This window comes from Chaetodon auriga, chromosome 13, assembly GCF_051107435.1.
Source record: "Chaetodon auriga isolate fChaAug3 chromosome 13, fChaAug3.hap1, whole genome shotgun sequence".
Lineage (NCBI taxonomy): Eukaryota > Metazoa > Chordata > Actinopteri > Chaetodontiformes > Chaetodontidae > Chaetodon > Chaetodon auriga.
This window is the reverse complement of record NC_135086.1, coordinates 14,914,899-15,056,069: the sequence shown is the minus strand read 5'-3', so window position 1 is coordinate 15,056,069 and position 141,171 is coordinate 14,914,899. Positions and strand designations below refer to the sequence as shown.

At 42.5% G+C, this 141,171-nt stretch overlaps 10 protein-coding genes across 21 annotated transcripts; 2 read left to right on the top strand and 8 right to left on the bottom strand.

The window, feature by feature from the left end:
* Positions 1-2,921: 2,921 nt before the first annotated feature.
* Positions 2,922-14,824, bottom strand: glra2 (glycine receptor, alpha 2). 2 transcript variants are annotated; one of them, XM_076747153.1, is made up of 9 exons: positions 14,197-14,824; positions 13,468-13,589; positions 11,018-11,085; positions 9,182-9,405; positions 7,793-7,875; positions 7,564-7,701; positions 7,244-7,458; positions 5,149-5,298; positions 2,922-4,455 (listed from the first exon to the last, which is right to left on the bottom strand). In XM_076747153.1, exons 1-9 carry the CDS (start codon positions 14,280-14,282, stop codon positions 4,174-4,176), a joined length of 1,368 nt encoding a protein of 455 aa, XP_076603268.1. In that variant the 5' UTR covers positions 14,283-14,824; the 3' UTR covers positions 2,922-4,173. The 2 variants fall into 2 exon arrangements, with proteins under 2 accessions (XP_076603268.1, XP_076603266.1); XM_076747151.1 differs by lacking the exon at positions 11,018-11,085 and adding an exon at positions 11,155-11,222 and having other exon boundaries at positions 14,197-14,723.
* Positions 14,825-31,660: 16,836 nt separating this feature from the next.
* gpm6bb (glycoprotein M6Bb) lies at positions 31,661-60,315 on the top strand. Of its 4 annotated transcripts, none has more exons than XM_076746312.1 (7): positions 31,661-31,939; positions 53,580-53,766; positions 54,584-54,740; positions 54,907-55,075; positions 55,404-55,477; positions 55,592-55,657; positions 56,104-57,620. In XM_076746312.1, exons 1-7 carry the CDS (start codon positions 31,936-31,938, stop codon positions 56,182-56,184), a joined length of 738 nt encoding a protein of 245 aa, XP_076602427.1. In that variant the 5' UTR covers positions 31,661-31,935; the 3' UTR covers positions 56,185-57,620. The 4 variants fall into 4 exon arrangements, with proteins under 4 accessions (XP_076602427.1, XP_076602425.1, XP_076602424.1 ...); XM_076746310.1 differs by lacking the exon at positions 56,104-57,620 and adding an exon at positions 58,073-60,315 and having other exon boundaries at positions 31,808-31,939; XM_076746309.1 differs by lacking the exons at positions 31,661-31,939; positions 56,104-57,620 and adding exons at positions 46,087-46,228; positions 58,073-60,315.
* Positions 60,316-60,388: 73 nt separating this feature from the next.
* Positions 60,389-68,304, bottom strand: ofd1 (OFD1 centriole and centriolar satellite protein). Its single transcript, XM_076746308.1, has 23 exons — positions 68,163-68,304; positions 67,932-68,056; positions 67,641-67,844; positions 67,469-67,537; positions 67,356-67,377; positions 67,161-67,268; positions 66,932-67,068; positions 66,598-66,771; positions 66,384-66,490; positions 66,144-66,263; positions 65,855-65,928; positions 65,677-65,768; positions 65,266-65,455; positions 64,352-64,482; positions 64,068-64,179; positions 62,888-63,607; positions 62,474-62,630; positions 62,280-62,371; positions 61,667-61,795; positions 61,325-61,488; positions 61,068-61,253; positions 60,900-60,970; positions 60,389-60,585 (listed from the first exon to the last, which is right to left on the bottom strand). Exons 2-23 carry the CDS (start codon positions 68,025-68,027, stop codon positions 60,540-60,542), a joined length of 3,201 nt encoding a protein of 1,066 aa, XP_076602423.1. The 5' UTR covers positions 68,028-68,056; positions 68,163-68,304; the 3' UTR covers positions 60,389-60,539.
* A 224-nt stretch (positions 68,305-68,528) lies between these two features.
* trappc2 (trafficking protein particle complex subunit 2) lies at positions 68,529-69,997 on the top strand. The gene is made up of 5 exons (XM_076747198.1): positions 68,529-68,582; positions 68,844-68,970; positions 69,109-69,253; positions 69,568-69,653; positions 69,738-69,997. Exons 2-5 carry the CDS (start codon positions 68,878-68,880, stop codon positions 69,834-69,836), a joined length of 423 nt encoding a protein of 140 aa, XP_076603313.1. The 5' UTR covers positions 68,529-68,582; positions 68,844-68,877; the 3' UTR covers positions 69,837-69,997.
* A 208-nt stretch (positions 69,998-70,205) lies between these two features.
* On the bottom strand, positions 70,206-73,048 carry rab9a (RAB9A, member RAS oncogene family). Of its 2 annotated transcripts, none has more exons than XM_076747197.1 (3): positions 72,934-73,048; positions 72,103-72,222; positions 70,206-71,964 (listed from the first exon to the last, which is right to left on the bottom strand). In XM_076747197.1, the coding sequence occupies exon 3, from the start codon at positions 71,923-71,925 to the stop codon at positions 71,317-71,319; it is 609 nt and encodes a 202-aa protein (XP_076603312.1). In that variant the 5' UTR covers positions 71,926-71,964; positions 72,103-72,222; positions 72,934-73,048; the 3' UTR covers positions 70,206-71,316. The 2 variants fall into 2 exon arrangements, with proteins under 2 accessions (XP_076603312.1, XP_076603311.1); XM_076747196.1 differs by having other exon boundaries at positions 72,593-73,030.
* Positions 73,049-73,647: 599 nt separating this feature from the next.
* Positions 73,648-81,709, bottom strand: egfl6 (EGF-like-domain, multiple 6). 3 transcript variants are annotated; one of them, XM_076747680.1, is made up of 13 exons: positions 81,472-81,709; positions 80,099-80,205; positions 79,677-79,769; positions 79,369-79,488; positions 79,124-79,243; positions 77,921-78,055; positions 77,715-77,837; positions 77,188-77,250; positions 76,555-76,803; positions 75,086-75,160; positions 74,895-74,990; positions 74,543-74,805; positions 73,648-74,268 (listed from the first exon to the last, which is right to left on the bottom strand). In XM_076747680.1, exons 1-13 carry the CDS (start codon positions 81,543-81,545, stop codon positions 74,161-74,163), a joined length of 1,626 nt encoding a protein of 541 aa, XP_076603795.1. In that variant the 5' UTR covers positions 81,546-81,709; the 3' UTR covers positions 73,648-74,160. The 3 variants fall into 3 exon arrangements, with proteins under 3 accessions (XP_076603795.1, XP_076603796.1, XP_076603797.1); XM_076747681.1 differs by lacking the exon at positions 77,188-77,250; XM_076747682.1 differs by lacking the exons at positions 77,188-77,250; positions 77,715-77,837.
* A 13,749-nt stretch (positions 81,710-95,458) lies between these two features.
* tmsb4x (thymosin beta 4 X-linked) lies at positions 95,459-96,875 on the bottom strand. Its single transcript, XM_076747684.1, has 3 exons — positions 96,772-96,875; positions 95,973-96,085; positions 95,459-95,874 (listed from the first exon to the last, which is right to left on the bottom strand). The coding sequence occupies exons 2-3, from the start codon at positions 96,070-96,072 to the stop codon at positions 95,849-95,851; spliced, it is 126 nt and encodes a 41-aa protein (XP_076603799.1). The 5' UTR covers positions 96,073-96,085; positions 96,772-96,875; the 3' UTR covers positions 95,459-95,848.
* Positions 96,876-97,925: 1,050 nt separating this feature from the next.
* On the bottom strand, positions 97,926-102,655 carry tlr8a (toll-like receptor 8a). Its single transcript, XM_076747679.1, has 2 exons — positions 102,568-102,655; positions 97,926-101,142 (listed from the first exon to the last, which is right to left on the bottom strand). The coding sequence occupies exons 1-2, from the start codon at positions 102,568-102,570 to the stop codon at positions 98,062-98,064; spliced, it is 3,084 nt and encodes a 1,027-aa protein (XP_076603794.1). The 5' UTR covers positions 102,571-102,655; the 3' UTR covers positions 97,926-98,061.
* A 406-nt stretch (positions 102,656-103,061) lies between these two features.
* On the bottom strand, positions 103,062-115,286 carry LOC143330913 (toll-like receptor 7). Of its 2 annotated transcripts, none has more exons than XM_076747678.1 (2): positions 115,278-115,286; positions 103,062-106,208 (listed from the first exon to the last, which is right to left on the bottom strand). In XM_076747678.1, exon 2 carries the CDS (start codon positions 106,206-106,208, stop codon positions 103,062-103,064), a length of 3,147 nt encoding a protein of 1,048 aa, XP_076603793.1. In that variant the 5' UTR covers positions 115,278-115,286. The 2 variants fall into 2 exon arrangements, with proteins under 2 accessions (XP_076603793.1, XP_076603792.1); XM_076747677.1 differs by lacking the exon at positions 115,278-115,286 and adding an exon at positions 106,517-106,531.
* On the bottom strand, positions 108,262-140,048 carry LOC143330912 (FERM and PDZ domain-containing protein 4-like). 4 transcript variants are annotated; one of them, XM_076747676.1, is made up of 17 exons: positions 139,986-140,048; positions 126,331-126,447; positions 120,829-120,989; positions 120,450-120,552; positions 118,746-118,791; positions 117,674-117,778; positions 116,454-116,561; positions 115,918-116,049; positions 115,149-115,268; positions 114,808-114,944; positions 114,367-114,493; positions 114,115-114,204; positions 113,849-114,031; positions 113,526-113,658; positions 112,465-113,442; positions 110,360-111,568; positions 108,262-110,036 (listed from the first exon to the last, which is right to left on the bottom strand). In XM_076747676.1, the coding sequence occupies exons 1-17, from the start codon at positions 140,027-140,029 to the stop codon at positions 110,032-110,034; spliced, it is 3,798 nt and encodes a 1,265-aa protein (XP_076603791.1). In that variant the 5' UTR covers positions 140,030-140,048; the 3' UTR covers positions 108,262-110,031. The 4 variants fall into 4 exon arrangements, with proteins under 4 accessions (XP_076603791.1, XP_076603787.1, XP_076603788.1 ...); XM_076747672.1 differs by having other exon boundaries at positions 108,262-110,031; XM_076747673.1 differs by lacking the exon at positions 139,986-140,048 and adding an exon at positions 133,764-134,291 and having other exon boundaries at positions 108,262-110,031.
* Between the last annotated feature and the right edge of the window lie 1,123 nt (positions 140,049-141,171).

The following is a 141,171-nucleotide window of genomic DNA, read 5'->3' as shown; positions in this document are numbered from 1 at the left end:
TGGAGGGAGGCTGCAGGGTTTCTCCCCTCACTTCAATGGGGAATGAAAACGTGGTGGCTACTGCTGTTATGAAACCACTCAGACATGGAGAAACCAAAACCTAAACCACATCTGGCTTGTTAATATGACTTGCAGGCAAAATGACAATTGACACATTCCTGCATGTCCTCACACCTTTGTAGATGCCAACAATCTCCTGTGGTTTTGTATGGAAGCCCATTTGAGCCAGGAGAAAAAAATGGATGAAAAAGTAATTTTTTTTTTTTTTTTTAATTAATCTTAATCTGTCCAGCCTGTCAGAGGTACAAGAGTAATTTAACTCAAAATTATGTTTACTGTCTCAATTTACTGTAAATTTTATATTCCACTTTAATTATTCATACCATGCATAGGGTTTTTATTTTCATCATGACTAACTTTTCGTCTATTTGTTTTCTTTTTCTGGCAGAAATGGACTGCCATACATTTGTATTTAATTAGCATAATATTATCGACCAATGCCATAATTTCTTGACCATATAAATGTTAATTTGAATTTAAATTTGATTTAAGAGGTTAAGTTAGATATAAACACTACATTTTATGTTTTGCTTTACTGGTCCTACATGTAGGACAGTGTTATTGCTTTAACATTTAACGGCATCAGAATGCATCATTAAGTTGAATTTAATGTGCAGCTTAAGTGACTGGAGCTATCAAACATGCTAATTTGTTTGGGAGTGACAGCTGGTTCCAATGTTGGGTTTTAATTGTCTTCTGGTGGGTTGACCTTTTTCTTTGAACTTGAATCACAGATTGGGCCTTTCAATTATATCAAGTTGAGACATCCATAATGATAAATGGTGCTGCTCAGCTATGTTGTATTGATGCCGTGTGATGAGTGCACTGGTCTGGTCTTTGCCTGCAGTTGACGATTATTGATCAGGTTGGAGGGTTTATCCTCTGGACTCTGGAACTCAGCAGGTCAACCAAACAGAGTGCGAGGCCACTGATTATGTCTACAACCTCATGCATAGTGTGCAGCTCACATGCAGTACAGCAGTGCATGTGGTTTATGGCAGTGTGAGGAAACACTGTTTGAAAAACAAAAACCCTGTGAGTTAGCAACATTTCATTTTAATCCTTCTATATTTAGATTATTTAACCTAAAAGCTCACTTGTTTAAGGACAAAAGAAAAATAGATAATTAGTAGCATCTAATAACGTCATAAAAACGAGTATCTGTTGAGTTTGCGCTTTTTGCTTATCACATAGCAACACATTCTTATTAAGACCTTAAGCTTAATAATAATAATACTGCTTTATAATGCCCGGCTTCTAATTCACACATTTTGTGAACTGTGCAGGCTGTTGAAACTGATTCAACAGGAAATTCTCAACACAGAGGCTGCTTACTTTGTTTGAAAAGCTTTCGACACATGAACAATGCCCGTTTTGTAGTCCAAACATTGTCAGGGAGGCATAATCCTGTGAAAATAGCTGAATTTGCTGCTGCTTTTGTCATTTCTTAAATACCGTAGAAATTAATGTTAAATTTAAACTTCTATTCATGTTCAGGCATAAGAGACACTTTCAGCAAAATTGCGCACATGCAGTGTCCTTAACTCCCATTAATTTCCCGCTTTTCTCTCACACTGGCCTTTTCAATTGCTGTGCAGTTGCTATGGCAACCCTGATTTCATGCCCCCCCCCCCCAAGATCTCACAAAGCAGCCTCCTTAAACCTTAATGAATGATGGAACGTTGTTTCCCTCTTAAACACAATTATAAGCTGCAAATAATTTTCCCTTCATATTCCATCGGACCAAATTGAAGGCCCCTTGCATCCTTCCACAGTCAAACAGCAATAATAATGGACTTTGATGCTGGCTGTGTTTGGTGACATGGATGGTATTTCCATGCGAGGATTAGTATTATTGATTAGTTTATAATCCCTGTGTGTCGAGCATTAAAAGAAAATCAGCCTTCTCAATAAACCTGCCACAGGCCACGTGTTTGCATTTGAGAAAATAATGTGATTGATGGGTCCTGGTTTGATCCACAGTATGGTTATGAGTACCATTATTAGTAGGATAATGTAATTGCAGGATAAGAGCTGATGTGGGCACTCCTGTCTATTTCAGGGTGATATATTTGGGCTGTTTTTGGCTTTTGTCTGGGTTCACATGCTGTACCAACAGGTGGAAACTGTTTAAGAAGCATCTTAGCCTGTATTCAATACAAAGTCTCCTCTCGTCTGTGAATGCTACACCAGTATTTTCCATTCAACTGGTAGGTAAGCCCCAGCTGATTGAATCTCTGCACCACAGTGAGAAGTCCATTATAATGTATTAATGGAAACCCACTGTCAGATCATATCTGTGTCACCCCAGGCCACCCAGCGATCCATGGCATGTGTCATCACCCCGACTTACAGGCTCGGTGAGGAGAAGAGACTGTGTTTGTCGTTCGCTTTGATCTGATCTGCAACCGGGCGCAAAAAGCATTTTCGCCTGCTTGTGCCTCATTTTGTCTGTTGTTTTTTTCTTGAAAAGCATCCGGCTCTTCATTTCTCATATGAGACGAAAACAGCATCGAGTGCATCAACAAATGCATAGAAATTTAAAACAGAGCCACCCATCGCCTTATTCATGACAGGAGAAGTGGAAATAAAGTAAATATGGTGCACAGTCAATTTTATTGATGTACAGACCAGTAAATAAACTTTTTTTTTTTCCATGAATAGCATTCAAGAAAGGACTTCTTCACCACAGTATATCAGGAGGACCATTAGCTGCTCTGTGCCATGAATGTTACGCAGATCTGTTGAATCCATCGTCAAACACATATGCCACCAATAAGTACGGCAAGTGAAGGGAAATAGTCCACAGCGGTGGTTGAAGAAATATACAGAAAGCTTTTTTTTTTTTTTTTTTTTTTTTTAAATAAACATAACCCTTCCTCCATTACAATAAATACTTCATCAGACTAAATCTACAAAACAGTCTCAAACTCTAAAACCATATCTAAGATACCTGGAGTATTTACCTGGAATATAAATGAATTCATGTGGATGTGGGCATATGACAACAATGAGTAACGCAGTGCATGTTCACAGTTTGTAGGTTTACCTATACATTTGCTAAAAATCGGCCAATATACTCGCATGAACCTAGCCTTTGAAATATATGACGGTAATTGGTGTTTATTTAACAAATTATTTCAGAATGAAAAGGAACATCAGTGACTTTTATAACATCTGAATAAACTTACATTGATTTTATGTGACATCAGTTGTCCATGAATATAATTTATAATACACTTAGAGATAAAGGAAACAACGGGAAGTACCTTTGGATGTGGCCACGGGTAAAAAAGATCAAACGGTGCATTAGGCCCTGATTGACCGCTAAACAAGAGGAGATGCTTGAAAAAACAGAGGACAGCACTTCATCTCACCAAATCTTTGATATCTAAGGCCTCAGGTATTTCATAAAAACGCAGGATCCAATTGGCTCTTCCAGATGTTCATCTGCTTTGTTCACGCTCGTGCCTGATTCGTGTGCTGTTGCCTAATGTCCAAAGGATGCATGTGTGTGTGCTTTCTGCTTGTATATTTTTATGTTTGGTGCTTTTTTTCTTTTTTTTTTTCTTCTTTTTTTTTGTATAAACAGAGAGACGGTGTCGTGACAATAGTACAATATAAAACAGTCCTAAACAACCTTGATAAGAAATCCTCTTTTTGCAATCACAAAAAGTCTCTGAGGGTCTGACTTAGCTACCTTACAGTTACAAATCCAGATGGAATGTTTCTTTGTTGCTTGTTTGACGTCAAGGCAGGCTTGATTAAAAAAAAAAAAAATTTGGTCCGTCTTCTTCAGCATGTTACTAAGCCTTGAGTTGAAACCACTTTCCCAGAATTGTCAGGAAATGTTATGCAGCAGTACAACAACAACGAAAAAAAGCATCTGTGTCTCAAGAGCGATTCACGCTTTATCGGAACATGAGCAGAAACATGAGCATTACCGTATGAGGCATCAACATCACACATTATCCCTGAAAGAACACCGCCATGGTCACCATGGTGCCTCTCAATGCACAGTCTCCCATCGCATCTCACTGTGCTTTCCGAGCATTTCTCAATCTGAGAAATGAAAAATAAACATTTCAGAGGTCAGGTCAGAGGTAAACGTCTTTACTTTTTATGGATGTCCTCATGCCTGATGATCTTGTAGGTGACCCAGTAGAAGACGTTGAAGATGAGGAACGCCAGAGGAAAGGCGGCCCTGGAGATTGTGTCTATCCTCTTGGCTCTGTCCACAAACCTCTTCCTCATGGTGTCTATGTCCTTGGGGACTGACGGTTGAGGGTTCGGAGGCGGAGCAGTGTTCTTAACGGCTGAGCCATCCTTTGTTGGCAGACACTGACTCATATTGTAGCCAGCAAAATTAAAGCGGCCTTCACGCATATCATCATCCTGTAAAATAAACAGGCACATGTGGACATGATGAACTTAGGTTTTCTGTTTTCTCAGTGGCCACTGGCTCAGTGTTGCTGTGGCACAGTGAACTTACATAAACATTAATCATGAGATATCACACTTCTAAATCCCCAAGATACCCTGATGCACTTCAATGATAAACCACAGAGAACAACAGGGAGATTAATCTTAATCAGGCAAATAATAATAATAAAGTTCTACTGCTTCAATTTCCAATATACTAAGAGTCTACAGCCATGCAATTAACTAGCAGCATGGTGACAACTCACGATGCTAACATGGTAATGTTTACCATGTGTTTCCCACGTTCACCACTTAATTAGTGACATTTGCTAACTGGCACTAAACACAAAGTACAGCTGAGGTTGATGGGAATGTGATTAGCTTTCAGATTCGGTCAAATGGAAACTTCCACCCGACCTGAGGATGGTGTTGAATGGAAAGTCAGAGAATCAACAATGTTATCTACAATTCCCCACCCTGATCAGGGTGAAGAATTGTAGATAACTTGATGGCAAATCCATCCAGTAGTTGCTATGATGTTCCAGTTTGAGCCAAAGTGGTGCAGCTGACCTATCGACATTGCCATCCCTAGAGCTACACCACTAGTGTGGCTAAAAAAAAGTTTGATAACCCACCAGCAACCTTGTAAAGACTTTGAAAGCCTACCTTGTGATTCCTCCTTTGTCTTCGCCTCAGGCGAAGGAACTCTTTCTGTTGCCTGGAGACAAAATTAACCCCAGCATATTCTAGCAATGCAGCAAATACAAAGAGCAGACACACAGCCATCCAGATATCAATGGCTTTCACGTAAGAGACCTGGGAGAGAAAACAGATTTCCTCTGTTAGATCCTGCAAGGTGACAGCATCAATTAACAGTTCAAATGCAGTATGACTTTGTGCTTTGACTTGAAATATTGTTTGTTGTTCTGTTTTTCACTCATCTGTATTCATTTTGAGTCGGCAGATCTACCCGGTGATCTGCTTTTTTCCCTTTATCTTGCTAAATATTTCAGTTAACTGGGATATCTAAATGACTGTAATTATAAGTAATGTATGGAAACAAACGTATCAGAGCTGCCAGAGTGTCTGCACAGCTGTTAACTGTGGGAAATAGTTCCTGCCTTACTTCCAAGTAGAAACAGAGCTGGAGTATTAGTTTGTATCTTTGCTGCTGGTTTTGATCTGTTTCCTTTGAGAAAGTGGGGATAAAGTTGAGAGCCTTTCCTGCTCATCAGTGTGACCGCGTAGCGTCATGACAGCTGATTAGCATGTGGAGAAAACAACTCAGCTTTTTGAGGCCACGTAAGGAATATTGAGTTATTGTTTTCTTGAATCAAGCCTTTCAAAGGCTTCTCTTTAAATATTTATCAGTATACGTGTCTGTTATGTAAGAATCTCTGACGTGGCCGAGGCCTTTGGTGCTCATGTGCAGACTGATGTGTGGAGAGTGATTGATCATCAAGATCTGACTCTCGATGCCAGTAGTACCCTTCACAAGATGTGCACGGTGATTTCCCCCGAATGGAAATAAGCTACCACTGCCGTCGATGACGTACACGTGCTGTAGGTGGCAACATCTTCATTGTCATAACAAACATGTTGAATGCTGTGAATTGCAGCAATCTGGTGAAAAGAGCTGCACGGTTATGGCTTAATCATCGCTGAAATAATGTGATTCTAATCCACGTCAGCGATACAGACGCTTTCACATAATAGATATTTGAAAGAGACAAAATTGCTTCTTTCTAAGTACCTCCAACAGTCAGCAGTGATTCCTTTCATTCATTGCTGGTTCACGCCTCTTGTCTTCTTGTTTGGATTGTTAATTTGTCTTCATATTTGCGTGTTTATGAATCTGTTCTCTGTCTGAAACAAGTGCAAAATATTGCTGCCGTGTCCTGCAGTAAACATACAGATGTCTGTCAGTGCACAGTATCTTGTATGGTGAAGGGAGATTATTCTAATGCTTCATTTACTGTGTTTAATCTAATGCAATTAAATGTAAGTTACATTAGTTAAGGGTGATGCGTGTTTTCAAAATGAATGTGTTAAAATGCACATATGTGTGTTTGTATATATTTAGACATGTTTTTAAAATGCCACCTTCAGACCACATTGAAATAACACTTTCTTAATTTTTTTTTTTTTTTTGCAAATTTGCCTGTGTCTCAGCAAAACTTTGCACACACTTGCAAGCGTTTGACCTCAACCTGTAACAACATAACACAGTCATGAAGCTATACATAGTTCTTAATGTCTGAACATCTGAGTCACAAATCTTCAGCTTAACATGAACCGAGACCCATTATTCATATTCTTCTGTTTCCTCTTAAAGCCTCAAATTAGTGTAGTCCATGTCTCTTTGCAGTATGCCCCACCAGTAGGAGTTTATATGTGATTTTGCATGACTGAGACATAATGATTTGACAAGTATTACAACCCTGACTTCAAAAAAGTTGGGACAAAAACACCTGTTTGGAACATTCCACAGGTAAACAGGCTCATTGGTAACAGGTGATAGTATCACGATTGGGTATGAAAGGGGCATCCTGGAATGACTCAGTCGATCACAAGCGAGAATGGAGAGAGGTTCACCGCTTTGTGAACACATGATTGTATAAAGAATATTATTACATGAGCTCAGGAACATTTCGTAAAACTGTTATCAGTAAACACAGTTAATTTGTAAATGACTGCATTCTGTCCCAACTTTTTTGGAATCAGGGTTGTAGACCTGCTGAAACCACTAAACAAGGCTTACCTTTGGAAGAGAAGCTCTGGAGCCGGAGCTTTGGGTGGTCATGGTAAGCACAGTGGTGATGCCCAGCGCCACTCTGGCAGGAGCGGCATCCATATTGATCCAAAAAGACACCCATGAGAGGATGACGATGAGGAGGGACGGAATATACATCTGGATCAGGTAGTATCCCATCTGTCGCTCCAGATGGAATTTAACTTCTATACAGGTGAATTTACCTGTTCAAACAGCAAGAAACACAATTCAGCTCCCAAACCAGGAGGAGTGTCAAGTGTTTAAAACATAAGCAGCACAGACTTGTTAGTGTATGTGTGTCTTCTGACCAGTGTTGTAGTGTTTTGTACAGTAGCCCAGCTCCTTCTCTTCCTTCATAATGAACTGCGGCAGCGTGAGCCCGTCTGACACCTGCACTGCACCGTTCTCCAGCCACTCAAATATCAAGTCATTCATGGTGTAACCGACTGGAGACAGAAAAGAACGCACAGGTGAAAATTTAGACAAGCAGTAGACGCTCGCTTTTAAAAGTGCAGCGACCAAACTGAGAGTGCTTACAGCTCTCCAGCTGCATCGTACAAGTCTGGACGTCCATTGGGAAGTTCTTCAGATCCATCGGGCAGGACAGAATGAGAGTCAACCTACAATGCAAGACAAAGTCATACAGATAAAGTGAGCTGACGACACCAATGAATGAAGAAAAATATTTACCAAACCTTGAACCAGCGGGCTGACGCACAATAATTTGCTTGAAATATCAGATCACAGTTGGTGCTTTTTTAGGTGGCAGTCTCTGTATTGTGTGCTTCTTTCTCCTCTGACATTCAGTATCATGTAGGATTCCCTTCAGCAGGTTCCTATCACACTTTCATTACTGCAACTTATTGTCTCTGCGATGCGCTGTGGTCCGCAGTCGTCTCACTCCGTCATTTTTCTCTCATGAATGGAGAGAGTGGCTGACCACCTCTCATCTCTCCTGTTGACCCACTCTGCCTGCACACCTGAGCACCGCTCAGCCTCGAGCTGCTCCCCAAATGGACTCGAAATCGATCTGCTTTAGATCGCATCATCGCAGAGAAAATTGAATGCTGCGTGTGATTGAAGTTGCATTGAAATAAAATGAAACATATTTTCATATCGTGTACTGGGTTTCGCTCAAATTTTAGGCCTTTAAAACGCCACACATCCTGACCGGGCTGCATGTTACAGAGTGTTCTGCAAAGCTTTTACCGAGTACAAAAATTCTGCAGACCAACATGAAGAAGCGTTTCCATTTTTATCTTGGCTTCGGATTCTCGACAACGCCCCTGAGATTAGCTTGGCCTTTTGCAATCAGTGTTCCTTTATCAAAAATCTACATAGCACATAAGGTTATACTGTAGTTCAGTGAATTATGGCATTTCAAAGGGGTGATTGTAATGAGATAAAATCCATTTCAAACTGTATCTTTTAGGTTGACAGTCTTTGATGTTTGAGAGGAAATGTAGGAAAAGCAATAAGTGAACATGTCCTGAGGTGATCTGTGCATCAGAGCTTTTGATTCTCTGTCGTCTCTTTTTTCACTCAGTGCTGATTCCCACCGCAGCTGCAGACATCAAGTGCCAAATGGTGTAAACTAGGGCTGCAGCTAACAATTACTTTCATTATTTTCTATTATTTTCTCTTTCATTCACTTGACCTACGGACTGCCAGCGGTGAAAAATTACAATTCCCAGAGCCCCTGGCGATGTCTCATAAAATATCTGGTTTTGTCTGACTAACAGTGCGAAACCAAAACATGTTCAGTTTATTATCACAGAGGACTAAAAAAAAAAAGAATATACAGTAGACTATTCATGGCTGATAAGCTAGAACCAGTAGCATAAATCTTTGCAGATTAATACTGAATCCTTGAATTATTGTCTTTTTAATTCAGCTGCGGTGTGAAGTGAAGCCTCTGTCTGTCACCTGATGCTGTAGAGGACGGTCCCATCCTTGAAGATCCGCAGCAGCTTGTTGTCTGTGGTGACATCATGGAAGTTGGCTCCTTTCTCGTTGGCAAAGAAGAGGTCAGGCTTCCATATGGAGTCCAGCATGGACGGGTCCAGGTCGAGGGAGGAATCTGGGTATTTACTATACGCCAGCCGAGGGTCATTCCACTTCTGCCGCAGGAAGATGTTCACTCGATAATCCTGCGGAGATGCCAAGTTGCATATTTTGTGGTTCAGTGATTGGGGTTATGAGAAAGGTATGCATTGGTAAAAAAAAAAATGTCGTCAGGATTATTCTATTGCGCCAAAATGCATCTATCATAGATAAAATAATAGTAAACAGCAAGCAAGCATCTGTATCAAATATTAACGCCAATATGTGCATATGTGATTTCTTGAGTGGTAGAATGCAACTAAGTGCATTCACTCAAGTGCTGTACTTAAGTGCAGTTCTGAGGTATTTGTGCTTTACTTGAGTATTTTCCATTTTATGCTACTTTATACCTCTACTTCATTATTCAGATCAGAGGGAAATACTGTACTTTTGACTCCACTACATTAATCTGACTGCTATAGTTATTTAACAAATGATTGGCTTAAAAAACATGATGCAGTCTTTATGGCAGTATATTAAGTAGTTGAGCTGATTTCCACTTTGACCAGCTTCAACATTAAAATACACACATTAATGTGTATATATTAGTAATACAATAACAAGGCAGATACAGTACTGCTCTGGAAGGGACCATTCTGCATAATGAATACTCTTACTTATGAAACTTTAAGTATATTTTGCCTCCAATACTTCTTGTTACATCCACATTGTCACATTTGCTCAATTGTAATAACATGAAACATGATCAACAACAGTCCTGGAATATAAAGAAAAAAATGTGCCAAATAATATGATGGATGATGAGCAGAAAAGGAATTTCAACGAGCATTTGGCAAAATCTGCATCGTCAAGCAATACTACCATCTAGGTGCCTATATAGTCTGTTCACATGGCCAGCTTGATGATTATCTAAGACTGCAAGTTGCATTTACAAAACACTGACCTTATAATAACTTTTCTGATTAACCATAATTTTGCAAGACCCATTATAGAAGCTAAAGATGGATTTACAAGATGGAGGAAACTCTGACAGTGCAGTTAGTAGTACAACTGGCGTGCCACAAAGCTCAGTTGCTCAGAGTAATTGATATGTCATGATGATGAGAGACCCTTATGTTGTTTGACATTTCATCAGCATATTGGCGGTTCCAAATATTTGCATGCGTGTCTAAATCTGTGTAATTCCCTGGCAATCTTATGAGCTCCAGCTCCTGCGCACATTAACAGCCTTAATTCATGATCTAAGTACTTATTATCACTCATTATGAATCCTTTGATCATGGTGAGTTTCAATGCTGCATCACAGGTTTTATATTTTTACCCCTTTGGCAGTTGGATGCCTTCACACATCACACATTGTAGATCAGCTTGTTTGAAAGCCCCAGCCCCCCCCCCACCCACAGTTACTGGCTGAGACTTAAGTGACTTACTGTTCAGGATTTATTGTATGAATTAGTCAGTCTGAACCAAGACGTGTATAAGAGCAGAAACCAATACTTATTTGGATGACCAGACAACAGAGGTACGCCTCTGTGTGCCTAATGGACCCGCCAATAGACTCTTTGATGGCAAAAACAAAGTGTTTTTGAGACTACATGGACACAGCGATGGTAAATGTTTCACAAAAAGGTTGCTTAAGTAAGAAAAAACAGGATGATTCAGTCATAACTCCTGCGCAGGGGTCAACGCTCAACTCACCATTGTAGTTTCTGCTATAGAACCAAAGCTGTTGATAAATATGTTGCAGGTAACATTAACTGGTGGACCTGCAGGTTGAGGGATAGATAACACATTGACACATTGAAGAAATCAGCCAAAATGCCAGAGGAACTCACCATGGTTGTCTCTGTGACAGAGCCGAAACTGTTGATAAAAATATTGCATGTAACGTTTACGGGGGGACCTGTGAAATGGAATGACAGCGACATGACAGGAAAAAAGCCTTAAACCATATCATCAAGGACGGCCGGGTTTGGAGCGGCGGAGATGTTCCAGGAAATTTGGGTCTGTTGGGACACAAGCTGCTGTTTCACTGTGTATGTCAACATGCATTAATACCAGCAAGGCTGCTTTTTTTTTTTTTTCTTTTTCTTATTTATTATTTCATAGGAGCGTCAGGAGGGGATGGTGACATGTTGCATGCTTTGTTAAACCAAAAGGAAAAGACCCTTGCGTGGTGGCTTTGAGACTGAAATGCTGGTTTCTCAATTTTGCTGAATGTCCCTAAAATTCAATTATATTCAAACTAAACATAATAATCTTATATAATCTATAATAGTCAAACTATATTAGCTTGATATAATCTGTAGAATTATGTAATAATATCTTGTATGGTGATCTTTTGTGGTTAACATGCTGGAAACTTCTATTTTTTTTTTTTTTTTAAATCCTCTCTTTTCAGGATGCATGCACATGCAAACAAACACACACAAGCAGTCATTTAAAGCTGCAGCAATTAGCTGAATAACAGATCAGCCGATCGACAGAAAATGGATTGACTGGAATTGATTAATCGTTTGGGAAAAACGACACAAGAAATCACTGGTTTCAGTTTATAAACACTAAATATTTTCTGAACCCTCTGAGATATTTAGACTAATATCTTGTAAACTGGAATTTGGTTGTTTTTACAGTTTTCTGCCATTTTTTTGTATTGCATGATTGATCTATTAATCAAGAAAGTAATGCACAGATTATTTGATCATAGAAACACTTGTCAGTTGCAGCCCCACACCGATTTGTTACTTCCACTATGAAATCAGAGCCTTTTCCATCCAACTCTGTGAGTAAAACGTACCCAGCATGCTCTAATGAGGAGTGTCATTTTTACTCCGCAGAGTGGCCTGAACTGAAATCTCTTTGCGAGGCTTGGCAGGTTTTGCCATTTAAAGTCACAGCAAATCTTTTCTCTCTGTCTGATAAGTGAAGTTGTAAGCCCTTCCCAGTGCCCTTCCCCTGTGCTTTCCTCATCAATATTGCATGGCACATGGTATTAATATTTGCCTCAGTTTGTCGACAGGTAGCTACATTTAACAGCAGAGGCAGAAAAATAAAGCAGCACCTCCTCACAACAAACTCAGCGAGGAAATCTAGGTCAGCCTTCAGAAATACAGTTCAACGCTCTCTTCAAAGTATGACTAGCAGGTTCGCAACCGAAATCATCTGTTTACATCGCAGTGGGTTCATGCAAAAAGGGTTTGTTTTGCAGCTATAAGATGCGAGATTGTGCGCGAGACAGGGAGCTTTATCTGCCCTAAAACACGGAGAGAATACAGATTTAACCAGCAACAGTCAAATCTCCATGCCTTCATGCTCATCCTCTCTTTATAAGCAAGAAACAGTTGCCTTCATTTCATCCCTCCCCCTGAAAATGCCAGCCGGTGTTAAACAGGCTGTCCTCCTCCCATCTGAAGTCCGTTTCAGCAATCTTGTCAACATCTCTCCCAGATGGAGAGGAAAGGATCTGGGCCATGTGTTTCTGAATCCTGCCTGTGCTGCACTGTCTGGCTCTTTCAGCAACTGGAATCCCCCAAACCCCAGCAAATCCTAGCCCACCTGACCAAGCCCGGAGTGGGTCCGAGCCCCAGCGGGCCGGCCTCCTCCTCACTCAGCTCAGTTCCAGTGACAGATGCTGTGTCTGTCCCCAGCATCACAGCAACAACAACAGAGGAAGTCAGTAGCCTGCAGCCTTGCCATGGGGGCACCATCCATCATTTGGCCTGTCATGGTGGCATCCTTGTCTGCAACTGTGACATTTACAAGCCTTTTTTTTTTTTGGTTTCCAAATTATTATCTAATGGAGCTATGGATACTATCTGACATAATTTGACCAAATGGAAACAAGTGTGCAATGAGTGGTTAGTTTATGATTTCTTTCACGCCAGGACAACCATGTTACTGTCAAGTGAAGTGATTGATCGTTCCTATCAAAGGGCTGGCAGCGCAGTGTCTTGGCATCAGATAACAGTTAGTGGATCTCCAGATAAGCCATAATGTCAAAGTCTGGTGGGTTTACAGGATACAACCTGAGTGTTTTGGAGGCTGTGGATAATGTATTCAGCAAGCAAAAATACACCATGTGCATCACATGTTGATTAAATGTGGTGTATGGTGAGGTGCGTGTGAAGATTTCCAGAAGAGAAACAAACCTTTGAAATTCGGTCTTATGCGTGCATCATACCCGGACGTGCGACCCATGAGTGAGTCCAGAAAGTCTGATGGAGACAGGTTGGAGGATGATCTGGAATCGTGCTCCTTGGCATCCGCAACTCTGGAACACACACGCACACACAAAATCACTTTATCAGACATAAGTCGGGGCTGAAATCAGGAGTTTAACCGTATCTGTCGCCTAGCAGCTGCCTGGGAGTGATGGACCAGCGCAGGGAAACTAGAAAATGCGTTAGAGAGCACAAACACGTATCAGACGAATCTTTGGGGATTTCGACGTCGTGGGCATCTCCTTTTATCGAGGAAGAGCTATATTTTCTGTCACATCATGCCACATTACCACACAAATGTCACAACATGTTGTCATTTCACGCGGAAGATCACGAGAATATTGTTATGATGCCACAAGACAATAAAGAATAACATCCTGTCGTGCGTCAGTGTCTGTTAAAAACATATTAAAGATCAAGTGGTACTCATGCAGACAAATCAAACAGCCGCAAGAGTAACTTTCGTCAACCCTAATCACAAGCAGCACTCAAGCAATTACCAACTTGTTCTGTGCAGGATAAAGTCGCTGCCCAATTCATATCGTTCCTTGAATAAACCTACTTACTTAATGAATTATGTCATTTTCGTAACTTTAGGGAGAAATACGTTGTTCTGAATCTATAAAATCAGCCTGTTTGGTAAATAAATTGGCCTACCTGAAGTTGTTTGTCTCCATGAGATATGTAAACAAAGCTGCCAGAACCGTAACAAAGGAGCGATTCATTCCTGGTGGGTTTCCCATGTGCTCACTTTTTTATTTCTGCCATATGTTTACATTGGTCAAACACATAATCCAAATAGGGGCGCCGCTTTCTTCCTGACCAAGTCGTGGGCGTTTGGGTGTTCGTGTGTCACACAAAAATACAGGAGACATTCCTCAACGCAGCCACGGATCACAGTTTAGTTTCATGAAACTCTGACTCCCAAAAACAGATTTCTCGGAGCGGAGGTGTGGAGAAACATCATGCATGCGAGCCGACGCCGAGAGGGTGAAAACTCCAAAACGCAGCGGCTGGAAGCTGTTCGCTGGCTCAGATCTCACAGCTCACTCTGTGCAGACGAACCCGCTGGCCTGTGTTGTTACTTCTGAAGTGAAATCTTTCGCAGGTGGAGGACCGTCCTCTGTTGAGGAATGGGAGTGGAACGCATTTTCTCATTTCAGCACTTGGACAGCTCCCGGTTCCGTGACGCGCAAGCGCAAGGCTTAAAAGTGGCGAACGTGAGTTGGTTCTCAATAAGTGCAATAAACGAGGGAGGTAATCATGAGAAACACATTCAAATATTTTCTTCAGTGTCTGTTACATAACGAAAGGTGTCAGTTTTAAATGTTATAGTTTATTTGTCTGACGGGGTTGCGCGCGGCTGCGCGTCAGGATCAACTGGCTTTAAGAACGTTTCATGTTTTCAGTGGTGTAATTAAGTCCAATAAATTATATGAATATTGTTCAGAATCTAATGTAAATGTACATTCTTAAATGAAAATGTTATGTGAAACCTACACTAATAATAGCGCACAGTTCTAATTCTTCATGGATGCAAAAAAACACATTTATACTGTGCGTGTATAACACAAACCTGACTGGGTTACCCTGACATCATCACTGGCTGTATTTTTACGTGCGCGGTGTGCTTTTTTTCTATTCTCATCCTTGTCTGTTTAGACCTACATCCTCACAGATATATGAAAGTGTAAACAAAGGACGCACCAGCGAGAAGCCGCTGGGAGAGTATTTGGTACCCCGGTTGCCCTGGAAACAGATTTCCGAGGCACATCATTGGAAATGCTGAAAGGTTGCCCTCCCAGAGCGAGACGGAGGAGAGCTGACTGACAGACTGAGACTCAGGCGGAGACGTCAGGAAATATACTACAGGCTGGCCAAAGCCCAAGGGTGGAGGAGCTGAGGTTTAGTAGGCCACCACACAGATTCAGTCATTAGTATTCGATATATTTACGTGCATAAGCAGTCGGTGCTGATACAGAGGCTGCACGGGAACCTGGCAGTGTGAGGATGTGAGTGGGCTGTGAGGCTTCACGGACCACAGGCATGAATGAGTCATTCCACATGAACACACAGGCATGTGCTGTGGAGGAAACAGCTAAACTTAGTGAGGATAAAGAACGTAGGTATTTCATTCACAGGCGCGACGCTGTGAGAGTCCTCTGTGACCCGCTCCGGGCCGGATGACACTTGGTCACTGACCAGTTTCCAGATCATCTTGGCCCATCTCAGCCCGGGTACGAGCCATCCCTGGCCTCCTTCTCTTTCAATGCTGAAGTCCACATTACAAGAGTCACATTGCATCTCGTGGTTGGGGATGTATGGCTTGCTGTGGTCTGGGGGTTTAACATTGGAGGTCTTGTGCACGGCGCGATTTTTACAGCTCCATGAATACTCAATGCTTCACTGTATGAATTATTTACCAGCAGGCACATGTACTGAATATCTATATTATCTATTGTTCTCAACAAAGGGAAACAAACAAACTTGGCTTTGTCTTGCACGTGTCACCATCATCCAGATCCGTGTGGGTGACTCTAACGTCTCTGTACCTGATCCAAGGCAAAAACAACATCTATAAACTCAGATATTGTGTGAAGTTGCTTTAATGAGTACATATCCAACCGGTGAGGACCAAGCTTCTCTTTGCACTCCGGCCATTTATTTCCCAGCTCTGAGACAGCTGCAGTTGGCTTGTCTGTGTGATGACAACCAGCCAGAGCTTCAATTGGCCATTAGTTTCCATAAGGAAAAGACTCCTGGGCCAGGTGGGTCACATAATTAAAGGAGAACAAGTCAAATCTGTGTGTCATTAAGGCGAGTGAGAGAGGGGTGTAGTGAGGCTCTCACTCTGCGAAAGGAGAGAATAAAACAGAACAATCCTTTTTGACTGGAGCTGCCTGTCTGCCTCATTTATCCAGCAGTTTCCACACAGCCATTAAAATTACTGGATCAAGACAGGCGAAGGCGCTATTTTAAAGCTGCCCACACACAACAAAGATTGGTGGCTACTGCCCGTTATTCTGTGGGGAATTAAGGGTTTTACATCATCTGGTTTATTGTGTTGTCTAAAAAGGATTTGCAGCTAAATTTATAACTCTAAAATGAAATCCTCTTTTGTAATCTCTCTGTTATGGGCCGATATTGCACTCCAAAATAACATACAACACAAATTTTTGAATCTATTTTGGTATGTAAGTGTTGGAGGATGATGGGTGTAGTGTGGGTAGGCTGTTGTCATTGATCCTCCTCAATAACTTGTGGACCGGCTGGAGAGCTCACCTGGAAACAACAAGCAGGCTTTACCACCCCGGTGCTCATGTGCACTGGGCTGGAGACGATTGAGGGGCTGCAGAGTATCTATTGCTCCATCGATTCCTTGTATCTTTATCCCGCTTAATGACTTTTTCGCTCTATAATTCAACTCATGGAGCTGATCTGGGGCCTAGCAGGGATACAGAGAAGTAACTTGTGGTGGGAGCTATTTTGATGAGACAACGCAACATGCCGGAGGAGGAGTGCAAAGGATTTAATGAGCGGATTCTTGAAGAGAAGGAAGGATTTGTGAATTCTCTAGTGCCACAACACCCAGCACACTTATCATAATCTCTCTGTCACAGCAAAATGAAGCTATTCTGAGGGCCCGTGTGGCACAAAAGACAATGATAAACATGTTGAGATTATACACACATACTGGGACAAATGTTTAAAAGACTCCTCTCTGGATATAGGAGCTTTAGAGTCACGTGAACCAGGAGTGAATCGACAAACGCCCATGAAATGTTGCTCCTTCGCTCATGTTGCTCCTTAGGCCAAGCAAAGAGAGCAACGCCGGTCTTCACTAAGACTCATCTGTCAATCACACTTTTTTCTTCATCAGGGGTAGCAGCCTGACAGCCACAGAGCCTTTCTCCATCACTGAGCACTGAAAACCCGCTGATCCCCAGTCTAGACCCCTGCACACATTTCACAGTCACTCCAGCTCTGCACATCCAAACAGCTGAATAAAATCGCCCTTTGCAGGATGTATACATCATATCGAACGCTTAAGACTGCGTGCAGTTTGTTCAGCAATTGCTCTTCAAGCAAACGGTGAATCCATCATGTTTTCCCTCAGATCTGTATGTCAGGATGTCTCCCCTGAGCTCCAGCTTCTGTGCAGTCACCCAAACCCTAAACAGCACACACACACATACTTTTCCCTGGCCAATGTCTGCTCCATGTTGACACTGGCTCACAATTTATCTATTTCTAGCTCGCAGGCTTGTCTCACTGAGCGTTGTCACAGGAGCTGTGCAGCTGTCATAGTGATGCAAGAATAGATTGAAGATTGAATGCGGTTTCAATTGCTGAACTGGTTTGCATCAGTTTTTTCCCCCCCCTCTCAGTGCAGCTTAGATGTATGTTATGGGACCAATTACCCACGAGAGGAACACCGGCAGCGCTTTTTCCCCAGCTTTTTAAGATATTTATGGGGAAACTAATCTCTTATATGCAGAGTCTTGTGTTGAATATTAATGCGTGTTGATATTCCACCCTAATGTGACCATTTTTAAACTGTGCTTGGAAAACGCCTGCGGCAGGGAACTGTCAGATGCGGCTGGTTGCAACATCTCTGTCAGAAGAAACAGGGAACGTTATCATTGTTGTCATATAGCGGAGTATGTGCAGGTATACAGTTAAAGGCTCTCTGTTAGAATATGAGACATGATGTGCTTGCACAAACATGGCTTCATAAAAGTGACTAGCATGCAGTCTGTCAAAGGGAGGAACACATTAAAGCTGACTGACTGTCAGACTTGGGATAAAGCCTATAGAAGTGAGCAACATACTGCACTAATGGAGAGTAATCTGTGCTGTTTTCTGTCCCAGGAGTGCATTCAGACTTAAATGAAATCTACAGATAAAGCAATGCATGTTTAGCTCATGAGCTGAGCTGCTGTGTGTGTTATCCTGAAGTAAAGGACGACTGGCAGCTCACAGAAACACTGCTCTCTGTTATCGAACATCAGTGTCTTCTTGAATGGACACTCGCCACGTCTCTTCTCCTACTCATCACGGTCGTGCTGCTTTAAACTGTCAGAGGGTACTGAAGGTTTACTCCATTCACAGCTGTGCCACAACTGTATTCACTCTGAAATGTTCTGAATGTTCTGACCAAAGTCTACCTCAAAATTGCCTCTTGACTGATGGTGGAATTTGTACAGTTTCAGTGGAATTAGGAAAATGACAGCATCAAATCATTTTGTCCCAAAATTCCAGATTCATTTTGGAATAAAATGCTACTACAGTCTAATATGTCACCTTTTATGAAGTGTTTAGAGGCTGTAACTAATGGCTTTATGAATGGCTAATAAATCATTAGCTAAAATACTTTTTTTTTTTCCTCTTAATTCTTTTTTAGCTCATCTACAAACTATCAAACATTTAGTAATAATCAATAAAGCTCTTTGTTGCATATTACAAACTATTAATAAAGGGTGACTTATTAGTAAGTGGTGCTAATGTGATTAATGTAAAATGCTCAAAAACAATAAAAAACTAAGAGATTATGTCATTTTGGATGCTGCTGCCGATAAACCAAAAGTCATTAATTAGCTGATAGTTTGGTATCACTGAGAGAAAGCAGCTTCATCAGATTGTGGCATATTTCACAGTAAAATGGTGCAGATCTCATTTTGGAATAGAAAGTCTTTGGTTCTCGTTGGCTGGTGGACACGATGTGGAGCTGTCAGATCATCCGGTGGTGAGACATGGTCAGAGTGGGAAACCTGACAGCTTCAAGCTCTTATATGTGTCTTTGGAACAACTCTGCTTTCATTAAGTCAAAGTTGACTGAATTCCCTCTCTGATCAGTTAGTGGTCTGGACTTTGAATCATTTGATAAGAACCATCAGAGAGTCTTCAGTCACTCATTCACAAGCGTGAATCACATGAACTCGGAGGCCAGTGTCAAATGACCCGCATCAATACTCTTTAGCTTGCCAACAGTTCTGCTGTGTAACAAACTACATAATGTACAGTGATGAATCTCATCATCAAATAGCGACAAAGAGAAATCCCTTTCAGAAAGATCATATTCTGTGCAGGCGGGGAGATTTTTAGAAGTTCAAGAAAGAAAAAAAAAGAAAAGTTCCTTCACGCTGATCACACTGAAATGATTAAACCAGATATCAGAGCTTTACGGAAACCCATCTCTCCCTCAGTGATAGTCAAATCCTCCTTTAAACTCCATGAACACAAAGATATTTCCTCCAAGCTGATTGCCATGGGAACAGTGCTGTAACTGTGTGCTCCATCGAAGAGAGTTCATAATTGTCTTCTTCAAAAGACCCCTGATAGCATTCACCAAGTGAGGGGAAACTACTGCATTGATACAGAGTGAATTAGATACAACACAATAGATAAGAACGGGTCGAGTTTGTTTATGTGTGCTTTTGAAAAAAAAAAGAAAAAAAAAAGCAAATTTGCTTGAAAACTTCAATCATGTCCTTCACCTTTGAGTGAAAGCAGCAGAGGAGAACAATCAGCAGGTTAAAGTGAGGGAGGGCGCTGCTGCAGCTGTGGGAGCAGACACAGAACAAGGCTCATGAAAGATCTCAGTGCAGCATAAAAGGAAATATCTTGAGGTGTCCAGGTTTGAGTAATGTGCCAACAGAAAAAAAGCCCATATTATTAGAAGAAGAAAGAAAAATAATGACATTAGTTAGCCTTCATAATTCCACTATTTGGACTTCACACAGCATAGATTGGCACAAGGTCAACCTCAATTTCTAATTTGCCTCTATCTAAATTGCGCTCATCAGCTAACATATTCAGCACCTCTCCAGAGCAGCCAGCAAGACTTATGGAGAGAGGCTGGAGGAGCAAACGAGACACGCAGGGAGAAGAGGGGGAGAGATATTTTTAATTCAGCCTTTGCTCAAAGCTTTAAATAATCAAAAGCACTAAAACAGGCAAAAACCAAACAATTTGGCGTCTTAGAATATTAAGTAGGAACATTTGAGATGCTGAATTTCACAATGTGATGGTTTCTGGCTTGTTGCAGTGTCAGTCACTGTCTCTGTCTGTCACACGTTCTCAGCGGTCTGGCGCCGTTCTCACTTTGGAACCCTTTTTAGAACACTGTGGGGCAGTAAACACAGTTTCCATGGAAACATCACCGAGACACACATTGATAAGCGGATTGGAGCAGCTGTATTTCTCTGATGACGAATGAAACCTCAAAAGCTGAGAGGGTTTCAGCTGGTGAGCAAAATTAAACGCTGCCAATATATTCAGCAAGGGGGATCCACACGAGCAGAGGAATCTGTTTGATTTCTCATTATGAGGCAGATAACAAACGACTCTTATCTGCCTTTTGCCAAAAGCACCCTTTGGCTCTGCCCGCCTGCCACTGGCTCCGCTTCTGCGTCTGAGAGCAGTCGCAAATGGGCAACAATTTCCAATTAGACTGTACTTTACAAATGGATATATTGATCTGGTGCAGCTGTTCTCATCAAGCTGGAGAGAAACAATCAGTCGCAGTTTAATTTAGCATCAGTCAATAGTCTTAAGCAGATGAAGAAGAAGGCATAGGAAGGTCGGACATGTTTTTAAAATAATACTCCAAAAGCTCACGTTGTGAATTCTAAACAAGCGCCCAGCGTAGATCATTTGTCTTCTTTGCTCACTTTGTTTGGATATACAGGACCAAGCGTACTGCATTGTTCTGTGGCAGCCTCACAAAAATGTTCTTATCGTTACTTCACTTGGATGTTTGACCTTCACTGTGCAGGATTATGTGCATGCACATCATTACACTGTGAAGATTTCTGGTTTGCAGCAGTCCAACTTTTGAAATGAGCCTTTTATTCGTAGTCTCTGGATTTTTCACTATGGGAGAAGGAGCAGATGTGCTTTTCAGCAACTTGTTTTGTGGAAAAACCATAGTAGACACAAAATGATTAACCCAACTGTACTCTAATTGTCTTGGAGTGGGATCTTTAATGTTAAACATTGAAAAAATGTACAACCAGGGGTCTATATTTACACAGTGTCCCAGGTCCTCCGGGGTTATGGGCTGAGACTCAGCTGTTGGGAGGACACATAGAGACTGATGCTGTCGTGAGAGATGCATTGCTTGAGAGCAGTATGTGTCCCCTCGGTGGCTTCCAAGGTCCTAAAAGGGCTGCACAGAGAGAACGAGAGCACTGACCTAAAAAACGAACTTTTCCCCACAAAGCTCTGAGAATGGTCAGCTTCATCAACAGCATGTCGGTCGGTGGAGTGTACAAGGCGTTTGACCCAGATGGTGAAATACCATGCCAACTGCCATTAAGTGACCAGCGTTAGCTAATGGAGGGAAATTGGGCAAATTGGTGCACAGGTGAAGTAAGACACCACAGTGTCTCTTTACTTAAACACTGAACTTGATTTGTCTGAGAAGCTTTGATAAAACGCACACACACGCACCTCAGAGGTTTCCATTTCTCATTCTGTGAGCGTGGATCAATGTGGGTGAGGCTCAGTGATGAACTCGTTCCCCGCTGGCAGTCTGATGGGTCTGTTTTCAAATGAAACACAGCCTCCAGAGAAGATAATGACACTCTGTTGCTCTCTGTCAGTGAGGAGAGCCCAGCCATTTCTCCTCTCTGCTCACACAGTGGGTGCTGTGAGTGGAAGACACACCAATATTCAATGATACACAGGTGCAAACAACCTGAAAAGACATTTTATGCTGCTAAAGAAATGGGGCAAATGGAGAGCATGAGCGGTAAAATTAGATAATTTGCTCTTTTTTTAAAGTCCCCATCTTAAATTGGTATATCTAAAGCAAAGAAATTTGGGGAAAAATGGTCCAATGTGCCAGACGCTAAAATCAGCACAGCGTTAAAAAGCTTCAGTGAGCCACTCGTAAAATAATTGGAAATGGTAATGAATGCCAGCTATTACCAGGTCAGCAAAAGACAATCCACCATATATGTTCACAATACTGAAGCCCAATTTCCCTTGATGGAGAGGAGCTGCAGGCAAGAATCCACAAACAGTAACATCAGCATAAACAGCATATTAGAACAAATTGGAGAGCACATGGCGGGTATTGAGGCAAATGTATCGAACGTGATCATAAAGAAGAAGAAAAGCTTTCTAGTGTAATAGGTTCGCTTATGTCACACTGACATAAATGCAGACCCAGCCAGTTTTCCCCATGCCATTTTCACCTCATCTGCTCTTTCCGAGCACAGAACAAGAACTGTGACAAGACCAGGGAGAGCATGCAGATAAAATCCATTTGGCAAATAAGTAATTACACGAAACAATGCAAGGAGCCCACAATCTGCAGTGTATTAATGGTGTGACCCAGACTACTAATGGCTTCTTCAAGAACCACTTCCTGTTTGTTGAAGTAAGTGCAAAACCACATCCCCGTTTAGAGGTCACCAAACCTGTAAATGAATAAGATATGAGAAGCATTTATCTCTAATTAGTATTGACATTGTGTTTGGGAAAGACACGGCGGGGAAATTATGTTCCAGGCTGGTGGAGAGTAATGAGCTTACAAATGGACCCTATGATGCATTATTTCAATATAAAACCTGAGTGATGCGACCATTCAATTTGACGTAATTGCCTTTAGAAATGGTAATAGTTTCAAAGATAACAAATGTTTGCAGAGCAAGTATTGAAGGTTTTGCATGCGCAGAACAGCTAAATATATTGATTTGGTGGCTATATGTATGTAGATCCCTGCACAGTGAGAGCACATGCCGTCCTTCTTTTGAGTGAGGAGGGAGGCAAAGAGGTGAAGCAGAAAAGAATCTGCAATGGTGATAGAAAATAGAAAAGTAATTACACCTATGGGACTAAATTATAAAAAAGTAAAATCAGTTCAACAGCAGATGGGTTTCAAATGCAGCATTAACACTGTAGTTCAATCATCTAAATCCTGTCAAAACCATCACTTCCTTCACTACATTGTGTCTTACTTTGACATGATTCAGTCTGCTTCTGTTTTCATATTTAGATTTCTCTTACTGACTGTTTTAAGTTCACATTTTTGTTGAAAAAAGTTCTGCCTATTCTGTCGTATTGTTCTTTTAAATTAGCAATAATTACTGTAAAGGAAACAGAACCATTTGCTGTACGTGTGTTGCTATAGTGTGTTAGCATGCTGACTTTTGCTTTTTATTTTCGTTACTATTATTCCGATATTGATATTTTATGGGATACACAGAGCAAAATGGTTTGGTTCTTGTCATAAAATGGATTACTACAGTATTCAGGCTATTCACTGTATACCAACACTACCTCTACACAACCCAACTGATGGTCTCAAGCGCATCAAGAAGGAAAGAAATTCCACTAATTAACTTTTGAACTTCTTTAACAAAGCACACCTGTTAACTTAAAACCGCCGCAGGTCACTAAGCTGTCATTAAAAGCAAAGAATGCTTTGAAGAATCTAAATATAAAAGACATTTCGCTCTGTTTAACTTTTTTTTTGCTCGCTACATAATCCCACGTGTTCTTCCATAGTTTAACAATTCATATATAAGATAGAAAATAAAAATTAAAATAAAGAAAAGCCGTTGATTGAGAAGGTGTGGCCAAACTTTTGACATTTTTTAAGGTTATAAACTCAAAGTACAAAGACTTATTTAAAAGTTTTTGTCAGATATGCTCCGAATATTTTACAGATATTTTCTCAAATATTTTCGTTACTTTTTGTTGCATATTTTACCGCTTTTTCTCAAATATTTAACAATTTTTCTTGGATCTTTTAAGGACAGAGATGTGCAGCACACACACATGCGCACGGCAGACTACGTGCTTTCACTTCAGACTCAGGAGAGTCAACAGGAGAGCAGCTGCTTGGAGGTGATACCATTCAAACAACATAAGTCGCCTGTCATCCAATGATTTGATAATTTCCCTCAGGTAAACTCCAGCGCACCACTTTCTTAATCTGTCAAGTCACATAACAGGAATCCTCCGGAGAAATTTGACTTTCAACATTTGTGATACGAAGAAAAATCACATTAATGCCAGTTGTTAATTGAAAACACTAATCTGCTGACAAATGGACATTGCGGGCTGTTTGAGCCATTTGTACACGCAGCAGTCGACTTCTATCATGACCGACTAATGAGCGAGAATGTCTGGGCTGAACGCAGAGGAGTGATTTCTGTCTGAAGAAACATTAGCGTCCAATTAATTTTGTGGATGAAACCTTTCAGTCAAGCTTTGTTCTACTGTACTTATTCTCCTATTAGCACCTTTCCTCTGGTGGATGGCATTTTCGTGGAAAAAATAATGAATTCTGAGTCGCTGAGTGGTAACAAATGTCACAACACTCCCCAAATAATACAGTGGCCTTGATACACAAAGCACATCGTCATCGGACAAAACACACCGTCAAACCAGAGAGCAGAACACAGCCACATTTAGACAGATACAATCCCAATGGGAAACTGAAGCACTGCATCTGCCAAGTCACACGTGAATCACAATGCAAACACATAACACACAAAAGGTTATTAATTAAACAGAATAAAAACGAAACTGAGACTAAATATTAGGACCATACTCAAGCATATTCGACAACAGTGGCTGGTGACACTGTGAAACTGCACCATCTATTCATTGGTTTTATTCCAACAAGCAACATGACATCTCAGGAGAAACTGCAGCTTTTAGAAAAAGACATTGTTGGGATGACGTGTCAGAAACAAAAGGCTCAGTTTTGAAAATAGGCGACACCTGAACTGTGTTACAGTTCAAGCAAAAACATCCTCCAGCCGTCCAATAATGCAAAATTTCATCATGGCACTTGCATTTTTTCTAGCGGTGCTTTAAAAAGTGTTGTCAAAATTGACAAAATATGTCAGGGCATCTGTTTACTGCTCCATGTCTCTCCTGAGACTTTGTGTAACGCTGTCACCTTCCTGGTCAGAGATCTTCACTCTGGCGTGACTGCAGTGATGATCACAGATAGGGTCCATGACCTCAGTGAGTGTACGTGGAAACTAAGCTTTCCATCATTCCACTGAATTCCTTCCTTTGGGGAATGAAGATAAACTGTTGATGTTCTTGGATCAGCTCAGGAATGAGGGACGCTCCTCAACCTGCTGCACTACAGTCTGACGAAACCTCATTTTGTCTGGTATGAAACTGTGACCAAGTTTCACCTGTTGAACTCTTCCTTCTGTTAACAAGGCTTATCATAAATTCACACATGTGCTTGATTTAGTGCTTCATATCTTTCTCTCTTTGCTTCTGAATTTTTTTTTTTTTTTGACACACGGCAGGTATGCGTCTACTTAAATGTGACTTCAAGATTTTTTTTTTACCTCTGCATATTCTCAGGTTTTTCATTAGACATATTTCCAATGCAGCTTTTCACATGAAATCGAGGGCAGGCTTTGGCATCAACTCAATAAAACTACACAGATAAATGAATCGTCACATTCCAACCCATTAAAAAGTGTTGCATGCAATTAAGTGGGATAACGCAGAGAAAAATATGCAAACTGAAATGTATTTAATGTTCGGTGGAGACGCCTCTGTTTCCAGTGACTGCTTCAAGACAGTTTCTGTATGAGGAAACTACTCTGTCACAGTGTTCAGGTTTGATTTTGGCTCCTTCCTCCACACAGACAATCTTTAAATCTAAAAGATTTTGCCCGCTGGTAAATCTTGATCTTCAGATCCTTCCACAAATGTTCTTTGGGTTTAAGTCTGGTGACTGACTGTGACATTTTAAAACCTTTATTTCCTTCCTCTGGAACCACCTGATAGACTCCTTCGCAGTATGTTAGAATCTGTATTTGCCAGCAGCATGAGAAGAGAAACAGCTCCATCCCATCATGCTTCCACCTCTGAACTGCACTCCAGCTTATTTTAGGGTCATATGCAGAGCTAGTTCTCCTCCAGACATGGTGTGTTGTATTGCTGCTGTTGTAGAAGATTTTTGTCTCATCTGATCTCACTGCATTCTCCCAGTAATCTACAGGCTTCTGCACATGTGAAGAAACCTCAAACGAGCTTCAACATCCTTTTTCTCCAGTAGCTCATGGAGTCTTCTGGGTACATTGGAGCATTGCCTATTGTTTTCTCTGATGATTCTACCTGCTCTTCTTGAGTGGTCAGACAATAGGCCAGTGATGCTCATAGGAACGTTAAGCAGTTGAGCGATCCCTCAGTCACTGGTGCATTGGGGTGTTGCTTAATAATGTTGTTGCAAAGGTCTCGGGAAAGCTCTTGACCTCTAACCATCATGACATGTTTCTTATTGGACAGTTTGGGAACAAATGATATGTTTACTTGCATTCAGAGGTGGGTAACCCTTTTTCAAAAAGTGGAAATAGTCACAGTAGCACAGGTGGGAGAACTGATCAGTGGAATCAGCTGGTTTATGCTTTTTCTTACTGTGTTCAATACTTTTTTCTGTGTCCTCCCACTTTTTCATTGATTGGAATGTTATCGTTTATTTTTATGTGTAGTTTTACTGAGTTTATACCGATGTGTTGTCTCAATTTCATGTGAAGAGCTGCATTGAAAACATTTTTCAATCAAACTGAGACTTTTGGTGAAATCTGCTCTCAGAGTTACTTGAGTAACAGTAAGTCTTCTTCATACCACGCTTTTAGGCAACAGTAATGCAAAATTAAGCGAATACTTTCCAAGTTTTTCCTGTGTTCAGTGTTTTTGAACTTTGCACCTCAGGGCCACCATAAAATAGTCCACTAGATGGCAGCATAGTATACACTAGTGTCAAATTGCCTCTGCTGCCATCAACTCAGTTACTGCAGCAATAAATTTTAGAAGTTGTTGTCCAGCAAAAATATTCTCATACACCACATTTATTAGTAAAACAGTTTCAAACAACATGTAAAATGAAGCCTAACTCGTCACTTTGAACTGCCAGAGTGAATTATTTTCTGTAATGTGGCCCCTGCCCACGGTCGCTGCTGCCAGCCAGCAAATGATGGGAGTGGTGGAGGAATTCAGCAGTGGTTTGTTGCAGCATTAGAGCAATGTTTGCCTGACAGAGCATCCAATCAAGACGAACTAACTCTGATCTGGTGTCCATTTCAGCTGCCTTCCTGTCATATTTCTGTTACCCCCATATTTCTCGTGTTGCAGGAATCAACGTTTTCTGGCTGAACGTTCGACGCACAGCTGATGGTTCCTTCATGATGCATCCTGTGTACCGTGGAGAGTAACAGAGCTGCAGTGACCCAGTTATCTCTGGAGGCAGAGTCATGAGGGTGTGCATAGTTGCTCTTTGTTTTTCCATTCCCAGAGTTAAGTCTGTCTGTTGAGTCCTCCAATCTGGCCACTCCCAGCTCTTTTCACTCTTAACACCAGCAGAAATGAAGGGCAGCGCACGCAGCACCGCAGCTGGACGACTCTCTCTGTTTCATGCTCGGGTTTTTTCTCGTTTTTCTTTAAAATCCTCTCTTTTTACACACAAGCTTGAGGAGATAGCTAGCCTGGATGTAACTTCCTGCCCAGCCCCCAGCTGTGTGCGGAGCTGTTTTTTGACTGCCCTCCGCCTGGGGCCTCGGGGGCGATAAATTACATGAGCTCAGTGCTGCTTACATGTTCATCACTCCCCTTGACCTGTTGGAGTCGGTCACCGCCACTTCACTGCAGTGTGTTTTGACTCATGAGCAGTGGTGATGCATTTTGTTTGCAGAACCTCCAGCAGACACTTGCATACCTCCAAAACCTTTCCAAGACTTTACATTTAATTTGTTAAACCCCCTTTGAGATGTGATTTGTTTAGAGGCCAGCTTTTAGATTCCATAGAAGTTGACAGAATTAGAAATCCCCAGTCAAGATTAGTCAGAAAAACACTGGTTAAAAGCCTCAATCACAAACATCTTTTGTCCCTAAGTGGCGTAAGTTTTCAACTTGTAAGCAGGATTTAGTTTTATAGGCAAGTTAAATAGATTAAACTCTTTTGATAGCCTTTTGTGTGCAGCGGTAAACAATAAGCTTCCTCTGTATTTTTCCCTGACATGGCAATGAAACATCATTTTCCACTTCCTCTCAAATGCTAAACCAGATGTTAATTCCACACTAAACCTCATACGTTGTTCGCTTCACTACAAGGTTAAAGTCTCAGGACTAGTCGTATTCTCAGAGTTCAAAGGTGTTTTACATGTCAATACGTGTCTTGTAGTTCTATACATTCTCCTTCATTTTCTATTGTGGTATTTGCTTATGTCCAAATGAGTAATCCTGCTCATTTGTTCAAAGGTTTTATGAGGTAAGAGTATTCTCAAACCCCTGAAGAGCAACAAATACTTCAGACACAGTGAAAACATGATACTGAAGTGATTTTTTTAACAGACAAGATCATCATCAGTTGCAGACAGTCTTTTATTTCTAAGCATTAAAATGACACAATGTCTCTGTCTGACAAAGGATAAAGACACAAAAACCACAAACATGTATAATGTATAAGGATATTTCATCTACATTGTTGAATAAAATGCAGATGTTTGTCTGCATTGGCCTCATTGAGCCTTTTCTGTAAATGTGTGCAGAAGCTGATGTATTGACATCTGTTTACCCTCAAAAAACTATTTGTTAAAACTGAAGTAATCGATTAAATCACCCGTGGCACGCCTTCAGTACTGGACTGCACATCTCCTGGAAAAAGGTGTATTTTGTGATTATTTTTTACATCATTTCAAAACTCTTTCATGTTATTTCATCACCAATACGAGCAGCAAAGTTCTGCTGTGCAGCTGCATTATGAGCTGACACTTTAAGGAACCCTTTGCAGGCCAGGATTGTCCAACCAGGTCTTGTAGCATTCCATCTGATGCCAACTTCACTGTGAGTACGCCTTAGACCGCCTCTCATTTTGAGCCCATTCCCGGTGTCTGCCATTTTCTCACTGGTTTGTAACCATGGTGGCTGTTGTGTTTGGTACGGCGCTTCAACAGCTTTTCTTTATTTGCAATTAGGCACTGCAGGATTACCTCAATTTGCCCCTGCTGCCTGCCATCATCTCTGTTTCACCATGCTTATTCTTAATTAGAAACATAACATGAATTACAACAGAAAGAATTACTTCGAGAAATGCTCGGTCTTCAGCTGTTTCTCCTTATAATGTCTTTTACGTAAGAAAAACACCTAAGACAGACAGTATTACTGTATCTGATACTTTGGCCATATGTGATGTTTGAGATAGTTTGCACCAATCAAACACTCAGTAAATCAGAGGGCTGACAGCTTCAAACCTGACCTGATTTAGCTCTGGACAGCCTTCTAAGTTCACAAAACACTACCAGAATGTAATTTAAATGAACATTTGCAGTGTTTTATTCCACCTATTAATTACTAATCTTCTAGATGGCATCCACCAGTGAAGTAAAACGTCATGCCCCGCTGCATTGCTCCATAATGACATGGCCACATGTACTGTCTAATATCAGATAAAAAGGCTTTGTCTCATGTGTTTTGTTTTGCCATTGGTCCACCCTATTAACAGTTGCATGCCTGCTGTCTGCCAGCTGCCGTGCCTGCTGTAACAGCCAGTACAGTGCTGGAATGTTCCCATGCAGATCCTCTATTCACGCACACTGACATGCACTCATGTACATGGACAGAGAGAAAGTCAGAAAGCACATCAGAGAGCTCCAGTTTGCGGAGATGCAGACTTGTAATAACAGTCTTGTGTGTTCTGTATGGTACGCTTGCTTATACTGTATGTGGTAATGAAAAATAAGCTTTGAAAAAACACAGATAGAAATAGAGAATATACTTCTTTATCGTAGTTGCCATGTTGACCGCTCACAGATTTAGGTCATAAGAGGTTTGGAGAGCATATTTGATGTGACAATGCTGAAAAAGAAAGCCTGACTTGCTGACACTCATACCATCACGGCCTAAAAGAGACATGGAACGCAAACAAAAAAGAATAAAGCAACATGCACAGTGGATTAAAGATAAAATCTATATATTTAGGGAAAAAAGATGATATTGTCTTTGTAACGCTGAAGTTGACCAGTTAAATATTTGCCTTTTGGAGGCTTTTGTGTTTGCCATGTTGGGCAGATGCCCTGTTTGGCCATGAGACAACCCATTGAGAGTTGCCACTTGGCCACCAGTGAATAGACTGGTTAGGATTATGGGGTGCTCAGAACTCCTTGGATACCGGATACCAGCACACTGAATTGGTGGTGATTGGCATTGTTTCTGTAAAGGCCCCATCTTTGTGAAGGACTGTGATTTATTCCACAGTGCACAGAAGTAATGTCAAACATGAGAGATATCTTATGCATATTGCATGCGTGTGTGAGTATGCATGCAAGTTCGTATGCAAAATGGGTTACATTTGTTTTCAGTAGTGTAAATCTGTATGTAAATGTGGACAAGTGTACAAGTCTTTTTTTTTTTTTTTGTCTAATTCAGCTTTTTTTCAACCCCTGAGAGGACGGCAGACTTATTCTAGCCTCAGTTTGTGCTTCTCATATATACACCATTACATTCAAGTCACAGAACAAAGCATCTGTGACTGGAAAAATAAGCCCCCAGCCATCTTTAAGGATCCCAGAAGGTCATTTAACGATTACCACCTTCCTGGAGGTATATCCAGACCTCTTGAATATTCTTCTAACCATCTAAATGAAGAGATATTCCAAGATTTTCAACCCATTCCCCAAGCTGCTACTGTATTTCCACGAATCAGCATATGTGTCTGCTCGAGATGAATAATGTGGAATTAAATGAAAACTTTAAGAGCAGACATTTACCTGGATTAAGAAATCTTTATCACACAGTAGATGGATTTCTTTGTGTTTGAGGAGTCAGAAAAATACTTTAGCCTACTTACAGCCTCTTAGGTTTTTCACAGATAAGCGGTCATTTATTTGTCTGATAACCAGATAAGTAGCTGGACTTGGTGGTGGTCTCTGACCCCTGATAATACCTCACGTGTCTATTTGACACCGCTGACCTCATTACATCACTTTATCCCCAACATTGACTTGTGTTAGTGGTCAACAATAGCCCTTAGAAACTTTGCTGGAGCTGCATCTTGACAGAAATCACTGTATTTGATTCCGATAGTGTTCATGATAATTGGAGGACTGAACGACTTTGCGCGCTGGATTGCTTCATTACAAAGTGGCGGATGATGAGTCGAGTGACCAGTGAAACTTCGTGATGAGGGCTGAGGAGGTTAGGGAGGAGGAGGACGGGGGCAGAGCTCCGTCCACCCATCAGTAATCCCCTCCGTGGTGACGTCACTCGGGCTGTCTCCAAAGGGACGCAGCGTTGAGTGTTTGAGCAGCCAGGCGGCCAGTGCGCATCCCACGACGCAACATCAGTGCAGCCGGCGCACAACTTTCAGCCGATCGCTTCACGTCGGACGCTTTGGAAAAACTTACAAAAATGGGTAAGTTGGTGTTTTTTTTTTAAATCAACAAATGCTCCAGTGGATGAAAGCGGGATCTAAATATCGCTTTTCTTCGTCATGACAGCATGCTTCATACTTTGTTATTGTCGCTCCAACTTTCGGGGCGCGTCGAGTGTTTTAAACTCAACTGATTCCAGCGTCTGTTACTTGTGCTGCAGCAGCGGGCTGTTTACCTGACCCGGTTTCATGAGAATCGGTATTAGAGCAGCCTGCTGAAGCAACTTGAGGAAAGCGATTAGAGAGATTAAGTCTATCAGGGCTCTTGCAGTCAACTGTGCGAGTCTGCGGAGGTGTTAAGTCCAGATCAACTCTGCCTCCACTGTCTCTCTTACTCCTGCTTTCAACAGGGCCTGAACTGAACTATTTGATCCAAACCTTTCTTTGTCAGCCTTTATTGATCATTATTGGTCAGCAGTGACTGATCATGTTGCAATGCTGTAATGCTGAGAGGCTGTTGCTGTGGTATTTCCTCACCAATCTGGGCAATGTTTTGCTGGTAAAGAATGACTAAAAGTGACTGGAAAAACAGCAACATGGTGCATTAGTCACACGCTCCATCGCTGAAACCCTCATTCTCTGTGTTATGCCAGAGTTTGTGATTGCAGTCTGCAGGGCTGAGCTGAGACTGTCCCATCTTTAAATCAGCCCCAAGTGTTGGCCATCTGTGCTCCTAACCTGGGAGGAGTGAGGCCCCCTTGCTCGTGGATGTTTAACTTCTTGCAGACTTTAAGGCTTTGAAACAGTGATAACCTGTGTAACAGATGGGATAGCTAGACGGAAAAAACACTCAGTTTTCACTCAAACCTGCTCTCACCCTGCACTGGACGAGATATGGGACAGTAAACCAGCACAGAATGGATCCAGCCGCTGTAATCTTACCACTTTGGGTTGGCTGCTGGAGTTTTGCGTTGGTTTCGGGGCAGCATTTATTGGCCTGTGTTGTTTGCCGTGGTGCAGCTGAGGCCAGGGAAGAACACAGTGTGCGAATGTGTATCAATGCTCATTAATTCGCTCTGAAGCTCCTCACAGAGGCGTCTTTGTGCTCCTAATTTGGAGCTGCTCCTTTGTGCAACTTCAGTGGCTCTTAATGTAGAGAGAGAAGTCCGCTGAATCGCAAGTTTCGGAGCGGATACCCTGTGAACTAATTCCCCACAGACCCTCATTCACTGTCTCATAGAGGATATTACTCTGCATGGCAGTCGACCTTTGTGCATTGTCCACTTGCTAAAGCTCCCATTTTACATTCAAAGATTGGTCCGTGGCCCTTTCAGGAGAAATAGTAGAGCCTGTTGTGGTGAGCATGAGGGGATTAATTTGGAGACTTAGTTGCTGTAAAGGTCACCTTTTGTTGTGACAAGGAAGCGGATATTATGCTGCTGTGCTGTGATTTGCTGTGTTTCATGTGAAAAAAGCTCTTAAAAACACAGAAATGGATTAACTGTTTTCATGAAGCCCTTCATCCCAAACTAAACAGGATGTCTTGAAGCTGATTGCACGCGGAGCTGCGAAGTGAAGATGTCATTCAGAGGTTATATAACTTGTGTCTGATTTGATTTTACAGTGACCTTCACCTCACAGAGGGGCCACATGTTTTTCAGAGAGATTCTCCTCTGTCCTTGCGGTGAACAGTTTAACAGTGCGTTGGCCTGTGTGAAGCATGTGGGAGGATAACTTGGCGTCAGTCCGCTGAGCTCGATTCAGAGGAAGACAGCAAGTCATATTCCGCAAACATCTATTTAGGCTCTTGGTGTTAGTCCTGTGACAATTACCCACAAAGAGTATTTGGTTGTCATGAGGCCTCCTCGACTAAACACACTGGAGGACAATGTGCTTTCAGTTCTACTTCATTGAGAGTTGTGCTTTTTTGCATCTGCTGATCATACTCATTTCAGCAAGAAAAGCACGACATGGCACTGCATAGAAAGTTCCATACATTTTCCTTGCTGTTTGTAGCCTTTGAGACGAGATCTGTTAAGAAATCGCTAAGTTTAACACACATTTAGAAAAACAGATCAGAAGCTATTGCTCTCATACAGTGTGGAAAGTTCACCATCTTTTCAATTTTATGTCTTTCGCAGATACAAAATTTACATCCGTCTTATGACAGGAGATTTAACTAATCAAATACAGCAAATTATGACCTTGACGCTGAGCAGTGTCTCTGTTCTTCTTGGAGCCAGATCCCAATCACAAAAAAAAAAGAAAAAGAAAAGATTGTTTTTCCTCATGGAAACTTGTGAACCTTCAAGTCGGAGCGTTTTGTATTCAGCGTGGTGGTCTTGTGGAAAAGGCCACCGAGGCTGGATGCAAACCAGATCCAAATGTTACATCATTGTTTTTTGAGTGATTCAAGAAGGAGTCAAAAGCTCATCCCAGCTGACAGTGTCGAATGTGTCTGTAATTGCTGTAGTTCGGCTCAGCTGTTACTGACTCAGGCTTTGCTAGTGAACAAGTAGAGCCCTAAACCTGGTGTCGCGGGTCGATCTCTTGCTAATAGTCAAGACTTCATGATAAAATCATCTTTGATTCTGTTCTTCGGTGATCCACAAACACAGGAGCTCCACGTCCTCCTTCATAATGGCTTTTGCATGTGTGTCTGCGAGGTGTCGCCTGTCTTGCTCTCTCCAGCGTTGTGCATTCCTCCTCCATCTGAACGAGGATGTCTGGAAAGTGTCCGATTATTTAGCTCACACATCAGCAGCAATCACTGTCACAGGCACATGCGGTGGACTGAGTGTGCTGTGACCCGGCATCCTGAAGTCCGAGGAGAGGAAACACCCATGACTGCTGATGCTGTGCCAGCGGAGGTTTTACTTGCGCTCTTGGAATCAACAAGTTGTCAACTGATGGAGAGCAATAACAGAGTCAGATGTCCCCCCCCCCCCCCCCCCCCCCGCTTTTAGTTGACTCATAAGAGATAAGATAAAATAGGGCTTTGTTGATCCCACACTGGGGAAATTTAGTCATTACAGCAAGCAGGTTACAAAAAGGAGGTCAAAAAATAAAAATCTAAAAGTTTACAAGATACAGAATAGAAAAAAACAACTACGTCTATGTACATTTGTACAGATTATTAATTATCATGGTGATAGTGTCCTCCTTAGAGGCATGCTGTAGGTCGTGCTTCTGTTTCCAAAAGAAAACACCACTGTAAGAGTGAGTCACTGCAGAGGTAGTCAAAAGGTGCTGAGAGCGACGCTGAACTTTGCTCTTTTGTGTTTGTTTGTTTGTACCAAAGCGTTCTCTTATTAACTCCAAAAAGATGCCTCCCTGAGCCTGAAATGTGTTTCAGTCTAAATAAAGTACGCGCTAACCTTTTTACGGCTGATCCCACATTCTTATGTCACCATCAATAATTCCCAAATTGCTTTTCGTCTTTGGTCTACAATCATTAATTATACTGAATATCCTCCATAATGAGGTAGCTGCTGTCATAGTTACATGATTTCTGGGCTTCTTTCCATTTGGCAGAGGATATGACAGAGCATCTTTGGTAATTATACAGCAGATGAGCTCCCTACAGTACTTTTTGCAACTGTGCAGCTCTAAAAAAGAGACCCCTTTCTCGTAGTTCAATCAAGACTTCATTTATCTTCTGCTTCCCCTCCTGCTCCACTTTGTTTCCTCTGAAATCTCCCTCATCTCCCTCTCTCTGGGTCTCCTTTCCTCTCTCATCTTCACTGCTTTTTGTTTCTCTCCAGCACTGCAGGTCTGCCAGAGCAGTCATGTTAATTTGTTGAGCTTAATAACTCCTCCGACAACAAAGAGGGCCATTGAGTATTGTGACATGAAATGATAGGAATAGAAGTTCCTGAGTGGGGATGCTTGTTCAAGCATGTGCCTTGGCCGTCACTTTTACTAAAAGCCTATTCACAGTTGAACAGAAAGGATGCAAGTGGGTGTATGGGTGACTCTGTGTGTGTGTGTGTGTGTGTGTGAGTGTGTGTTTGGTGTGCAAGTTCACCCTTGTTAGAGAGATGTCACAGTCACACTACCACATGGTCGAAGCAGTATTGCATTTACATATCTGAAAATACCCAACATGCGAAAGACCACAGGCCTTCAGATAGGCACAGGCAGCTGAAGCCTGGTCTTCTATAAAATATGCAGATGATACAATCTGGCCTTTATCTTATCTGCAAGACTTCAGAAAAACACCCACGATTTTCAAGGTTAAACGGCCAAATACATGCATAATGAGGCCCTCGTTTTTTTTCCTCCAGTTTTACAATATGCATGTACGTATAGTGCAGAGGTGATGTTTGCCAGCGGAGCAGCAATCTGAATCAGTGTTTTGTTCACAGTCTGATGATTGTTCCAGAAGGCCTCTGGGAAATAATAGGTTGGTGAAAGCAAAGAGCCCCTGCAGCTGATGAACATGCACTCACTCATTCAACAGGCTTTCTGCCCCGCTGCAGGATTTGCTGCTATCTACAGTAAACCACATTACAGCACTCTGTATGTTCACATTTTCTCCGGCACCAAACACACTGCATACGCCTCTCTCCATATCACATGAGCAGGGGACATTGATTAAATAGTCAATTATGTTTTCCTGCAATGACCTATTTTCTCTCGCCACTCTTGTGTAAGCAAGTAAATAGATCATAATGCAGTCATTGAACAGTGTGATTGCTCTACGCACAATCATGCCTGTGGCAGAGGGACCCATGCTACATATAGCTAATGCTCTGTGATGGTCATGATCTGGGCCAGAGGATTAAGAGCCATGAGGTGACCACCGGGATGAAATGCTGAAGCCGGCTGCAGAAGTTGCACTCGAAAGACAAGCTCAGCCTCAGTCCAACGACATAACTGGGGTACCAATGAGGAGGCCTTGCACAAAAAAAGAAAAAAAACGGCAAGGTCGTTGCTGAAAGAGATGAACTTGGCTCAACTGTTTTGGCATCTGAGGAGCCTTCAAACTCACTCATCTGTTATTCAAACTGGACTTCCTGGATCGTACTTCACTGGTACCAGAAACAACACACGCCCCCACCAATGCAACCCAATGCGTCGGTTGAAGTTGTTTCTAGTCTGAACTCCCAATTAAGTCGTCTGTAAGCTCGTTGAAGTGCTTGTCGGATGGTCAAACGGCTTCTGGAACCCACACCTCCTTACAAAAACTATTGGCTGTAGGTGTCTCATCCTATTGTGGTCAGTTAGCCAAGTAATGTTTGCTGCTTGCTTGTCCCAGCTCAGCTTCAGGCTTCCTCCCTTTTGCTCAAATGTAAAATCTTTGCCTTGATGTACTGGAAAGTCATAAATCCAGGCTTCAGAGTCTCCCTTCAGAAATCTATTGGAGTTGTCAAAGATGCCATGTTGATATCCACACTCTATAATCAGTGATGAGGAGGAGGTGTCAGCTAAGATGTTTGGTTCTTTCAATGTATTCGCTCTTCCTGCTTTTTGGAGAAAGCCCTCAAGTGCAAGTATTGTCTCTAAGTTTCAAAAACTTTGTCATTTAACTATTTCGGACCACGATGTGAGCGCAGATGAGATGTGAAAGTAGTTGGGTGAAATGGGGAGAAATAATAGGGCCTCCATCTCATTTCCCTGTAAGATCATCTGTGAGGAGTGAGAGCAGAATGCATTAGTCGGCTTTTCAACGGTGGGAGCCTGCAGGATTGAGCTGTTGGCTGTGTGCCCACTGAGTGTATTCAACCCTCCACAGATAGGTCTTTGTCCTTGCGCGCTTTTACGCAGCTGCTAAACAACCGTAAGACAAAAGCATCTGGGGTACCCCAGCACACCAATGAGAAATGTTCACCATATGAAGAGCCGTGCCAGACAGCCTGAGACCATTTGGACGCAGCCAAATGTTACGCTTGGGATGAATTAAGCAGGAATTTAAATGAACACCCTTGCAACCCCTTATGACTTTTTCTTTGCCTCTATATTCAGAGTTATGTGTAAAATCCTAGTTTGTGATGAAAGAAACCTTCTGAAGACGTATTTCTTCACAGCTTGTTCTGTTGCTTATCTAAGATGTTGCAGGAAATGCACATGACTCCCCTTTTGCTCATGCTGCTGTGATGTGGCGATGCATGTGACACAGTGAAACCAGAGTCAGAGGCCACTGGACACACACGCTCTCTCTCTCATGCCAGGAATCACTTTCCTGCCCAAGAAAAAAGGTTTCCAAGGGAGAGTTTTCATTGTCTGCTTATTATTCTCCAGAGAAAGGCTTGATCGGCAGGAAGAGGCACTTCTGCCAAGCAGATGAAAATCTGCAATAGCTGAGCTTCAATAAAGCGACAGCTGCAGGAAACCCAATAGCTGAGGGAGAGTGTTTGGGGAGGCTGTTTGCTTCACAGACAGACTGTTTGGGGGTTTCAGAGGATGGATTTCAATTTGACTAAATTGTTGAATGCTGGATTTTGAAAGAAATGAAGTATTATTCAACTTGGAATACTTTGATCCCACACAACGGAGTCATTCAGCATAGGGTGATGCTTTTACCATTTGCACACTCCACGTTTTTTTTTTTTTTTGTTTTTTTTTAAGGTTTTCGTGTCACTTGCTGTAGGTTCACGTTGGAGGAAAGGAGAAAAATACCAGCTAATGGCAGCTTCAGGGGAGAGGAAATCCCAGATGTTTCTGTCTGAAAAACAGCTTGACCCCCATAACCACACGCAGACCAGAGGAGAGATCAGTTAGCAGTGTTAATATTACAGCTACACCACTGAGAGGCCTCATAAGTCATCTTAGCTTTTGACCTTAACTCTATGGGAAAACAATACTGTAACAATAGAGCAGCCACAGCTGAAAATGGAAAAGTGATCCGATGGAACGGAGCATCTGGAATGTACAGAAAGTGTGTGAAAGCTTGTAGATGTCTGCATAATGTGTCTTATGGTTGTAAGTCGGCCCGTGTTTGTTATTGCTGGACAGGTTTAGAATTTATTTTAGTTTCTAGATGTGAAAATTGAAGCGCATGTACGTTTACCCCAACAAAATAATTTAAGAAACATAATTCTCTTTTAATGTGTTATCAGAGCAGTGGCTGTGTGTGCAGTATGCATCGTGCCTTTCCATCTACGGAGACACCCTCATCATTTGAATGACGCCGTGTGCACAGAAGACATTCCTGAGAGTGTAAATGTTTAGACGCTGATAATGATGCAGCGACTGCATCACATCAGATGGTGCCATAAATGGGTTCTGCTTTGCGGAGAAGATGCTTTCTAATGTCCACTATGATGGACAAAATGTCATTACAGCCTCTGCTGTTGGAAAACTGCCTACTAGCGCTCAAAGCAATAAAGTAATGGATTGACCCAATCTCGCAGAGGTCAGCCAGGGGGAGAGTGTATAGCAACTGCTAGAGAGAGTTGCTTCCATCTTTCTCTTGTGATAAACTGTTTTTTTTTCCCACTTATTGTTAAGCACTTAGTCCACATCTAAGTCAGAGGACAAGTGCGTCTCTGCAGGGGTGGAAGTGTCAGGTTCAGGTTACGGCTCTGCCCTTCCAGGATCCAGCCGCAGGACGCAGGCCTTTGAGACACGAGAGGAGAGCGCTGAGGAACAATGGCGTTAAAGTGATCTCTGTGTCATCTGCTCTGTTGTCATAGTGCTGATGATGAATCCTGACACGGTGGGGTCTGCCTGGCTGGTCTGTTGAGTAGCACCGGCTGGAGCTAAACTGAGAAGGTTTCTGCTCCGTCTAATGAGGGTTTGTGGGGAGGGGGAGGGGGGGCCAGTGCTGGAGGCTTTGAAAAGGGTAAAGTCTTGGGTCAGGGGTGAGAGGTTGGCAGCATGAGGCGGGGGACAATGGGATCGGCGGGAGCGATGCAGAGAAAGAAATCCCAGCAGCTGGGCTAGACACAGAGGAGGGTGGGGCTGTTCATGGGAAGCAACCCCAAGATTAGCTGGAGAGTCTCGTCTAATGTCTCTGCGCCTCATTATGTCTTTTTTGTTTGTGTGTGTGTGTGTGTGTGTGTGTGTGTTCACATGCTTATACCCTGTGCAACAAGTAGGAAAGTGAGTGTGTGTTATTTGCTGTCCCCACTAGGATTCGAACTGACTGCTGTCTGGTCACTCAGAAAGGCAAGAAAAAGCAGTACCTTTGCTCACAGGGATAGGTATTGCATCTAAAGGATTAACACCACTAAGGGAAGCCCCCATGAGATTTATTTGTCCTCTCAGTGCAGTTTAATGGACCGTCATATGTTTCAGATAGCTTTGGGAAGTGCTCAGTGTCAAAATGACTGCAGGGCGGCTGCAGTTTGCAGCTAATGTGTGCAGATAAAGCTAGATATGAAGAGAGTAGAGAGATTAAATCAGACTAAAAACAGATCATATGACTACTTGTATGTGAAAGGCAGAAAATTTGCACATGACTTTGCAGTTCTGCTTTATAGCATCTTGCACCAAAACAGCCAGATGTTTCCCTGAAGTGTTTGTAGAGTCCAAAATGGAATGAATGAATGTTTGACTTACATTCATCAGGCGACCAAAAACAGAACTGTGCTAATATGGTAATGCTAATATTGCTCCATATTTGCTACATGTGTAAATATGCAACTTTTTGCAAACACATTTGCATTGTGATCTCTTGACGTTCGACTGTTCCAGAGGACCTTCTGAACGATCTGTGTTGTCCCATTTCGGGAAGTGAAAATGTGTTTTAAGCCCCCAAATTCCTCCTACAGACGGACGAATCAGGGCTCGCTGGGTATTTGCATTACCCTCCACTTTTTGGCAAAGCATAAACACAATATACATATATTGAAAAGACAAGAGGTTATTATGTAGTATTATTCTAACAGGATAATGGAGAGGTGTTTGCTTGCAGTACCTCTTGGCTGGTTCACTGGCTCCACAATGTAAGCGTGGTGGACCACAAATACAGCCAAGCCTCTTCCAGACCCGAATCATTAAAATATTTAGTGCACCCTGAAAGGAAAAACAAACAATTATGCAAAGACCTTTACTTTTCTCTGAGATGGCAGCGGTTCGAGGCCTGTATGGGGGTTTGTGGGGTTCAGCTACAATAAACGCCTCCTCTCTGTCTATTACTCCCTCTGTATTACTCTCTCTTTCACGCTCCTCCAGGTTTATGTTTCTGTTTCCTGGCATTGATTTGCTCTTTTGACTCCAGACTGAAATTATGAAATTCTTAGTCTTTTCGGTTTTGATATTGCGTTGGTTTTCTGTCCGGCCAAGCCATGGTGGCAGTTTCCAAGGTACTATAAGCTAGCAAGCCTGGGTAATACGAAGCATCTGTGTCTCTCACTCTCCCTGTAACCACAGTGGCTGAGGAGGTGCCAGAGAGTCAGGGCTGTGAAGTCATTTTTAGAGGAAAACCATGGCTGCCAGGCATCCCTGAACGAGCATTGCTCCATTTCCAGACTTGACACGATAGTAACACAAACATGTAATTAGAGAAGTGCTGAGTCAGATACCATGGGCATTGTTTTGGTCAAACACTTGTAATTACACTGGAGGGAAAAATACAGCCTGGAAATTGTACAATGGAAGAAACACCAACACAAAGTATGTCTATATTAGAAATGGGTGCAATCGAATAGCAGAGCTGGATTTCTGCTGTCGCGCTGCAAGAATTTAAGTGTTGTTCATGCTGAAGAATTCGGGAACAATGTGTTGGTCTATGGGCTGGTGTTTCACACCACAAACAGAAGCAGGGGTTGGTAATAAGATTTTATTTTTGAGGTTGGGGCATGGCAGGTTATAAGGACAAGGTCTTTATATATATATTACGTAAAATAAATATTTGGACTGATAAACTCAGCTGCATGAGGGAATGCTGGGTAAAAAACTAGGAACTCCACTGATTTTACACATCGAGGTGTGTTTGCAGGTCCGGGGGAGGTCACATGTTGAAGGATTAAGGTTTAAAAGCCTTTATTATTATTTCAACCTTCACTGTACTCAAACATTGAGCATATTGGAGTGATTTTTACTGCTATAAACATGATGATGCTGAAAAAAAAAAAAAGGATTTTCTTAGTTAAAAGCTTTTTGACAGAGCCAAAAGAAAGTACCAGGCTCATTATATGTCAGCCCATTGTGGTTTTTCCTCTTTACTGTCCACATATTTTGCTATAATGAATGAAGACAGCATATTCATTTTTTCCATTACAGAGAGGGTGCTTTTTTTTTCTTAGCAAATAGGCATGCAGCTCAAAGGCTGATGTTGGGTGGATAGGTTTGCTTGATCGTTATATGGAAGTATTCGCTGTTCTTATAGGATGAGTTGGAGGCATTTTGCCTGTTATGATAAATCATTTGCTGTATAGTTCAGCAAAAGTCAAGCAGAATTTGTAATGCTTTTGTTCTGCAGACTTGCGGAGGAAAATGGGTCAGCAAACAAGTGAATGGATCTGTGTAATGGGTTTGTAGTGCGGTGCTTTTGTAAACCAATCAATGACTTGGATTCAGCATGGCAATCATGTAGAGCAGACTGACCTATGAAGATGTCCTGCATTTAAATCTAGGTCGGTGGTGCCGCCACAGCACACAGGGATGATTCACTGACTGCAACAAATCCCCAAAACAGTGTTTACATCAATCTCAGCCTCACTGTCAAACAAATAAGCGAATGGCTTTTTACACGAGTGCAGCAAAATATTCAGGGTTATTTGAACCATCGGTTTGCTTTCTTGTTTTAGCTTCCCTCCTTTTCAACAGACTTTGGCCTTCACAGTAGGTCTTACCTCATATGGGCCACTCCAAACACCCATTTGGCTCCATCTGTCCTCCTCTGCTCTGGTATGGTGAGCCTGCTTTCTCAGGCCGTTGTTAGTGTCTGTAAGTGGTTCTTGGGCCTGGGCACAGACCCTCATCCCTGAGAACTCCTTCCCCAGTGTGAATCAAGCAGGGTGCAGGTCTTCACGGGTGACTGAACACTGAGGAGCATTCAGGGCCCCCAGTCTCACAGCATGAAAGGTTGACCCACAATGAAGCCTCCTCCATTTGTATAAGCTTCATCATCATTCAGATTGTGTCCTCCTCAAGTATGGGAGTGTCAGTGTCTCAACACTGGAGTTTAGCATGCAGCTCTCACACCTACGTTCACTTGATTATTCCCACAGCCTGTTGCAGTATTTTTTTAAAGACCCACCTCTTCAGCTTGACATGGCATTTAAGCTTTTTTTTTAGCTAATTGTTTTGATTTAAGACCACTACATTTATTACATAGTTTAGTTTCTCTGGTCAAAATCAACCTCGTTTCCAGCAGCAGACAGATGTTTCTAGCAAGAAAGCATCAGTAAACGCACAATATGCTACCTGCCCAGAAAGTTGAACTCTGCTAAACATCTTCCTCTGATGGAGACCAAAACTGAGCTCTAAGCAGAGTGAATATTGGACTTCATTCATCAGGTGGCCATGTTGAAGTGCAACCTTTCCAAAAAGTTGGGACACTGTGTAAAACATAAATAAAGCAGAATGTGATAACTTGCAAATCCTTTTGACATATATATTGATATAAAGACAATATATTTAATGTTTGACCTCGTCAGCTTCATTTATTTTTGGAGGTATCTGCTTATCTGATGGCAGCAACATGCTTCAAACAAGTTGGGACCGGAGCAGCTAAAGACTGGGAAAGTTGTGGAAAGTTGCAAAAACACCTGTTTGGAACATTCCACAGGTAAACAGGTTCATTAAGAAAGGGACATCCTGGAAAGGCTCAGTTGTTCACAAACAAGGATGGTAGGGATGTTCACCACTTTGTGAACACATGATTGTATAAAGGCTGTCACTACATGGGCTCAGGGACACTTTGTAAACACAGTTGCTGGTAAACTCAGTTTGTTTGCAAATGATTACATTCTGAAATATAAAATAAATACACAAAGCAGACATGATATTGTATATTTGATACCTAGAATTAGGCAAGCTTGCATTAACTGTTTGCCATTAATTACCTCATTCATGTTTCACGATCCCTGGCTTCAGCTGACTAATGACTAATATGTAGACATACATGCAGACATATTTTGCAGAGTATTCATTGTGCACCTTCCATAATTACTATACTCATACCTTCATGCCAGTGCTGTTTGCTTCAGCAGTTCCCTCGTCCACCCTGACCTCCCCGACCTCCCCCAATGTGCTGAAATGTACATTTTTGTCAATTTAACTAAAATCTAATGTTCCTGTTTGTGTATGTGAAGTTGGATTCATCATTGCCTCTCAAATTCTTTTGAGCTCTCGTAAAGAGCAGACCCTTTGTGCCAAAATTAACTGCATAATCATTTGGTATTAATGGTCAATTCCTCGGTGTGAGTATCACTAACTGAAACAGAAGTTAGAGCCAAGGTGGAGGATGTGAACATCTCTCAGTATCACCGATTTGAATAAAAAGGTTTCCGCACACAGCTTTTACCACATTTTTTTAACCCAAGTCAGTCAAAATACTTCATTAACTCTGTCGCACTGACTAATCAGTGACACCTTCACATTAACTCAGAAGCAACATATTGATGACTTACTCGTTCTGTTAAAAAGAAAAAGTTATGTGATTGCAATATGTCCTCCAAGCCAAAAACACATTACTTTTAATTGCAGGGTATGTTTGTCATCCTTTCCAATCAAAAGCATATGTTCCTTTAAACTAGAATCAGCTACATTAAATTTAGTCTGAAAACACAATTTGACGATGCCTGATCACATGTTTTGAATTTCCTTTCACGTGTGTGCAATAAGCTCAAACATTTTGTTGTCCATGCACATTTAAAGGCCTTGCAGATGGCTCGCTGCTTTGTTTTGATTTTGGTGTGCTCAGTAACTTTGAACTGCCTCTGTGTGGTTAAGTGGGATACATTTCCATGAAGCTTCACTCGAGCTCCTTCGTGCAATTAAACGGAGATCTCACAAGCGCAGTTTCCTCTAAATCAGCTGTATTCTCATGTAAAGAGTTCAGGCAACCGTTGCTTCTGCGTATGGCTTGGAGTGTCTGTTCCCCACTTCACAAGGATGTCAGTTCTCCTGGTGTTTTACAGGGCTGACGGTGAAAAAGCTCAAAGATTAGTGCGGCATTTGTTGTTGTGGGATCCCCACTAAGTTCACTTCCCTGACCCCTGAGGCTCCCCTCCCCTGCTGAAGCCCCCCTCCTCTCTGAGGTCTGGTATCCGTGAGAAGGCCCTACTCCAGCTCTGCTCCAGCAGGGCTCTCCCCCCACCGCTGAAAGGCCTCTCCCTCATTAGCATGCCCCTGGGGCTGCTCGGCCTGCTGTTGCCAAACAAACACAGCCAAGATCTTCTTCCCCGTCTCCCTCACTGAGTTTCCCCGGTCATCTCTCGCTATTTTAACACTGTATCATCCTCTTAGCATTCTCTTCTTCCTCCCCCCTTTATCAGCTCTCTGCTCTTAAAGTCTTCATGTTTCAGCCCTCTTTCTTCTCTGGTTCTCCCATTTTCACATGCTGCTTCCTCTGTTGTTTGTGTCAGCCCAGAGGACGCTCTGTCTCCATGTTTAGGAAATGTACATCTGCCTTTCTTTCCTGTGTGCTTTTTGTGCGGGTTCGCAGCCACCAGATGGAGGAAAGACAGCGGTCAGAGGTTGCTAATGTATGCTGCAGGAGTAGAGGGCATATGGTGCAAATCAGAAGATGAAGGGCTAACCTTCCCCCAAACCACACACACACACACACACACACACACACACACACACACACACACTCTCCCCTTTCCTGAACTGAGGTGATTGTGTCCCTATACTCTTTCTGCCCCTGCCTGTACAGCACAGTCTGAGGTTTTAAGCCACTCAGTCAACGAAAGCTTACTCATCCATTTTCAGCCCCCTCTGTGATATAACAAACCTCCTGTCGCCAGGTAGCTTGCTCTGAGTTGCCTTTCAAGGTTCTACTGCAGTTTTAGATAGAGGGGGGTATGTTCAGGGCATGTGCAAATGAATTTGACTCAAACTGAATCCCAAAGCGGTCACTGCAAACAGAACACATTTAGTCTGTGAAGGTGATATATGATTGGGGCCATGCGATGAGCTCAACACCTCTGCATCTTGGCAAGGAACTGTGATGCACAGAGGAGCGGTGCCTTCGTGAGGCAGGATGAAAAGAGCGAGCGTGGAGGAGAGGACAAGAGTAAGAGAGAGAGAGAGAGAGAGACAGAGAGAGAGAGAGCAGAAACGTGCGTGAAGGAGAGTGAGCGAGAGAGGAGAGAGTAAGGGGGAGAAAGGAGGAGAGAATTTGCTGAAAGGAAGCATTTTTGTTGGATGGGAGAAAAACAACCATGGAAACTCCATCAGAAGAAAACCAAGACCAGAGGCAGGACAAAAGAGGTACCAATGAGCACTCACAAAGAGCCAGTTCAGTCCTTTTCACTGCTGTGTTTACTGGGGCTTTAACCTACTCCAGCTTGCTTGGTTTCACTCTACACAATAGTTGGGTAGATTCTGCTCAGCAGGAACTTCAATTCTTTTAATGTCAGCGCAGCATCCTCGTTTCAGGGTTTGCATGCACGTACAGTAATTGTTAATATTCTAGTGGTGGATTGTACATCATTGCCTCTGCAAAATTGCTGTCTCTGTCGTGCTTCCAGAGTGTTTTCCTCCTCCCGCAGTGCATTGTTTGTGCTTGTTTTATGATTGTGTGAGTTTGAGTATCTGAGATGTTCCTCACTCCTGCAGCAAGAGGGATGCTGCGTTGCCGCTGGTCATCATCGTGCTCGAGTCACTTTTAGGGACAATGAGCCTGTTGTAGAATCAACGGCCAATCAATCAAACCTCAGGGTGCGTCAGAGTTGGTCTTTCGGGGGGGACCGATGATTAATGAGGTGGATGAGGGGCTAGCAGAGACAAAGATAAATGTACCAGATATTTCCAGCCTCACAGATAGACAGCCGTGAGGAGTGTGTACACTAAAGAGAGAGAAAGTCATTAACTTGCTCGCCTTCTCCTTGTAGAAATCAGCAGGAATCATTGATTTTTCTATTGCTCTTTGTTCGCAACATCTATTCCAGGTGAAATACTGTACATTCAGACACGCACTTTTCCCAAGAAAGGCTGTGGTGTCTTTCAGGGTGCCAGCCAGCGCATAGTATTTTTGCTTGATGAAAGACTTAAAAGATGATCAATGAATATTCTGACGATCAACTTGACATTTAGTGACTACAACGCATGCATCATGCAGACCCTAAGAGGAGAGATTTGAGATTTGAGTCTTTTTTAAAGAAGCTTTTCCTTGTATTAGAAAGCTCTGGCTGTGCTGGGAACCTGTGGGCCTGTAAAGCCCACTGAGACACTGTATGTGATATGAACCTCTATATAGAGTTGACTTGACACTCCCATCATTTAGTCACATAGCTGCTTCCTCTTCTTTTTTTTTTCAGCTTCTCCCCGTTAGGTGTTGCAGCAGCACATCTGCTTCCATCTTCCATCAACTATGTGTGCACATACAAGCACTCCGGTTGAAAAAGGACATACACCTCAACAAGGACAAAATACAAAAAAAAGGAGAAAAAAAGATTGAGGGCAAAAATATAAAATAAGCAATATATACCAAGAATGATGAGGCAATAAACAATATATACAATGAACTTTACAATGTGCAGGTATTTATGTTGACAGTGACAGTGAGTGGTGAATATACATGTTAGAAACTGTGCATTAATGGATTATAAATAGCCATTCAGCGGACCGTCTTATTGATGGATCTCACTGGTACACTAGGCCGTGACTGATCGTCATGGAAATCCATTTTTTATGATCCACATATTTGATTTGGTATAGATTTTTACTTCACTTGCCCTTCTGATGTACCCTCCCATTTATCCGTGCTTGGGACCAGCGATCAGGCTCGCACTGGCTGAGGAGCAATATTTACTCACACAGCTCCTGTTCAGATATTTACTCCTCTGCTGTACCCAAACACACAATTTATGAGCCAATATGGCCATCATTGCCTTTTATTGTCATTCAACACATACGCACGTCTCCCTCAACTCCTTTCACAGGCGGCTATGGGAGAGCTGCATTCAACAGCTATTAGCTGGCAGAGTATAAGTTTCCATTGTAAGTTAACAGCGAGACTGCTTTTGTTGAATTTGCAGCCTCACATCTCCCGCGTCCCTGGAGGATGGCCATTATAGCCCATTATGGCATTTTTAAGTATCGCTCCTCTCAAAGTGGAGAGTGTGGAAAATGAGACTGTTTCTCATAAATGGTGCTTTGGCAGCTCGCCTCAATGAAGCAACAAACAACAACACTTAGCATTAGCTGTAAACAGACACATCTGTTTGCAATGAGGCTCGATGTTAGATTAAAACTGGATGGCGTTTTGGACGCCAGTTTGTTGTTCGGCACTCAGGGATGAGATGGGGGAGCTGCAGTGTCTTCATCACAAATTGTTTGTGTCCAAGTTTGTTTATTTGTGTGAGCGGGCTTTGCGTTTTATCTCATATTCATACTGTCACTATGCACATATGATTCTGTGGTGCTTGTTTGTGTTTGTCTCGCATGTGATGCTTTGTTGGCATAGGTGTGGGTGTGTCTGCATCTGCGTCTGGTGTGAACATCAAAAGAAACAATGTTTTTCAAAATGTCGGCTGCTCATTTGATCACATCCAGTTGGTATTCCTCTACGCAATCAGGGCTGAATTTAGACATTTTTTCCCACTTTTTCCACTGTGGGTCCCAGCTGTTGGAAGATTTCAGCTTTGTGGTGTCAACACGTGTTGTTGAGGGATGGAGGGTGGTGATAAAGCAGAGCCAGCTGCAGGGGTTAGTGTGACGAGTCTGAGCTCAAGCAAACTGTGGTGATGCACGGCTGGATTAACCTGTTTGGAGGCACCGGGGCAAACATTTGCTGCTGGGCCCCTGTTGCCCCCTGTACCCATCAAGTGCAGCGCACACAGCACACAACAGATGGTATAGTATAGAATGGTCTTCCTATCAGAGCTGCAACTGGTGATTGTTTTCATTATAAAATGCTAAAAAAAAAAAAAAAAAAGAAAAAACCTTGACACACAGTGAACTCGGGGGATTTGGAGCCTCTTGTAGTCTGGGGTCCAGCATTATGGTTATTAGACACAGGGCTAAGATGCAGCCTCATTTTCTTGCTCACTCTGTCCAGCTGTGCCTCTGTCTGTTTTTCTGTCTGCGTGTGTGTGTGTGTGTGCGCGCGGCAGCTTGCCTGCGACTTGCGCTGGTCTTAATGAGCCATCTCATTCACACATAAGATGACTTGAGCTGCTTTGACAAACAGGATCCTCCTGGAGTGTGAAGTGGCTGCTGTGGCCCATTGTGGCTGAGCTATGTGCAGTGCTGGAGGGGCACACAGGATGGAGCTCAGCGGTGGGCTTGTCCTGGGCCTCAAGCCTGTAGGCCGGAAGAGCGGGACCGTGGTTCACTGCCGCTCTGAATGGCCCCTGAGAGTCCAGTGTGATGGACAGTCTCGAGCTGCACACACTGGCTCTTTGTATCAGGGTTTCTTGGACTCTCTCTCTGTCTCTGTTTTTTCTGTCTCTCTCACACAATGTCATACATGCAGACACACTTTTTTTTTCTCACACAAGCATCTTTTTTTTCCTCTCTCCTCGTGATCCCGATGTGGCAAATCTAGCCTCTGCTGCAAGGCCTGACATTGTCATTACAAACAGTGGCTAACTTGTCTGTGTTTCTCTCTCTCTCACTCTATTTCTCATTCTATCTGTCCTCCTCTCATTCATGTACTGTAGCACGGAGTTGGAGAGGCTTGAAGTGGTTGGAGGTCTAACCAGGAGTATTAGTCAGGGACTTGGGAGCATGTGAAAGTCATCAGAGGGGGAAAAAAAAAGGCCCAACGTGATTTTCATTTATGGTGCTCCGCTCAGAACAAGCCAGCAGGATCCATTTAGTACAGGCTTGTTGTTTAAAGAGTCACCAGCTCCTACTGTTGGTCCCTGTGAAGGAGGATGACTTGAGCTGCAGTCGGCCCCGCAATATCCTGTACACTATGAAATCCCACACAGTACACTCAAGAGAAAACACTCTGTTCTTTACTGCACAGTAGGTTCACTGATACTGGCTGTCTGTCTTAAAACTCTCAAATTCACATTGCAACATCCTCTATGTTGCACATTAAGGATGCAACATAAATGAAAACTGTTTAACTTTTACTCTTATTTGCTTTCTTGCTAAGAGTTGGATGTAAAGATTGCTGCTACTCTCATATCCGCCTGATGAATACACCAAGAAGTGTCTGGAGAGTTGTCATCACCATCAGCGGAGACTCCAGGAAGTCACTGTCCCACACAAACACCCCGTAAACCTTCATTTTTTGTACAGATTTTACAATAAATAAATGAATTGCTTAATGAGTGAGCTTAAGAGGTGCTGTAAACTAGATATTGTTACCTTAAGACAGAGTCACACTAGCTGTTTCCAGTCTTAATGCTAAGCTAAGCTAACCGGCTGCAGCGCTGTATTTAACAAACAAATGCAAGGGTGGTATCAATCTTCTCAGCTAACTCTCAGCAAGAAAGTGAATGTCCCAAAATGATAAATTTGTCCATTAGTCCAACAGTACAGCCCTAACTCTCTCAAAAAAGAATGGAAAAAAACAAAGCTGGTGTTCAGCCTTCTACACAGTAGGCAGATTTCATGATAAGGATGAAGGTAATATCTCACAGACCCTGCGATTACTTCAAAATCCCACCTCTGCGTTGAAGCCATCAGCCGGATGAAAGTGATTTCCCTCTGGCAGCCTGTGGTACTCATAGCAGGGCTGCTTAAAAGTGGGGTTGGGCTTTGATGTCATTTCTGTGTCCCATGATGTCTAATACCAGGACTGAAGCTTTCACAGAGGCTCTTTGTGAAGAGAGCAGTAGTAAGCGGGGTCTGTCCTTGTGCCAGTGTTTTTACAGTCAGCCAGAACAGAGTTATACTAACCTGCCAATATGTCACGTCCAGCTGTGAAAATACCACCTTGGGTTTACTGCATTATTAAGCATAACAACCAGGAAGGGTTCTCCATTCAGAGAGAGAGAGAGAGACGTCTAACCAACAGTCTCAGTCCAGATGCACAGAAACTACTCCTGCGGAACGGACACTAATCAAATGAATGGCTTATTGATCGGATTGGTGGCTTTCACACATAATGTACGTTTTCTCTCTCTAAGTGCTCCAAGTGAGACGAGCATAGCAGATGCGGCCATGTCAGTCTGACCTTCTCTGTGACAGGCAGGAGGGCGGTCACATAGTCAGTGGAATAGGTGTCACAGCTTTAGACATCCCTACCTGTGTTCAGACATGTTTGCAGCTCATTTTGAGATCCAGTGAGATTCAGGCGTTCGAGGCAGGCTGACTGTCATGATGAAATCACGGCATCCATGACCGCGCTATCAGCGTTCAGGCAGCTGATCTAATGGGAATAGTGACGCACTTCAAGGCAGGGCTTGAAACCAGACACATGATGAGTTGGGCAGTCATGCTGACTTTAATGTCACATCTGATTTGGATCAAATGAATTCATAATAAACCAGTGTGACTGTTGTTACTGGCTGTCACTCTGTGCACATTTGATATGAGCGATGCGGTAATGGAGATAAACCCTAACTACACTTTTCATATGGAAACGTTTCTTCTCTTCAGGAGGCTGAACTGTGACAGCGAGTTGATTCATAGCAAAGATATAGTCTGCTATTGGATCAGAACTACCTGAAAGCGACATCCACAACAAAAGCAGCTCTTCCTTTGAATGGACTGTATTTACTTAGCAGCTGGGCTCAATATCCTGTGGAGCGCTGCGCTCTGACTCCCAGCCGCTCACTCATCCTGCCCGACATGTTCATCACAGAACTGTGGCCTGCGGTAGAAGTTAGCGACTCTGCTGTGGGCACGCTCATTGAGTTGTGGTTAACATGCTGCCGTGGCAACTCCTATTCACCCACCATGGGACAAAAATGTTTTTATCTCCCCGTACTACACAAACAGCAGGATGAAGCATCTGACTGCAAAAGTATTGGCCCGGCAGCAGTATATCTGTTTTAATTTCCTTTGTCACGGCGAAGAGCCCAAACACAGATGAACTTTCAGGATTCTTGAGGCAGGTCAGAAGGAATCTTTGCTCAGTTTTCTTTAAGGAACTAAGATAAGATAAACCTCCCAATTCATTTTTTTCCTTTTCCTTCTATATACAAGAAAGGGCAGGAATAAGAAAAACCTTTGAATATGAGAAATTAGAGACTTTGATCTGATCATTTCTACTATAATGGAAATGTCTTTCTCCTGTTGCAGACACTGTGCTGTGGTAATGATGATTCAATCAGATTTGTTCTGTGAAGGTTGGTGCAGTTCTTATAAACAACATAAATGAGCTTAATTTGTCACAGGACATGCAGTAATTGATGACTCGGCCACATGAGAGCAGTGCAGCTGGCTATTATGGAGAACTTGTCGCTTATTTAGATTTTCAGCAGATATGGATTGACATGAACTTTCACTTCAAAATGTGTTTGTGTGCACCTGAAGTCCAAGATTCAGTCAAGCTCTGTTTGGGTCTCTGCCAACTCCTGAAAGAAAATGTGTGGCACTTTAGCTGTTAGATGCTCCATTATATTCACCAGGTAGTTGCTAACTTTGTCAGTTGCTGCTGCTTGTCGAAACATAGGTGGTGTATGAAGGGTTTATCAGAGCGTTTTTAGCTTAAAACAGCTGCCTGCTGCTTTTGAAAATGATGCTAATGAGAACTGCATGCTGCATATGTTCTGCAGAGCTGAGGGGAACTGCAGAGTTGATGATTCTCACTCAGTTTGTCACTATGAACAACCTATGTCACAAACGCAGTCATTCGATCCATTGTTAATGTAAAGATATTGATTGTAGCAGCTTTTAAATATTTAAATGGAACTGTGACATGAAACATATGTGAGAGCTTTAAAACGTTAACAGGCATTGACCTGAATGTCCTATGACTCCACAACACCCTGTCAGCCACATGTGGATCTGATTGGAAGCACACTGTGGTTCGTTTGCAGGCATCCACAGACAGTGCATTGTGGCTCCATTTCACAAAGCAGAACACACCGCATGAGGCAGATCCATGTGGGTCACTTCATTCCCCTCATTGTGAGTTGCTATTGATTTCCATTACGGCTTGTCAGGCACCCATTGCTCTGACCTGCTGGATGGTCATTAGTGCCATTTAAGTGGACTCGTGAACTGTCAGATAAAAGGAAGTGAAGACTGTAAAAGCTCAGCCTCACACAACAAACAGTGCTGTTTCCGCCGGTGCTTTACATCACAGAGAGGAAGCACGGAGCGTCAAGCGTGGCGGCAGGCAAATTTTCTGAAACCTGTTGTAAACAAACTTGTCTGACTTCCTTTGCAGCTTTGAGGGTGAATTCATTTAAATCTCTGAGTGAAAAGTCAGCCCGGTGTTCTTTAATGTGTCCTGATGAGTAGCAAAATGCCATTAATTAGAAAACAGTTCATGTCCCTGTGACGACCTGCGTTCTGGGATAGATTCAATGGATGATTCATTGAATATTCATCTCATACTTCATTGCCATGAGATCACTTCCTGTCCTGCAAGTAAAAAACAATACCTTATATGGAACTGGGGGCTGATGTTGATGTAGAATTTACTAGGTGGCCTTTCAAAACAAAAGATTTAAAGGACTGAAATATCAAATCGCATTTTGTTTTTCTACAGGTTGCTTCGAGTGCTGCATCAAATGTTTAGGCGGGGTGCCGTACGCGTCGCTGGTGGCTACAATCCTCTGCTTCTCTGGCGTTGCCCTGTTCTGTGGATGTGGCCATGTGGCTCTCACTGGGACTGTGACTATCCTGGAAACCCACTTCTCCAAGGTCACCAGTGATCACGCCATGCTGACTGATATGTAAGTGTCCTCATGCTCTGTGTGTGCATTACACGGCTGCCTCTGAGTGTCTGAGAAGCAAATAAAACTAACAATTACGACATCCTGGTGATTGTTTGAAAACACTGTGTCTTCGCTGTCACATTAGGATCCATTGCACAATATGCTCACCGTAAAAATGTGTTCTGACATAACCATCACAATAAAGAGAGGCCCGAACGTAAGATAGATAACACTTGTAATGTTGACTTTATGTAGGCTATTTTTAGCTGATAACGTCTCCCACGTTCACTTCATCCTGCAGAACAGTCCTAATATGGACCTTTTTTTTTTTTACAGTGCATCCATTAGTCCAGGCAATAAAAGAGGAATAACAGAGCCCCGTCTGCACATATGTTTTATGTTGCCGTAGGTTTGGAGTGCACCGTTTAATTTAAGATGTCTACAGAGGCTGTCTGTCTCTTGGCAGATGATTCCCAGAGACATGCATCACCTGTTATCTCCACATTTGGGCTTAGCGTCTCTTCTCATCTGTGTCTTAGGGAAGCTGGACCACTATCTTAATCATAACCATCTGTTCATGATTACTCATGTTTTACAGATTGCATGCAAAAAAAGAAAAAAAAAATTCAAAATGATTGTAAGCAGCGATTTTCCACCCCAGACAGCGGTATGTCATGCTCTTACTTAACCTGACGTTTTTAGCAAGGCTCTCCAGGTGTTACGTTCGGAGGCTAAAAACATGTTGGTTGTTGATTTGTGCTGATGCTGTTTTTAACCTGCTGCAGCTTTACCGGCGCAACGAAAGCTCATGCGTGACGTGTGTGCTCTTTAACAGAATACAGCTGATGCAGTATGTCATCTATGGCATTGCTTCGTTTTTCTTCCTGTACGGGATCATCCTGCTGGCTGAGGGCTTCTACACAACCAGTGCAGTCAAGGAACTGCACAGCGAGTTCAAAACCACCATCTGTGGACGCTGCATCAGTGGAATGGTATGTTGATACAACCACACTGCGCACACAAGAATGCCGTAAAAAAGGTTTCATGCCATGTGATTAAAATTTAAAATGCATACAGATGAGTGTGTTCGATATAGGAATGAACTGAATTTCATGCTGATCTGGTGAAGCTAACGCAGTGCGATCTGTGTGTCCTCAGTTTGTGTTCCTCACATACATCCTGGGTGTGGCCTGGCTCGGTGTGTTTGGCTTCTCCGCCGTGCCAGTGTTCCTCTTCTACAACATGTGGTCTACCTGTGCCACCATGAGGTCTTCCATGGCCAACCTCACCAACATCGACTCCATCTGTGTGGATGTTCGTCAGTATGGTGAGAGAATAGCACTTTGTGCAGGAACACGTCTTGTTTGGCATCAGTAATCTCAAATTCACAAATGTTTTTATGAGTGCACACACTGAGGTAGTTTACACCATTGCAATATTCTTAATTAATTAATTAGGGGACTCCAACATTTTTGTCCTGTAATCCCTTAAAACCAAGCAGGCAGAAATGTTGACGGATGAGCACATTGGCCGACTTTCCGTCCCTCACACTCTGACTTTCCACACGTCTCGTAGTACTTGAAAGGTTTGGTCATTATTCACATAGAGCACTGAATTTGAGTGTGTGTGAAAACCTTTGAATTTCACGGCTACAGGAATTATCCCCTGGAATGCCACACCAGGAAAGGCCTGTGGATCTACGCTAGGTGACATCTGCAACACCAGTGAGGTAAGAGCCGTCTTCTGTCCACACACACATCAGCAGAGGGCGAGCAGAGGAGCACGGCGTGGAAATCACATGTTTTTAAGGGAAGAATAATCACTGCCGCTTGTCTTTTTCCAGTTCTACCTGTCTTATCACCTGTACATCGTAGCATGCGCTGGAGCCGGAGCCACCGTCATCGCTCTGGTAAGCTTCCCTCCAGTCTCTCCATCCTCTCCCTTTAGCCCATCTCTGCACGGTTTGTATCCGCAGATCATGTGTCAAGTTCTCCTCTTCTCATTCCCATATGGTTTATGTAACCGCACCAAGGACGACTGCACATAGACCTTTCCTCAGCTCCAGTTCCATTTGCTGTTTACCATCTGCTTTGATGCACATGGCCCTGTTTTTTAGATTAGGATGGATGGAGGAGAGTGTAGTCTGGGCTTGCTTTTTTTGTGTCTAAAAATCATAATCATGAGTTTGAACCACAAAATCACAAGTAGGATATTGTAAAATGATGCTCTTCAAGATTTTTTCCTTTGTTTAACTTCTTGAAAGATGATTGGTCACTTTACTAACTTGTCACAGTACTCGTGACAACGTGGTCACCGGCATGTTCTCTTACAACCTTTTCTGTTCTCTTCCACCAGCTGATCTACATGATGGCTACCACTTATAACTTTGCCGTTTTGAAGTTTAAGAGTCGAGAAGACTGCTGCACTAAGTTTTAAACTGTTTTTGAGAACACGGTACAGCATTTGAGGCTGTACTGAGTAGAGACAGTTGCCACTGACAACAAATGAACTAAAAAAAAAAAAAAAACAGCCTGAGAATAGAAAAATCTACATCTCTTGATTAGTGTAAATAGCTGATTGTATGCTTCCTTTAGCATTTGGTATCCAGGGATATTGCTTGTTTGAGGACACCTGATGACAGTTGTCTTCAGATTGGGGTGGTGTTCAGTTGACTGGTTTGTTCTGCTTTCCTCGGCACTCACTTACAGAAATATGTCACCATCTGATTTTGTTGAAATGCGCACGGCTAGAAATCCACAACAGTGTTATTTATGTTCGTAATGTGTGAAGCTGATTTTGACCTGCACAAAAGCGTCAACTGCATGAGTATTTCAGTCAAAAACCCAACAGTATTTAGCATGCAGTTCCTCACCTTGCATAGCAGGACAAGCATCACTTGACTGCAGTCAGAGCTGAATTGAGAATTTGTGCACAAACCCCTGAGGCACTTGTGAGACATGAGGGTAAGATAGCTGTGCAGACTGTGATGCACAATTTAAAAAAAATCATTTAAATTGGAATTGAGACCGTTCTGAGGTCTGATTAACACACACGCTGCACCGATCCCATGTAGATGTACAGTATAAAGCTCAGAAATGAGTCCACGTGGACATCTGATGACAAATATTAAAGGTGTTCTCAGGCTTTACGATCTTGATTGCCAGATTAGCAGTTTTGGTGAGGACAAATTCTTGTGATACATTTGTAAAAAGGACTAGCTACAGTGGCAAAGTAGCAGTGCCTTGTCCTTTTTATATTTCTTTGGTTTCTTTCCTTAGCCTTAAAATTTGGGTACCATCCCATGAAACCACAAAGTGTTCCACAGAAAATATTCAGTATTATTTCTTTTTGTCACAAGTTAGATTCTAAACTGAACTAAAAACCTTTCATCGACTGTAAAATGCTGAGGAGTATTATGGTGACCAGCGGTGTTTATCATAGATTTCAAAGTAACTGCACATACCTAGCACAGCATTGCTATGAAGGTTTAGGCCAGTACCAGGGGGAGACTTCTGCATGAGGCCCTACGCCTCACTTTAATTTCATGTATTTTATAAAAGAGAAAAAAAACAGAAATTCTCCTATTTTAGAGTAAATGTGTTTTTTTTTCTATGAGGGCTGATGCTGGTATAGCCTCAGCCATGAAGTTGATGTTTTGTTTCATACATTTTCCTTTATCCTTTCTCAAAGTGCCATTAAAGAGCCATTTGTTTTTATCTTAACACTGAGCCTGCATGCTTACATTTTCCAGATTCTCTGATCTGTTTATAGTTACTTATACTCCATATTTCATATATTTAATTTTCTCCTGTTTTTCAAGACTGTAGCTTTTACTTTCTATATAAAATAAACAATCTTTGTTTACAAAAGTATCCCCACTTGGTCTATTTCTTATAAATCCGACAGAAATACAATACAGAACTGCGTATGGAACAGGGTCAGATTCACAAAATACTAAATCTCATGCTTTGCACTAACCTCAAGCTTTACAGCTGCCTAAAACTCACATGCACAATCTCTGGCTCACTCTCTCTTCCCATTCTCACGCCTTTCAAAGTGTCACGTCTGTAGTATCGTGCATAGCAAGATAGCAGCGTAACTCTAGTATTAGTAAAAATTGTAACAGTAATGTTACAATAAAAGCAACAGTGAAGTCTTTTTCAGTAATCTTTTGTCACCCTTGTGTGTTAAGTCTTTCCAAAAAAAGAAAAAAAAAAAGCTTAACTTTTTGTTTTTGTATGTCTGTGATGTAGCTCTGACTCCTGTAGCTTGCTTTGCATCTTTGACATGCTCACCGGCCATCCACCTCACCCTTCTCTTCCAGATCCACTTCCTCATGATTCTCTCAGCAAACTGGGCCTACCTTAAGGATGCCAGTCAAATGCATGCCTACCAAGACATCAAAATGAAGGAAGAGCGGGAGCTGCAGGACATCACCTCACGCTCAAAGGAATGCCTCAATTCCTACACATAAGGATATGACCCGCTCACACTCACAATCCACACACACACACATACATACACACATGTAGAGACACATTGACACTGTGGCCAACCACTGTGGCCCCTTTGGACCAAGACAACACTCAGCTAAAATAACCTGCCAACTGCTGTGATGCTGTGCAGTACTAACCAGGCTCCTAACAAACTAATGCATCAGTGCTGCTTTCTGCACTAACTCACGTTTTGGAACTGCCACTCCAAATTCCATTATGCTGTTTTTCATTTTTCTATTTTTCTGCAGGAAAATTCAGATATTATGTAGTGTTTGATTTTCACTCACCCTTTTTATGGCCAGTATTTGCTGGCTAAAGCTTGAGACATTGCACTATTCTTACGCCACGCATCATGGTGACAGTTTGTGTTACAGTCTTGCTCTGTCTTTCCTTTTGAGCTGTGGGGGCCAGTTTTCAACAAGGGAATGTAACGTTTTATTTGTTTGCTCGTTTTCAATCAAAAATGCAGATGAATTACACACAAGATGCAAGGCCTTACGCCCAATCTGAGTTAGTACTGACACAAGTGCGGCATGTCACAAGATGTTTTTGCTGCATCTTAATCCTGTTAATAATTGGTTCTAGATCCTACTTTCCAATATACAGCTACTTAAAAGTCACTCAGAAAATTCATGGCCTACATTAACACTACCTCAGATGTGCACTAGAGCCTATAGAACAATTTAACTGGAACAAACAACGTCTTCTCCCTCGAACAACTACAGTTTGAAAGTCCTATTTTAATTGTAAAGAGATGCCTCAGTATATACAGTATTTGGTAGCTGGTAAGCACACACACATCAGGAGCTCCTCTACGTCACAGTATCATAGGATTTTATGTGTATGCATAATGCCATAAGAATAACTTGCTTGCTAAATGTGAAGTGCTGCCAATATTGACACAGAAGGATTCTCAGTGTTTTTGGTATCTTGAAAGTTTGGTCCACATGTATTTATGTATGCAAATGGAAAAAAAGCTTGCCAACAAAGAGCGCTCTCTGATCCCTCATAAATGCTTTTTAGCCCATTATTTGTTGTAATATCTGATCATATATATTGTAATTTATGATCAAAATTGACCCTTTTGCAAAACCCTTTTTATAAAATAAGTGTAATCATGCCCCATGTGCAATGGTGCAATGGAAAAACCTACAAATTTAAAGAACTGAATGTGTGAACAATAGAAATTTGTTACGAGTCGGGATTTTTTTTTCAGTATTTTGTTATTTTGTAAGTTAAAACCACTTCATTCTTTTCTTAATTTTCTATAATTGCACCCGTTTTTGACGTGCAATTGTCCTAATGCTGACATAATTACTCATGTAATCTTTTTATTTCTATTAGTTGAGTTACAAGGATAACTTGATGTGTTTCTTTGTTGCATGAAGAAAGCTGTTTCTGCAGTGACACACGTGATGAACAGTCATGTATACTGACATCAGTAGTAGGCAGTGTTTGCCTGTTTCCTTTTTTTTTTTCTAACTGAATACAGATTAATCCATTTTAAGTAGCTGATTAGTTGTAGATGTTTTTTAGGTTCCTTTATTCAATTCAAAAGTATGTGATTCTTCTATTATTTGGTTGCTTGATAGTATACTTATATTTTCTATGAATGTCAAGGGCTTCCTCATCAATTACTGATCCTTTTAATTCAACTTTAAAATTAACGATTAGTTGCAACACCAGTCATTTCTAAAATTCTACGCCAATCTATATGGTAAATCTAGCCAAAGTCTGAATGCCATTGTGACTCTCTGCCCAGTGTTTTATACAGTATCTGTGAGATATTTAGTATAAAACCTGCATAGTTCTCTGCAGGACAAACAGCCACAGGTGTTCAGTGGCCAAGGAGAAAGATGACAGATGTACAGGAAGCTTCTGTACGTCTCATCTCGTCTCTGTATGCTGTTTCTTGTTGAATTAACCAAAAACTAGAGAATAAAGGCTACCTATCAATCACCAGGAGGACAACAATCCAGCATCCTGTCTGACTGGAAACACCTTTATGACATTACTCAACTGGCCTGTTGACTGTTTTTATGAAAATAAAACATAAAATAGGACAAATGTCTCTCTGTTGTGTTTTTTTTCCTCTTTTGTATGATGGGAATGTCTCGTGTGGTGCACAGTCAATCCAAAAGAAAGAAAATCCAACATGGTTTATTCATACATGTGCAGTTCATGTAAAAAATTGGGTCAAAAAAATCTTAAAAGCTATACAATAAAAGCTTCACGCATGAAAACACAGTGGCTTGTAGAATTCCTCAGTTTATGGTAGAAGTCTGGGACGACAGCTCACCAGAAATCATCGTCTTCATCCTTGTGTGAATACGCTGCGATGCTGGGAAAACAAAATCAAGTTAATTAGTGAAAGCCTGAAGGGACAGAAAAAAGCAAAACCAAAAATAGTATTTCTCAATGTTCTCATACTTAAGACGACATGATTCCAGAACAAACAACAACATTGAACAGAGCAGGAGATGAGAAACCACAGACAAATGAAATGTTTTGGGAGGAGGATTACGGAGGCTTATGCCTTTATTAAACCTCCCTACTGTAACAGCATAGCTTCTGAATGAGAAAAGTTAAGTTGTTTCATTCTTAAGCACAGCCATTAATCTCTCCATCTCTTCTGTGTACAGCCATTTTCGTTACCTGTCGTCTCTCTCCTCAGACAAACTCTTTGCCTCTGGGCTCGTGTGTTGTGCTTCTTCTCTTGCAGGGCTCTGAAAAAAAAAAAAACACACACACAGGATCACTGCTTTTAGTCCAGTCACAAAACAAAGTTCTACAGGAGTCTCAGACAAATGTGTGCACACTCACCTGTGCATGCTGCTTCTCCCGAGCTTCCAGGACCATCTTCATGTATTTCTCCAGAGGATTTTCACCTTTCGACTCCTCCTCGCCGTTATCTGCCTCTTGCTTCTGTTCTCCATCTCCTCCTTTCTTGCTTCCAGTTTCTTCTTCTTCCTCTTTTTCTTGTCCAGGTTGCTCCACATCTTGCAAAAGCTGGTTAGACAGACTCTGTCAACATTCATTTCATCAGGACGATCAGAAAGAGGAGATTTAGAAGAACTTACCATCTCTTTCTCCAGTCTTTCAAGTTCTTGCAGCTCCCTCTCTCTGGCTTCCTCTTGCTCCCTTTGCCTTCGTTCTTGTCTTTCTTTTCGCTCTCTCTCCCACCTCTGCTCCTCATCCTCTTCATCTTCTCCCTTAGCAGATTCACCAGAGGTTTGTGGGACGTCTATAAAATATATGGATTGGCATGAGTCGAATCAATTGTCAGTGCGTGGCTTCAAGAGCCAAACATGAGCGATTCAAACAGGCAGACTGATGGCGTACAGTAGAAGATGGCCATTCTTGTTATCTGGGGTCAACTGAGTCGGTAATGGGGGGGGGGGGGGGGGGGAATAACGACTCACCCTCTTGGCCCTGCAAGTCTACCGGGTCTTCTGGGAGGTCCGGTAGGCGGGGGACAGCGGGGCCGTCAGGGGCCTCCTCAGAGAGAGGGATGGCAGTGTCCAGGAGAAGCTCTGGAATGTGGCCGGGCTCTGGAGGGAGACAAGCACAAAGAGATCTTTTATGCTCCACCATAATGCAACAGGGCCAGAGGACCGGCACAGAATACATAATCAGCTGCCCTTCATCTTCACCATTGTGCGGGGCCACTGAAAGGACACTTTGGAGGCCAGTCACACACTCATTAAAAAGCAGCCTTTCCAAAATCCAAAACCTCCACGCTGCTTATACTTCATTTTATTCCAGGGATTTTGTTTAAATGAATGATAATGAAAACAGAACAAACGCTAATGGATCACAAAGAAAACTGTGGGGAAAATGTCTTTTTTTTTAATATTTTGAATGGACAGATGAAACACACACACAAATAGATCACTTTGTACACGTCAAGCCCAATGACCCAACCAAACAACAACTCTCATGTTGTATTTGCAAACTGGAGAAGATCTCAAACCAGGTCTCACGTCACGAGAGGAAGAAGGTATTAAAGAAAAAACACCCACGAGTTTAGAGTACCTGACAAAATCCCTGTGAGATCCTCAAGGCTGATTTTCTCGGGCTGTGGCGAAGACTCTGAGCTGGAGGGGCCAGCCTGAAGCTTAGGTGGGCTGACAGAAACCAGGGCAAACATGAGGGCATTAGTATTCGCTATATGTGAAAGTGGATAAAAAATGATGTCATGTCCTTGCCAAAGCGATGCCAGATGGTACCTGGACTGATCTCGTGCTGTGCTCTTGAGCTGAGGACTCCGAGGTGGACTGAGCTCCGAGGAGAAGTCACCTGAGGTCGCCACCTCTTCGTGGGGGACAGGAGGGAGCGGTCTGTCAGGCGACAGCTCCGGGAACGCCACTGGAGACACGGTCGCTTCTATCAGGGGGCAAAAACTTCAAGTTAGACAACACAGATGAAAGATTATAATCCAAGGGCTGACGTGAAAAGGTGCTGACTGTCACTGACGCTGACATTGTGGAGCATTAATAAAAATAAGTAAGTGTTAAACATGCTGCATATGAGCACTGGCAACACGAAACTATTTCATTATTTATTTCTTGACACTTAAAAGGTTGGTGCATCTAATTCCCTTTGAAGTGTTTTCAAGGGGTAAAACATTTTTTTGAAGGTACCTTCTGAAATCTCTCTTTGAAGCTTTTTCTTGGATGAAGAGCGCGGTGTGGAGGACAGACGTCTGGGTGGAGGGCTGCTTCCATCCAGAGGGCCTCCATCTCTTAGAAACAGATCAGTCAATGAATGGAGTCTGTGGTCAGTGAAAACTGTGGACTGCGGTTGGTTATGGTCCTCTAGGAAGGTCACTCTTGGTTGCGCAGGTGTTGCTGTGTTTCTGGTGTCATAGGGAGCTGAGGAGGGGGTTCTGTTAGTCTGTGGGGACAGTGGTCTGTGTGAGACCTGTGATCTGGGCACTGAGCGTGGGTGTGGTTGGTGAGAGACTTGTTTTCTTAGAGGAGAGTCAGGGCGATGTGAAGGATGTGCTCCTTGTGGGGAAAGAGGTCTCGGGGGAAGCATGTGTGAGACGGTGGAGTGCACTGCCCTCTGCTGGTAATTCCTGTAAGCTCCCTCCAAGGTTTCAGCCTCCCTCAGCAGCTCCTGGATCCGAGCCTTGGCTTCAGCCACCAGCTCCATGTCGGAGTCTGGAGAGTCATTCCAAGGTGACTTGTACCCTGGCAAGGGCCCACCTGCTTCACAAACATCATCATAACCCACCCTGGCCCTCAGCAGAGCTCTGTCCACATAGATGTCAGGGGGAACCAGCTTGTCAGCGCTGAGCTCCAGGACTGAGCGATCAACAAGAGAGGGCTTGGGATTACGCAGCACTTCATTTTCAAGAGCTGCCATCATCACATGGGTTACACAAAAGACAGGGAGAGAGGACAGAAAAGAAAAGGCAAAGCAAACGAGAGGAGAGTTGAACACTAATACAGAAGACCAACCACCAATTAAGAGCACAAATAAGAAAAAAGGGCTGCTACAACTACTTTCCAAAAACACTTTACATGCATTTACACCTAGGATCTGCTAACTACAACCATAACAGGGCTTCCTTTCTTGTTTTTGATCAAACTGTCTTATACTAATTGAAGTTCTTTAAAATTTGCCAGCTTTTTTCCCTTTTTAAGATTTCATGGTCGATAGTGTAACATGATCCAAAAAAGGAAGCCAGTTCATGAAAGGCAGAAATAAAGTAAACTACACAAGTTATGCATCACTGATTGCACCAAACTGCATCATTACATAGAGAAACATACACGATTGGACACATGGCAGACACGCATGCCGGTCAGAGGGTACCTTGTTGAGTTTGGCGAAGCTGCATCTTAATGTCCTCCATGTGGTTCGTCGTCCACTGCAACTTCTCCTCACACGCCATCAACTGAGCGTTGAGCTGAGCGCAACGGTCCACCTGGAGGAAGCAGCAGACAACAGGACACCACAGAGCAGTTATTGTATGTGTAACTAGAAAACCACATTCCCCAAAGTGAGAAAAAAATTGAATGAGGGAAAAAAAAAGAAAAAAGAAAACCAGCTGATCACATAGTTTCCCACACTCAGCAAGAGGCTGTGATGGGACTGACCTCACTCTGGAGCTGTGCCTGCAGCACCTGTTTCTGGTTGTCAAACTCTTCCTCATCCAGCCTGCGAGCGCTCTGCAGCCTCCGGAGCTCCATCTGCAAGGCCAGCTGCTCTTTGGACGGCTTGCCCAAATCTGAGAGAGGGGTTATTAGAGTCAAAACATCACCTGAAAGTGCATCCCTTCTGCAAGGCCAGTGTACATTTCATGGGGAAAGCTATCTGATGAAAAAGCCCCACACAAGTTGCTCTGATTTAGGGTGTCATTTTGTCCAGTTCATGATTTTTGGCTGGATGGATCTGACAAGCATGTGAGTACAGCACACAGGGCTTAGCGCCATATCGCTGCCTTTTGTTAGTGATGAGAGGCCCAGCGCTCCCCTGCCTCATCCTCAAACAGGAAGAGTACTGTATCCCTCAGAGAGGTAAAATTTTGGCTGTCTGCGGTGGGTAAAGGGAGCCGTCTGTCTCTGCTCACTGTGCTCTCTGCTCCTCTTCACTCCACATCTCATTCCCATTCCCTCACTGGTTCCTTTTTAGAGAGCTGTCTGCAGAGCTACAAACACAGCACAGAGGCCCCCACATTGGCAGGCAAGACACATTCAGAAAGACTCAGTGGAGCCAGAAGCAGTGGGACAGACTAACATGAATGCTTCACAGTACACTGCATCTCCCACAGCTCACAACGAGCCCAGACTAAAGAACTCTGAATGCAACAAAGGAACTGGATTTATCTCAGTCATGACTACAAATACTCTGCACTGGTTCTAGTTTTCTAGGATTACATTATTATAAGCAGTAACAAGCGATAATAAGAACTTCCTTGTACATTATTACAGGATGAAAACCCTGACTGAGAGGAACATTGCAGCATGCTATGACTCCTGGGAGGTACTTGGGGACAGCAGCTACTCCTCACCTGCATGGAGAAGCCGTTTCTCCTCTTGGGCCTCCTCCAGCTGTTTCTTTAGCAGCCTCAGCTGCCCCTGCAGGTCTGCTTTCTCTACCTTTAAGCTGGGGTAGTCACTCACACTCTCCAGTCTTTCTTTTAACAGCTCCTTCTGCTGAGTCAGCAGAGAACTCTGCTGCTGCGCTGTGTCTAGCTCAACCTGCAAGACAACAGAAGAGACATGAAAAAGAGCAGGCAAAATACAGCTGGAGACATAATCAGATACTGTGCAACTTAAGAATAATACAGAATCACTTCACAGTGACTGATCGAAAGTTTAGTCAGAATACAAGCATTCAGGTATTTCGTAGGAGTGAAATGTTGCCTATTTACTATTGAAGAGGGTGAAGTTAACACTGCTGGATGACTTGTGTTGTTTACCTGCAGCCGTCTCAGCTCTGAACATGCTCTGCTGTGCTCCTCTAATTTGCCATCAATTACAGCCGACTCCTTTTGGATACGAGCAGTTTCCACTGAAAAATAAAACGACTGTAAACACGATAAAAAACATGGGAAATGGCAAACCACTCAGTAACTTTGCCTCAATCTAATTACTCACTTTTATTTCTGTTCTCATTCTCGGTTAGTTTCTCTGTTCTCTTGACAAACTCCTCTTTCAGCTCAAGCTGATACCTGATTTTATGACGACACGAGAACAACAACAACTTAATCACCACAAAATATCTTTAAATCCATCCGTTTTACAATAGATACAAAACAATGACATCCTCTGGTCACACAATAACAATATCCCAGAGGAGGATAAATACTCTAAACTTGGGAGGTAAAGTAAACTGGTGGTGACACTGTGAGCCAAAAACAAAGAAATGAGACATCTGTTAAAATACCTGGAAAGCTCATTCTTCAGCCTGTGGTCGTATGTGTCCTCCATCGTCTTCACTGCCAGCTCCCTCCTCCTCAGCAGCTCTTCAGTGGTCTTGACCTTCTCCTCTTGAATTTGACAAGTTCTATCATCACACAAACACAGGGACGTCATCTATGAAGCAGCTGTTTCGATGAAAGAGCATAACTTCCATTTAATAACATGAATGGTAAAAAAAAGAGAGAAAATAAATAAATAATCTTACTTTTCAAAAGCCTCCATTCTCATCCTCAGCTCATTTTCTCTGTTGCGAAGTGTTTCAATCTCTTTCAGGACGGACTGTCTCTGCATATACACATTTTTCTCTTCAATCTAAAGAAAAGACGAATACAGATAGCATCAGTTTCACTCTTATATTTAAGCTGCTGGATATTCTGCTGAGAGCCTGCAGAGAGCATGTCATCTTGGCAGTGATCTACCTCTTGCTGCTTTTGTAACCGGTCGATGGCATTTTTCTCCCGGTCCATGAGTGCCTTCGCCTTCATTTCGTAAGTCCTCTCCAGCTCTTGCTTCAGCTTATCAAATTCTTTGTGAAAGTTTGCCTTTTCTTCCATTCTCACCTTGGCAATTTCAACGTCTTTAAAATGAAGCATCTGAAGAAACAAAAGACACAATGTTGAGGGCACATAACTTGCAGGTAAACTCCACATAATAGAATTCATGCCTTTTAAAACCTTGTTTATTGCAGATATGAAACACTGCTGTGCTTTGTACAGTTTTTATTTACTCTACTTTGTAGAAAAATATAAGTACCTTGGTGTTCATTTCTGCTTGCATCTGTGCTTCAATTTCTTTTCTATAAGCAGCCAGTTTTGACTGGGACGAAGACCATCTGTCCCCACTATAAGTGAAGCTCTCGTATTCCTTATCAATCATCTTCATCTTCTCAACTGTGTACGGGAGAGAGAAAACCTCAGAAATGGTGCATTGAAAGGCATGTGTGTGTGTGTAGAGTACAATTTAAGACCTTCTCTCATCATACCAAGAGACTCTCCATAACTTGTTATGCTGGTTGTTTGCGTGTCAGCGTCGTGGCACAGGCCGTGAGTGTAATGGTGTGTGAGCTGTGTTAGAAGGCTGATCAGGAACCCTAGCAGAGAAAATATATGAAATATATCAAGCACAGGCTTCAGGGGCAGAAGCAGTTTTATTAAAGGGAGCAGAATGCTGCACATACCTTTATCATCTTTGTTTGATGACTGTAAAAAAATGAAAAACAATATTATTGCTTTCTTATTTCTCCTTATGTCAAGAACAGTATTCTGCAAGCTTAATCATATAATTAATTACCAGGGATTTATAAAGGGCTGATTCAGGACTAAGTCTGAGAAGCTGAAGAAGGTCCGCTTTTGTGGAGATCTGCCAAATTGGATCAGAGACCAAAATCTTGATGAATCTAATGTGCAGTGATGATCTTTACGCTTTAAGCTGCGGTCAGTTAGACAGACGCAGTGTATCTCACCTTGTCTTTGCATAGGCCACTTTCAGGGTAGAATACAGAGAGGCTGTACTCATACCCAGAGGTGCGGAGATGATCGGCCACTATGCTGTTACAGGCTGAGGCCAAAAGGGGCTCGGATCTCACAGGTACCGGTCTGGGAACTGGTTCTCCTCCAGTCAAAGGCGGGTGCCTTAACTCGTGGATGAGCTGATTCCGCAGCTGTGTCTGAATCCGACCAGAAGAGTGAAAGAGGAGAAGGATGAAGGGTCGAGCTGACATGAGCTACAAGAAGCAACAGCAACGTCTACTTACTTTGAGAGTATCGAGCACTCCTTTGTTTTTAAAAGTTTGGTAAAGTCTTTTCCTCAGCTCATCTGGGGATAACGTGTCTTCCTTTGCCGAGGACATGACTGCAGAGTGTTGTTTTGTTTCTCTTCCTGGCAGAAGAGAAACAAAAATACAGTCGACAACAGCACAGCAACGCGAGCAGGGCCAGCTAAACAACAAAATGCTCAGTTTTCAACAAGTTTTCAGTTTTCTAACCTGGCGTTAGACTGTTATCACTCTGTCTTCTAACTCCTTATACCACAAGCATCTCAAAAAACAGAAGAGATTCTCTAGTTACCAGCCTAACGACCACAAAGCGTCTCGGCGTCCCTTTCGAGGAGGTGTGCCTGTAACATTTAAATCTGTCAACGGAAAGTCTTGCTCCGGGAGTCCCACAGTTATGACGTAATAGAAAGGCAGAAATTTTGTGTATAAGAAATAATGACAATAATAATTAACATTGTTATTAATATTACAAAATGAAATGACATTTTTATGCAACGACGATTTCTATGCTGTCTATGCTGCCTCTAAATCGTTTAACAGCAGATAACCGATAAACGTATTTGGCCACGTGACCATGTCGTCATCTTTTCGCGACTGATCTCTCTACTCTCCAGGAAGTAAAATTAACAGGTAAACAAACGTCGCATATATCAAAATTAACAGGCTTTCCTTCTTGACTTTCGATGCATTCGTATGATCTTTCTAGTCGTAACATTTTAACTTCAGTCTTACAGAATAACTTAAAGACTTAAACGCCGCCAAGTGTGTGTAGAGCACAGCGGCTAACGTTAGCTTGATATCTTAAAGGTTCATATCGTTTGTCAGATTGACGCCGATATCTGGGACGTTAAAATCGTTCAACCTATTTTGTCTGGTTTTAATTGTTTTCAGGACAGTTTGGCTTTGCTAAGACAAGGGGCAAACGATGTCTGGGAGCTTTTACTTTGTCATGGTTGGTCATCATGACAATCCTGTATTTGAGATGGAGTTCTTGCCAGCTGGGAAGCCTGAATCAAAGGTAACGTGGATTTATTGATAACACCAGCGTTCAGGATTTAATCTTATGACTACACTGTCTAAAATGTAAGATGCTTCAAGGTCACTGCAGTTTATAGGAAATAGGAAAACAGGAAGTTTGATCTTTCATTTTCCACAGGATGACCATCGTCACCTGAACCAGTTCATTGCACATGCAGCCCTGGATTTGGTGGATGAGAACATGTGGCTGTCCAACAATATGTACCTGAAAACTGTAGACAAGTTCAACGAGTGGTTTGTGTCTGCCTTTGTGACCGCAGGACATATCCTTTTTTCTATTTCATTTGATTCTTCTCTTTATATTCCCTCACAGAGTGCTTTGTTGCGGGTAATCATTATGACATACTTTATGAAATATTACCAAACTGACAGACACAAGCCGTTTTATAGATTATACAATAGAAAAAAATCATCAACAGATTGATACTGAAAAAAACTACTCCTACTGCCATTATCTAACATTCTAGTTTGCAATTTAATGTATTTCTTAAAAATCATTCACATCTTTGTCATTCTGTATTGTCTTAATCAACAAATTTCTTACCAGGGCTTTATTTTCCTTAATTGTTTGCCATACATATAAGATTCATCATGCTGCACGATGTGCGACAAGAAGACGGAATCAAAAACTTTTTTAATGATGTATATGATTTATACATTAAAGTAAGTAGTCTATATGATTCGAATAACTCGGCCATCTATTTTTGCCGTCAGTGTTTTGAGTTAATAATTTATTCTGTCTTCCAGTTTGCAATGAATCCATTCTATGAAATCAATGCACCGATCCGGTCTACAGCCTTCGAGAGGAAAGTACAATTTCTTGGAAAGAAACATCTCCTGAATTAATCACCTCACATGCACCAGGATTTCAATGCATCTTGTCTATTTGTTGTATATATACCTAACACACTTTAATGTGTACATGTTCGTCTTTTCCTGTTTAACACATGTAAAATGTATTGAACGCAGATATGGATTTTCTATAAAACATTTTCTTGTATGACGTAGTTTATGAGGTGATGTTTGTTTCTTAATTTCTTTGATTGGCTGGGCTGTGGATATGATTGATTATCAATATTAGACCTTACGGCATAAAAAAACATCATGCTATCTACCTTTTAAGCATTATATCATTGTAGTGGTTAGAAAGCACAGCAGCAACATTCAGTTTAGTTCACACATTAGAATAATAAACAGAGTTTTCAGGCAACAAAATATACTTAAAGAGACATTTCTCAGGGGTTTTATTTATCATTTGGCATACCAGTAGTACAACTTTGAATATAACTGAAATCTGAATGGGAAACAGTTATGGTAAATGCTTCACCATTTTAAATAGTAAGCTGTAGGAAAAGACTTTCAACTGAAAATATGTAACCAAAACAAAAAAAAAGTTAGAGTGCTTCAAGGATCAAAACCATTATCTTAAACAATAAACCTAATAATAAGGAAAAAGGTTCACTCAATCTTGGCTGCTAATTCATTACACTGTCCTCAAGGAAATAATGATTCAGTGATTTTTAAGGTAAAAACAGTTTAAAAAATACAAAAGTTTCCAGAAACTTAAGTACACCATATGCCATGCATGTTATCTTTGCTTTAATTTGTATCTTCTGTTAGGGATCATGGCCCACAGGGCTGCCAGCACATAGCCATAATCGACTCACTATGCAGAATGTGCACAAACAAGAACTAAAGGTGCAATAATCACAACAAGCCTCAATTTGTTAGTTACACAAAGTAGTGCCTTAGCTACTTCATAATTCTCAGGAATAGGGTTATTGGGCTGTATGAATTAATTATGCAGTTATTTTCTGAATATAAACACACAGGTCATCACTCTATCTGCATTCTTACATTTGGGAGTGAAGTTGATCGCACTCCCACGGTAGTGCACATCTACACATGTATTTTAAGAGTCACAGAATGGAACGTTCAGCTGTTTGACAGGGAAGTGAAACTTTTTTTTGCCTCTGTTTGATCATGACTTATTTTTAGTTCCACACAGGTAGTCTTGGACCAATGCAATATATGGTTTATCTTTCTGTTACTCCTTCAAAGCCTGATTTTGAACGATGGCAGACTGAGTGAGTGATTAAGAGGTTTCATATTTATTTGTAATTAGATGGAGGTCAACGTAATGTTCCCCCTTTCTCTTCAAACAGGAGTCCAACTATTAGCATTATCAAACCATCAACAGTATCACAGATAATAAAGCGAGTAGCGTCATTTGTTTAAATAAGATGTCACTACAGTATTGTGCAACTACAGCCTCATCACATAACAGGCAGAACAGCAAATTGATGTTAGTGATAACTCCTGGACGTTATGAACAGCAAGTGGCAGCAGAGCGAGGCTTTCTGTGGAGCTTGACAGTGTCTGTGGGGATGAGGTGGTCCGTTCTTTCATCTAATGCCAACACTCTGCGCACTGCCTCCTCAAAGGCCACTGCGACGTTGGTAGCATCCTTGGCACTGGTCTCATAATAGGGGTAGTCGCCGTTCTCCTGGCACCACTGCTGAGCCTCCTCAGTGGACACCTGCCGCTCTGACACGTCCAATTTGTTGCCCAAGACTACAAATGGGAACTTCTCTGGATCCTTGACATCTGCGTAATAGATGAACTCTTTCTTCCAGTTGCCCAAGTTGACAAAACTCTGGCTGTCATCTACACTGAAGGTGAGCAAGCAGCAGTCAGAGCCGCGGTAGAAAGGAGTCCTCAAGCTGCGGAAGCGTTCCTGGCCAGCAGTGTCCCAGATCTGCAGGGTAACCTGGTGGCCATCTACCTCCAGTTCCTTATTGAGGAACTCCACACCAATGGTGTGGAAAAGATGTGCATCAAACTTATTGGTTACGTAGCGATTCATGAGGGAGCTTTTTCCCACACCACCATCACCCAGCAGAATGACTTTCAGCAGGGATGTCTTTGTTGTCATGGCTATTCACTCCCGATCGACCACTTTGAAATAATTTACCTAATTGAGAGATGCAATGTGCAAAGGATAGTTTGATTATCTAAATAACACCAGTTTGAAGCAAAATATTGTAACTAAGAACCACTTTAAATTTTACTGCAGAAGCAATTTTTGATCGATCTTTTATGTTTGACTCACCCCTGGTTGATATCAGCCTCCTCCAGTTTTACAGATCATGTGCTGTTGACCCTGGTCCTCGGTCACATGCTCATTTGTTTAATGTTGATGTGAGCAGCCATGTAGGTAACGTTCAACCAGCTGTAACACAGTGACAGACAACCAGTTTCCTGATTAACAGATGGCCCAGCACAGCAGTTACTGCTGAGAAGCCCCATTGCAATTTGACACAAATCTGCTACCTAACGCTCAATACATCGTTTGTAAGCACTCTATCGAGGTAACTCGTGTTAATTTAGCTTGTAGCATATAACGTACACAATGGTAAAAGAATAGCTGTAACATGCTAGCGGAGAGGGTCTGGAGTGTGGGTTTTCAGATAGCCAAGTGTTAGCTATGCTAGGCTAACACGAAAAGGGAAAACAAGGGAACACAGTCGGAGTTAGGTTAATGAAATTTGCTAAATTCGCTAGCTCACGTTTACTGGCAGGCAAGTTTGCTAGTAACGTACCTTGCGAGTCGACCAGACCTCTGCAGAGTGAACAACAAATAAACGACGAAATAACTGAAATGATATTAATTCATATATTTGACAGTTCCTCGCCTTAGCATGGACCGAGACAACGTCAGGTCGCAGCGTTTCCTGGTCAACTCCAAAGGCTCGGTGCTAACACAGCTACCTGCTAACAAGCTAACGATACATGGACAGATTCGGATCATGTGATCTTGCCAGACAGAAACAACCGACAACCGCTGAGGTAACGTTTCAGGCCCTCACTACTTATACGCACAATATTACTCACAAACTACACATTATTCTGTCCTTATTGAGAAAAAAAATACAATATTTACTTTTAAACCGAGCGAGACTTTCGTTCGTGTACGGGTGTTCGCTAGCCCCACCGTTAGCTAGCTACAGCGTCTGTGCATCGACAGTACATCGATTTACCTCGTCATGAGCATCTTCCCTGTATTATTGATGCACAGCCAGCAGAGAGCGACATTTAGCCGTTATCTGCTATCATCCCAGCAGCAAAACTGTGACAACAACCACTCAACATCACCGAAAAACGCTGGACGCAGTAGATAAGTTATCACCGAGCTAGCCACGTATTGCATTGTAACCAGATTTGTATTGAGATGTGCAGCGAAGGTAATTTTACACCACAAAAAAAAAAACAAAAAAAAAAAACCCAGCATCAACATACTCAAGTTGTAAGAAGTCATCCAGTTTTCTTTATTCTTCTGTCGTTCTCTCACCAGCTCTTTCTTAGCTTTTCAGACAAAACAAGTCTCTTTCCCTTTTTGATGCGGATCTACTTGATCATGAAAGCATACTTTTCACAGTCAAGTTGGGTGCCATTGACTACCACAAATATTTTCTGTGATAAACGACCAGCCCTGGCATCCATAAATTTATGGTTCATTTGTGGTGGCATTTCCTCTATCAGCATACTGAATTTCCTAAAATTACCCCCCCCCCAAAAAAGGTAGACAGAGATAGAAAAAAAAAACAAATTTATTGCAATAGTACAGTATAATACGAAAGCAAAATGTACAGCAGATATGCACTGATCCTTTTTATCATTTAAACTAACCAGCCTTCAAAAAAGTTCATTCATCTAAGATTGAATTTCAGCTATAATTCACCTAAAAATTCACATTACATGTCAAAACTATTTTCATTTAACTTCAGCAATGCACTATCGCATACACAACAAAGGACTAAGCACAATACTGTTCAACCTAACTAACAGACAAAGCAGGCATTTCCATGTATTCCTGAGATCTGAGTTATCTGTGTCATAAAAGTCTGTTTTGACAATCACGATAGACAATGTGCCAGGATGTATTTATTGTAGCAGCACGGTGATAGAGTAAACATGCATGCACTGATTGTACATAACCTTCCCTGGAGAGCATGTGTCTGTATGTTTATGTGAATGCCCTGTAGCTAAGTCATGAGAAAACATCGAGGAACTCCACGGGAAAGAGACTATAATATGAACAGGAAACAGGAATCTTTGACGCGTGTCAGTTCGAGCAGATTGTCAAAGTGTAAATCCAGGGTGGAGATTCTTAAAAGACAGGGCTGACATCCTCTTGACAGGGCCCTGAGGTCAGCACAACATTGTCCAGCCCAATCTCTCCTCCGACACCTTTCCCACGCTGAGCTTCAAAGACAATCTGAAAGACAGTCAGCGCAGGTCAGGTTGTGGATTGCAGTCATGAATGAACAATATGAGGGTTGTATTTCAAACATATCAGCAACCAATTAGGTTTAACATTTTAGAGAAAAATCAATCATAGCTAGTCACATAAATGCTGCATAGACTTATAATATAATTTGTGCCATTTAGCCTCCTTTGGTACTACAGATTGCATTGTTATTAGCAATTACTGGACTACTTTGACAACCATCTATTGATAATATGTCTTATCAAGCGGCAAAATGACTCACAGATTCTGGGGCCTCCTCTTTCCAGGCCACAGTGAGGAACTCCGTCTGCCAGCCCTGGTCTCTGCTTTGGTTCTGCTCCCATACTGGGTAAGCATTGTTATCCAGCAGCACCCGGAGCGTTCCCACTTTCTGGCCCACCACACGGTAGTCAAATGCGATGCACAAGCTGCCCTGCTGGGCCCGGTCACTGAGCAGCAACTTCAGCTTTGCTATATCCTCCTGCTCCCCTATGAGCCCACTCATGGCCATGTAGTACTCAGCACCTGATCGAGTTTATAGCACTTATAGGTGAATGCATGAAATGAAATTGAACTTAAATACCTTGTGAGAAACGTATTAATAATTCTGTTACCATCATCATGGTAGGCGACACTCCAGTCTATGTCATCAGCCTTGTCTTGGACCCACTCACATGCTCCCTGATCAAAGTTGCAATCCATGATAAACTCTATAAGGTAAAACAATAGCGGCGAAGTAGCAAATTATACATATAATGTAAACAGTCATTATATAACAATGACACATAAACAGATATTTTATTACCTTCCTGAACTGGTGTTATTTCGATTTCTTTGACTTCTGTGGCCGGGCCGAACACCGATTCAAAGTCCTCTGATACTGTATTTAGAGATAAAAGAAAAAATCTGTGTAAATTCACGACTTTTCAACCAAATATATATCCACTTGCCAGTTTATTAGGTGCGTCTAGCTTAAACTTAAACTGCTTTATTGGAACAGCCCGGCAATAAATCCTACTTTAATGAAAATTATAATGTTCAGTTTGAGCTAGGATTTATTTCAAGACTGTTGTATTAGATTGCACTGCAATTACGCTCTTACAAAATCTTGTAAAATCTCTTCGATGTTGCCTCATAAAAATGACAAAGAACATTTTGTCTATGAATTCCTTTAAAAGTATGTGATCTTAAAAAAAAATCTAAAATTATGCAGCAAAGAGATTTTCCAAGATGAAACAAAAGCCAGGAAGGGCTTTTTAACCAACAGGTGTAGACCTGCCCTGCTGTCACTCATGTTTTCAGATGGATCTACAACTTTAGGATACAACCCTCCGCCCCCCCAAGTCTTTCAAAGCCACCCAGTGACAGCTGGGGTCATTGAACCTGCTCAGCCAGAGTGGGCTAGTGTTAGAGAGGTCTGCAGGGTTGATGATAGACTTCCTTACTAGGAGTCAAGTCTGTTTGCACAACAGCTGTTTTGGGAAAAACATAATAAAAGGCTAGGAGGCTTCTTAACCCCCCTCCCCTCCTCGCCCTCCTTCCAGGAGATGGGAAGCAAGCCCAGGATGACTTGTATCCCTGGGCTCTCGCATGCCGACAGAGTAAAATTCCTCCCCGGAGGTGATGGATGTCTTGGGGCCTGTCTCCTCTTGCTATCTGAGATCTTACACGGACTCGGGTTTGAGATTAGTGGTGAAAGGCAACCTCATTCATGATGACATGTTCTAGAAGCCATCATGTCTCATAATCACTGGATTGAGCTTTGATTGAGCTTTATGTTTTTCATTTGATTTTGCCAATGGTTTAATATTATGAAAGAGCTGACAGGATCTCACAGTTAGTAACATGACTGCATGACAGTAATAATGGTTGGAGTTCTTAGTGGAAATAATCAGCATGACTGCGACATCTCTGATCATACTCACTGTGTCTCAGCATGTTGTTCACTAAAAAGAGTCACATTTAAGCGCAACGCAAAAACTTTCCAAGAATAGTTATGCAGGCCTTTGTGCAGCCTGAGGTCGACAGGGGACATGAAGCAACAAGCCCCCTTTCTCTCTGATCAAGGTCTTAGGCCCGACCTGCTAATTTTTACTTATTTCAGCTGCCTACTGAGAAATCGATAATTGTATTCAGATGCTGTGTAGACAAAGGGCAAAATCGCTGCAGAAACACACTGAGTTTGTTTAGTCTGTGTATGGTTAATACATTGCGGACCACCCAGACTGCCAGGAACAGAAATGCTGCATGGGAGCCAAATGAAAGGACGCTTACTGAAAACATCTCCCCTTGGATTGAGCTGGTTGTCTTCCTCTTCCTCCTCCTCCTCTTCTTCCTCAGGAAGTTCATCCTCCTGTCTCTCCTCAGTCCGGGTGCCAGTGTAGACCTCTCCATCATAGTCAAACGGCTGCTGGCGGATCTTGGGGGGCGGTGTCGCAGCTGGTTCGGGAATAACATTTTTGAAGTCCTCATTGTCCAGCTTACCTCCCAGAATCCCGGGCCTCACTTGGGAGTCTGGGATGGCTGCAGGCAGGAAGAGGAATCAGATTAGACATGTGGAACCACAATCATGACTGGGAGATGCAGCGTTTTACCAGGCTTCAGATGTGTTTGCTGACATGTATTTTTGCAGCTGCTGTTCTTGTACTACTCCATGCAGAAGAAGCACGACGGCCACATTCATTGCACATAATTTAAGCATTTTTATCACATACATTCTATATTTAAAGGTTCATGCTGAGGATTCCAAGTCTCAAGCTGTGTGTGCTGTAGGCATACAACATTTCCAGCCATGAGCAAGAGAAAGAGTTTGAGGAGGTGTTCTTATAGGCAGGAGGAGGGAATGAATGGGGTTGCAGGGCAGAGAGTGAACAGCGGAAGCAGGTCTTGGATTCCACACAGTCTCACCATTGAGGAAATCATCTGCACTGCCTTTGTCTCCATCCCACGACCTCTGATAAAACGGCTTGACTATAAAAAAATAAAGGCATCTTCATTTACGCTGAAACCCCTGGCCCCTAGTCTCCTTACGTCATCTGGCTCCACAAGGCTTCACCTGTTATTATCTGGACCTGGTTCAAAGACTACAACACAACCTGTCTTTCTCCTTCTTCTTTAGATGGCTGGCTACCGTACAATGTCATATATTTACACAGGTGTGTTTTCCATCTGTGGCTCTCTCTTACTAACATCTGTAAAGAGGAGTCTGAAAGCAGGAAACTAGCTTTGGCAGGACTGTTGTTTGCTGAAGAAATATGTGGTCATAAAACTGCTCCTGTCCTATCTGACCGACTGCTCTCACCTGGGAAAGGTCAGAAACATGAGGTTTAGAAATCTGTCTTGAATAGATTTACTTGACAAGTGTTGTCACACATCAAAAGGAACCCCTGAACTTAATTAATTTAGAATTCCATGTAACAGTTCTTGGATCTCACCAGAGCATTCAAAGCCATTGCCTCTGAAGCCAGACTTGCACCTGCACTTGTAGGATCCCCGAGTGTTCAGACAGTCAGCATGGTGGCTGCACTTGTGGGTGCCAGTTGCACACTCATCATGGTCTGGAATTGGAAGAAGCCTATTTGTACCTTTAAGAGCAGATATGATCACAAATGTTTCCCCGTAGTGAACTCATATACCTTACCTACACAGTCATATTTGCCGTCTACATATTTCAGGTCGTAGCCTTCCTGGCACTTGCAGTAGTAGCTGCCAAAAGTGTTCACGCACTGTCTGTTGTATGGGCAGAGGTTCTTCCCAGGCACACATTCATCAATATCTGATGGGAAAGAAAATTGGGAAAAATTAAAGTGCATTAAACCGTCCTGGTGATCACCATCCCTCACTGGCTTCCTGCTAGCTGCCACTGCTAATTTGTGCTTGATGTGGCACCCGCACAGGCAGGAGCAGAGCTTCCACTGAGAGGTAACTGAGCTGTTGATATTGTTGTGGATGTAATGACCTACTTAACACAGGAGCTAATAGTAACGTCACCATTAGTATTGCATGATACAGTGCCCAGTAGTCATAAACGTCAGCCTATTGCTGTAGAGACAATAAGTCAATCAGTTTACCTTTGTATTTTCAGTCAGACAATATCTTATTTTACTTATGTTTATCTACTGGTATGCAAGTTTTCAGATGTTTCTATTTGTGGTCAGAGACTTAAAGTCTGGGCCTGCGGCCAGTTAGGGGTCCATTGTATCTAGAGCAGACTGAAATATTTCTACTCTATGTTTAGCTCAGGTTTAAATTTGTACTTGGACTTACAAGAAACTACTTTATACTTTCATGATGGAGACAGTAGATATGCATTTGTCTTATGAGGGTTCATTATTTGCCTGTTACGACACAGCACATCTAGGAAAAATGTAATTTTTGTACATGGTAAAAGTGTACCCCAGCTGTACCTCTATTGTTGAGTGCGTTGGATCCATTTTAATCCTGCCCTAGAACTATAATACTACTTCCCCTGTGCGATCAGTATGTCAGACTGGCTCTGTCAAAGCTCAAGCACTTTTGTGGGAAGAAATATAACTTAATTGCATCCATCTGATTTACAAACCAAGCATGGCAAAGCCACATAATAGAATCATTACAGAATTGTTCCACTGTGAAGCAAATTCCCAATCCATGAGCCGGAGACGAGCCAAAGTCAATAGTTTTTCACTCTGTGTACCTTGTTTAGAGAAGAGCTATTGCTCCATCTGATTTTTCACTCTCCAAACTATCTTGCTGAGGTTGTATCATATTTAGTATAGGTTTTCCTTGCGTGACCCTATATGCTGAAAGACATGAAATTATTGTGTATTATATCATCTATAATCATGCGAGTGTGGTTGCTCACCTACACAAGTCCTCTCATCTTGCCCAAGTTGCAGCCCTGCAGATGGGCAGAGGCAGCGAATCTCCCCCTGAACTTCCTCACAGCCATACTGACAGTGAGCAAGAGAGCATGTCCTGGAATCTAGAGGCATGGACACAAACACAAAAAAACACGTTGAGCATGTAAATATTGTAAACTTTGGCAACTTTGATTTTCTTTATATTTCCACTGAGGGCATGCACATTTAGTAGTATGACATTACTCACTGGTGCAAGATCCATCAGGCATTACGGTGTAACCGTTGAGACAGTAGCACTTGTAACTTCCATAACTGTTCATGCAGCGATGCTCACAGGGACGAGGTTTCAGGCCGCACTCATTCAGATCTAAAAACGAGAGTCACCCTCATTTTTTTCACTTTTATTCAAAATGCTTTTAATTGAAACACAAGAGAGAAGTAAAGTGAAGTAAAACCTACCCAAAATTAGCTTGTAAAAGGAGTTACAAGCCAGAAATTAGATTATTTGACCCGTCCATGTTGTCCAGACCCTCTTCACTGACCACAAATACCCACCTTGATTACACGTCTTGCCGGTGTATCCAGGGAAACATTTGCATTTGTTGGGACCAACACACTCTCCGTGCTTGCAGCCGTGCTCACACTGAGCTGGTAAAACATTTAACAGAGAAAATACCACCAGAAATATCAGCGGTTTGAGGATGATGGATTATATTCAAACCACACATTTCTGTTATGCAGGAGAGGTTTTTCAATCTAGACTGTCATTTCCTCCACATTTTTTGGTTTCGGAAAATACCTTTCATGAAAAGAAAAACAGTTGTTAGGAGATTGTTCTCTGTGGCAGTGAATTTACCCTCTCTCTCAAAATATATATTTGCTCATTCAAAAAGCATTATGTACAAATCAAAGTTGCCACTTTATGATATATATATATACATATATATATCATAAACCAGCCCTTGAATCAATCTTACCCTCACACTGTCCTTTACTGTTTTTCTTCCAGCCGTAGCAACACTCCAGTCTCCTGCCATAACGACACACACCTGCTTGGTTTCCAGTAAGGACTTGTCGGTAGTGCCTTTATGGAACGAGAGAGGAGTAAAGGTAAGATATGTAATTTCCCTGTCTTATCAAAATTTACAGCCCTCCCTGGTTCATGCATGGAACATCAGATGGCAGATTTGGCCTTTAAGCAAAATCTTATCAGAGTAACGACAATAAACCACTAATGACAAGTTCAGGATATTACAAACGCAGATTTTAAGCCATCCTTTTCTTCTAACTTTGGTCCCAATGGTAGTTATGTGCAAAAAAACAAACAAACAACCTAAATAAAGCGTCCCCTCACAGACTCACTGAGTGATAAAAGAGGGGCTCCTGTGGAGCAACAGCCAGCTGACAGGATGTGGGCTACAGATGGGGAAAAACACACTAATCAGACACTTCCTGCGTTGCACATTGATACCTTATGCACAACCATATGTCCTCCTCTATTTGCTCCGCCTTGATCTTCACCTGACTCCAATTTCTGGAGTCAGATGAGAATCTACTGTAAAGTTATTCTCAGCTGCGGTCAGCATTGCATTCAAAATAACCTGCAGTGCATATAGATTATATTGCATGTGTGTATTTTTAACCTGTAAATTCAATTAAGATGTTAAGGTGCTGTTTGCCATTGACTCAGTGAATGAGTAAATTCATGTCAGAATCTCACAGCCAAATCTGACTTCAAGCTTTTGGCATCATTATCTCTACCTTTAAGCTCTAATATCCCAGATGTTTATGTGTCCCAGGGGTAGCATCCTATAAGCAGCCCAGGCTCCAGAGGGACTGGAGGAATGTGAGACTTGATAGAAATCAACCAGAATAGCTCACAGGAGACGGGCTCCTAAGTGTGACAGGTGCTCTTCATTTACTAACAGTTGCTGTGCCACATTTAGCTAACACACTGCGTGAGTGCGTCTCAGTCCTGTGTGTACATACCAACTAAAAACAACAGTTTTCTTAGTAAAGATTTAAAGCACATACTTAAGTGCGAAACAAAGCAGGTTCATGTTACTCATTTAGCTTCTCTTAAAGTAAAAGCATGTGGAGGAACTAGCAGTTGAAATGGCAGTAATTTCTTTTTTTGGCCACAGGAAGTGGGCCAAATTGTATATTAGCCAACACTGATGGTGACACTTTTGGTTTATTCTTGGAGCCAGTGCATTTCAGAGTCAAGTCTGTCCGACATGATCCTTGAAGGTCTTTTTTAAATTTTGAAGTTTACACCTGCTGCAGGTCTCAGGGTAAAAACACACCACATGACATCAAATGCTCTCTTTGCTGTAGCTCATTGACTTACCTATGAGCTTCTGCACTCCCAGAGGAGACGTGGAGCAGGAGAAAAAGAGCAGCGACAAAGGTGAATGGCTGCATGTCTGTGACCGCGAGCAGCCGGAGAGCTGTGTTTCCCACGGGGCTGACTTTGGTTGAGTTCCGACTGCTCCTCCTGGGGGCTTACGCTCATTAAAATACTTAGACGGGAACAGGTCTTAGTTGCACAAGGCACGCCGGATTTCATGTATTTCCAGAGCACAAAGTCAAAGTCTCCTCCGGGGGGGAAAACAAAAATCTCTCTCTCACTCTCTTCAATGCTGCACCTATACTCTACGCCCCTGCATTTGCTTCCTCCTCTTCTTCTCTGAAATTCCAGCAGTGGATTGACAGTGAAATGACACTGCACAGTGAGGGTGAGGTTGTGACTTTTGGAGGCAGGAATGGGTTTGTAAGGGGGGTGGGGATTATGTTTAGGGGTGCTCCTCTGCTCTCTGAAACCCTATACAAGACCACATGGAAGACCTCCTGAGGATCACCAGCAGGAAATCTCACCCTGCTACACACATATCAAATGCAGTGCGGCCTATTGATCTTATTTTGTGTCTTTTCTGGGATAACTTTACGTACCTTTGTTGCTTGATGGTCTGCCTACGCTGTATTTTTTTCTCTGGGATAATTGGCTGTATCAGCTAATTGTGGAACTCAGACATGCATAGGCCTGTCATTAGCAGCTCCGGTGCTCTTTGATGTCTTTCTCACAGGTCGCACATAAAGCTTTGCTCTCTTCCACATGCTAACTCCCAGTTCAGCCATTAAAGCGTTTAATGAGTTTTGACACTTTCAAAGTCAGCCTCAACATCTGGTCCTGATCCTCTGTGCAATCAGACATGGACAGGTGGTGTTTCTGTGGGAGCTTCAGCATTTAGTTTACTATTCGTTGTTAAAATCCTTGTTATGTATGACAAGACGTTGTTTTTGCACTGAATTTTCCCGTTGCTTGTCTGTCCACTTCTGGTTCGCCCAAAGAGGATCAAAATGACGTTTTGAAAACTGCAACGGACGTAGCTTTCAGATGAGAAGGAAGTCTGCAGTTAAACACTGTAGTTGAGCCCACCTATACAAGCCTGTGATTACTTCGCCAGGCATTCATGACTCATTTCAGGAAGCAGAAATATTTTAGCTTTTAAATGTTTTTTATATCTCATTTTTTTATACAGCTTGAGGTCCAAACAAACTCAGTCTGGAGACTCCCATTGTTGCACCCATTTTTTGGTGTGGCTCATCAAATCCGTGTGGCATAGACGTGATTTACAAGAGCAGTTAAGGTGAAGTTGAACTCAAATTGGTGAATCTGCATGCAGCAATTCCTTCATGTTTATCCAGAAAGACGCTTGGGAGGTGGACGTTTGGTCGCTGGGAGGCAAGTGTTACCACAAATGTGCAGCAGCGAGTAGTGGCGTTGGCAGAAAGCTACGGGGGCAAATATTCCAGCAAACCCCATGGACAGTGACAATTAGCGTGATATTTTCAAACCTTCACCTCAAGTCTTTAGTTCACCACAGCTTAACTAGTAGTTTTACTTTCTTAGGCATAAACACACAACCTTTTGAGAGCTTAGTTGTTCATGTGGACCACCTAGTTGTTTGAGGTAGGCTGTAGTTATGTATATACACTATAATTGAAAGGTGTTTGGAACAAATTGAAAGTTGTTTTGAACATCTGACCAAATCAATTTTGTGTTTAACTCCAAGTGTGGTGGATAATCTTGGTGGATATGGTGAATGTGAACATCACTTTAGTGCTTTGAGATGAGAGCTTGTAGTGGACTGGCTCCTAACCAGAGGGTCCTGACGCCCACTAGGGGTCACCAAAGCTTCACAGGGGGCGTCATCAGGCCTTCTTGATTGTAAGGAAAAACTTAGAAAAATATATCAAAGACCTATATCTCAGTATTTCATTCATTTCTGTGAAGTCACCTAAATAAAATTATCTAGCAGCTAATAGATCAATGGCCAGGCATCAGAGAGAAGAAAACACGAACTTCCCAGCATCACATATAGAACTTTCTGTCATCTTTAGTCCTTTCATTTGATGCCATCGTAGGAAGAACTCCCGTGCTGGAGAATAGCGCACATACATACACATATTTACCTGTGTGTCCCATTTCCAGTCTGCAGCCTGACTCTATATGACTGACATCTCAAGAATGCGAGCCGTGCATTCACTAAGAGCCGGACTCGGGCTCGGGTAGGTGTCCGATGAACCTGGTAAAGCCACTATTCTCACAACAACAGCACCATCTTCTGTCCAGGAGGGATCCTGGCATTTAGACCACAGCTCCAACTTTATCCAAAGGAATTTCTGGGGAGCTTTTTGGCCTCTGGACGATTTTTGTGCAGCTTAGTGGCTTTTCTGTTAGCAAGGATGAACTTTCAGAATATTTAGTAATAGCCAGTTATGAAACACACTATGCTTGTGGTTATACAGTGTACTGTACAAACAGGGGCAGGGCTTGCAGACAGGCAAGCCAGGCAGTTGCTTGGAGCCCCCTGCCGCTGGGGGGGCCCCGGCCACTTATTTACAACAACGATTATTGATAGGGCTGGGCTTTCAGGGACCTCTGTTGGTCCCTGGACCTCACTTTAAGAACCACTAATCTATTTTTCCAGTATTCATCTCAAATGTCCCAGAAATTGCAGAATTGCATTTATGTGTGCAAAAGCCAAATTTTTGCAGCGTGCACGGGTGGGGTGGGGGGCCTCAGGGATTTCTTGCTTGGAGCCCCAAGAGAGCCTAGCAATGCCACTGTGTACAAATGAGTTTAGCTGCTTTCAGTGCTCGTAGAATTGTTCTTTAAATTCACAATTTGCTTTGAGCCTCATATAAATAAGTTCTGCCCCAACACCACAGCGATGACAACCTGTTTTTATTTTTTTTAAATTCTGTATTCTTCCAGGAGGGGGAGACATAGTTCAGCACTTGGCAACATGTTTTTAAGAGCCAATAGGTAGACAAAAGGCCATGTGTTGCTTAACATTTTGCCGATAATCTACACATAATATGAGTGTCATCTTCCTAATGACAAAGCCTGGCTGCTCTATCACCTGGATTGCAGATGTGTTTCAACCCAACAGGTCTCACTCATTGTGATTTGTGGTTTAATGTGTTCCGCATAGATCTGAACAGAAACCTCAGCAGGAAGTGAATGGAATTTTACCAGCAGTGTTGAGTGATTGTGTGCTTTGTCTCTTTTTTCTCACCAGAGGTCCCTGTTTGTCTATTTTATGTTGACTGAAGTAAGCCGCATCACATCCTGAATGAGAGTACGGGTTGAGACACATTATAAAAAGAGGTGGTTATTGATGGCTGAGTGGTCTACTTCGCCGTTTCCTGTAGCCATTAGCATGGAGTTCTGAACAGTAAAGGGGCAGTTTTATCATTTATATGGTATAGACTTAACTCACACTTGGCCTTTTTTATGTATTGACTTAAGATATGAATGCTATTGTGTCTTTGTCTCCTTATGTTTCAATGGCTGCATGTGGCGCAGCACTTTGCAGAGGCATCTTCACAAAGTGTGCCTCCCCACTTCCTGGCATTTACACAGGCCAATACTCTCCTTTCACTTCAATCGACTCCAAGCTTGCAGACATGAGTCGATAAAGTTGTAATTTGATGATGCAGCTGATACCGGGATTAACAGGCTCCAGTAACGCCATTTTACTCATGCTATCCCCCTGTAAGACACATCCTCACAGAAGTCAATGGCCCCTACGTGGGCACATATTTTCACCCACTCAGAGGCCCTCACCGTGGCCCCTGGCACAATGAGCAAGGCTTTTACTATAAAAGGAGAGACAAAGCTGTTGAGAAGTTATTTTGAAAGTGGTGTGTGTACACAACCACATCCTGCCTTGAGTGGGAGATGAAATGAGCGGTGAATGCACTGCAGAGACTACAGCCTGCTGTGAAAATGGGCCACCACTCATCAAAGATACTGTGGTGTACCCTTCGAGGTAATGTGTTTAAATACGGCTGTCAGACTTGATGGAAGTTTACATAACAGTAACATTTAAAAAGGCTCGTTGCAACAATCATCGGTGCACTCATTTAAATTTGGTTAACTGTTGGACGAAGATTGAGAATCTTACATCAAAGCTTCAGTCAAAACATCAGTTTCATCAGTTTCTAGTGTGTCTAGTTTGTGGTTGTGTATTACTCTTGGATGATCTGTGCTGCAGTGCAGAGAGGGGGATGTGGCTTCCCCCTGCAATAATAGATGTGACCTTGAGAAATCTTTTTGACTACAACACTTGCTGGAGTATCCTTCATGCCCACCTGTAAAGATGGGAAAATTGCCTTTGTACAGGCAACTTTCTGTTATTTATATTTCCCACATTCAGTGTCCAAAAGACGCTTTCATACTTCAAGTTGCATTTTTGTGCTTATACGTAGTTGTCATTTTATGGCTTTATCCTTTGTGTGACCCAACAGAAACCTCCTATAATTTAGATTTATATGTCCAGGTGCTCCTCCTGGAACATCTGCTGCCCCCCAGATTACACAAATACAGGCTGCTGCTAAGTTAGGTTGGACCCAGCGCGACCAGAGAGACAGACCCCGGGGAATCCAGACTGTCTGCAAGATCACACAGACACTTTTACCCCTCGACACGACGGGCTAAACACAGGCTTCGGCCTCAGCTGGACGCCTGAATAATGCAGCAGCAGACACGGTCGTGCCATGCTGTGAGGGTGGCTTGATGGGGAAGCACCAGACATCTCAAGAGGGTGGATGTGTGGCTCACCATTATTTATTAATGGGCTTGCCCGGTCAGAGAAATTACAGTGGCCTATTAAATCTGCCACAGTCTCACACAAAGCTCTTATGCTGCCCACTCTGCTGTAGAGCTGGTGGTATGCTATTTTGTCAGGTGCAACACTGAACTACATCCGATGCTCTGCAAGTCTTCCTGTATTACAAAAAGAGAATGCTGACTTGATTCAAGAATCAGACTGAAAAACCATTTTTCTTGTGATTCAGTCTCCTCGGCGGATCCTGACTGGACCTCACACACCATTTGCCAACACATATGCATACATATATATAATGACATTGCAGTATGGTTTTTGATTTCCATTTCATGAAGTCTGTGGGTATTTAATGGGGAAATTCCCAAGTGTGGGTGCTGCCACATGACCATATGTAAATTCTAGTCCCTTTTCTTTTCCTAATGTCTTAATATTTTCTCTCTTTTGTCCTGCTTTACCTGTTTTTTTTTATGTTTGCTGTATTGCCATGAGTGTGTAGTTAAAGCCATGAGCTGTCCAATTAGTTTTGGAAACCATGACAGTCTTTGTAAGATTTCTAGGTGAAATACAAACCACACTTTTCCATGCTGCTATTGTCAGAGCTATGATTAAAGAACATGTGATTGTGATAGTGAAGCCTTTTGTCACAGTGATACAATTTTATACTGTAGCTACAATTTTCATTGTTCTTTGATGTCTGGAGGGGTTCCATTTGCTATTTAACCTTTTTACAGTGGCAAGACCCCAAAGGTCAGAGTTTAAAATGGCCCTTTGTTCTTCTTACCTGGGGAGGCGCATGCTGGGTATAATTACACAACTATGTACCCTAAGAAGAGAACCCACTTCACCTTAGTGCAGCGCTCATGAAAAGTGCATGCCTAACAGGATAAGACATGCTGCTGTATCATTTTTAACTCCCACCGTGTGTGTACAGGACTTTTAATGTTCCTGCACTATTGTAGGGGTTACAGGCTCCTGACAGTACATTTAAAAAATGTCCGAGTACTTACAGACTTGTGTGGCTATCAGCACAATGAGAACAACCAGGTTTCATTTCCTGTCTCTTGTTAGAATGAGCTTTGTGGCTGGTGCTGCAGGGTCACAATAAAGGCAGGGATTAAAGAGAACCCCCCAGTAATGAACTTGTGGGTGTTTGTGGGTGTACATGTGTATAGGGTTATTATTAAACTGTAAGATATGAGCATGTTTTGGTATTTCTATACTTACATACTGGGTGTAGGTATGTATGTAGGTTGCACTTATGTAAGTCAGCATGCACTTCCTGCTTCGTTCACATTATCATAACGTTTAGCTCTGAGCAGACAGCACTGAGGCTTGTATGTCACACCTACATGTTCCTCTGTATCAGTGCACAGCGTGAAGTAGAAACAGCCTGCCTCAAAAGGAAGAGAGAAAATGTCATAAATAGCAGCCGTCGGAAGTTACAGTTCAGAAACCAGAAACAAGCTTTGTCTCGACGGCTTCCACAGACCCACTTCGAGCTGCTCACACACACATACGCACATATCTCCAAGTGCTTATCCACATTAATTAAGGGGCGATCAAACCGTTCTCAGATCTAATCTGAATGCCATAGCTTTAGTTGCCTTGTTTCACAACAAGCTTTTCAGACTACTGCAAACACAGTTGCAGAACACACATTAGATGTAATGGGAGTTTGTGTGCTTTCATGATACTACCACAAAGGCAAACATAGCTGCAAGCCTGTACAAAGGATCAGCACAAAAACCCCTGCACTTTGCCAGTGTGCTGTTGAGACATGCTGTATGTGGCCACAACTATTGGAGCACTGATAGCTAAGCACATTCCTCAGACGGTTCTCATCAAGCCGTCTGAATCCGCGGGGTTTAGTGTGTTTCTGTCACAAGAGCTATCTACTTTCAGTTAACCTTACTCTGGACCATCGTGCTTAGCAGTGAAAGCTATAATACAGCCATTGTGTAGGCATTGCTTATGCTTGTTCAGCACGACTCACGAAAACTAAACACATGCTTGGCGTACAATCGTATACATGGTGCTTAAAATAACATTTATTCAAATGGGCTGTTGTACGTCACAAATACAGTGTGTGTTGCTTTTGCTCGGTTTTACTAACTCACTAACTCACTCATCATGCTGATGTGTACATTGTGCAAAACTGTTCCTTACCACTGCCTGACATTTCAGACAGTTTATACCGATGATCACGTGTCAGTCTGTGTGAAATCTTGACACACACACACACACAGTAACATGCTGAAGACATCACTGTAAGTGACTTTAAGTCTCTATACACACTTCTGTGTTTACCGACATCTTATGTGAACAGAATGCAGAGATGTTCACAGCCACAACAGATGTGAAACTTACAAGCATGTTGCTTTGACGCTGTGATACTTGACATCAGTTAGATTTAAGCTTATCTGACTTGCCTACATACAAGAATTACAAATTCAACAATGAGTAATCAGTTCAGCAAACTCTGAAATGTTATTTAAACACAATTTCAGTCTGGTATGCTGTCAGTCCACCGGCATAGTTAAGTGAACTGTAGTTTTGCACTGCAGCTCTTTAACCACACTTTAACCACATCCTGTCACACACCTTTGAAACTCCTGGGTTCAGATGAATTCACAAACAAGCTCCTGCAACATACAGCAGCAATGTAAAAAACCCAAAGTGAGATATGGGGGAAATTTAGGATTCAGGGAAGGATAACAACACTGGTGTTGTCAATAAGGGGTGATAATATAATACTAATTTCTTTCGCCATTTTAAGGCCTATTGCCGGACCAGTATCAAACACTAACACAAGCGCTTTGAATTATTTAAATTGGCACATTCAAAATGCTCAAAAAGTTATTATGTATCGTCTCAGAGAAATGCTAATCTTGTGCAGACAGCGTAACGAGCAGTCTAGAAAGCCGCACTGTAAGTCAGAGAAACATCAGTGTGACTGCGCAAGTGGGAGGAGGAGAAGTTGGCACATTGAGGAGCTCCGAGGATTTGTCAAGAGCATTATCCTGCTCTGGTATGATGATGTATACAAGCCACATGGACTTAACTGCAGGGCAGCATCACTAGCGGAGCTTTGCTTCTTTGTGTCCAATAACAGCAATCACAACAATGATATGTCAATGTCCTGTCTCATTACCCATGGGAAATATTGCCAGAAATCTTTCATGTGACTACTATAACAATGTCTGACAGAGAAAAACAAAGCAAAACTGGATTGTTGTTCGATTTTTGTCTTTTGTTCACTATCACAGAGATACCTCCCTCAGGAAGTTACTTAATGTATGCCGTTGTGGTCACTGCTTCTGGCTCAGCGTCAGTCTGCACTCTGGACAGACAGACACTCATAAGGAAACTACTTTGTGATGTGACAAAGCATTACTCATAAAAACTAATATGGTGAACAAAGGGTTGATAAAAAAAAAGACAGCACAGCAGAGACAGCTGCATCAGATAATAGCCATAAAACAGAAAAAGCCCTGGTTCCATATCTTAATTCATCTGCCTATTACTTTCGTAACTGCGTGCCCTTGTAGAGGTCACGTTCATTCATTTCTATGGGGCTGTACGGCCCACACTGCCAAGTGAAAGGAACTCTTTCTCAGCATCTGAGACAGAAGCACAGAGCCTGAAAGTCCTGCGTCTGCGTTTTTTTTCCAAACACATTACATTCCTCTCAGCTTTAACTAACATTAAGACAAAGGTATTCAATATGCTGATTTATCATCACGCTGATTTTTATAGTTCAGCTTAGAAACTGTACCCAAACATGGATCAGTCACTTCTCTGATGAATATAAGACTTGAAGGCTCATCTCAAGAGTCCACTCCTCTCTAAATCTCTCCTGTCACACTGAATGTAGATGTCAGATATTTCGCTCAACTGACAGCTTTAAGGCAGCTTGTCAGTGCAGTATCTGTGCTTTCTCCCGACTGCTCTGCCCAACGACCTAAAACACTCACTTCCTATGTCCTTCTCCATGTCTCCCTTTACACATGTGCACACAGGCGTCTCACTTCACACTTTTTCCACTCACTTCCTGTGTCTTTGTATCCCATGATCACTGTAATTGTGCTTGCTTAAACCCTCACCTGGTTCTGCACACGTGATGCAGGCTGTGGTGCTGAACTTACAGCATATAGCACTGTGAATTCCCCGTGCTCATACACATATACTGTAAGGACAGTAGTGCTGAAAAGGGGGGCGTTTGGGTTGCCAGGCTCACAGCTGGTGAGCCGCTGAGCTCACCAGGGTGACTCTTGCAGCTGAGAGGTTGCATGCACATGTCACACTGAATCATGCTACACTGCTTCTCCGTCATTGCACTCGGGTTACATCTGCCGAGCTGATCAGTTTGCAGAAATGTAGTCCAGCATGCTGAAGAAGTAGTAAGGTCTTTCATTTTTATTTTTAGGGGGGGTTTTGGTGACTGCTGAAACATTTCTTAGGTAGTTGGAGTTATGCTCAAGGAATTTGGACTCATGACCTCAGTATTTCTGAAATCCTAGCTACTGGCCCCCCTGTTAGTTTCACTACTTTTACTTGTTTCTCTTTTTCACTTCAGTTCGTCTGTGTCTGGCATGTGTTGTCATATGGTTTTCAACAGTGTTGGTTGGTTGTTGGCACGCTCAACAACTTAGTAGTTTTCCTGTCCAGTACACATTTGGCGAGGACGTATGATGCAGGAGCTTGTTTGTGAACTTCTGATTGCCAAACTGACACATCCTGCAAATGGGCTTTGTTTTAAATGCTTCTGATTGGGGGTATTTACACTGTTCTGTCTGCTTCCTGTATATTGCCTCTCTTGTTATATCATGTTACTTTAAGAACACAGTCCTCCCTCTGGTGCCTTCTAATTGTTCTGAGAATTTGTGAGGAGGTTTTCATTCACATTTCATCTATGTCTACTTTAGTAGCCCTTTGGCTGCAATGTAATTCTTTGGGGCAGACACCAGCAATGCAGAGTGCTTTCTGTACTATGTAGGAGTTTGCTGTTTGTTACTCGAACTAAAGGTTAACAGCCCTTGGAGAATAAGAAACAGGTCAGGCAACTCTGCCTTTGTATTTACTGTGTTCATCAGGTTTCACAAAACTGTATTAAAATTTAACAAGCTACACAGCTTCTCCAGAGATTCCTGGAGACAAATATTTGTGTATCTCAGCTAAGTGATCAGTTTGTTGGCCAGATGGATAAAAAAATCTCTCATTTGCCTCAAATCTCAAGTATAGCACAAGGCACGTTTCTGGGAGTTTCTTTGTCACACATAGCAACCATTATGGGGTGTCGCTGGATTGGCCAGCTCACACCCTCAGCTTTTGTGTCTGCCTATCACACAATAGCTGAACTGCTTTTTCCCACCGTGGCTACGATAAAGAAGACAAAGATGAATTGTCCTTCCCTTGGTGCACTCTGAATTAAGAACATAAAGACGCTGAACCTCCCCACACAGAAGAATGAACATTTTTGTACCGGCTCCAGCTTTTTATCACACCTATGATTAATGGTGAAAATGGAGTAAACCTTAAATCCATTGACAGATTGTTTTACCTTAAATAACATTTAACAACATTTGTAAGTGTGTATTCAGTAAACTCCAATGTATTTGACTGAGCTGTATTCCTATATGCTAATGATTATTCTGCTGTCATTCTGTTCTGTTATTCTATGCCAGTGAACACAGCACATGAATAGTAGACACATCCATTTCAAGCCATTAGGATTTGTTTTAAATGGACTCCTAAATAAACTGTTTAATTATTTACATAATGTCTTCTGTTGTTTTTTCAGGAAACAGAGGTGTCCTTGTGGGCTGAAATGTAAATTACTACCAGTAAAACATAAAAATAACAAAAAAGTCAAGAACGTGTGGCATGCACAACAGTAAACTGCTGGCTGGCTGTAATGAGCATGCTGGAGCTGTGATTTAGTAACAATAATGCATTCGATTTTCCATTAGAGCAAACCATGTTGGCTACATTGCGCAATGACATTTTGCAGCATACCTAAACCCCCTAACAAAACGCTAAGATGTGCCCAGACATGAAAAACATGTTTGGACAGCTAAACAATTTTCCTAGAGGGTGTCAAGACTGTCAAGCACTCTGTTGACAGGCACAGTGTGAAGCAAACCACTGGAGAGTCGAGTTTTAACTCTTTAACTTCACCTAGCAGCTACTTCCAACAGATTAGCCCTTAAGATAGAAAAACAGATTGCTACAAGCGTCAAAATACTGTGGAGGAACCTTATTGACCTTCATGTGAAAACACCACACTGTGTTCAGAGAGAAGTGGAGGCTCAAGCTAATTTCTGAAATCGCTGCTCCTTGCATGGATATCAACACTACATGGCGAAAGTCACAGAATGCATTTCGAGCTCTGAACAATACTGCAGTCTCTCTGATCGTGTGTCGAAATTCTCCTGTCTGCTACCATGGAAACAGAGTGCACGGAACATGGATGGGGCATTCATGTTTTAGTCTGAACATGAGGAAGGAGCAGAAGCGTTGAGATGAGTTTCACCATGCTGCTGCGAGCAGCTGTACGGGCCTGTCACTTCCTCCTGCATGTAAAAATAATGACCTGCAGGAACAAGTCGTGTTTTTTCGCCTTGTAGCATTTCCTGCTAAAAAAAAAAGGACGCTGTCAGGGTGTGATGTTACATGAATTAAAGTCTGATTGTATTTTTTGTATTGTACTGGTTTAAAAACACTGACACTGGCTGGTAGCACAATGACATCAATCCCACTTTTGTTTAAGCTGCATGTCACACCACAAATCAATCCACAAGTCATTTCTGAGCATCAGCCAAAGGGACAGTGCACCATGGCTGTTGGTATACAGAATAAGCCCCGTTTGGAGAGCTGCGCTCCCAGTGTGATTTCATTCTCAAAGCACATTACGTACGTAGCCATCGGCAGTCTCAGAGGCATCTGTGTTCTTCGCAGTGGGCCGCAGTCAGTCCGAGCCACAGCCGGTCCAGAGGGTGCCCGTCACAACACTGGCAGATGGCCTCTTGGCACCTCAAGCCAAGTTCACCACAATCAGCCCTTAGTGTCACTTCAGCGTCATTTGCATTCCTTTTCATGGACAGTTATCGGGTCTTGATGGGGAAGATGGGCAGTTTTCGTAAAAGCTAAGTATGATGTAGTAAATATTTATATTAATGCTCTGCTCCCCACACATGAAGGATCAGGTTTACTCTCTCCAACATGTCCTCTCTTGATGTGTCCTTGGGTAAGAAGCTGAACCCTCGAGCTGCACTCTCGCTGTACAGTTGTCAGGATAAATCTGTCTGAGGCTCAATATATCATTTACGAGTCTAACAAAGTGTTGAGAGAGTGTGACACGAGGGCGCAGTAGTGTGATGGAATGTGTAGTATTGGCTTCTGCTTTCCCCAAAAGCACACATTGTTAGTGGACACTGAAGAGCTGTTGTGTGGCCGGACTGCACGTAAGGATGGTCGACGACTGTCATCACAGATGTGAGTCAGAGTATAATTGGCCTATAAGTGGCCTTTTGGTGCTTCTTAAAAGGGCAAGTAAAAAAATAACTAGCAGTCCTTTTTCCCATGCTAAAAATGACTTCAGATTAAATGCAGCCTCATGGGAAAGAGGATGAACGTGAACTTGTGCCAATCCCTCAGCAGAGCCTATTGTTGTTGTTACAGCACAGCTGTTACAGGCAAAAGACTTGCAGTTATGTAATCTCTCTCCCCCCTCATGAGATCCAGCTGCTGTCCCTGTGCAGGAGAGTCAGGTAGAACAGGTTCTCTTTTTTCCATCTTAGAATAGTTTTTTTCTTTATTGGTGACAGCCTCCAAAGAGTGCCGTCTCGTCAGCGTTGTGAATGAGGTCATCAAGACCAATGCTTTTGTTCACGCGAAGCACTCAGTCCAGGGTGAGCAAACTTGTTGGCACCCAGTTATCAAAATGTTAGCTTTTGTTGCAGTTAAACTAACTTTGCAGCGAAAAGCTCATTAGAAAAGAGAGGCTGAACTTGAGTATTCAATAAATCTTAAGTTTCATCTGGCAGCTAAAGCTATAAAGCTCCTGTCTTTTTTATGCGCATGGACACGTATGCCCTCAGCTCACCTTGGTTCAGGTACGGGCTGTTCCGTGTGTGCCTATCACCTGAGTGCCCTGCAGTGCGTAAGGGGAAACCCAGTTCACAGAAGACACAGGTAATTCTCAGTGCAGTTCTTTTTTCTAACATACCATTAGGTGTGCTGTTATAAACATAATGCTGTTATACCACATAATGTATTTCAAAGCAACTCTGAATGCTGCTTTTTGATACAACCGGACACTGAAAAGTCAACCGATTGATCCATTTCTGCAACACACGCTGCTAAATGCTAATCCAACTCCTGAGGTCCATGTGACCTGCCTGCTGTCAGGTAGGATAGAGTCTCAAAAATTGCCTCTTTGCTGTTTCACAGTAGGAAGCTGCTGTAGCTATAGCTGGAGGGGGGGGGGGGGGGGGGGGTGTCATGCTCAGGGTTGGCTGAACATGGGCCTGCAAGGAAGGAACTTCTCAGTGCACTGAACAGGATTAGAAAGGACTCCAAGGGTGGTTCAATTTTATGTATTTTCTCATAAGCACGATGCAAAGGATACCCTCGCCTCTGGAGTCAAATTAAAGCATGTTATAAAGCAATAAGTTATGGAAACAGCTTAAAATTTGTTCAGCTGTAGCCATTCCAGGATGTGAGCAAATGCTTTGGGGGGCCCTCAGTCATACCTGTGTGGTTTGATGGATCTATTGAAAGGCACAATAGCTACAACCTGTGCAAGTACAGCAAAATCCTGCAGGTCATGAAAATTGTTCACTGATCCACATGGGCTTATATTTGATGGGAAACTACTGCTGGATTGCTGTCAACATCTCAACCCTGGAGCACACAGAGGTACAGATTTAGGAATACATGGTCATTTTCCCCACTTGAATTATCCAAAACCTTAGTTTTTGCTGGAGGAGAATGATTTAAAACTAGAGCAAGCAGTTCAAGCTTTAGCAGTGATTATCAGCACTTTCTAGGTCAGTTGGTGACTTTGCTCTGCCGGCACTGACGACAGATGCAACGCCTACAAAGCCTTCACATGCCGTTAAAAGCCAAGAATTTGTTACAGATTGGTTGGAGCACAAATCTGAGAGAAATTATAAAAACCACAAAGACACATTGAAGTCAATTTCCATTTTTTATTTTTGCATATTTAACAAACTTGTGCATTCCAGATTTTTACAAAAAGAAAAGAAAAAGAAAAACCTGCTTGCTTTGTTTGCATTCACATGTGGTCAGAGCAGGGCTACAAATCAAAGTGTCGGTCTCTCGGTTGTTTCATGGCACGCCTGCTCTTCACCGCCACACTGGAGATGCAGCCGCAGCAACAGATGACCAGGAACCCATGCGGACATCAAGCCACACTTCCTTACTGTACAGAGGACCATCTAGGCGATTGAGTGGTGTTGAGGGGGGGGGCGTTGAAAACCCATTGTTGTCAATTAGGTATTTCAACTTTGAACACAGGTTGGGGCGAGTCTTGTGGAATGTACAGTGCACAGGAGAAGGTCTGCATTATGCCGACTTCTCCTGTTCGATGGCTGCAAGAGAGGGAAGAAAGTTTGCGTCATTAGTTCTGCAGGATGTGAATCACAGGCGCTACATGCTCTGGATTAAGCTCATGAGCTACTGGCCGTACTTTCTTTGGTTGGCAGTGTGTTTTTCTCTTGAGTCTCGGTCTTCTTCAGCTTGCTCTTGTCAAAGGTTGTGACTTCTCCGACGTCGGGTTTGTCAGACATGTCAGCAGAGGCGCTTAAACAGAAAAGACAAGAAACCAGACATTTACATTATACTGTTTTTTCCGCCCAATTGAGTTAAATCAGAACACACCTGAGCATATGCGCGGCTAATTAAAACTACAGATTAAACAGAGCGGGGACGGCTACTAAAATGATCAGTTTCGTGTAAATGTTGACCGTCGGGCTGAAAACCACAATTAAATTTATGCAAAACACGCCGCATGTGCCGGTGTTTCATCTGCGCCTGACTTGAGAACAGCTGTGTGCCAGTAAGCGTGTGCGGCTGAGGGACCACCGCCCTTCTAAGCAATCTAAATGTGCGGGCTGCATTCAAACAGTGGCATCCCACCTCTGCACAATAAACCTGACAGACAACATCATCCAAGTAACCGGCACAGCATGCAGCATTGGTTACGTTTCACAGACCGAACACAGCGACAATGTCATGCCCTTCAGTCATTCTGTAGCATTTCATTGTTGAAACACGTCAGACTTTCGCCGTTTCCCGATTAATTCCGGTGGCTTTGAACACATCATGTGCAGCGGACACGGTTTGATGTTGAGGAAAAACGTTCTAAGACGAAGACGACAGATGTAACAAACTCAAAACCCGTGATACTCATCCAACTGGAAGGCTAAAATAAAGGCAGGCTCGAGATAACGTGACATGTAATCAAATGCACATAGAAATACACTCACCAGGGCTTTAGTCAGAGAAACAGTAAGGTGCAAGACTCACGGCCGCACGGACACAGTGAAGACTCCGGTGTCAATCACACGTTAAGTACTGCGCAGTATGCAAATGATCCCCTGACGTCACGTCCACGACCTCTAAAACCCGCTTTTCTACAGTTTATATTTGCTTTAAGAATGATAAGAGGGGGAGATAAGTCCGGATATAACTTCACCATATTTTACATTTAGCCAAGACTGCGCATTTACCCGAGGAAAACTAAATGCGTTTATTCCGCCGCAGCCACCTGCATTAAATGAGGTGAGTGAAATCAGTTTTCTCCTGCGGGGCGACCTTGTCTTCATAGCGATTCCGACTGTTTCTGTTTCAAAATAATGTACATTTGGAATTCAAAGTGATTTACAAGTGAGTTAAGTGGCTTAGGTTCGACTTGCACACTCCTGAAACTGTATCAGGGACGACACCGTGCGTGCAAACAAAGTAATAACCAGGAAGTAATACAATGGGGAACCTCATGAGACGGTGTAGGTCGGGACCTGTAGAGCTTTTTTTTTTTTTTTTTTTTCCTCTGAGGATGGCAAAGTCATAACCCGCCCTATTCTGACTCTCATTGGCTAGTAGTCGTTGCCTTCGTTGGCTGAACTTCTGAGGTTTAGACATGAGAAGCAAGATTGGTTAGAGTTAAGGTAAAGTAATATGGTAAGCCAATCAGAGGTAGAGTAGGGCGGGCCATGCCTTCTCCATCCTAGGGAATAAAACCGGCCGTGTTAAAGACTATACATCAGAATGACATCCAGTTTGGATCCACAATCTCTATCAGTCATCATCAGTTTTGGTTGGGGCAGTTTTTTTATTCTCTAATAACAAAGTGCCAATAATCACCTGAAAGAAAGGAATGCAGTGCATTTTGTTCTTCCAATAAATTGCCTTTTGTTGGTTGACCTTGTGACCTTAAAAATATTGTCTTGATCAGGTGGAGAGCAGATAACAGACTGAAACATTTACATCATTTATAACATCTACACAGCGAACAGATTTGAGATGAACTGAGTTATTCATAGTCTAATTGTTGCACATAAATCACATTCAGCATCATTGCAATTGTATCAGCAAACAATTATGAAATAATGTCTTTGTTTGTCTTGTTTTATGCTCCAGGCCAAGTGGTTAAAGTCGTGAAGGACCACACCAGTTAATGTAAAACAATCATTTCAAAACAAGGCTCCAGATATTTTTGTCCACATTGTAAAGTCTCAAATCTTTGTCAGACAGTTGGCCTTCGTCCGAGTGCTGCTTCATTGGCTGGTGAAGTACTTGGAATAAGCCTTGTTGTACATCACCTGATTGTCTACTCTGACCACATTCCTCAGGTTTTGCCAAAACCAGGGCTCTGCTGCAGCTGTTCTCGGCCACTCCACGACACTTTTCCCGCACAGCCTCCTCCTCAGGCGGAGGAAGTGAGAGTGCTGCAGGACGGGCTCCAGCATCAGCAGCACTATGACGTCCACATTTTCGTCCAGCAGTCTTTGGTGGGCCAGATACATCGCCAGCTTGAAAACCCCGGTCTTAACGTAGCCCTCTGTCAAGACAAACAGGGTCTTGCGACTGTATCGGATGCTCTGAGTGAGGTTATCCACCAGTGGGACTCCAGGGGGCCAATCCCTCTCCTCCAGACACAGAGGAAGATGCTTCTCTCCTTCCTCTTCCAGTTTTACTCGCAGATTCCTCATCACCCAATCAGAGACATGTGGATCTCTGGTGTCATAGGTCACAAAGACATCATAGGCACTGTCTGGTGAGTTCAAGGAGCTGTATCCCTTCATCTTAGCTTTCAGATAGTGTAGCACATAAGATGCATCCCAGTAAAATAAATGAGCAACTGTTGTCACAAACATAAAAACGATAATGAAGGCATTTGTGAGAATGTACATCAAGAAAGCCTGACTGCCATTTACACACTCGTTAATGTCAAAGTATATCAGAATTTCACCCTTCCGGTTTGCAGGTGAGTCACATGTCACCTCCGTGGTCAGTCTCGGGATCTTTACGTTACTGTTTTCAATCCACAGAATGAAATCTAGGGAATCACACGTACACTGGAACGGGTTTCTGTGCAAGAACAAAGTCTGAATCTGGTTCTCGGGTCCAGTTTGGAAGGTGGATTGATTGATGATAGTCAGTCTGTTGTAGCTAAGGCTAAGAGCCTTGAGGCTTTTTGCACCCTTTAGGAATCCATTGTCCAAGTGGAAAATGTGATTGTGACTCAGGTCGAGGAACGTCAAAGTGTGGGTGGTGTTCATACCTGTCACATTAAGCAAAGAATTGAAGCTCAGGTCTAAAATTTGAAGTTGATGGAAAAACTTCAGATTGTCCCACATAAAATCAGTAAGTGAGTTGTGACTTATGCGTAGTTTGGTGAGATTACGTGGCAAATATTCATAAACATTGTCTGGAATCTTTGTAATGCCATTGTGGGATATATCTAAAATTGTCAAATTAGTAAGATAAGTAAAAAGCATCTTATATGAGCCATCTCTCTCCTTCCAAAGAGTCCCAAGATAATTATTTGTAAATTGAAGCTCTGTTAATGATTTGCTGTACATCTGCTTTGTCGTCAGTGTGTCAATGGAGTTATAGCTCATGTTTAGCACTCTCAGGGCAGGCAGATTTTTTGTAAAATTTAAATTATGCGTTACGCCGAAAGCTTTAAAGTAGTGAGCATTGTAACTGAGGTCTAGTACTTGTAGTTTCTTTAGGCTTTTGAAGGCGTAGTCATAGGCCAGATCAATCTTATTGAATGACAGATCCAGATATGTCAGATTAGGCAGCAAGGAGAACTCTGTTCCATTAAGTGCTGCTGAAAAGCCATTTCTTGAGAGGTTGAGACATGCAATATTCCCATAGCCCTCGAATTGCTTTGGAGAAATGAAGAACAGATTATTAGAGCTGAGGATTAGCACTCGCCCAGAGTCAAAGCACTCTTGCTTGACCAGGCTGTGCGATAGCTCATAAGAGAAATCTTTCGGATGAGGTTTTATGAGCGGTGAAATAGAAAGGTCCGACCTCTGATTGTATCCCTCAGGTAGATGTGGGGGACTTTGCCCCGGAATGGGATACAGCCTGTTTTCTGCGAGGTACATCATTTTCAGGTGGGAGAACTTGCTGAATATGGTGGGATCAGAGTGAATAATGAAGTTAGTCCCTAAGTTCAGTGCGGACAGATTTTTGAGCTGGTACAGAGGTTTGAGTGTGTCTGGTCCAATATTCTGGAAGACCAATCCCTGCAGATGCAAAGTTCGAAGTGACTTGAGATTTGAAAACTCTTTTGAAAGATTTATTGTGGTAGGATAGTACTTGAGAGCAAAGTTGAATGAGAGATCAATTTTTTCCAGCTTGGGAAGATATTTTAGGAATGTTGCCTCCTCAGTTATTGGTTTTAGCAGGAAGTTGAATGCCAGGAACAATTGTTTAAGCTTGTTCAGCCTCTCAAACCAGGAGGCACTCAGGTGGTTCAGAGAGTTTCCTCCCAGGTTCAGTGTCTCAAGCTGTGTCAAATTGTGAAATGCATTAGGGTGGATGCCAAGAGAAATGTTTTGGCAAGGAACGCAGGGAAATGGAGCATTTTGACACCTTGGACAGTTCCCATGTATTTTAAGGATTTTTAAATTTTGTAGCCCCAGCAAGTCATCTTCAGATATGTACTGTATTTTGTTAGAACCCAGCTTTAATGTTTGTAATGATTTGGGCAATCCTTTGGGAACTTGTGTTAAGTTGTTGTAGGACAAGTCCAGCTCCTGCAGTTTGGTCAGATCTGCGAAGCTGCCGTCCATAATCGTAACCAATTTCCCACACGGATTCCAGAAGTAGCAGTTTTTCGCTAACCATAAATGTGTGACATTCTTTAAGCCAGCGAGACTCCTGTTATCCAGTGACATAATATGGTTATTGTTTAGCTCAAGGATTTCCACACTGAGGGGGAGATTGCTGGGAATTTCGTTTAGACAGTTGCCAGTCAGTCTCAGTTCATGCAGTTTTGTCAGATTTTTGAAGGCGTTGGCATCAATGGTCAGTGCATTTTTCTTGTTTGCCCAGTTGAGATTGAGTTCAGTCAGATTCAGCAGGTTAGAAAATGAATTGGCTGAAATATTCGTAATGTAATTTTCTGATAAGCTGATGCCAGTTGTATTACTAGGTATGCCGTGAGGTACTTCATGCAGATGGCGCCCAATACAGTCAAATATGACCTTAGAGTTATTGTAGGCCGTGACATCACAAGGGAACTGTGGTGACATCCACGCAGGTTTGCACGCAGCAGGCTGGATCTCATAATGGCAACACAGACAGAACACCAGCAAGGGCATCCACCATGTGACACTCTGTAGATACACAATGTAATTGGTCAAATGAAGGAACTTATAGAGTATGTAATAAAAATACCACATAAATAGACTGTATCATCAGTAATATTCAGAAGTGACATCATAAGTCAACAATAGCCCTTATCAACTGTGACAGAGTTTTTGCTTGCTGTAATCATTCCTTCTATTCACACTTGATATTAAGAGATCCCTTCCAAATGCACCTCCACTGGCACATTTGCTTTCCAAAGTTCATCTGCAGTCAATATGAGGCTTCAGCAGTCTGACTTGGACAAATTAAATGGGTATCTTCCAAAGGCCAGAGGAATGTTTACAGCAACCATAATCATTTTCTATCACCATACATGTATGGGCACCTGACTATTGCTTTAAGACATATTCGAAAAATTGTGAACCTGTTCATGAAAATTGTTTTCAGAATGGTACCAGCTGTGTCCAGCAGGTGGCAGGACTCTGTAAGTTAAACATCACTCAAATGGAATGACACTCACTTATGAGTTCTGTTAATCCCTTACAGTGAGACTCTGTAACTGTCAGACATGGGATAATGGTAAATACTGAATACTATACTGCAACAGTAGCACAAGTAGAGAAAAGTCATAAAGTCTTTGGATTGACAGTAATATCAGAAACCTAACAGTGCTATCATTAGCTAGCATTAGCCATCATAAGCTACAGGTCATACAAAACCAATTAAGGCTGGAACTCCTCAGTGTACTGAACTAAACAATGATGTGTTTTACTGCTATGAATTCAACTTTTTAATATCTAAGTGAGTGAATTATTTCTTCCTCCAAAAGCTACGTAGTCTCACATTAACGTCCAGTTTCCCCGTGAGTAGCTGTAAGTTCGGAGAAGTGTTTTATTCCACACTGATATTTGTTCTGTATGAAGTTGTTCCAGCTCTTGTATGATCTTTACAGTAACTTAAATATGACTATATTTGAAAAGTCTTATGAAGTATTGAATTGAAGGCATTACTTCCTAAAATTTCACACGGCATCTTTGGCAACTAGAATTTATAGTGAGTTTCTCTGGGTTTGCCGGCAGCCTGCTGCTTGGTAAGTGGTTAACTGTTACTTTCTAAAAATGAGCAATGATACTGATAGAACAAAGATACTTCTCCACACATTTGTGAGTAAAGTTTAATGTACTGTATTTACTGTAGAACACTATACACAGTTACAAGCAGCAGAACAAGTATCTTGTAAAGTTTTTAGCCCAAAACCACAGACGCACAAACTCATTAAAGATTATATTACAGAAGCATTCAATAAAAAAAGCACATGCAGATAACAAGCAAATCCATGAAGAAGTCTGATGAGTCAAAGGTCAGTTCATTTCGAGCAGATAAATCTAATCCTGCTAAACATGGAGCAAAGCTTAAAAAAGCACAGAGACACTCACGTCAGTAAAACTCACCATTGTGCATGTATTGTATTGGATCGTTGAAAGCAGGTGACTTTGACTGGCACCGGAAAATGAACTACATGTGAAAATCTGCGCCCGTCTTGTGTGTCATCAAGTCAACACAAGTCAAAATATCCTACTTAATCTCTGTGTTCTCCATCTTTAATAAACAGCACACTTAAAAAAAAAATCTCCCCTGTTGCTGAAGTCAATTATAACAGTAGCAAACTGACTAGTTCCCACAGCAAGATAAGCTCTGGTACAGAAGTGGCATGTCAATTGAAGAAGTACTTGTCTTTCATTTCCCTATTTCATGATAGGCTCACAGTTTGATTGCTATCTCAGTGTGAATGGCAAAGAGTGGCAGGCATGAGTGACGGTAAACAGGGTATTCAGATTTTATTTATATTGCAAAAATGTACATATACAGAAGTTCACATGCAGAAGCACATTCAGAATAAGCTCAAATGAAAGGAGGAACAATGTGTTAGAGCATGTTGTTCTATTTACAGTGTCTCTTTGAAGAGGTTGTTGTATTGTTTGTGGCTTTCCGTTGCTAATACACTTCTCAGGCTGAACCAGAAGTATGGCTGGGCTTGAGGGTTCGTTGGCCACTCCAGCACAGACCTCTTATACAGTCTCTTCCTTAACCTCAGGTACTTTGAATTGCAAGGAACTTTCTCCAAGAATATCAGCACGATAACATCATTTTTTTCATCCATCAGCCTTTGATGGGCCATGTAGAAAGCTGTCTTGAAGTTGCCACTTTTAATATATTTGCTGGTGAGAATGAACACTGTCCTCTTGCTCTTGTGGATGCTCTGGGAGAGGTTGTCTATCAGGGGGCATCCAGGGATCCAGTCTCGTTCCTCCAGACACAGCGTCAGGCGTCGGTCTCCGCGGGCCTCCAGATGAACGCACATTTCCTTCATCACCCACTCCGACACGGCAGGATCCTCCTTGTCATATATCACAAAGGCATCATAGACAGAGCTTTGGGAGTACAGGCGGTCATAGCCTTTGAGCTTGGCCCTGCAGAAGTGGTAAATGTACCAGAAGTCCCACAGGAAGAGATGGCTGGAGATGGACAGGGTGAGGAAGCTGATGATGAGGCAAGTCGTGAGGATGTAGAGGATGATTGACAGGTAGTTGTGCTGGCAGGCCAGCAGGTCCACTGAGATCACAGGATGACCTCTTTGTGCCTCTGGAGAGGCACAGGTGACATCTGTGGCCAGTCTGGGGATGGTCACTGTGGTCCTGTTGAGCCATGTGACAAACCAAGTGGCATTGCAACTGCACAGAAATCTGTTTTTGTGCAGAAGCAGCATGTCCATCTGATTAACAACATCATCTGGAAAGCTAGATTTGTCAATGTGCTGGATGCGATTAAAGCTAAGATCCAGATATTTTAAGTTGTAGGCATCCTTGAGGAAATCTGGCGTGAGTTTTAGGATTTGGTTCTTATGTAAAATGAGCTTCTTGAGAGATTTGGTACAGTTTGACAGCATGCGTGGAACAGTAGTTAAGCTGTTTCCACTGAGATCTAAGACTTGCAAAGAATGTAGAAGTTGCAGTCTCCCCCAAGCAAAGGATTTTAGTTTGTTGTTTTTGATGTAGAGCTCAGACAGTTTGCCTGGCAGACCGCTGAAAACTTGCAGTGGAATGAAATTCAGGTTGTTGTGGGAGATGTCGAGGACAGTCAGATTAAGTAATTTCTTGAAATAATTGACATATCTGGTGTCCCCATCTCTCCACAGCATATCTAAGCGGTTATCTCTGAACTCTAACCTCTCTAGAGATTGACTCTCCAACTCTGTGTTCGTGGAAGTCGAGATCTTGTTGTGGTTCATCATCAATACCTTGAGATTGTTTAAATTCGTAGTGAAATTAAGCATGTGGGTTAAGCCCTCTGACTCAAAATAATGGTTGTTGTTACTTATGTCGAGGATGACCAGACTTTTCAGCTCTTGAAATGCAGTGGAGTAGAGCAGGTCCAGGCGATTTGAGGAGAAGTCCAGATACTGTAAGTTAGTCAGATAGGCAAATTCCGAGCCATTTAGACTTTGGCTCATTGCATTTCCAGACAGATTGAGGCACCTCAGCTCTCTGAGATTTAAAAATCTCGAATACAAGAAGAATATGTTGTTTCTGCTCACATCCAGTGTTTTGCCAAACTGACTGCATTCTTTGTTGACAAAGGATGTAATAACTCCAAGTTCTTTATCTTTGTATTTGCAGCTGCGTGCATACTCATCATATCTGAAGTAATGTATCTCTCTTACTTCCTTATTTTGGTACTCAGAGGCAGCCGACATGGGAGACCAGTACAAAGGCTCTCCTGCAGAGAAACCAACATCATCTTGGCTGTCAGAGGGGGAAGATATTTTATTGTCAGCCAGACTGATGATTTTAAAGCTTTTTAATTCCATCAGAATACTAAGGTTTGCCATTTTAATGAAGTTTGTACCCAGATCTACAACCTCCAACTCCGTGAGAGGCTTTAAAGGAGCAATGCTGTCTGTCTGTAGCTGCTGAAACACAAAGCCCTTTATTCTGAGAATTTTAAGGGATTTGAGGGAGGAGAAGCTGCTGCTCAGTCTTAGTGTTTGAGGGTACCTCTGCAGCTCATAGTTAAATGAAAGGTCCAGTTCTTGCAGTTTGCCCAGGAAATGTGGGAAAGTGGTGACTCCTATCTCTCTTGCTAAAAAGTTTGATGAGAGATCAAGCACTCTGAGCTCGGTCATGTTAGCAAACCACTCAGATGGCACACATGTCAGGGAGTTGCTGTGCAGGCGGAGCGTCTTAAGCTTTGTCAGCGTCTTGAAAGCGGTCTTGCTGATTTGAAGTGGGGAATTGTTTGGGCATGGCGTGCATGGGAACGGAGCGTTGTAACATCGAGGACAGTTTCCGCTGATATCCAGGATCTCAAGGTTTGTCAGGTTTTTGAAATCCTCATCAGTGACTTTTGGAATGTTGTTATTGTAGAGATACAGCTCCTTTAGACTTGTGGGTAGTTGATGTGGAATAAAGGACAAGTTATTTGACTTAAGACATAACAATGTTAAATTGTTAAGCTGCAAAAACGCACCCTCCTCTATGTCATAAGAAACATTACATGGGTTTCGATAATAGCAGTTTTGACTGAGGTAAAGCATCTCAACATTTCTGATCTCAGAGAGGTTTGCGTGGGAAATATAATAAATGTGATTCACTTCCAAACTCAGCAAAATCAGGCTTGAAGGCAGGCCTTTAGGTATGCTGTACAGCTGATTGCCATCTAGATACAGCGCTCGCAGATTCCTAAGGCTGGTGAAGGTATTTTCCATAATTGTCACACTCTCAGTGCACATGCGGTCCTTGGGGCCGATTTTGACGGGCACACAGTTGCACCTCATGTCAATCTCAGTCAGATTGTCCAGACCTCGGAAGGAGGTGGAGTTTAATTTAGGAATGTGGTTGATGGTGAGCGTCAGGTTGGTAGTGTCTCTGGGGATGCCTCGAGGGATATCTTTGAGGCTCCTCTCAGTGCAGTCCACCTTCACTACGCTCCCGTTGTTGGCCTCACTGACATCACATGGCAGTGTTTTTGGGTAAGAAATGCTAGCTGTCGATATGGAGAGACAGCACCACAGGCCCAGCAGTGCCACACACATCTGTACAGAAACACAGGGCGGTTCACTGAGAAATGTGCGCAGGTGGAAAGCCAGCAATGCAGTTACGCTACTACATTACTTATAGTACCCTTAATACACATATCAAGCAGAATCACATATTAATCTCAGCATTTTGAGTAAGGCATGCACAAGATACGCTACTTCATAAGACGACTAGGAACTGGTACAAGCTAGCGTTTCATTTTCCACCTCCCTTCTGATCAAAGCCAGCCTACTATTTCACTGCTTATAGTATGAATGTGATTATAAAACAATACAGTATATGAGCAAAGTTAACTGCTACTCACCAGGTGGAAGAACATTGTTCATGTGAGAGACTGAAAAGAGGTCCTGCTATGAGTCCTGGTGTCAAGTTGGATCGAGTACTGAAAGAACATTGTAACACTGTAATATTGATGTTCAGTGATGAGGTGAAAGTAACAGGTGGCAGGGTTAGCACACAGTGTGTATAATTATCCAGAATCACTTCCCTTTTGTCAAACCACAAATCCAAATCCAAATTTTACAGTGTCTGTTTGGTAACACTTTTGATTGCTGTTTGTTTTTGTAATGGTGCACACACGTGCTAAGATTACCATGAAGAGGTTTCCTTTAGGATAGAGAGGAGCAAGGGCAATAGTCTCTGGCTCTTATAGTACAGTGTAATGGCACAGCTGGAGGAGCTGTGGCTTATTCGATGGCTGCCACCAGTGAAAAGAACAGTTTCATTTCTGATTGGCTTGCAGGAGAAAGTGAAACCTGTGTTTGGGTAGAGGTTTATCATTTTACGTGGTAAACATGCTAATCTGGCACTGGGAGGAATCTTCTTTCATAATCTGTGTCTATTTTTTGGCTCTACGGCTGAGTAACAACCACTCTCACCCGTGATCCTGTTCAGTCAGTATGTATGTTTGGCCGTTTATTTGAAGGACCCAAAGCAGGAAAGGACACTGTAGTTTTAATAAAAACATCAGCCTTATCAGCTTCTCTTTCAGTAAAAAGGCATGATGACAAAGTGGCTTTTTAGCCACGTTAGCAACATGGCTGTATTGAATCCAATGTCGGCCTGTTTGTCTGTCCATCACTGACCGAAATATCTCAGCAACTATTGGTTGCACATTCATGGTCCCCAGAGGATGAATTTTATTGACTTGTACTTGTACTAGCAGCACTGACAGGTCAAAGTTTTCACTTCCTGTGAAATATCCCAATTTATCTATCACATGGGTGGGCACAAAATGTGACATAATGAAACCCTCTGACTCTGGTGATCCCCTGACTTTTCCCCTTCAGTCACATGACGTTGACATTTGTGGTTCAGAGTGAAATGTCTTGAAGCCTATTAGATGAGTTGCCATCAAAGTCGATGCAGACATTCACACCCCCCTCAGGATGAATTGTAATAACTTTGGTGATTGTCTTTTCATCTAGCGCCATCATCAGGCCATAACTTGAACTCACCCTTCAAGACAAAATACCTGCAGAACATGAGCCTCAGCTATACCTCGAGTTTTTCTGCTAATTAGCAAGTGTTAGCATACTAACGCATAAAACTAAGATGGTGAACATGGGAAAAATTACCTGCTAAACATCAACATGTTAACATGCAGGAGCATCACGCAGCATGTGCTGGACTGCTCTCACACATCATGCTGTAATCACTCTCTCCAGCCCCAAAAGAAAAAATGGGCCATCATCATTATTAATTGAAAAAGCATTACCAACACTCAGGCTCGAGTAAATAGTAATATCATGAATGATTTAATACAGTTACAAAACTAAACATAGGTCAAGCAACTTTTCAGTATGAATAATGCAATTTTGTGAGCAAACTTGTACAATCGAGAAAAGTCAATGTGTCAGCGTGTTTTTCTGTTTTTAATGCTTCACAGATCAACTGAAAAGAGAATTAATGATTCTGAATATGCCGCAAATGTAGGCTACCGCTGCAAAACGAAATAAAAATACAGTGTTATGTGAGAGTTTGGTAATAAACTGAAACCAAAATCATGTTTATTAAAACACAGACAGACAAAGATATTTGAGATAAGACTTTTGAAAAGTTTTAATCTTTTTAATGACGTTGACAGAAAGTAACAGCAAAGTACTCAGTGTTAATGTGTAAAGTATTCCTTAAATTAAGGTGAGTCCACCAAATGAAAAAGTCATATGCGTTACTTTTATTTGATCGCATCTTTTCATGTGCAATGATTTGTCTAGAGCTGTATATAGTATATGCATTTCTTCAACATAATATATATTTTTACAATTTATAAACAAGGTACTAATAAGGTTCTAATAATCTACATGTTATGCCCCAACCAATAAAACATTAAAATAATCCTTATTATGTAATATTAGATAATATATTTGAGAGGAGGGTCATATGCTTCTTCATAGAGGCCTTAATATAATCTATTTAAAACTTTAATGATTCATATAATTTTATTTTTTACTTTACATAATAAAATATTGTATACACAAGGCAAGTTTTTTTTTCTTTCACAGCAGTTCACATTGGTTGTTAAACCCCTGTCTCTTATGTATGGCTTTAAAATCAATAATCAGGACAAAATAGCATCAGTTTATTTGTTGAGCAGTGTTTTCAGTGAGTGCATTAGTGTGTTTATAATAGCAGACATGGTGGCAGAGTGATGTGTCAATGCATTCACACTTTGGTCACTGGGGGAGGCCCCCGAAGCCACCTCAGCAGCTTTCAGCAGACACACGTAGTTCATGACGATCTCGTCCACCTTGGCTACCACCTCACGCCGCTCGCTCTCAGTGCTCAGGCCTTCCACGAGTGACATGCAGGCTTGCGTTAGGCAGCAGAGGGTGTGGAAGCTGTGCGTCAGAGTGAGCAGTAACTCCTCCGGGCTGCTGTACTCCACAGCCATCTGACTGCAGGCACTGCTCAGCACTTTGGCCTGCATGGAAAGCAGCTGGGAGAACGTATCCATGTCGGCCTCGTTGACCTCTGGCTTCTCGCCTCTGCGCAAGTGGCCGACGCTGCAACGCAACACGCCGGCCATCTCTAAGGCATCCTTCCGTGCAAGTGCGAACCCTGTGTGAAGGCTGTAGGTTTTTCCCTTCATGGAATTTACACGAGCTAGCCTTGCCTTAAGGCTCATGTCATTCATCGCCGCGGCCACGTTACTCTGCTCAGCTTTATAGTCAGCTTTCAAGACTGTTTTTCCCTTGCGGCTGAAAGAAACCGAGCTGACAGAGACCAGAGCATGTGACGGCATCTCTCTGTCTTCATCATCACCATCAGCGTTTTTCTTTCTCCGCAGGAAGCAGTGACTGAACGGCCCACGGCACCTCCACATACCTGTGTCCAGCCTGGGTGCTGGTGACTCTGGCAGAAAGAGGGAAGCTCCTCTTAGCAGCCTTCTACCAGATGAATTAGACGCGACTGAGCCCTGGGACAAGCTCCTGGGCAAGATTTTGGCAGAGAATATCCTCTGCACTTTTTGGGGATCTTGAGACTGGAAATTCTTACCATGACTCCTCCCTGTAAGTGTGGCTTTGGTCTTATCTAACAGTGCTTCTAAGCTCCTGGAAGCTGGCATTATGGTGCTCCAGTTCCTCCTGAGCATCCGGATCCTGCGTGGCTTCCTGAGGCTGCCTGATGTAGGTTTGCATGACGATCCACAGGAGAAAGTCAGGGCGTGTGTGTGGGCCGCGGGGCTGTCCTGTGTTAGCCCGCTCGGCTCTGTGCTACTTCTTAATGATGATGGTGACATGGTGGTGGTGGTGGTACTGGTCTCATTACAGAGAGCTAAAGATGATTCTTCCCCAATCTTCTTCAGCTGTGTGCAAGCTACACTAGGGGTAGTAGGAAAACAAAGAGAACTATTAAGCATCACACTTACAGCACATGCTTTCATACGAGTTAATAATAACACTTTACTATTTGCACTACGTGTAGAGACATCTGAAATGATGATATGCCGCTTTTCCTGACTTTGCATACTTATTTACTTAAGCTTTATCTTAATTAGTGAATGAAAAGAACAAAAGTGACATTTTACGAAATTCGTATTCCTGCCTTTATGTGCATGCACTGAGTGACTTAAATACCCCCTTTGTTCCATTCATGCACTTACACAGACACAGATAAGACAGGGCATCCTCATGTTTAGTTTTACCTGTGGTTTCTTTTATTTTGGGCATTCTGTGACTGCCGTCCCTTGTAATTGTGAACCCAGGCTCGGCACTGGTAGCTGCATGGATCTTCCTCAGCAGGGTGGGGTCCATGGGATGGCCAGCCTTCCCCTGACCTGCAGGCCCATAAGCTCTTTCCTCAGCTGTTACGTAACTCAGCCCTTTGAGCGAGGACTCTGACAGTACATGCACATTGTCTGTGGCACAAAGGGGAGAATCCATGGGAGTGACGCAGCTGCTGCTGCCCGTGCTACAACCGGCATCGATAGAGGAGCATTGTGAGCTTTGGAGCGAATGAACACCTTCACTCTGTATAGATGACATGCGCTTGTTCATGTGGTATTCATATGACCGCGCGACGTCTTGCTCGGACGGCGGGATCTTAATTTGCTGCTGCTCATTATCTTGTGAAGTGGAATCTCCCTCTGCAGCGACGGGCCCTTTGGACGGGGAGCGGAGATGAGCATTTAAGTGTTGGCATCTTTCATCTGAGTCCTGTTTCTCTCCCTTTACTGTCAACCTGTCTGTGTGGGAAGCCTGTGAGTCATTCACACATTCTGGAGAGAGATTTTCTGCCATTTTGTTTCCAGGCACTCTCTGCTGCCATTTTTGATGCCTGTCTTTAAAGTGAGTTCGCCCCAGATCAAGTTGATTCATGTAATAGGAATCTCTCACGGTGAAAGCGTTATACTTCCCAACAAGATGAGGGGTCTCCTCTTTAGCGGAGTCTTGAGGCGTCATGTGAGATCTATCAGAGGACTCACAGGTATCTCCTTGGATTCTGCTCTCCGCCTCCCTCTGCTTTCCTCTCTGCCTGCTCATTAATGAGCCCATGTGCATCTTAGTGAAGTATTCACTGACTGATTTTATTTCCATTGTCTCTGGCTCCATCTCACCACCATCTGAGTGAAAAATCTGGGAGGAGGCGACGGCAGATGATTTCGCCTCCTCCTCCTGATGCTCCTGGGGGTTGTACTGCATGCCTGCCGCGCCACCATCACTTGGTGCAGGGACCTCTGTCTTCTCCTCACTCGCGGCGTGGTACCCCTCTGTCATGGCCACATGCATCCTCAGGTGGGTTTCCGAGTGTCTCTGAGCGGTGGCCAGCTCGGAACTCTCTGTCATCTCTGAGGAATTTGTCTCGTTGCCAGAATCTGAGGACTCGGGACTAAATGCTCGTGATATTTCTACACCTGTGTACCACAGAAAGACAAACATCTCATTAACAACTTCATCTGAGGCACAACAAAATCAGATCAGAGGCACATTATGGTTAATGGTAATGACAACCCTGATTCCAAAAAAGCTGTAACACTGTAAAACATAAATAAAAGAGAATGTGATCATTTGCTAATCCTTTTTGACATAAACTCAATTGAAAATAGTACGAAGACAATATATTTAACGTTTAACAGGTGAGAGTATCATGATTGGGTATAAAAGGAGCATCCTCAAAAGGCTCAGTCTTTCACAAGCAAGGATGGAGCGAGGTTCATCACTTTGTGAACACATGATTGTATAAAGGATGTCACTACATGGGCTCAGGACCACTTTTTAAAACTGTAACTGATAAAAACAGTTTGTTTGCTAATGATCGCATTCTGTTTTTACTATCTACGTTTTACGCAGCATCCAAACTTTTTTGGAATTAAGGTTGTAACTCATCATGAAGGGGAGAAAAGGAGTGAATGAGTACTTTAGACGATGAATAAATAAAAATTGCTATTAATATTAGTCCCAAAATTATGGCATCTATAAAATATTGCTAGAGAAGCTGAAGATGACTATTTGAAATTATTTGATTATTTCTTTTTTTTCTAAATAAGCAACAAACCTCATTGACATTGTGCAGTGTGCGGTTGAGAAAACAAACAAAACTGACACAAAAACAACAACAAATGAAGGATGCTGTAATGAACACAAGTGTTTGAATGCTGAAATGAATGAAGAAATACTCACACAAATGGAAACATAGAACAAAGTGGGCTTTATTGAAAAAAAAAAAAAAAATCAACAACAACAAATCAAAGTGAATGGCTGGAACATGTGCGGTGTTAATGGATGAACGTTACAATAGTGTAAGGAGAACCTGTGCTATTCTCGGACTGTGCTGGACTCTGTTCCTCAGATGCAGCGAGGGCCTCAAGTGCCTGTAAGGTGGACACCACTGCGTCGTTTAGAGGCTCCCCGTGGCCCTCTGCTCTGTGGGTGGGCACTGAATCTATGAGAGACACTGGGATATCATTGCAGGCCCCCTGGGCCCGAGTCCCGGCGCCCTGCTGCTCCTCCTCATCGGAGCTGTCCCTGAAGCCGGGAGGAGGAGCAGCGATGGCCAGGTTAAGAGAGTGCAGCAGTACGTCATTGTCCTCCTCGTCATTCCCCTCCGGTGGGGGAGGGAGGGAGGTCAAGTCAATGATGTCATCGCTGGATCCTGAGAGCGAGAGTAACATCGGCTTGTCAATGTCACTCATCACCATGTCCTCCTCACAGCTGATGTCATCCTCATCCTCTGCGTCATCTGTTGTCTCTGCGTAGCAGATGTCGTGCAGCAGCGGCTCCTCGATGCACTCAGCAGGACCAAAGATTTTGGTGGAGTACTGATACCCATCCCCGTCTTCTATGGCATCCATCATCTTATAGTCCTCCTCGAGACGTCGATACATGGGGCTGTGATTGTCTAGAATCTCTGTGCCTTCATCCATCAGTCTCTGGTAGCCCAGATTTTGGGGGTTTACACTGTCTAAGGGAGGATCTCCAAATATGAAGGAGACCTTTGCACTCCTGGAGGAGTCTTGGGTTTTGGGCCTTGGGATGTTGAGGTAAGTCTGGGAGCAAGGGACTCTGCAGCACTCCACCCTCTCTGCCATGTGCATCAAGTGCTGTGGCTGGTGGATCTCAGTTATGTAGACTGGATGGCCTTCACCTCTCCCGTGGTCGAGGTATTCACACTCCGGGTCAGAATAGTCTTGGCTGCCCCTCTGGTTGTTTCTGTCCTCACATCCTTTATGTGGTGTGCTGTATGTACACTCGATGGCCTGGTAGTTCTGCTTTATTCTCGCTGCATGGCCTGCAAGAGGAACCAAAATTGAAACAGGTCTATTTCGACACAACACTTTCTGATGAGTCATCCTGTGATAATTTCAGACCTACTTGTTTCCATACTGTCTGTGCTTTTGGCCACATTGAAGATGGAGCGCCGAGAGTCCACCAGTAATCTGTAGTAGCCAGCAGTCAAACAGGCCAGATTCATTGCATCAACAGACTCCATTAAGAGAGTGATGGGCTGTGAAAGAGGCAGATAAGCAGATGACAATGAGTACAATATAAATGGGAGAGTGTGGGCTGTAGAATGAGGTTATAATGACTGCTGAACAGACTCTGTGTTGTTGGGGTAAAACCATAGAAAATATTCAATGAAACAGTCAGCACATGCTCATTTGCATTATTTAAGAAAAAGCAGAAGGTTTATTAACCTTTACGTCCAGAACATGTAGTTCCACTCTAACCCTGTTCTCATCTTCTGTATACATCTCAATGCGGTTGACATGACTAAAATCAGCCAGAAGTGCCACCAGGTTGGTTTTGGTGTTAATCACATGGCTGATGCCATATTTGGGCCCCACCAGCAATGTCACCTCTGTGTGCTTCTCGCCTTGCTGTGAAAGGGAAATAAGAGTCAGCACATACATCACATTCCGCATGTTCACAATGTGAAATAAAACAGGATGTTTTCACTCACAATCAGTGTGGATTTAAACACCCGTCCTCCATACAGCCTCAAGTCGCTCAGATACTTCAGATAATGGACCTTTGCCTGCAAGGCGGTCAGCTGGAGTGGAGAGAAACGAGGGACGTCAGATCAGATACAGGCTGAGATCATTTCAGTGAGTTATTCACACATTTTAAACTCAACACTAGGTGGTAGTCAAGACTCTTTCCAGATGTCGTGCATGGCAACAAGGGAGAAAAAGGAAGAGATAGCACACTGTACCTTTTTACCAGGCGGCACCAGGTTCTGGTTGGTTTTGAGGATGTGAGTGAGGGCTTTTTTGATGTTCTTCTCTTTCATGCTCGACAGCACAGCAGGAGGCAGGAACAACGCCAGACCCCACTCCTTCCTGCAGGTGCACAATTCATAAAGAAGGTCACTCAATCACTGTGAAAAACAGCCAAGTCATCATTTTTGAACGGCGATCAATTCACTTCACCCACAGGTTGCACATTGATTAACTGACAGGCTACTATCAGAATCGTTAACTAACCAGCGGGGTTGTATCTTCTGGCTGCTGAACTGTACTAGTGCGATCGTTATTGTTATGTTGTGTAACAGCATTCTGGACTCAGTAGCATCCTCTACAACTGGAGTAAGTCATGAGAAACAGCAAAATGACTTCCTGCCCACGTGGCACAATGTGAAATCCAATCTACTTACTCAATATACTTGAGGGAAACTTTCTGGGACTGCTTGGTATTGATGGTTAGAATATACATTTGCAGGGCAGCCAGATGGAGGGCCGTGTCGTATTTCAGCTCTGACCCGAATCTCTCCAACACCACATCATTACAGCTCTGGAGGAACCACAGAGGGAGAGGACAGGAGCAGGTTATAACTCAGCCGCTTTTCTTATCATGAAATGCAAGACAACAGCACCACGGCAGCAGCCATGTGTTTGCTAAGGCCATTATTATGGACTCAAGAGTAGACAAGGTTCAGATTAGCATCTTTCACCATAAACTATACTGTATATCTTATCTGCATCTGCTGATACTCACCTGAACATAGAGGTACTCAAATGCTACAGCATCTCTCCTAAGCAGGTCCACGGGATCCTTTGGGACAAAAGTGATGCGAAAAAAGCACTTCATCTTATGTGACCCTGGCCTCTGTGTCACCTAGAGCACAAGCCGGAAGATAAGGACGGGCCCATTAGTCAAGTGTTTAGACTGCAAAACATGCAACATGAACTATGCTATGAACTAAAATCATGGAGTCTGTCAGGATTTATGTGCAATTAAGTACAGTGATTCAAGGAACAAGTTGACATTTTGGGAAATAAGCTCAGTGCTTTCTTGCTGAGAGTTAGATGAGAAGATCAATACCATTCTGTTAAATATGCAGCTGGAGCCAGGAGATGGTTAGCTTTAACTTAGCTTGGCGTAAAGACTGGAAACTGGGAAAGATCTGCTAAAAGGTAAAAAAAAAAAAAAAAGGAGAAGAAATCCGCCTACGAACATGTCCAAAGATCACAAATGAAGTGTAAAAACAAGAAGTAGTGGTTTCCTTGAGGGACAAAGATGCATTGATCTTCTCTAACTCCTGCCAAGAAAGGGAGTGTTTCCCAAAACGTCCAACTATTCCTTTACCATTTTTCATGTATAGCCAGTGAAACGGACAAAGAGCCTGCAGTTTTGCTCCTCCTGGACTACAGAATGAATACAAAAGTACTTTACACTGAAGACAAGGGTGGTATCCTCCATCAGCTTTATTATTTAACCACCTTTCTCTCTCTCTCCTATTTAGTGGCCAAAAGAGCCGTCTCACCTGAGTTAGCATCTCCTGCTCGTGCAGGAGCATGAGTTTGCTGGCTGATCCCTCTGCTCTCTGCTCCAGCATCAGAGAGAAGTGCTCGATGCTCTTAATGGATAGCTTTTCTTGCAGGGTCAAGATGACATCCTTTCACACAGACAAAGTCATGGTTAATGTAATATGAGAACCATGCAGATGCAGCAGTATGCTCATGCTCAGCCGTGACCATAAATTGTTTTAACGGCTGAACACATACAAAAAAATAAATAAATAAAAAATGTGACCACTACTGACCATACAGTCACAGTTTCAACTAATGAAGGAAATGTGAAGTGCTGACCAAGTACTCTCTGCTCCACAGTTAATTAAGTTCAAAACCGTTTTATTTGAATCCTAATTTAAATTCAACAAAGCTGCAAAGGCCACAGTGAAGAGAGGAGTTTGCACTTGTACAGCGCGAACTGTGAACAGCATTCAACATTTAAAATGAACATCACTTTAGATTACGCAACTGCATTTCACAGTCAGGCTTTTTTCTTCATGGCACCTACCTTAATGGATGTGTTGCTGTCAAATTTAAATGATTTAGTCTGCCCGTTCTCCAGGTACACCTTCAGAACATTTGGCATGAAAAGAAGGGAGTTGTCCTTCACTGTTTCCTGAGGATGGAAGGAGAATCGTCTGATCAACAAATCTCACTTTTTCCAATGGAAACTTGTTCATACGCTGCAGTTTAAGTGCACAAGAGTTTGGTTTTACAATTCAGTAATTGCAGGACCCCTGGGAGAAAGTGATTGCACATTCACAAACTCAAATGCGCAAATGACTGATGATTAAAGGGAGAGTAAAGGAATAGTTTTACATTTTGGGAAAGTCAGTTAATTTGCTGTCTTGCTGGCATGAGAGGATTGATGCCACTTTCATGTCTGTGTGGTAATTATGAAGCTCCAGCTAGGAAATGCTTTGCTGAAGCTGAGCTTGTAGAGAGACTTGTTTTTACATGCTAAACAAACAATATATAACATGTTAATTAGTGAGCTTTTAAACATGCTGGTAGGTGGATTTTCTTTACATTTGGACAAATCCTGTATTCCCTTGCTTCCAGTCCTTATGCTAAGCTAAGCTCTCCTGACTGTAGCTTCATATTTAACAGGTACAGATGCTGTATGAGAGCAGTGTCGATTCTCTCATCTAAATCTCAGCATTGAAGCAAATTAGCATCCTTTCCAAAATGTCAAAGTATTTCTTTAAACATGTAAGTGACCTGCTGTGGCTTCTTCGCATTTCATATCATTTCCATGGGATTTTATTGAGCCAAAATAGTAGTGAAAGAATACTAAAAAAAAAAAAGAAGTAACAATGATACATGTTCCTTCATAATCACTGCCTGGCTTTATGTCTGATGCCATCCTTTTTGCTCAGAGGATATGACTCCTTGATAGTCTTCTTACTTTGCGGTTGCTTCATGAAAAAGCCTCCTCTCTGTGTGACACATCCGACAAATCAGGGAAGCTCTCTGTGAGAGCGTCCCCCTTTTTTCTGTCAATCATACCCACATGCTCTCTATTTCATCCCTGCGATGGCAGTGTGATGAAAAGAAATGAGAGGAGAAGGTGCATTTCTTGCTCATGCGTGTCTTCATTTTACAGTTGGTGATTTCTAATATTTTCCCTCTGCTCTATGCCAGCTTTCAGAGCTCAACTCAGCTGCTGTCGTCTCCTGTTCAGAACCTTGATGTGTACAGAATGAATCAGTGTCCAGTGTGACTTACGGGAACCTGGCCATTGATGATGACCTCCTCAGCAAAGCGGACTTTAACAGGATTAGTCTTTAACTTGGCCTTCTTGGCTGCGCTGATGAATGCCGATTTGGGCGACTTTTGGAGGTAAAGAGGAGAAAAAAAAAAACTTAAAGGACAATCAGTTAGTCTGGAGATGAGCCATGTTTTTTTTTTTTTTTTCATCTCAGGCACACAATTCAAGGACGTGTTCCCCACTTAAAACATGACAACCTCCCATTTCTCCACTCAGTGCTGATGCAATTAAGGAGGCTCTGTTTAAGGGCATGAGAGAGAGGACACCTGAGCTCACTGCTGGTGTGTCACCGAGGCTGCAAAGAAACAGTTGGTAAACGGAAGCAATTACAGGCTGGATTATGAGAGTTGCTCTGAGTAATGTGGAATACTACATTCATGTTTTCTTCTGCAAGTCAAATCCTTATTCAAGTTAAGCCACTTGTGAAGTGCCTGTTTTCTAAAGACTCATCATGCTGGAAAACACCATGAACAAAATGATGAATCGAAATGGATGATGAATGTATGTATTTAGGCATTACATTTTCATGTTTTCAGCAGTGTTGCATGATATAAAACACTATAATTATGTTCCAGTGTATTGCTAATTATCAGATTTCACTTCTTTCCTAAAGCATATATGTTGTTCTCTGTGACCAGGCACTGATGATTTGTCTATTTTTGGAGATGCATAACTTATTTTGTGAACTGTAAAGAAAGGCTGAATGTATATGCTCATGGGACTGTGTGTTCACCACCATCTGGTGCTCCATGACTGGTGGTAAACGTTGATGTGGCAGGTTCATCTGAGGTCTTGCGAGGATCTGATGGTACAACATGAGAAGACTTGGACAGACTGCAGCAGTTGGACTCCCTTTGAGTTAGCGGGGCTCTAACACTCAGCTAAGGCAGGACTGATACAGTGCCAGCACAAACATATGGCATGATTAATGACTTGCTTTCATAGAGTCAAAAAAAAAAAAAAAGCTCTGCGAACAAACAGCCTATAGGAATGCACCCGATTTCATTCATGGAAGATGGAGAAACTCACCGGGTACGGCTGAACAACGGTCAACAATATGGACTCCTTGCAGCTCCTGCAAGACACAAAAAACATTTTCACTGAAATATTCAAGAAATATAAAGAAGACAGATAAAATGGGAAGTTTTTTTGTTATTTTTAAGACATCATGGTGGACGGTTGCAGGAGGAACATTGTGTCCCCGTGATGCTCCAGGAAGCCCTGTCTTGCCTCCACAGTGCAGAGCTTTACTGCAGAGACTGAGCTCATTCAAGGCCACAGGAGCTGCGAAGGAGGCCACATGGGCACTTTTCCCTCTGCTAATGTACTGTTTACAGACTGCAGCACAGGTCATACGAGGACCAAACGCTCACAGCCAGCCACTCAGCTGTGTCATTGATATTAATCTAATGAGACGCATGAAGAGACACTAACACCAGCATACAGCTAAGTCACCGTGGAGCAGGTGGCCACAAAAATGTCCGACTGAAATAATTGGCTTTGCAACAGCAATCTGAATCATTTTTATTATGAGATGTTGACAACAAAATGAAATATATGTATATATACATAAATATCATGATGGACTAATTCCAGTGCTGAAAGTATTCACCTCCCTTGGGGCGGCTGGATTTGTGAGATCATGAGATCACACGGTGGGAGAATCCATCTTGCCAGGCTTCACGCAAAGATGCTCTATAACAACCAGATTATCCATTACAAGCTGCACCAATGCTATACACCTCCTGTCTCCTAAGTGGGCACGTCGCCCCCATTTGCATTTTTAACACTAACACATAACTGACTGACAATTTTTTGTTTTATTTTTTTTTTTATATGTGGCTGGTGAAAAATGTGTCCAATATTTACTTTGGTGGCTACGGCGGCTGTGTTCATGTTCACTTCTCCCTTTGGAGTCAACAGACGCAGGACCTGCTGCTAGCCTCCTAAAGGGGTGTATCAGTGGTCACGTCCACATGACACAGATCCAGGAAATGACTCTTTGGTGGGGCGTCTCAGCTCCTGAAGCGTCTCTGCTTCAAGTTAGGCCCTGGTTCAGACCAGTCAGTGTGCTATGAGGAACTGCTGGCTGATACAGGTGTGGTTTAGGTGTGTAGCGTTAGTTATATAAGAACTGGAGAGTATTTTATTGAAAAGATCTACAGAAAAGATGTTTTCACTCCTCTCCCGACTGGCTTCGACTTGACTTTTGCACTCCTGCTACATCATACGGTACATTGGTCTGATTGGTTGAAGTTAGCCCATGGTAGATGTGATATACAGATGGTTCATCCAATCACCTGCCAAGTATTTTTTTCAAAGTGCCTTCCCTTTTCCAGTTTGCATGGCTGACTTCCCAGACGGTTCTGTTTAACAAACCATGTGGTGCATCGGGTTAATACAGATGTATTTTTACTACATCTGCACTAACCTAACACAGCTTGACAACACACACGTGACTTCTAAAACAAACTGGCTGCACAAGTGATGATTTGTCCTATTAGAGGGAGTGAAAAAATATTTTGTGTTCGATATTTGTAATGAAGGAAGATCACTTTGTAGAGATCAGTTTTCACTTTGTCATCGAGTCTGTTTCTGCTGATCTTTGACAAAAAAAGCCACTTTAACTGTACTCTGATTCATCGCTGTAAGACAAAAGCTTTTATAGGCACAATTATCCACAACAGGTTTAACAGCAGGCAAATGGCATCTCACCTTAGCGTGTTGTCATACCTGACAAGGTCAATAACCCTCTCCCTGGGTGCTGAGCTGACTGGCTCATCATTAATCATGATGATCTCGTCCCCTGGGATCAGCTTGCCTTCTGATGGACCCCCTGCCAGCACAAACCAAACAAGAGTTAAGTGGTAATAACTGTGCACAGTCAGGCCATTTTTCTTGATAGTCTTGGTTTCCTGTCTAGTGGCCCAAGGCTTTAATGAATGCTTACTCATTGAATGCTGTTGAAATCAATGAATCATCAGACTGTGTGGGGTTTCTCCTTATCTGGCCACATTTTAGGGGGATTTCATGGGGGAATGTGTTGATAATGGCCACGGAACGAGTGAGTCACTGCTGTATTAGAGCTCACCGCACAGCTGGGGCACTTCACCTGGTGTGACTGAGCGGACCACCACGGGTTTCTCACTGCCTGCCACAAATCCAAAGCCAAGCACTGGGTCCCGTCTCATCTCCACCTTCCGGGGCGCTGGCGGCACAAACTTGTCCCCGTCCAGGCGAACCTCCTCCAGGGAGCTGCTCTGGGAGATGTGGCTGTGACAGGAGGAGAAAATTTTGTCATTACTACTGGTTGTTTTTCTGTTGGTTTTGCTGCTCTGGTACATGTAGGCAGTGCCAGCACAGCTCTGCAAGCAAGAGAGCTCAGCTTTCTTGGTCAGTATAGCACATGCTGAGGAAATCATCGCTTCAATCGATTACGTTTACTATCATCACTGATTGAACATCCATAAAACATTTTCCCTTTCCTTAATTGTTAACAGAAACAATCACGATTAGTTGCAGCTCTGATTTCAAAATATGCATGCTCATCACCTTCAAAAAGCAATAATAACTGCAACTCACACTGAACACAGCTGTTCAAAAATAGAACTGCTAACTGCATAGAAAACGGTTGGTTACCTTGTGTCTAAATCAATAAAATGGTTAAAGACAAGGTGGCAGATACTGTTTTGAAATAAGAAGCAACGCTGCAAAAATAGAACATGTGGGCGATGGTAATCAAGCTCTGATGTTTGTATTCTCACATTGCAGAGATCCACTGTGGGTTCTATCAAGAGGCAGTTACAGTTTTCTGTAGTACTCACACTGCTATGTGTCACAGAGCAGGCTTTTGCCTTGCCACACGAATAACGATGCAGGACAGGTAGGATGTGGAGCGTCGTGCTGCTGAAACCTCCTGACTGCTATCTCGACGCCCGCTCTCGATAGCTGGCACCAAACCAAGACAATTTCAACCTTATTTACCCTGATCAATGCATTTTTCTGCATCCCAGCAGTACGGTTATTTAGCTTCCTGAGCTCAGAGGACGTGCACAAACTGTATGCCGCTTTCACACATTCTGTGAGCAGAGTTTTTACAGTGTTTCTGCACTTTTCCCGGCTGCAGAAGCAGCAGCAGCTCCGTATGGTGCCAACAATGTTGGTTAATTAAAGCCGTGGGCAGACAGTGTGTAATTCACAGTTATTCTTGACACATGTACTATTCACCACTAAATACTAACAATTAATCTTTCATGGCACAAAGGCGCAGTGAGATCTGTCAATTGTAATCCCAATACTATGAAAAAACAAGGGCAACAAGATGTTCAAAGCGAGGTGATTGTCAACTGATATTTCTGAAGGAGGATTCAACGATTCTTTCCCAGAGTTGCTAAACAGGAAACCTTGAACATGTGATCCGTCGTTTGGATGTAAAAACGGAGCTGCTGAACAGATACAGGAAGGCAACAGGAGGTGGAAGGAACGCTTATACCAGTTTTTTCAGCCTTCATTTTTCTATTTTTTGAACATCAGTCCTGAACTACAGGTGAACCCACTCCTCTGTGGCGCTCTCACATTCACCTTTACAGACTTGAAATAGCGATTTTAGATGCATAAATCAAATGCTCAGCCCTTCAGAAGCCCTAAAGAAAAGAATGTAGGACAAAGTGAGATAAATATTACGACCAGTCTGTAAACAGTGACTTTACGAGCAAATTCTACTAAAATGGAGCCTTTATAGTTTGGATTGAGGTTAAAAGGTCGACAGCAAATAGTGAGAGTGGGGAACAGACTTTGCTGAGCCTGAAAATTAACCAGCTAAATCTTTTAGGTCTACAACTTATGTCAAACAGTACAAAGATGCACGAAATGAACCAGACGGTCTCTCTTTTAGTTCCAGATAAAATGCTTTCTATTCAAGCTGAACAAGGGTACGATGTTTGATCGGCTGATGTAAAAGGAGCTGCGATAATATCGAGTATCCATCTGCTTCCCATTGGAGGGATGATGTTCTTATCCCTCATCCCACTCCCCTGTTTTGCTCTCTATGCTTTTGTCATAACAAAAGGAAGGAAGAGTGAAGAATAATTAATGGTCATTTGCAATAATACTTTAATTGTGTAGTCCTTTAAAAAAGTCACAAAAACATCTTGCAAGAGCTCGTCTTTTTGTAGGAAACATGTCTTTCTGTTCTAAAAGAATCCAGCAAATATTGTACAAAATCTGACCCTCTGGCGCACGCATGCAGGCAGAGGCCCCCAATCTTATTTTTATGGTAATTAAACAAATGCCTTGAAAGTAATGTGCTTCTGATTCAATTTAAATGATAATACAAACGAATACAATATACAGTGCATGCGTATTATGCAGAGGCCATAATATGTGGATTTGGCAATTAAGTTATTACCATCTTTGTTTCAGTTAAAGATGACATAATGCCAAATCCTCCACAGGTGAGTTTGGTGAGACCTCTGCATTAAGGTGTAATCAGAAGATAAAGACAGCATCGTCTCTCTCTCGGCATACAAATCTCACCGAAGTGGAGTGCAATGAGGCCGGATATATTTAGCTTTAAACCGTTTATGCGTGCTGTTTTCAGGTTTTATTTTTAAATAAAATCTAAAAAATGAACCAACAAACAACCTGCAATCCCACATATACAGAAATACACAGTCAGTCAGTTTCATAATTCAGCATTCACTGCACGTAGAGCAGTCTAATTGTCTAATAATTGTGAGGGAGAGGAAATAAGAGGAAGATATTGATTAATTGGTCAAATAAACACAGTCGTCTGGTTTGACTGTGGTGCGGCACAGTCGTATTGGCAGGCAGGGAAGCTGGCAATGGCACGTGCAAAGTCTGCAGTAATAAGACTGAAAAGGTGGAGGTGGAATGAAGAGTGATGGGCTCAGTGGGTCGCCCTGAACCTTATTTATCTGAGGAGAAACAGTCATTTCGTCAGTTTATAAATCAGGATAAAGCCTTTGTGTCAAATGAGTTCAAATCAGTTTTGTTTCCTTTGGCGACTTATTTAACAACTTCCATTTTGGTGAGTAAATATAACGATTAGCCCTGGAATGAGTTACTGTATGTCTCTGTCATGCATGCAGCGGGGGGGGGGGGGGGGGTGTTACAGACTAATAAATAAATAAATACTAAATAAATCAGCACAGCACACATAACTTTGTATTTCCGGCCCTGTATGATGTTATAATACATTACTACCATCTTTGACTTTATGTAATTTCTCTAATATGATGTCAGAGAGGATGTTTACTGCCCACTGAAGCCAGAATATCAAATAGATTATTAATTGTGCATTTGGTAATCATTTTTAGAAACATCTTTTTAATTGTATCATTTAGATGCATCAAGCGTCTGACTCAGCCAAAGTGCTTTCTTAAGTGTATCACGTAATATCTGATTAAAACGAAACATTCATAATTATTTCAGGGCCACACTCAAGCCTGTCAGAAAGTGTTTCTTTTATCTGTTTCACACACAATATATTTTAATACCGCATTTTGTCGTCTTCTTTGTCACCCGAACACGAACATGAAGAAATTTGCTTGATATTATTTTGACAGTCATGAGACGACAGCTCATAAGAACAATTACTGCACAGTGAGTTCTTCCACTTCACATTTCTGGAGGTCCCTCTAAGCCACATTTACTTTGGGTTTGTGCGTCAGTTTTATCTCTGCAGTGATGAACTCAACAGATTGTGCACAAACCAAAACCATATGGACCTGTGCATCCAGGAAGAGTACTGTCTCCTCCCCTGCAAGGCCACCTGCTAAACATGGCTGGATTCCCATTGTGCAGACAGCCATGCATCTAATGGTCCCTAATCATACTCATTAGCTGCTAGTGTAGCTCCACAACGCTCTATACAGCAGTCAGATGCCGCACTGTCAGCTATGCTGTTAACAAGATGAGCAAAAATGAGCAGGGAGAAATGTTGGCCTGACTGTCGCTGCACAAAGACTGTTGTTACTCTTGTTTTCATAAAGCATATTTTGGACAAAGTGGCGTAAGCTCATTACCAAAAGCAATATCCTGTCACTCTGGTTTTGAAAGGCTGCTTTGACACGACTCGCAGTTTGTTGGTGCTGAGGCGGTTCTAGTTGTCTGCCTGGAACACAACCTCTTTTTTTTTAAATTATGCAATCACAGCCAGTTTGTATTGGCTTTTTTTTTTTTTTTTTTTGCAGTGTCACTCCTCCTTTCAGAGGACTGGCGACTGTGAATTTTCTAAACCTTCCAGATGGAAATCTAGCTTTGTCTATTAAATGTTTTGGCGAGGTCAATTTTGGAAGTGATAGAGCGACTGTTCACTTTGCTTAGACATCTTTGTGTGCTGTGAAACGAAATTACTACCCTGCCATCTCATGCTCAGCCTCGCTCAATCTGTCATTCCCCGGTGATATTGATCTCCTCTGTTGAATAATCCTCCAGAATATGATCTCAGCAGCCTCTAAAATGTATTACATCTATGTTAAATACAGTGAGTCACACTGTAAATATTAAATGTCTACCGCTTCTTTCATGTGGTTTCTGTCACGCAGATGAGACATGTGTTCCACTGAGAGATACAGCATTTAGGCATCAGCACCCGGTAGCTTTGACAAACTCAGATGGCCACAGACAGATCACAGAAAGAGACATTTGATTATTTATGAGTCTTCCTCAAATGTAGAAAGCTAAAGCTGGAGCCAAAACAGCCTCCATGATCTGCCTCATCCAGGCACACTCTGCATCCAGCGCTTCCACTGCTCCTTACTTCTTATATAACTCCTCTGACATCACGCTTCTCATGCTATAACCCATGTGTGACAAGAGCTCACCTCCCATTCCGCAAACCATGCAGATATACTGATTTTTTTGCATTCAAGAGATGCATGCAGGCCACAAATACTACTGTGCACACTGTTCCATTATAATGTGTATTAACTGAGAAGATGTAACAATATTGTGAACAAATAAAAGGTTTGCAAAAACAGTCCGAATCTAGTATGCACAGGGGTTCATAAATGCAGCAATATTTTTAGATCTAGTGCCGCACGTCTCGGGTGTGCAAAAATAGAGGAAAGATCAGCCGAGTCGACAGACCAGATGAATCAAGGCAAACAAGCTTCACTTGTTACATTGGAACATGTGCACACAAACACACAAAAGAGACAGACTTTCTTTTTACCTGCCTGTCGCAGATATCCACAAGTGCCAATTACGAAGGATCAATTACGCTGATAGCACTACAACCCAGCATCCTCCGAGGAGCGTGCAGACTCTCGGATCAAAACAAAGTCCCTGCTCAGGTGAATTTCTTCATCGGCGGCAGCGTGCACGCACTCTCTAAAGCCCTTTTCCTTGCATTTGGGAGGCTGCATGAGGAGAATTGTGGGTGTGCGAGAGAGTGCGAGGGAGAGTGAGAGGAGGCAGGGGCAGAGTGTGCGCAGCAGTGGAGGGAACAGAGAATCAGTATTCTGAATGCACAGATGGAGACAGTGTGGAGGCTGTGACGTGGCTGGAATAATCACAGGTTGGCAAAGCATCTGAAACATCTGGGACAGAGAAAGCTCCCCCTCTGTTTCTTTAAACACAGGGCACTTACTTGATGTAGCAGTCACGCCCCTCTCTATTGGTGCCCATGTCCCATCCATTGGGGGGTCCCTGCGAAGCACTCCAGGTCCCTGACGGCGGCGGCCAGCCTGAGGATTTGGTCCTGTGGCTGCAGAGGAAGAAGAGACTTTAAACGTAGATCAGCTTCATATCATAATGTGTGCTTTCATTAAAAATCTACTTGCGTAACACCTGTAGTGTCAAGCTCCAAGGATGTATGAAGAAGCAGTTAATCTAACTCCAAAAGGATAATATTTGTCCAAGAAATACTTAAATCATCATAGAAGTAAATGAGTTGTGGGCTGCTATGAAGCAGCTCAACCCAAGTGATAAGAGAATGATCCCAGCGTGATAAACAATGTTCCATAGCCACAGTTCACTCACTGAATACAAATCAAATTAATTACGTAAGCTCGACACACAGGCGGAGTTGTCATGCCTCACTCTTGTGCTTTGAGAGGCATGAAATTGGTTTTATTTCGAGATGTCAGCACATTCTTTATAAAAGAAGCCTGGAGGAATTTCCTTATAAAGTGGTTATTTGATTTGCATAATGCCACGAAGATTTGATTAAGTTTATCAGAGAATACAACCAGCTATAACTATCTTTTGACCAAACAATTAACTGCAGGCCGTTGTATGGAAGACGGAGCCTGTCTCAATCTCAATCTCAGTTTTAGCTGATTTTCTGATTTTCACTAACAGAACACATTCAGCCTCTTCCCCGCGCTACAAGTTGGCAGAGTGCAGGTATTCAGAAGAGCTGTAATTGGCTAAAATGTTTTCATCTGTCTTTTTGTCTGCAGCCCCCCCCCCCCCCCCCCCCCCCATGGTCCCCGTCTTCCCTTTATCTCTGTCTTTGTGTCTGCACACTGGTGATGCTATGAAAGCGGTGGCAGTAAGTTATGTCACTTCAAAGGCTTGTCTGCCGTGTAACAGGGCTCTTCGCATTCATTATTCAAAGCTCCTCTTTCTTTCCCCTCTAAATGTTTCCCCAGTTACTGAACCGGCGATAATAAATTGTGTGCAGCGTGCTTGTATCTGCATGGGAGTGTGTGTTTGCCCGTGAACATGCCCGGCTGCATGGGCGCACGTGCCCGCCTCATGAGGTATGAATAAAATATTGTCAACACAAAGTAGAAGCTAAGAGAACGAAAATACTGTAAAAGCTGCTCAGCGCAAGAGTTAGGGACTTGGCTACAAATTGATGTATATTCAGGGGTCACTTCAATTAATTAACAAAACACACCTGCTACTACAGGGTGCATTCATTCATAATTAATTCATAAAAGAACTTTTACTGTAGCTGAACATGCTGGTTTTCTTTTCACTGCATTTAAAATAGGTCCCCGCACACAGGAAGCAATGTCATTTCTTTCCCAATACCGTGGTGTGTTTGGGGGATATTAGTGTTTCCACATGGATATGGATTTATTTGACCTACAGTACATTAGCTGGGAGCAGGCCTCCATGGTGTATATTTAGAACACATTTCCTGCAGCTCAAATGATGTGTGTGGACACAACTGGATACTGTCTGACACTGTTGGAGCCATGTTCACCGCGGCGATCAGTCCTACTTGTTACCCTCCATTTCAGCTTGTGGGATAAAGCTCACAGCCATGTTAACACGAGCAGCGCTTGACGTCGCGGAATTACACATTTAAGTGGAGAGGTGGAAAGTACGAAAGGTCAAAGCATTGTCGCATATGAATAATATTTCATAATGACAGTGTTTTTGCAGATCACACCGTTAGCGATATGTCTGACATTTCTCCAAAGGTCTACGGCATAATAAAGCATGTTGTACTTACAGTTTCTGACGCTGTGCCTTCAAAACAAGTTTCTGGACTGACAAAGTGTTCCACAAAATCCATTTTGTGTCTCTCAGGCACAATGTCTCTGTATTAACGGCACAGTCACAGATACTGTGATCTTTGATTTCTTTTGTCTGCAGGCGGGAGGTGCATTATGCCATTGATTCGCAGCACTCCGGCTTACAGAGAGGCTGAAAAGGTTCACCCACTGGTGGACAGTGAAACTGATCTTCCTCAGCCAGCATTAATAAATGATGCCTGCACAGTCACATCGGACTAAGTAATCGAGCGCCAAGTGGGCAAGCCATGCTGCACAATTCATGAACACGTTACCCAAGAGTCAGAGGAAGGACAATTAGAGCAAGAAGTTAGAAGCGAATGTGCGTTCCCAAAGGAGTCCTCTCAGGACAGACTGCACGAAAATGACACAATGCATGCCACCTTGTTTGTGCATCTCTTTGGGTTTTTTGCTTAGTGTACTATTCAGTCGAAAGCAAAAAAGTAATCGTTAACAGACATCAGCAACAAAAGGAAAAATGACTCATAGTTCATAAAAATCAATAAAGTACAATGAAACGACATAAAAGCCTCTGCTACTACAGTGACTAACATCAGGGTTTTATCATCGAAATTGGAAGACTACAGCACGGCTTTATTTAAAGACTGCATTTTGTGCATCTGTCTTGATATTTTTATGATGAACCGTGACAATGTCATCCAAATCTGTCACTTTTAATTCGGAAGATATTAGTGTAATTGTCTGAGAGATGAGGAAAAGATCACTTTCCAGCCCTTCATAAAACTTGCATGAACAATGTGATCCTTCCTTTATCACAGTAGTTCACTTTCGCTTTCATCTCCCCGAATACAAGCCGGTCGTAAAGAAGCATTCTGGTGCCTTGTGAAAGGCTGAAATGCTGTTAATGCAGGGAGTAACTATGCATTATAGACAAGCCACAGCTAGGACGAGCGCATTCCAACACAGACACTCAAGTTAGTGTGAATAATTTACAGCAACAATCTCCACGAGGGCTGGCTATATGAAACCACGCTCTGGTGCCACATGTCTGCCATTATGCATTCTGAGAATTCAAGAAATTTCTTTTTTTCATGTATTCAGACAGTTATTTTCCTATCACTTACGTGCTCGTTCCAACTGTATTTCCTTATTGAGTGCACTTACATGCACAATGATCAAGTTTTGGAGCATCCTGGTTATGTCTTGCACCTGTAATCAGCTTATCTTTGGTATACTAACTGGAGATATACTACAAGGATGCTGTGGCATGTAATACCTTATCCAGGTTTCTGAGCCATCTCATAGTGGCTGAGATTGTAAGAAATCAAGACACGCCTGCAGGCAGACGATCAGAAACCTGGCAGCTGTTAACGATCATGTTTTCAGGGATATGAATAACCAGGTTTTCATGTTCCATGGAAAGGCCATATCCTGAGGATACGAACACACATTTAAACCCACTTGTTCCTTTCCCAGCATGCACGCAGTGAGAGAACATGAAGCATCCTGGAGAGGTCCAGAGAGGCATATTAATCTCAATTGTCTTTACATATGCCATCATTAATTAAGCATCACATTATTCTCTTCCAGTGCAGCCAGTTTGGTGTGTGTGATTGAATACGGGCACCCAGTCTCAGAATCTACTGCATCAACAAGCTATTTCCTCATGTTTGAGCAACATTTGTCAGTTTCTGCTACAAGAATGCTAGTTTTACATACATTTAGAGATCGAATAATTCAAACCTTTATGCATGCTGTGGATCTGAAATCACCTCCACTCCACTGTTATTACCAATCACTGACACATACCTAATGCTTTACAGAGCCGGGTTAAAAATAAAAAGTATTTCTTCTCTCTCCTTGAGTGACAGGGTGTCACAAGTATGACTTGAGAAACGCGGTGAAGAGGCAGTGACGCCGCTTTCTTTCTGTGCTCTTGAATTAAACAGAGACACTTATGCAGAGCAAGACCGCTAATGTGATTCTGTTTGGATATGAAATCTGCAGAGACAGATGAGATGACCATCTCCTGGGAGGAGGCCCAGGGAGCGAAGCAGAGAAGTGGCTCAGACAGAGAGGAACCGCTCTGATTAAAGGCCTTATTCCTCCACTTTTTCTTTTCTTTTTTTTTTTTTTTTTGAGCCTGCCTCCATCCCGTTGAGGGCACAAACGCACTGCTTTTTGTCTCAGAAAACATCTGCCCTCTGCTTGACTTCTCCAACCACCGCCGTGACTCAAATCCTTTGGTCAATATGGCAGCGTAATAAAACATTTCAGCTCTCAGGGATTCCAAAAATACAGCTGAGCATGAAGTCAGACGACTGTTTTTTTTTAGCCACTTTGCATTGTGTTTATTTGACAAGGAAACGCTGTTCTCCTGATGTGATTTTGTATGAAGCAAAAACCAATGAAGACATCAGCAAACCAAGGCAGCCTGCACGGCTCGAATTTTGCACATTATGCAGTAATACTGAAATTTTCTCCACAGTAACACTCACTTCAGAATAAGAGCGTCTATTTTCCCCTCGCTATTCCGACTGAATATTGTATTTCTGTGTTTGTCTTTGGAAGCACTGATATTGTTGCCATGGGAAACCGCACTATCCTGAGCAGCTCTCTGGTGCCTCTATATAGAAAGGGTTTTGGTTAGTTAATCTCCTCTGGGTGGGAATAAAACTGCATCTGGGAACCAGCCCACCCACTACGATCCTCCTGCTATTTCGCTGTGAGTGAGTCTCGAGTTCACCTGTTAAACTGCAAAACACCACGATCTTACAAAAGAGCTGCTGCTCGAATCAACACCAACCTGGAGCATCGCAGGAAATAATTAAAAAAACATCATACACACACGCAATACTTTTCTCATTAGACCCCAGAGTAATTTCACATCCAGCAGCAAAAAGATAGACACAAGAATGAAGGAAGACATCCCTGCTTTTATTATCGTTTGGTTATTACTCTGCATTTTCCCAAGGCTTGCATTGCTCCACAGTGCTCTATGTAAAACATTCACCAAATATAGTGATGAACTTACCCTGTGGGCAAGTAGTCTTGGATTCTGCTGCACCTCATTGTGCTACTCTCTGCTTTTATGCTAAAAGCTCTAAAGGACAGAACAAAATAAATGGTTGCCGGAGACCTCGTCCTCCAGGCAGCTGGCTCACATTTCTGACCCTCCTCTTCGCCGAGAGCTTCTCGTGCGAGCAGCTACCAATGGCAGATCTTTTGGTCTTTGTGTACTCTGATGAACATTTAGGCTAATCAATTTGTGTCCAGACCAGTGATTTCCTGTCTAAAAAGTTTGCAGTCAAAACATGTCAAGCAATGGCTCACATAATAGATTTTTTTTTTTTTTTTTTTTTTTTAAAGAAACATAGCCAGGAGTGAAATCACGCAGTCCAACTAAATTCACTGGAACTGTCCTTCCATGCTTTTCGTGCTGAAGAAAAATCTCGCCGACGCCATCCAGAAAAACATTTCCACACACACATTTAATGAATGCATCTATTTGTTATATAAGGATGACTAAAAATAGTTACATCATCTTACAATAACACATAATCTGTATGTTTTTTAATGCATGCAATGCAAGCATGCGCAGCCATCACCTATACCAGGACCCATTTCAGCAAACCTATTGAGTCAGGCAATCCCAGTGATTGATAATTGACACTTTCCACATGAATTCGTGAAGTTCATGCTCATTATCTCCACAGCACTGCTGCCGACAAACCCTTTAAAACACCCACAGGATGTATTAAAAGTGTAACAGCACTTCTTGCTAAGCTAAGCTTAAGTTCTTCACGGAAAGATCAAAACAGAGCAGCTTTCACGACTTCGGTCAAATGGCTCAAACCCGCTTCTTTAGACATGAGAACACCAAGTGTGAAAGTTAGCTGTCTTTCAATAAACGAGCATCAAACATGTTGAAACGTTTGCTAGATTTAAACACGACAGAGAACGAAGAAAATGAAAGCAAGAGCGCGCTTTTGTTCCTGACAGCAGACATATCTGGGGGCGTTGCGTGGCAGAAGGAACAGACAATGAGGGGAAACGTTGCCTTTCTTGTAGATCTCGAAATACATACAGTGGGTTTCTCTGTAAAATGTTCTATCAACCTTAGCAAAACAGCACCCTGCTGTCTTAAATTCTTGCTGGCAGCTGAGCGGGAGAAGAAGAAAAAACACCAGTGTAGCAGTGGTAACTCATAATCAGGAACAGCATTGTGTGGCATTATTAACAGTGACAGGATGCAGTGACGTTAGTGGTCCACTGGGAGCCGCATCATAAAAGCTGCCATGGAGGGATACTAACTGGAAAACAACAGTGCAATCATCTGATGGAAAATCCCTGCTACAAGCCTGCTTTCCTGTAGGAATGTTTAAAAAAAGAAGCTGTGATTTGCATACAGAAAAAACACAGTCCTGAGGTGAAAGATTATGGCCCCAGCAGCACGGTAAATGGCTGTAATTCTTTCTCCAACGTAATTATTCTGTCTGTTTAAAAAAAGAAAAAACTAATGAAAAAAAATCCCAGTGCAGTCTGTTGATGACTCATAAGTGGAATGAAATTCACTGAATGGCCATTCTTGTGACACATACAGCCTCTGATTTAATATTTCACATTTATGATCAGCTGTTCTCGCCACTAGTGGTCTGTAGTGTTTCTGATGGAGCCAAATCCCCTAGGAGGATTACTGTCCACTGGGGCAGATCAACTCAATCTAGCAGACCCATGGGTGCATAAGGTGAGGTGTCAACCCTGGCGATGAATGAATTCCTCGTGACTGTTGGTTTGATGTATACTCCACCAATCACATATTTGTAAAACAAACAAACAAAATCAGTTTCAGTCCTCTTTCACACTGAAATTTGCCAAATGAGGAAAATGAAAGAATGAAAGAATAAGAATGAAAATTACCATGCGCTGTTTTTTTTTTTTTTTTTTTTCCTATTTCTTGTCTTATTTAATTCAGCTGCTCTACATCATCTTTAAGTGTTCACCCCCCTGTTTTGGCCATAGGTATGTGAACTTGACCATCACACAGTATGAGATGACTACAGATATTTAATGGTTCTAATGACTCGGGAAGGCTCATGTTCAACAATTTATGTGAAGAAGATATGTTTATATCACACTCCCAACAAATGACTTACTCCACAGGGAATTCGTGATCATTACCCGTCGTACCTGAAGTGATTTAAAAGCTGAAACAAATGCAGTGGGTTTTCCAGAACCTGTATCTTTTCATGACATCACAAAACAGATGACAAAGCATGAGCGCTGTCTGCGGTATAAGAAATTTACGAACTTAGATACAGACAGTTTACATGCATGAGCCGCATCAGCTTCTGCATCCACCCCCACTCCCATCCACCTCACTTGCTCATTCATTTCACATCATACATGACTGCACAACTTGCTCTCTTGAGCAATAAATAGCTCAGCATTTTTAATCACCCCCGTTCCACATGTGATTCCTGTGTCACTCTCTAAAATCGTGCCTATGTGAACGTACATAACACCACCTACAGAACAAACAGGCACATACACAGACAGGCAAACGCACAGCGGCATCCGTCGGACTCACCCTGACAGCTTTGGCATCTTCACAAAGCTGAACACATCCATGTGTGCAGCAGACTGCAGTCAAGGCTACAAATTTACCATCTACTTCACTCCGGCTCCATTGTCCCACACTGTCTTTGGCAGCGAGGAATAAATAATTCAGAAAAAAAAAAAAAGTGGAGCTTCCACAAGTCAGGTGGAGAGATTAGTCCTGTTGTCTGGGCTTCTGCATGGCTGAGTGATTGCTGTGTCCTCGCCTCAGCAGCGCAAATCCACAGCCCATGGAAAAGGATCTGGCAGAGCAGCCTCCCCCGGTTACATCCTTCAAAGCATGCCTCTGTTAGCTGCGTTAAGCCACCTTCATTTAATTTCCATCGCGGTGGAATGATGTGCGGGAGCCGCACAGTAACAACAGCTTTGGAGAGAGGCAGAGAGAGCCAGAGCCAGGGGCAGAGGCAGAGAGGGAGGGACAGGGGTGGCGGCGGCGGCGGCAGCGGCGGCGGTGGGAGACGAGAGTGGAAGAGAGAGGAAAGCGGAATGTGAGAGGATGTTGTGTGTGTGCGTATGGCAGCAAGGGCCACATGAATTACTACTAAAGGATGCAGCCAGCTTCCAAGAATTCCCCAAAGGCATAGCCTCATCAATCCTCAGCCCTGTGGTGTGTTTCCAGAGAAGAGGAACAGGTTGAAAAGGACGAGAGAGACGACATGACAGGGACACACTGCATGATGTGCACATAATGTGAGTGCAAATGCGACTGAGGAGCGACGAGAGCAGCTGGAGAGACAGGAGGGCCTAATGGGTCCCCTCCCCAGCTGAGGTCTCTGCCTCACAGCTGCACATTAGGATGCCCATACTGTACACTGCATTTGTTTTGACCTTTCAAAACAGTTCAGCTGCTAAATGCTTACTCTCAATGAGACCATTCATGAGAGGGCCTCCAAACATTTTAGCAATCCGCCCAACACAAACAAACACAGAGCCGAGCAGCTGATGCAATGGTCTCAAAAGATTGTTAGATCGCCACGTGCTGAATGGAATAGAGGATAAGAACTGGGTTCGTGTTATTAATCAATGCCCAGAGGGGAGAAGACGAGGGCTGTTGTGATTCACGGTGCTTCAAGTAGTCGGCTGCATGTTAACAGATGCTTCGAGCATCCAGTTTTCTCTGTGATATTTCTTTAGATCCAAATACATCTCCATAAATTTTCATATCTTGCTCCATCTAGTTCAAGATGTAAGGCAAATTCAGTGTGTTGGGGAACTTTCTATTTCACGTCAAGGTCCAAATGCTGATAAAGTGATAAATGAGCGAGGGGAGGCCTGAAATTTTAAAACCAGATATAACACGGCAAAGGATAACATCACGTATCAGTCCCATCTCCTAGTGAAGAATTACCACGCATCTATGATCCCAAACAGGAGGAATCACCTTTCATTAATCAAACGGCACAGGCGAGGCACCTCTGTACCACCGCTGAAAACCGCCAAGAGCCAATTAGCCTTGTCTCTGATCCAGGGAGGTTTGATACTTCTTCATGTGGCTCAGACAGTTTTGATAAAAAGGAAATTCTCGCAGCAATTTATTCTGTTATTCTGATCTGCGACAGGAAACACACAGCTACACAAAGCTAACATCAAAATATATTCTATAAAAGGCATCTGCTCCACTTGTTAAAATGTGTTTGAATACAGCTACTGCCAACAACAAATATAGCTTTAAAAGGCAACAAACTGTGGAAACAAGCATTTCTACTCTTCATTTATACCAAAGCAATGTCAAAATTAACTGAATGTGTTAAAAGGAGACGTTCCCCTTCCTAATTATATTCATTCTGAATTGATTCACTGAACTGAATCTCTGCAGGGAGCTCGGCGGAACAATAAACACTGTAATCGACAAAAATGTCAGGTCGTAATAGATAAATAAATACAAATACACAGAATGCAGATAATAGTTGAGGAATTTCAAGGTACAATTTGTTACTGCCTCCAAAATCAAGTCGCAACCATCCTATATTAAAATGCCACAACTTGTAAGGCTCTGCAGGGTGAGTCAATGTGCCTTTGCTGAGAGTGATACATGCAATAAAGAATGTTGTCACTTCCACTCAGCCTCACATTTGTTTGCTGTCACAGAATAGATGCAACTAGATGGGTAAAAAAAAGTGAACCTGCGGATTGTCCCCACAGATTTGAATTTTTTACTGACAACCTCTGAATCTGCTCAGAGAGTTGATGCAGTTGTTTAAAAGAGCATCGTTGTGTTAATCCCATTCTAAAACACAATACTTTAGCTGATGATACGTCTCTGTTGGGTACACACAAGACATCAAGGATACAGTGACGAGCGAGGAGAACATGTCTGACTATTTGCTTCCAGTGCAATCGTGGTGTCCTGTGGCAGGAGGATTGAGAGACTCAGCGTATTCTGGACAGTCATGTTTGTCCATTTGGGCTCGCGGCCCAGAGGCCAACATGAGTGGCAGAGGATATTAGGATCAGACAGAAGCGTGATCTAAGGAGACTATGGCTGAAGCTTTGACCTATAAAACCCTGCTGACCTGCTGATCCCTAACTCTGCGTTCTCTGAGTCCCTTTTAAAACAGCTGATTTCAGTCATTCTGGCACACTTGGTCACTTAAAACCCAGCAGTGCCTTTGGATCATGTTGTTTGCCTGTAAAAAGCTAAAATAAGCAGAGCATAACCACTTTGCATAAATTGCTAACCATGCTAGATAGCAAGGGCATAAATGTGTACTGTATTTAGCACCTTTCCAAGTCAAGGTTCACAAGATGCACAAGGATAGCATAGCCAGCAAATTCTCTCTCCTTTGGAAGGTTGGACTAGAGTCTGGGGGCCTTGATGGCTGATGCTCTGTCACCTAGATTTAGGTAGATTTAGGAACCACCAGGAGTGCAGCACTTGAGGACCACAGGGCCCCTGACGGCACATGGGGAGTTAAAAGGTCAGACATATAGCTTGGGGCCGAACAGTTCTGGCTTTAAAAGTGATAAACAAAATTTCAGGCAGCCGGTGCAGAGGTGAAAGGACAGGTGTAATGTTGTTATGTTTTCTGGTACTTGTATTCTGGGTTAGGTATAGAGAAGAGGGAGAGTTTTTGCTGCAGACGGAGACAAGGGAGTCGCAACAATCTAGCCGGAATGAATGCCTGTTCTCCGGCTCAGGGGATGTGTGCTGTGCTACAAGAGCAGTGCATCATTGTCATCGCTAACCGTATCCAAGTACCTCATGTCTCATTCATCTGTAAGAAAACACCAACATTATCATAATGACCGTAAACAACAAACGTGGCTATTGTTAGTGCTCATAGCTGCCAAGCTAGCATGCTAGTATTGGGAAATTTTGGCTGCACTTTCTCTTCAATTCTTGGCTAGCTCGCTATAGCCTTAGCAATATATCTGCCAAGCTTTGTGGAAGACTACAGTTATGTGAAATAAGCACATGGCCAGAGAGTTCCCAGGTAGGCAGGTACGTAGGTAGACAGGCAGGTATACTCATCATTTATCACTCATTACATTTGGCCCAATGAACTGCTTGGATGGGCTTACAATAGGCCTGCATCAGCCACAGATATTAGATTTCTTTTTTCTTTTTCTTTTTTCTTTTTTGTCAGAGTATTTGATTCATTGATTGCTGTCTGGATACAGAGAGAATTTCAGCAAAAAAAATGTGCCTTACATTACCTACCATACATTTAATTTTAGAAATGTTGTTGAAAAAAGAGTGTGCGATGGATTTAATGTGGTTGTTCAAAGTGAGGTTGCTGATAATTAAAACATCAGGTGTGTTTGAGTGTTGAATTTGAGTGTTGGAATATCCAGTGAAGGAATTTTGGATCATCTATCTATGAATGTCCTTGAGACAGTTAATAAGCTAAAAAATGTCACTGAAGTTGAGCTAAGATAAACCTGGGTATCGTCGGCATACAAATGGAAAATTATGTTGCGTGATCTTATGAGACGTCTAAATGGCAGCATGTAAATGGTGAAAAGAACTGTGCCTAGCACTGGACCCTGAGGAACCCCGCAATGCAGGCTGGAGGTGGAAGACCAACATAGATTGTCCTGTCTGTAAAGTATGACTTAAAGGTCCAGTGTGTAAATTATGGCAATCTGAATTCAAGTTTCTGTCATTTACCAAACTAAGACAAGCTTAATACCTAGGTTAACTCATTGTAAAACACACTCCAAACTTGACAGAAAAGGTAAATTTCGACAAAACTGTCTTGTCTTTCCACTGTTACAACAATCACCATCTCTGGTTTAGTTCTCTGAGTTAGTTTTGAAAATATTCCAGCTCTAGATGTTGAGACAAGGACCAAGCTTCCTCTCACCGCAGAGAGTCCCGTTTGGAGCCACAGTAAATCACTTTGGCACTGTTTTCCCTGTTGTTAAACTGGCCTCCACTGGTCTCGGAGGTTGTGTTTGGCCCCGATCTGGCTGTGTTCACTGGGAGGTTGCTGAGCTCGGCTCTGTTGCCCATGGTGTAAATACCAACAATCCCCCGTGAGCATCAGAAAACTGGATTTTATCAGAAAATGTCCACTGAATGGGGCTGCGAGATCATGTTTTCATATGAAGTGTTGCACTGCAGACTGAGCAGCATTACAGACTTCAGTGTGCAGTGCAGTGATGTGACTTTGCAGCTATTACTGCCCTCTGATCCCAACTTAGCATCCTGGTCCTTGGACCTAGACCAGATGTGTGTCAGCAGACACAACATCAAACTGCCGGACACAACATCAAACTCAGACACCACACTTACACATCTCATCTGCAGTGTTGTGTTTGCTTGTGTGTACTTGTCAATATGCATCTGCCTATGAGCTACCTCAGTACCTCAACGTTCCCAACCTGTTAGTGCGACACAAATTATGCCTGTGCCACGGCTGATTTATTCAGTGAATTAAACAGCTTTTTAGAAGGGAGTTTAAAGATCTGAACGCTGTTTTGCCATGAATATTCAGTGGTGTGACTAATTGGGATAAGAAGTGAAGTGTTACCTGGGTGAGTTATGCTACGCTTTGGAAAAGATTATGTATTTGGTTTGCCGGTTTCACTACACCTGCTGATAAAGTTCAAAGTAATACTGGGAGGCTGTAGCCTATTCTGTGTGGACTGAATAACACAACATAATGGGGATACTGCCAAGACACTCGACACCTCTCTGTCACTCTGTGTCTGGTTAACTGGCAGGTTATTAAACGTGGGTTATTGGCAGGTCATGTTTGTACATCCATTCATCTTCTACATTTGCTTATCCTGCTCAGGGTCACTGTGGGCTGAAGCCTCCCCCAGCATGCACCGGGCAGGAGGCCGGACACACCATGGATATTTGCCAATCCATCACAACTCCACAAACTGCTGTCATTTTGTTAAAATTCTTACAACCCTAATTCTTCTTATGACCAGCGTGCTACATGTCAAACTAATCTATATCTAAGTGCAAACTTCCATTTAAGTGCTCCACTAAGCCAAAGCCAGTGAGTTAGTATGCACAATAACTGGATCCTTGAACTGACACATCGAAACTGAATGCAGCCATCAACTGACTACAGTTACTAATTACAGCTGTGCTTTTCCTCCTATGACATGTCAAAATGTGACTGTGAAAAAAGCCTATTAACCCAAGCGGAAATTGCAATCCTATTGATAGACCACTCCAAGCAATAACCATCTTCAGTATATTCTATGGCCTTGCAACCCCGATGTTTTGGTAGAAAACTGTATATCCACACACGAGTTTCAGCACTGTCATTCAGGTGCAGAGATATAAAAAGAAAGGTTCTTGAGAGAGTTGTAAACACCAATTATTTTCAAGGAGGGCTTTGGGTCTCAAAGGGAAACCTTGGCAATCCCACAGGAACGTACAATACATCGTTAGTGCGAATACAGTGGCAAAGAATACGTTGGGTAACCCACGACCTTCAGGCAGCAATCTGCATCACAACAACAAACACAACACAAACAAAATCACAAAGCATTAATTGAGTCTATCATTAATTTTCATTGAAATGGCTGGCATAGGGCTGAAGTGAAAAAGATAAACTATCTCTGCTACCCTCTATATGCGTTCAGTATTTAGTCTTAACAATCAAAACTCTTTGTACAATAACTGCCATCAGCGCACTCATCCTCAGATATACGACCGTTGTGAGTAATCAGATCTGACTGAATTACAAAGTAAGCACAGAACACCAATCCGCAGCACACTACTCACTGAATGACAGTGAAGATGCCGAGTTCATTGTCGTCTGGGTCCATTGCTGATGACAAGTCTTTAATGCAGTACTTGTTTCTGTTTTTTTCTGTCCAGGCCTTTCAAGCCGCTTTCACTGATGTGTGCTCTCGTCCTACCGTCTAAAGTTTCTCCCTGCTTGATCTGGACTTTCCATAGGCAACTGAGCTTGTCTGACTAAGCCATTCAGTTATGATTACATACAGCGCCCCTGTCCAAGTGAGTGGCCGGTGCCCTGGGGGAGGAGACCGAGCTTGTCGCTTCTGCCTCAGTAATGAAATAACATCACATTCCGGGCCAGTGCATCAGAAAACACAGAGGGATCAATGCTGAACAGCTGGACTCCAACGAGTTGCAGTGCTGGTTGAGGCTGCCTCAGTGAGCAAGGCTCTCATGAAAAAACATGTTCTGTTTTGGTGAAATTCACCTGCGGTGTTTTCCTATTTCGACTCGCTTCTACTGGTCAAAGCAGGAGAGTTAAAACATATTAGAGTGCTTCCAGCAACTGAAGCAAACGTCTGTGTTTTTTATCTCAATGGCATTATTTACAACATTTCAGCACACAACCAAACTGCAGTATCTGAAATATTAATCTGATCCCTGTACGAGGCATTTGGAAACGGCATGTGTTTTATCATCCATGAGAGCTTAAAAATTAAGCTTCAGCCGTAATCCAAACTCTATCACTATCTGCCTGCCAACTGTCACCCTTAACAGAGCCAAACCTAAATCCTATATAAACCACAGAATTAGTTCTTAACCTAAATGCTATACAGTGGCATCAGGTATTAGTTTATTGTTTGTATTTTTAATGTTTTAACTCATATATTATCAAATAATGAACCTTGTCACACTGCATTTTTAATCTAATGAATATGGTATATTTAATGTTTTTATCAAGCCCACATTTTTGGATTTTCAGGGCATTCTCCCATAAAGCCATGACATTTTAACATCATGATAGTTCACGCTGGATTATGCCATGCAGACTCTCTCATGCATGAATGGCATACACAGTCTTCCATTAGTTATGAACTGAGGCACGTGTCTTTGCCTCTGCAAGCAAATAGAGCTGCTTGCATAAGACATCCCATGCCATGTATGCAAGACAGTCTGTGACAACTGAAAGTTCAGCTTCCAATATAACAACAACACTGTAACAGAAAGA

Bases quoted from the DNA above. Each gene is read 5' to 3' on its own strand.
- egfl6 (XM_076747680.1), bottom strand. From the start codon at position 81,545: ATGCAGCCATTCACCTTTGTCGCTGCTCTTTTTCTCCTGCTCCACGTC. The intron at 76,804-77,187 runs GTGAGACTGTGT...TCCTGCCTGCAG, and splicing joins TGCAGATGATTTCCTCAATG to CCATCCCAGACTCCCAAGTG. The intron at 74,806-74,894 runs GTAACAGAATTA...AAACTCGATCAG, and splicing joins TGTCGCCTACCATGATGATG to GTGCTGAGTACTACATGGCC.
- LOC143330912 (XM_076747672.1), bottom strand. From the start codon at position 140,029: ATGGACCCAGACGACAATGAACTCGGCATCTTCACTGTCATTCA. The intron at 120,553-120,828 runs GTGAAGTGCCCC...TTGTGCTGGCAG, and splicing joins GGTCCGCTCAGTCACACCAG to GGGGTCCATCAGAAGGCAAG. The intron at 113,443-113,525 runs GTAGGTCTGAAA...TTCCTCTTGCAG, and splicing joins CACAGACAGTATGGAAACAA to GCCATGCAGCGAGAATAAAG.
- trappc2 (XM_076747198.1), top strand. From the start codon at position 68,878: ATGTCTGGGAGCTTTTACTTTGTCATGGTTGGTCATCATGACAATCCT. The intron at 68,971-69,108 runs GTAACGTGGATT...CATTTTCCACAG, and splicing joins CTGGGAAGCCTGAATCAAAG to GATGACCATCGTCACCTGAA. The intron at 69,254-69,567 runs ATATCCTTTTTT...TGTTTGCCATAC, and splicing joins TGCCTTTGTGACCGCAGGAC to ATATAAGATTCATCATGCTG.
- rab9a (XM_076747197.1), bottom strand. From the start codon at position 71,925: ATGACAACAAAGACATCCCTGCTGAAAGTCATTCTGCTGGGTGATGGT.
- ofd1 (XM_076746308.1), bottom strand. From the start codon at position 68,027: ATGTCCTCGGCAAAGGAAGACACGTTATCCCCAGATGAGCTGAGGAAA. The intron at 67,378-67,468 runs GTAATTAATTAT...ATTTTTTTACAG, and splicing joins CAGCCCTTTATAAATCCCTG to TCATCAAACAAAGATGATAA. The intron at 65,456-65,676 runs GTAAACAACACA...GTTGTCTTGCAG, and splicing joins CAGAGCTGAGACGGCTGCAG to GTTGAGCTAGACACAGCGCA.
- glra2 (XM_076747153.1), bottom strand. From the start codon at position 14,282: ATGGGAAACCCACCAGGAATGAATCGCTCCTTTGTTACGGTTCTGGCA. The intron at 5,299-7,243 runs GTAAGCCTTGTT...TTTCTCTCCCAG, and splicing joins CCAGAGCTTCTCTTCCAAAG to GTCTCTTACGTGAAAGCCAT. The intron at 4,456-5,148 runs GTAGGCTTTCAA...TTTATTTTACAG, and splicing joins GACAAAGGAGGAATCACAAG to GATGATGATATGCGTGAAGG.
- gpm6bb (XM_076746309.1), top strand. From the start codon at position 46,180: ATGGAAACTCCATCAGAAGAAAACCAAGACCAGAGGCAGGACAAAAGA. The intron at 54,741-54,906 runs GTATGTTGATAC...GTGTGTCCTCAG, and splicing joins GACGCTGCATCAGTGGAATG to TTTGTGTTCCTCACATACAT. The intron at 55,658-58,072 runs GTAAGCTTCCCT...CTTCTCTTCCAG, and splicing joins GAGCCACCGTCATCGCTCTG to ATCCACTTCCTCATGATTCT.
- tmsb4x (XM_076747684.1), bottom strand. From the start codon at position 96,072: ATGTCTGACAAACCCGACGTCGGAGAAGTCACAACCTTTGACAAGAGC. The intron at 95,875-95,972 runs GTACGGCCAGTA...CCTCTCTTGCAG, and splicing joins CACACTGCCAACCAAAGAAA to CCATCGAACAGGAGAAGTCG.